This window comes from Antechinus flavipes, chromosome 1 (assembly GCF_016432865.1).
Source record: "Antechinus flavipes isolate AdamAnt ecotype Samford, QLD, Australia chromosome 1, AdamAnt_v2, whole genome shotgun sequence".
NCBI lineage: Eukaryota > Metazoa > Chordata > Mammalia > Dasyuromorphia > Dasyuridae > Antechinus > Antechinus flavipes.
In genome coordinates this window covers 344,823,450-344,967,628 of record NC_067398.1, presented here as the reverse complement: position 1 = coordinate 344,967,628, position 144,179 = coordinate 344,823,450, and the positions used below count along the sequence as shown (strand labels likewise).

The following is a 144,179-nucleotide window of genomic DNA, read 5'->3' as shown; positions in this document are numbered from 1 at the left end:
TGGACATAGTTGACATAAATGCCATTTTAATTACAAAGTCAGTGAGTCATCCTATAGCAAAGCACTAATGCCAATGGTTTTTAGTTATTGACTCCCAACTTGCACCCCTTGATTTTGGAGTAGCCTTATCTTCTTCCAGGTGGCTTTGGAATACAGCTTAGCCAGAGACTGAGGAGGACCTAGTCTAATCTTTAGTTAAAGCATTTTCTTTGACTCTATGCTAGCCTCAAAGGTCCATCAAGCCAATTAAGATTAGTCTGGGGATCCCTTTAGATGTTCTGACCTACCAGTGAAGAATTTTGGGACCCTAGGTGGCATTGGAGTCCCTAAGGATGTTATCAGGAAGGATGATGTAAGGAGAAGCAATAGAACTTCCAACTTATCCACAGAGTACATGGACTGGGAAGAGTGTCATTCAGAGCCCCTACAGGTATCCCAAGGTACTCATAGGACTTTGAAATATAACCTGATGTAAACTCCCAAACCCAGATGGTTTCTGAGCCTCCAAAAGCAACCTAAGATCTAAAAGTATAGGGTCAATGTATTTCCAACAGCCTGATGGTACCAAAACAGTGTCTAATTTAGTTGAAGAATATCCAGGATCAATCACTATTTCCCTGGGAACAACACTGCAATGAAAAAGTCTCATATATCATAGAAGGACAAACATATCAAAGATTTATTTAATCAGCACTAGGGATCATTATGTAAATTTATCCTTAAAAGATCTCCTATTATGCTCTTCCTCTTCATAGTGCTTTGTTGTTAATTCATCTTTCAGAATATGATTAGCTTCCTCACTCTAATTTCAGATCTATAAAATATCAATCTCTTTTATTCCCCACTAACAAATTCTTCTCCTTATTCCACAACTTCTTATTTTCCCCTTTCCCACTCACAATAAACAAATAAATGTTGTTCAGTTGTTTCAGGCACATCTGACTCTCTGTGACCTCATTTGGGGTTTCCTTAACCAAGATATTGGAATAGAGTGCCATTTTCTTCTCTATTTCATTTTACAGATGAGGAAACTGAGACAAAGTTAGTTGACTTATCCAGGGTCATATATTAGTAAGTGTCTGAGGCCAGATTTGAACTCAGAAAGATGCTGTGTCCTTTCTCTGTCTCTCTATACATACACACATATTACACATACATGTGTGAGAGACAGTAGATTTCAGAAAAACCTGTAAAGACTTATAAACTGATGCAAAGTTAAGTAAACAGAACCAGGAGAAAATTGTTAATAGTAATATTGTGCAATTATCACCTCTCATTGACTTAAGGCTCAGCAATACAATGATCGGAGACAATTCCAAAAGACTCAAAATAGAAAATGCTATCCATGTCCAAAGAAAGAATTGATAGAATCCGAATTCAAGCATACTATTTTCACTTTACTTTTTTCATGTTTTTTTTCCTTTTGTTCTATTCCTTCTTTCACAATATGACTAATATGGAAATATGTTTTACATGATTAACACATATATAACCTATATAAAATTGCTTACAGCTTTAGAGAGGGAAAAAAGAAGGGGGGAAAGGTGGAATTAAACTTTTATTTAAAAAAGAATTTTTTAAAAATTGTAATTGGGGAAAAAATAAAATGCTATTTTATTTGACATTCATGGGGTCTGTAGTTCTTGAAACTGACAGGCTTTGAGAACAAATATTTCATTTCTGTCCTTAGGCATTGAGCTGCTTATTCACAAGGCAAACACAAAAGATACTTCAGGGACATGGAGAAGTACAGCTTGAGATGATGAAATATTGATGTTCCTGATAAAGTGATGACCACAGTGGCAGGTAGTACCAGTGGAAAACAGCCTGAAGGAAAAAAAGTGTCTTCATTTAATTCAGACTTTCCCAAAGGTAAGATAAAAGAGCCACAAACATTCAGGAGAACTCACATAGACCTTCTAGGTAAATTTTGCTTATTTACCAGAGTGTTTCTCTGGCTGACGTAGTTACCCAAAAGATATCTGTGTGACTGGCATAATAGCAACATGCATTGGGAATGATGGTCACAACATGATTTCTACCCCTCTAGTTCAGTGAAACAGCACTAGATTAAAAGAAATTTAGTTTTGAGTTCTAGTTCTGACCCTTACTATCTATGTGGCACCTAGGTATCACAGTGGATAGAAGTTTGGGTCTAGAATTAGGAAGTACTGCGTTCAAATCCCATCTTTAATCCTTATTATATGATCCTGAGCCAGTCACCTAACTTTTGTTTACCTTAATTCCCTCACCTATAAAATAGGGATAATAATAGCACCCAACTTGAAGGGTTGTTTTAAAGATCCAATGGGATAATATTTGTACAGTGCTTAATACTACGTAATAGTTAATGAAGACTTATTTTTTCTCTCCTGTATCCTGAGGCAAACTGTTTTAACTTCATTAGGTCTCAGTTTCCCTCTTTTGTAAAATAGTAGTGGTTGATATTTAAAGAACACAGAACATATACTTTGATATACTATCAAAGAATTCTAGATCTAAGGTGGAACAGACTTCAGAAAAATTTCCATTTTACAGATGAAGAAATCAAGTCATGTTGGCCAGAGACATTTCTGTAGAGATCTCTACAATAGTATCTGCAAGGTATACAATCTGGCTGTACACGTACTTTATCGGAACATTTTATTATACTTTGGGTCCATGTGGAAGAACACACTCAAGGTCACATAGAAAATATGAGGAGTGGGATTTGAACCAGGTTGCTCTGACTTGGGGCAGGTAGGTAATACAGTGGATAGAGCACTGGGCCTGGAGTCAAAAAGCTTTATCTTCCTGAGTTCAAATCTGGCCTTAGATACTTAAGTAGCTGTGTGGTTTTGGGCAAGTCACTGAATCTTTTCTGCCTCAGTTTCCTCATCTGTAAAATGAGCTGAAGAAGGAAATGGCAAGCTTTTTCAGTATCTTTGCCAAGAAAACCCCAAATGACGTTATAAAGAGTCAGACATGACTAAAAACAACTGAATAGCAATAATACCACAGAAGAGTTACAAGGGAATATTTGATAGTAAAAGAGATTGACTCAGCAGAGGAAGTACTTGTAAATTACCAGATGTGAAATATTCATTGTTCTTATGACATTTTAAAACATCACAGAGTTATAGAGCAGTGGTTTTAAACTTAAATAGAAGCCAGTCACTCTGGTCAGCATTTTAATGCTGAAAATCACAAGTTAACATTATCCATTGTACTGTATTTTTGTTTATTGTCTTAACCATTTCATTCAATATTTTCATCTAGTTTAGGCTCCATTCCAAAGTTTTGAAGCTGCTATTTATTGACCTTGAGATTGACATTTCTGAGAATTGAATATTCTCAATCTTAAGCCATACAGATCTGGTCAAAGTCTCACTGCTCATTACCTGGATCAGAAATAGACTGCTGAGAAGGAAGAATTTGAGCATCAGCAGAAAGAATTGGAGAAGGTTTGCAATCTATCATTACTAAACTGTGCCAAAGTGCAGGGGGATAAACATGGTGGGTTCCCAGAGCATGGAGTGGTCCCATCTGAAGGTGCTTTTTTTTTTTTTTTACTTCTTGCTGAGGCAATTGGGGTTAAGTAACTTGGCCAGGGTAACAGCTCAGAAGTGTTAATTAAGTATCTGAGGCCACATATGAATTCAAGTCTTCCTGACTTCAGGTCAGTACTCTATCTATAGCTCCACTTAGTTGCTAATGAACTGTGGAGGTGCTTCTTCTGGACCTCTCATTGAAGAAGCTGGCTAAATGCACCAGAAGAACATTCCACATAGCTTTCCAAAAATTGAAGACTCAAATTTGTAGCCAAGGCAGTAGCAGTTTAAGCTGCTATGTGTATCTAGGCATTCTGAATACTTCTATGTGTGCAGAAGGAAAGGTGTGACAACATTGCACTTTATCAGTATTGTAAGCAAATAGAAATGCAATTCCTTTAAAAAAAATAATAGTTTTTTATTTTCAAAATATATGCAAAGATAGTTTTCAACATTTGTTCTTGTAAAATCTTGTGTTCCAAATTTTTCTTCCTCTATTTCTGCTCCCCTCCCCTAAACAGCAAGGTTAATTTAGGTTAAACATATACAATTCTTCTAAATTTTTTTTACATATTCATTTTGCTGCACAAGAAAAATCAGAAAAAAAGGGAGAAAATCATGAGAAAGAAAAAAACCAAAGAAGCAAAGAAATAATAAAAACAACAAAAGTGAGAATACCATGCTTTGGATCTATATTCAATCTCCAAAGTTCTCTCTCTGGATGTGGATGGCCATCACAAGTCTATTGGAAATGCTTTGAATCACCTCATTGTTGAAAAGAGCCACATCCATCAGAATTGATCATCATATATTATCTTCTTCTTGTTGTGTACAAGGTTCACTTGGTTCTACTTACTTCCCTTAGCATCAGTTCATGTAAATCTCTCCAGGCCTCTCTGAAATCATCTTGCTGATCATTTCTTATAAACAATAATATTCCATAATATTCATGTACCATAAGTTATTCAGATATTCTCCAATTGATGGGAATCCACTCAGCTACTAGGGTCTTGCCATTACAAACAGGACTGCCACAAAGATTTTTGCACATGTGGATCCCTTTCTCTCCTTTATGATCTCTTTAGAGTATATGCGCAGTAGAGACACTGCTGGATCAAACTACAGTTTTGTAGTCTTTTGGGCATAATTCCAAATTGCTCTCCAGTATGGTTGAATCAGTTCACAACTGGAAAATGCAGTTCCTATCCTGGAGAATAAAATCTATTTAAAATTGGCACCATAAAAAAAGAGTTCTTTCAGGAACTGTCAGTAAGAGATTCAGTGACCAAAGAGAGAAGAAAATCCAAAGCTGGTGAGTGGACAAGAAGCTGAAACTAAAACATTAAATCTAGTTGAAACAAGGTGGCCTTTCAAGAAAAACTCTTTCTAATAATGATAATGTTAACAACAATAATTAGCATTAAATAATAATTTAAGGTTTGCAAAGTATCTTACAAATATTATCTCATTTTGTCCTTATAATAACACTGAAAAGTATTTTACAGATTTGAAAACTGGGGCAGAGAGAGAGATTAAGCAATTTGTTCAGGATCAAACAGCTATGAAGTGGTTAAGGCAGAATTTAAATTCAATTCTTTTTCACACCATTTTTTTTTTTTTTTGTGTGTGTGTATGTGTTGAGGCAATTGGAATTAAGTGACTTATTTTGAACTCAGGTCCTCCTGACTTGAGGGCCAGTGCTCTATCCATTGTGCTATCTAGCTGCCCCAAATTCAAATCTTTTTTACACCAACTCTATTCCTTTATCCACTATGCTACCTACCTCAGACAAACAGCTGGTAGAAGGGGTGGAAAACCAGGGGTTGGGGATTAGGAGACAACCACGTGCAGATAAAATTTGATATCATAATGTAAACCAATTATTTTGTGAAAAGGAATCTATTTCTTATGATAGTGAACTGGAGATTATTGTTCATTGATTGATAGGTCTTTTTATGTTTTAATATTTTTATTTTCCCCAGTTATATGTAAAACAATTTTTAAAAATTTGTTTTTAAAACTTTGAATTCCAGATTGTTTCTCTTCCTTCCTCTCCTTCCCAGTGAGAAGACATATGTGAAGTTATAGAAAACATTTCCATAAAAGTCATGTTATGAAAAAAAAACCATAGATCTCCTCCTCCTCCAAAAAAATCTCAAGAAAAAAAAGCATTAAAAATATGCTTCAATCTGTATTCAATTGATGAGTCTTTTAGGAGATACTTCACTGAGCACAAAAATATTTTAAAAAGATAACTCATGTTTATAGTTTTATAAAGTACTTTTCTTATAACAGGCCCCAAAGCTAGATTGCATAGATATTATGTTTACCATTTTATAGTGACTCCCTATTATCTCTAGGATCAAATATAAACTCTTCTCTTTGACGATTAAAGCCCTTCACAACCTGGCTCCAACACATGCTTTGTGGAGTTCAATCTCCTCCATACAAAAATGACAAACATATGTCTTTCTCCATTCACCATACAAAGCTTCTGTGATCAGGAATTAATTTAGTTCAAAGTGCCTGTTTTGTGCAAAGCATTATGCTGGGTGCTAGGGATACAAAGACAAATTTAAAAAGCAACTCTTACCCTCACTGAACTTACATTTTTAGATAGCCCAGTACATGGAGAACTGGGTCTGGAGTCCAGAAGACTCCAGTCTCAGACTCTTAGTAGCTGTGCAAACTTGGGTACATCAGTTAATTTCTGTTTGTCTCAGTTAACTCAACTGTACAATGGGGATAATCATAGGAACTACTTTCCAAAGTTGTTGTAAGGTTCAAATGAGATAATATTTATAAAGTGCTTAGCATAGTGCTGAGCACTTATTATTATTATTATCCTGCCTTGATTCTAGTTCATTTGTAGTCCAAGATCCTTTTGTCAGCTTTAATCAGAAATAAATCTTTTGTTTTTATTTCCAATTTACTTCATTCATGTTCTATACTAACGTCTTCTCCCTGGCAACTCAGTCATGATTTTTCTTTTATTCAAGCCAATTGCCTAGCTTTATTTCCTTAGTTAACCCCTGTAGCATGCATGTCTTTTTTGATCCCCAGTTTTGACTAAGCTATAACTTCTTTTTTTGTCTGCATTTTCTACATGAACCCCCAGTTTCTCCTTGGATCTATTGTTTCCTCTGGTAACAGAGTCATTTGGTCTTTTTTTTTTTTTTTTTTTTTTTTTGTAGGAGCCAAAGAAACTGCTTGTTTCCACAGTAACAAGCTAAATAACATATGTATGAAAGACAACAGGATAATTATACTAGTGAGAGCTTACATTAAGGGACTTAAGACCAGAACTTGGACAATTATCTCAAATCTGTATAAATTTTTTTTTATATTTCCAGATCTGTAATTTCATTTATGTAGGGAAATTCCAGTGTGGAAACTGCCTCCATAAATGTTGATGATAATAATAAATATTATAAATTATATAATATAAATTATAAATAAATAATAAGAATAAACATTTATTAACAGCCTTCTATGTGTCAGACACTGTGCTAAGCAAATTGCCTTAAATTTATATGAATTTCCACGAAGGAATTAATCTACCTAGCTTTGGAACTCCTTTGTTTGGAATAAGCTGCCTTGGTTGATAAGTGAATGTATGAAAAATCATCAGACCCACTATACTCATTGAGAGGGGATACATATATTTAATAAAGATTTAGACTTTCATAGAAATTACTTTTTAGTGTCTGATTGGTAACTAAGACATATGTTGGGATACTGAGTCCTTTTCATATTTAAAATAAGATTATGAATCATTATAGTTCACAACTGATTCTCTCTGGACCAAAATTCTGAATATAGGATAAGGTAATAGCATTTCAGGTTACAATTCATGGTCCCACACGATGGCAAATGATATCAACCCCTTTTCTATTGTCTTAGGGTGGGAGAGAATGAGACCTTTAGAGACAGCACGCCACTCTACCACCAATGGAAGCCAGAGGATATCAGAGAGTTCTCCAGCTACTACAAGGTCCAAAACCAATGATGCTTGAGGGCATAAGTGGGATATCTAACACTCATTATTTTCTCCTATTCTCTATCACTTATTATTTTTCTTCTATTCTCTACTTAATTCCCAGTACAAGTTATCCTAACCATGGGGAAAATAGTGTATCCTCTCCCTCTTATACATAGGCTGGTTTCCAGGAAACTTATCCCAACTTTGAGGCTCTCTTGCTTCGGTGCTCATTCAAAACTCTTACCTTTGGGATAACTTACATTGCTTTGCACTATTTTTATATTTCAATCAAGATACTTTCTATATTCCAGAGATGTTGCATACATAAAATTGAAAGATTGGATATGGGAAAGGTGAGAGATTGTGAGAGGTTATGTGCCTAAGAGACTAGAAGAATAATTGTTGCTTTCAACAGTAATAGAGAGGCAGTTGGAGATGTGCAGTTGGTGATCAGCAGAGTTAGGAGCAGGACAGATAAATATGTGAGTCTTTAACATAGGAATCTATGTTGCGTCCAGCTCAGCCCACACCTCCGATGCTGCAGGACTGCCAATGTCCTCTGGTGATTTCATCGTGTTGCTTTTTTCTATGCATTTCATTTTCACACTCTAGTGGGTCTCAGCTTTTCTGGGCCATTTGCTGGCTCTTTACTTCCACTTACTAGAGTGTGGTGGCTAAAATGTCTTTCCACGATTAGGACAGGTTGAGTTCTTTAAGTAAATAGTCATAGCTATGAGTTATCATACCTGAAGGCAACTATTTATTTAGGATTAAAAATTTCTGCAGAAACTAACATATGCTAAGCCCTGAAATGCCTTTTTTAGGACCTCTGGCAAAAATCCCACAAAAAAGTTAGGTTGAAGCTGGGGCTGTCTAATTCATTGCCAAGATCCTCCTCGAATTGACGTGGAAATTAATCTGAAAAAGAAAAAAACCTTAGAGGGAAAAGTCAAGGATCTTGCCCCTGCCCTTCTGGTGTGGATTCTTACCTTTATTGTGTATATGTACCAGTAACAAAGGCAAAGAATATAGAAAATTACAGATTTTGGATAACACAAAATCTTTCTTTCCCTTTGAAATGATTACTGATTATAGTCATAATCTACTATTTTCAACACAACGTCTTTAGTCTTTTAGGTTATCCTGAATCCAAAAATAATTTTCTTTGAGAATTTACTATTTTATATCATTAGTAATGTTAGTTATTTAAGGTTTATGTTATTCATGGAAAGTCCCAGGTTCTTCGAACTTCCTTGATGACAAAGTAGAATCACTATTTAGAAATTATAGGGATATTGGATGAGAGAACCAAGTTTCTGTTTTTGTCACTTATGTGTCACCAGGGAACACTGACTTCCCCTTACCTTTTCTTTCCCTCACCAGGTTTTTTTTTTTTGTTTTTTTTTTTTTTGCCTCTGAGGCAGATCCGAACTTGATCTTCTTGGCTCTAAGCCTGGTGCTCTTACTACTGTGTCACACAGCTGCTCCTTGGCTTTCCTTATTAGTGGATCTGAAGAGATCCTCAAATCTTAGGGTATAAAAAATATAACCCTCCCTGACTCACCTATCTATTTTTATTGACATCTCATTTCCAAAGGTGCATTAGGGTTGATTTCCTTATGATATGTTTTGAAGAAGTGAAACAGAAAGAAATAATAAATCTATATTTCAGCTCCTTTGTGAAGAATTTTGGGAGGTCAAGTGGGACAGAAGAAAGACTTGAACCCTAGTTCAATTACTCACTTTCAATAAAATTGTGATCAAGTCTCATGGTCCAACCAACTAACCAGCAAATATTTATTACGTGCCTGCTATGTGCCAGGCACTCTGCATGGAGATAAAGACATAAGTATAAAGAATGAAACAATCCCTATTCACAATGAGTTTTTTTGTGATTCAAACTAATTCACAAAACAAGCAGTCTTTTGATTTACTCTTCACTCAGTGTTCTCAAGTATACCACATCTTCTTGATAACAATAACATTGCCAATAAGAATATTTAAAATATTCACAGCTTTTAAATGAGGTAAAAACATGGGCTTATTGGAGTCAACTGGTACCTATTTTTGAGAGCTAATTGTTAAAATTTCAGTGTGAGCATTTATACCTTGGAAACTGGTAAGTTTTGTTCTGATTTTTGTTTCGCAACATGACTAATATGGAAATACTTTTAAAATAAGTGTACATGTATAACAGATTGTCTAACTTATAACATATTGCTTATCTTAAGGAGGGAGGAGAAAAAATTTGGAACTCAAAATCTTAACAAAAATGAATCTTGAAAACTGTTTTTTTCATGTAATTGAAAAAATAAAATACTATTGAGAAAAAAAAGAAACTGGCAAACATTACATATCAAGAATGGCAGCTAGGTGGTATAGTGATTGGAGCACTAAGCCTGGAGTAAGACTCATCTTTCTGAATTCAAATGTGGCCTCAAATACTTTTTGAGCTTTATTAGCTTTGTGACTTATCTGCTTGCCTCAGGTTTCTCTGCTATAAAAATTACCTGGAGAAGGGAATGGAAAACCACTTTAGTGTCGTTGTCAAGAAAATCCCAAATGAGTCAGAATTCCCAAATAAGGAGAATCAGACATGACTGAAAAAATACTGAACATATCAGAACTTGATGTATTGTTATGATGATTGCCTAACATTAGAAAACAAAGGAGAAAATGTTAAGAATGCTGTTTAAACTTTAAAGTGTGTCATGCATACTCTCCCCACCTAGAGAACCAGTTGTTAACATTTAGAAGTACATCCCAGACACACTGTCCACCACTGCAGATCCCAGCCTTTCTTATTAATTGACCTTCTTTGTGAAATCGTAGGTCCAAAAAAATTTAACACCTGTTCCTGCACCTAAGCCATCGACCTCTCAGAAACTAATTGATTTCTTTCTTGGATAATAGCTGAAGAGACCTTTGGCAAAGCCCAGTCAGAGTTAAGTGTTCTATTTGTATAGTTTTTGAGAATCCAAGGTTGCCTTCATGAGATATTGGAGGACTCTAATATAAGAATACTGAGAACATTAAAACATTTCTCACCCTAGCATTTTTTTTTTTTTTTTACTGTTCCATGTGTCTCCAACATACAGAGTTCTCATTAAAGTAAGATGACTTTATTATTTCCATTTTAAAGATCATAGGATAGAGGTTCTGGAAGATTGAGAATTACCCAACTATATAATGTCAGCTGACACAATAATTCTATGAAATTCTATGAAAAAAAGTAGTTTCAGCCTACCCCAATGGGCAACTGGGGCTCAGTAGATAGATCACCAGGCCTGGATTCATGTAGACTTGCATTCAAATCTGGCCTTAGACACTTACTAGTTATGTGATTTTAGGCAAGTTATTTAAACCTGCTGGCCTCGGTTTCCCCATCTGTAAAATGAACTGGAGAAGGAATTGGCAAACCACTCTAGTATCTTTGCTAATCCATTTACGTTTTAGAATTCAAAGGAATTTTTGAAATTATCTAATCCAATTTTCTAGTTTTGTGGATAAGGAGACTGAGCAAAATACACAAGGTAGTAAATGGGAAGATCGGGATTTGAATCCAGGACATCCAATTCTATAGCCAATGCTGTACTGTACCATAACGCCTCAATGTTGTGTGTTGAATAGTAATTATTTCAGATTTCAGAAAAACTCAGAAAGACTTACATGAACTGATGTTAAGTGAAATGAGCAGAACCAAGAGAACATTGTACACAGCAACATGAAGATTATGTGATGATCAACTCTAATAAATGTGGCTCTTTTCAACAGTGAGGTGATTCGGGCCCATTCCAATAGTCTTGTGTTGGAGAGAGCCATCTGCATCCAGAGAGAGAACTATGGAGACTAAATGTGGATCAGCACAGTATTTTGTATTTTCATCTTTTTTTTTTGTTTCTTTGCTTAATGTTTTTTCCCCTTTCTTCCTCCACTTTTTTTTTTGTGTGCAACATGACAAATGTGGAAATATGTTTAGAAGAATTATCCATGTTTAAACTATATCAGATTGCTTACTATCTTGGGGTCAGGGAAGAGGGAGGAGAAGGAGAAAAATTTGAAACTGGGTTTTGCAAAGATGAATGTTGAAAACTGTCATTGCATGTAGTTGGAAAAAGAAAATACTATTAAAATAAAAATAATTAAATAAGTATTCAGAAAAAAATTTGTGTTTTAAAATTTTCACCATTCTCTAAATATTACTAGTCTTCCTAATTGACAAAATACACACTCTTCTTTTTGTTAATTTGATTGTGATACAATTTTGCCACTAATTTAATATGGTTTTTAGATGACATGGGTACAAGGAACACTTTCCATTTGACATCATTTATCTAGGACTTCATAGCAGGGTTAGGACTATCAAAGTCTTTCATGGTGGAGGTATCCAAGATTCTGATTGGACCTCCCTAGATTGGGGAGTGGGGGAGGAATGGACCTGTGTCTGAGAAATCATTCTTCAGTTGGAGGTTAGATTTTCAATGTGAACAAATTAAGTCTAAGAGTTAGATAATAATGTAGTCAGAAGGATAGAAGATAGGAATGGCAAGGAGAGGTGGAGGAAGGCATCTGAAGAAATTGGCTCAAATACAAAAATCAAAACAAAATTGAAGGGAAGAGAGATAGTGATGGTGGGAAAAGATTGTTTCTGAGCTTTGGACTTCAGTAGTTCAGTACCTGTAGCTCCAAGAAGCTCTGGCACATACAATGCCCCCATTCCAAGAAAACCAGCTTGACAGATGAGCTAAGTCAGGTTGATGGGTCCATAGGTGAGCTTGTGGTGGTGGGGGAGCGGAATCCTACCTCAAGTATGTGAAGACTTGCTGTAGTAGAATGGACAGATGAAAACAATTTATTCCACAGCCATGAAGGAGGCTGAACCAAGGATCCTGAAGCACTGAGAGCTTGGTCATTCACTACTTTCTGGCCACCACCATTAATCTTGATTTTTGTCTTATGACTGGACTTCAATGACCATGGAAGAGAGATTGAGTCCAATGATTCTGTGTGACTCTGCATCATTTAAATCCAATTCACAAGAGTCAAAACATCATCCCATTATGTCATTGGTCCTCTCTGAAAATGAAGGACTAACAATTGGTACCAGGTAATATCTGGGGGTTAAATTAGACAAAGAATTATCCCAATTCACGACATTTGTTTGGCTTATATGAATATTTCTGTTTTTGTGATTTGTTGGTCCATCCTTGAGGATGGATTTTTTAAAAAAAAAGTTCCTTTAGTTGGAGAGTTCCTGCTGCTCCTGCCTTCCTTGTTCTTCATGACAAAGGCTAATCTCATAATAATGCTTGATATCTGACTTTTTCCATTAGAATCTGAATTCCTTGAAAGCAGAGACCTTGTTTTTGCTTTTGATTCCTCATTACTTAGCATAGAACCTGATACAGAGTAAGTGCTTAATAAATTGTTTATTGATTGACCTTGTGCACTTTTAATGTAATGCTATGAATTTAGAGTAGATGGAGTAAGAAATGACATATTTCTATCAGATTAACATCTTGTCCCCATAGTATTTTTTCATGTCGCTACCCTGCTCATGAACTTTTAACAAGTCCCTCATATCAGAAAATATACCAAATCTGTTAGCCTGGAAGTCAGGGTTCTAGAAAGTGCATTGGGTGCACATCTATCTGAAGATTTTAAATTTGAATCTTGATTCTGCCACTTACGAGATACAACTTGACAATTCATATAACTTTCTGTGCCTCAGTCTCCTCATCTGTAAAACTGGGGAAATGATACTTATACTACCCACTGGAGAGATTTGCTGTGACAAACTTTTTATAACTTTATATATAACATAAACTTTGTTTTAACTTTTAAACTCCCAACTGCTATTTAAATCTAAGTTTTGATCATTTATTACTACCCTGATCCAACTTACATATCTAACCTTATTTTCTATTAATACCAAATCTAATATCTGCTCTCTAGATTACTTTCTTCACTGTTCCTAAAATAGGGCATTCTAATTTAGGACATGAAGCCTTTGTTGACGCTGTTCTGTACTCTCTCCCCATCTGCCCATAGAGTCATCCCCCATTACTAATCAAGACCCTACTTTGTCTTCACATTTAGCTCAATTCGCATCTCTTCCATGAGGTTTTCTGGATTACTCCAATCCATGCTATTCTTTTCTTTCTCTACTTATGAAACCTGGATCTCAGCTATCCCTTATTACTTAAAGACTTAATATGTATATAAATTAGATCTGAAACTACACTATTATTTTCTGCAAGGCAAGAGTCAGATTGTATGCTTCTTTGCTGCTGGGCACAGAGTGGATGCAAAATGATTATTTGTTGAATTAATGAATGAATGATTTTATAATCCTGAAAAGTACTGGCCACAGAGATCTCCAGCAAAGCAAATAAAATTAGGAATGTCTCAGATTTTAAACTAAATTTGTTATGCAATACTACTGGGGTCCAAAAAGAATGGATTGGATTACATATTATTCCCATATAAGTAGACAAAAGCCTCAGGACCTGGAAAGGGAAAGATGAATATTGTTATAGAAAGACAAAATGGAATTCTCTTTGCAGAACTACCCTCAGTGTAGATTAAGATAGAAACTCTAGTGTCAGGGAAAGTAAGAAAGGAAGGAAGGAAAAAAGGAAGTAAGGAAGAAAGAAAAGGAAAGAAAGGGGAAAAGAAAGAAAGAAGGAAAAGGAGGGAGGGAGGAAGGAAGAAAAAAAAGAACAAAAAAATAAGGAAGAAAAAAGGAAAAAGCCCATTTGTCTCATGCCACAGAAGAAAAGAGCACACTTGTTCCATCTTTGATAATGTAGTCTGTGAATGTCCTTGTGTTGTTTTTATCTGGAACTCAAAAAATTTGTGGTGTCAGGAACATTTAAATTTTCTAAACAGACAAATGAGACATTCCAGATTTACTTAGCTTAAGATCAATTAGTTTCTTTCGCTCTTTGGTCACAGGTGGTATTGATAGTTTGGTGAAATAAAAGACATTGCAGACATTTAACCAGGGTGCAATTAACACCTAGGTGTTATAGGTAATGCTGAGTGGTAAGGGATATAGGAGGCTTTTACAGAGAGGTGACATGATCAGCATTTGCCAGTATATTACATAAATGGCATTTGGAAACTGGTGTCACAAGTAGCATTAAGAGATGGGTGAAAGAGGGGGCATTTGGCAATAGGTGACGTAAATGACATTGGCACATAGATAACATGGATAACAATGACACATCAATAATATTAGTGACCTTTTTAGATAGGTGACATGTACAGGTAGGTGACAAAGGTAATGTTTAAATTTTGGGGACTTAGGTAACATTTAATCATAAGTGACTAGGTGGTATTTGCAGTTATATTACACAGGTGGCAGGTGGAAATTGCTGTCTCAGGTGACATAGGTGACATTGCCAGTGAGGTGATGAGGTTGGGTTAGGTGATATTACAATATCTGACTCATGTAGATACTCCAACTTTTGTAACTGATGTGCTCTGTTCATGGTCCCATTGTGGAAGGGAGTTTGGAAAGCCGCTTGAATTAGCTTTTTTCAAGCACTGTGCTTGATCCACTCTATATAGCTCATCCCTTACTTTTTTTAGGGCAAAATTTTTCCATCTATTGGGTGGAATCATGGTGGTGGACACCGACTTCAGGAGTAGGATAGTCAGTTAGCCAGACAACAAGCATTTATGAAATACTTAATATGTGCCAGGCACAGTGCTAAACACTGCGAATACCAAAGCAAACCAAATCAAATTGGTTCCTGTTCTCAAGGAACTTACAATCTAATAAGGGAAACAAACAGTATGTAAACAACTATATACCAAAAATGTAGAAATGGAGTAAAATGGGGATAATCAACAGAGAGAAATAATATTGAGAGGGAAAGGTTTTCTGAAGAAAGTGGGGTTTTAACTAGGACTTGAAGGACATTAGGGAGATCAAGAGATGGAGATATGGAGGGAGAGCATTCCAGTCATTGAGGATACTCAGCAAAAATACCTGTTGTGAGTTGATGGAACATCTTGTGTGTGGAGGGCATCTGGGCGGAGCCATAGTGCATACAAAGCTGGGACTGGAGTCCGGAATACATCTTACTGAGTTCAAATCTGATCTCAGACACTTACTAGCTGTGTGATCCTGAGCAAATCATTTAATCCTGTTTGTCTCAGTTTCCTCATCTGTAAAATGAGTTGGTGCAGGAAATAGTAAATCACTCCACTATCTTGATCAAGAAAACCCCAAATAGGGTCACAAAGAGTTAAACACAACTGAAAACAACTGAACAACTTCTTTAAGGAACAGGAAGGAGGAAGAGGGGGAATTGCTTGGCTAGAATCCTCTCATTGGTCAAATTGAATGTTTAAATATCACAAACATCTCAGCAATTAAAAGAATTTTGGAATTGGAGCAATTGGAATTTGGAATTCCAAGCAATTGGAATAAATTTTGAATAAATTGTCAATCCCTATTGACTATATATCTCCTTCTTCCTTCCCTGACCTCTGCCTCCTCCCTCTTACTAGTTGGTAGAGGCTCCTTGAGAGCAGGGTCAATGCCATTTAGCAGAACATGAGCTCCTTAAGGGAAATAGGTTTTTATTTTGTATTTTCTATGTCTAGTCCAGTGCCTTGCCTATAGTAAATACTTGATAAATTATTATTAAGTTTAATGATAAACATTTGTTGTATTTAGTTGAACTAATGGTTATTCGACGTAGACATCTTTCAGCAGATGATGGAGAAATTAGTTTAAGGAAGTGTTTTCCAAATTCTATTCTTCAGAATCTTGGCATGCCAGATGAGATGATTAAATTAGGTGGTATCATAGTACACAGAGCCTCGGGCTTGGAAACAGGAACACTCATCTTCTTGAGTTCAAATCCAGCTCTAGAAGCTTTTACAAGCTGCGTGACTTTGGACAAGTCCCTTAACCCTGTTTGCCTTGATTTTCTTATCTGTAAAATGAGCTGGAGAAGGAAATAGCAAATCACTTCAATATCTTTGCCAAGAAAGCCTCCAAATGGGGTCACAAAGAGTTGGAAATGATTGAACAACAACAAGAAGAAAATTTCAAAGTTCGTGATACTTTCCCCTCTAAAATATTAAATATGAAATTATATTTTGAGTATCTTTAATTCTGTCACTCAATGCTTCTAAAATTGACATAGATCAAAACTTCTTAAACCCTCATATGGGGTCACATAAAAGAATGTGGAGATTATGAAATAGTGATTTATTATCAATAAATATTTTGATTTGTATACCTATTTTATATATACCTATATACCCAGGGTCTCATAAAAATTTGTCAAGCAAAAGGGAGTTGAGAATGGAAAAAGTTTAAGAAACCCTGACTTAGCTCACAACTCTTGTGTAACTTAATGGATAACCTTTAAGAATTCCTATGCTAAAAAAAAATCACCTTGCAACCAACCTTGAAATGAGACTCTCTGGTCTTAAATAGGTTTGTCCTCAGCATCCCCTGGCTCATCACCAAGTACATTATGTATTACAGTGGATAGCACATTAGATTTTGAATCAGGAAAATTTGAGTTCAAATTCAATCTCAGACACTTTCTGTTGTCACTTAACAACTCTACTTGCTTTAGCTTCCTCAACTGTAAAATATAGATAATAATAGTAAAATGGAAATAATCATAATAATAGTATCTATCTCCCAGAGTTGATCTGAAGATGAAATAAGATAATATTTATAAAATGCTTAGCACAGTGCCAAACATATAGTAGGCATCTGATAAAACTTGTTTCCTTCCTTGTATATACAACAATTTTCTGCATGAAGATAAATTGTTTCCTTCATTTAGCTCCAAAATTTCCCTAACACTTATATATTCTGTGAGTATTCTATATTCTGAAGTTATTTAGATCAGAATGTATTATTTTCATCAATATATGTTTAGCCTCAAAGCATTTAGTGAATTTTAGAATAAAAGTAGAAAACATTGGTTTAGGGGATGCCCAAAAAGATAGTTAGATTAGTTTGTTCATTTCAGGATATTTTATAAATTGGACTGTTTAAATTCATTCATTCAACCAACATTAATTAAGTGCTTTTAGTTAGGTGACACAGTAAGTGTGTAATGGACTGAGCCTGCAATAAAGAAGCCCTGAATTCAAATTTATCTTCATATACTGGCTATGTGACTGGAAAAAATGTTGAATCTCTGCATGCCTCAGAATTCACAAGTGCAAAATGGGGATAATAATAACACCTTCCTCTCAGCATTGTTGTAAGGATAAAATGAATTAATAGTTATAAAGTGTTATTTCTTTTCCCTCTCTTCTTTCCTTCCTTTCCTGTGTACAATGTATTATGCTTGGGTGAAATTCAAAAGCAAAATACTCTGGAAGAGTTACAGTTTTGTAGAGGTAATAAAGTATGAAGAAAGATAAAATTATACAAATTAAAAATGAACCAAATTATAATATGTTAGTTCAAGACACTTATATTAGGGGTAGCTAGGTGGGGCAATGGATAGAGCACTAGGCTTGAAGTCAGGAAGATCTGAATTCAAATCTGATCTTAGACACTTATTACACTTAGTACTTAGACTCTGGGCAAGTGGCTTAGCCCCTCTTTGCTTCAATTCCTCAATTATAACATGGGGACATTCATGAAAAGTAAATGGCAAAACTTTCTTGTATATTTGTGAAGAAAACCTCTTTCATACAGTCTACACAGAGTCGGACATCACTGAATGATTAGATAACAAGTGCATAAAAGGAATATAAAGTATTCTGTGAACTTAAGATACTTTAAGCTGGGGAGGTCCAAAAAAGGCCCCTTGAGATAGGAGCATCAGACCTGAGTCTTGGACAAAGATTTAATCTTAGCAAATATATTTTGTTTGGGAAGAAAAGAGATTCAAGGAATATGTTGAGAGAGTAGTGAGTATTCCAGTTTGGCTATAACATGAAGTACATGAGGGAGAGATAGATAATGGTGGAAAGATTGGTTAGAGAGAAATTATGGAAGTTCATTTCAGGTTAAACATTTATTTCAGGCTTACGTGGAATTTATTTGGTAGGTTATGGGGAGCCAATGAAAATCTCTGAGCAAAATCTCTTCCTAATTGTCATAAGGGATTATTTATAGCAAATATCTCTGATAAAAGCCTCATTTCTCAAATGTATAGAAAATTGAGACAAATTTATAAGAATACAAGACATTTCCCAATTGACTAATGATCAAAGCATATGAACAGGCAATTTTCAGATAAAGAAATCAACGCAATTTATGACCTAAATCACTCTTGATCCTCTGATCAATGCCTATTAAAACAACAATGAAATACCTATTAAAACAACTCTGAGATACAACCTCACACTTATTAGATTGGCTAATATATCAAGAAGTGAAAATGATAAATGTTGGAGAGGATGTGGGAAAATTGGGTTACTAATGCATTGTTGGTAGAGTTGTAAACTGATCCAACCATTCTTGAGAGCAATTTGAAATTATGCCCCAAAGGCAACCAAAAGGTGCATACCCTTTATATCCTTTGTTCCAACAATAACATTACAAAGTCTCTATTCTAAAGAAATTATAAAAGTGCAAAAAGGACTTACATGTGCAAAAATGTGTACAGCAATTTTTTTTTTTGTGATAGCACAATATTGGAAGTTGAGAGGTTGTCAGTCTATTGGGGAATGGCTGAACAAACTGTGTTATATGAATGTCATAGAATATTAATGTGCAATTTAAAAAACAAGCAGACAAGATTTCAGAAAAACCTGGAAAAGACTTTGATGAGCAGAACCAGGAAAGCACTATACACAGTATCAGTCATATTATATGATGATTAACTATGAATGTCTAAGCTCTTCTCAGCAACAGAATGCTCCAACACAAGTATAAAGGACTGGAATGGAGCACTACAATGTGACTTGAACTAATCGTTCTGTCATTATCTAACGTACGCCATATTATAGACAAATTGGAATACTCTATTAGAAGTAATGCTGAATGAAGATCAAGTGAGATAAAAAGTGCTTAGCACAGTACCTGGCACATAGTAGATATTTATTCCATTATCTCTAGACTCTAAGTCTAACCATGTTTCTCTACTATTCAGGAAGCATCTGTGGCTGCTTTTAAGGTACAATTAAAATTCCTCTGTTTGACTGGGAAATGAATATAAACTGCTTGCATTTTTGTTTTTTTTTCCCGGGTTATTTTTACCTTCTGAATCCAATTCTCCCTGTGCAACAAGAGAACTGTTCGGTTCTGCACACATTTATTGTATCTAGGATATATTGTAACCTATTTAACATGTAAAGTTCTGCTTGCCATCTGGGGGAGGGGTGGTAGGAGGGAGGAAGGGAAAAAATTGGAACAGAAGTGAGTGCAAGGGATAATGCTGTAAAAAATGACCCTGGCATGGGTTCTGTCAATAAAAAGTTATTTAAAAAAAAGAGTAATTATAAAAGACTCAATAAAAAAAAATTCCTCCGTTTGGAATTTAAAGCCCTTCATGGTCCAGCTTCTTTCCAGACTGTCTTTCCAGACTGACCATATAATCTCCTCTCCCAGCCTTGATCTCTACATGGCTTATTTACTGTTCTTCAGGCACGACATTACATCGTCTCCTTCCACACCTTTGCACAGGCTGTGTCTCCCAGGCTTGGTATACATTCACTTGTCACCTCTGCCTCTTAAAACCTATAGCTTCCTTTACAGGTCAATCTATGTAGTATAGGAAACCTTTCTAGAAGATGTCTTCAGCTGTTAGTACTCCAGTCCTACCCACCCCTATTCTGAAATGACTCAGTTTATTTTGTGTATGTTTTATATTAGCTTATCTATGTAAATATCATTTTCCTAGATAGGAGGTAGACTTCTTGAGCGCAGGGACTAATTTGTCTTTATTTTTGTATTCCTAACCCCTACCAGAGTGGCAAGCTTAAGGAAGGTATAAAATATAGAAATGTTTGCTGACTTTCTTTAAACTGAATAGAGGACAAGATTAAGCATGTGCATTAGAAAGATTAATCTGCCATGGTTCTTCCTCTCCTTTCTGTTCCAGCTCTCTGGACTTCTTTCTTCATAAATCCCCAAGAGTCTTCTCATCTTGGAAAATCCCGATGCCTTTGGTCATTTTCTCTGATTGGTGACTTCCTTTCAGACCTGCATTTTAAGGAAGTGCTCAGATTAGCCATACTTATTCCATTCACCTGGTAGCACGAGCAGCACCAGCACCAGTACCAGCACGAGCAGCACCAGCACTACCAGAAGCAGCAGCACTAGCAGCTCTCCCCAACCCTCTCCACATTTTCAATTTCATTTCATATGTTTCGTTCCATCTTTAGAGTGCATTTTCTTTGAAGGCACAGGCTGTCTTTTTTTTTTTTTTTTTTTTTTTTGCTTGTATGTGGCTCATAGTAATTGCTTGGCTTATTAGCTGGTGCTGGAATTGAAAAGTAGGTGAAACTGCAGATCTTTGAGGAAGTTAGTGCAAAAGTCCAGGAGAGAGGCAATAATGGGTTTCTTACAGTTTTTAGGTAAAAAGGAAAGTGAGTCAAAGTGAAAATGATGAATCTCAAAAATAGACTATTTATAACTTCCCACTGCAGGTGCTCTCCAGCTCTGAATATCTACTTTAAATATCTGGCAGCTTTTGACAAGATAAAGTTGGAGTCAGCTGAGACTGATAGTTGCAGGTGCAGATAGTTTTTTTTTCTTCCCCATCATAAGTTTTCCAAGAAAAGTCAGATTAACATATGAAACCATTTTGTATTGGTTATCTTAAGAATTTATTTCAAATGATTTGCTGACTCTATTTTGGTGAAAGTGCATTATTCTTATATCTTAAAAGAAATAAGGGGCAGCTAAGTGGTGCAATGGATAGATCTCTAGCCTGAAGTTATCACTTCCTAGCTGTGTGACCCTGGACAAGTCACATGACCCTGGACAAGTCACTTAACCCCAATTGCCTCAGCAAAAAAAAAAAAAAAAAAAAGAAAAGAAAAGAAAAGAAAAGAAAAGAAAAAAAAGAAAAAAAAAGAAAAAAGAAAAGAAAAAGGAAAAGGAAAAAAAAAAGAAAGTAGACTTTTTTTTTCTGTAGCCACTTTTTATGATGATAGAGAACATTGCCTTTCCTTTTTTTTTTTTTTTTAATAAGTTTTTATTGATAGAACCCATGCCAGGGTAATTTTTTACAGCATTATCCCTTGCATTCACTTCTGTTCCGATTTTTCTCCTCTCTCCCTCCCTCCACCCCCTCCCCCAGATGGCAAGCAGTCCTTTACATGTTGCATAGATTACAGTATATCCTAGATACAATATGTGTGTACAAAACCGAACAGTTTTCTTGTTGCACAGAGAGAATTGAATTCAGAAGGTATAAATAATCCGGGAAGAAAAACAAAAATGCAAGCAGTTTATATTCATTTCCCAGTGTTCTTTCTTTGGGTGTAGCTACTTCTGTCCATCATTGATTAATTGAAACTGAGTTAGGTCTCTTTATCGAAGAGATCCACTTCCATCAGAATACATCCTCATACAGTATCGTTGTTGAAGTATATAATGATCTCCTGGTTCTGCTTATTTCACTTAGCATCAGTTCATGTAAGTCTCGCCAGTCCTCTCCTGTATTCATCCTGCTGTTCATTCCTTACAGAACAATAATATTCCATAACATTCATATACCACAATTTACCCAACCATTCTCCAATTGATGGGCATCCATTCATTTTCCAGTTTCTAGCCACTACAAACAGGGCTGCCACAAACATTTTGGCACATACAGGTCCCTTTCCTTTCTGTAGTGTCTCTTTGGGGTATAAGCCCAGTAGAAACACTGCTGGATTAAAGGGTATGCACAGTTTGATAACTTTTTGAGCATAGTTCCAAATTGCTCTCCAGAATGGCTGGATGTATTCACAATTCCACCAACAATGTATCACACTGCCTTTCCTAAAAATTACCTTAGGTAAATTTGTCAATGCCAGTTTGCTCTAGCCCAGTAGGAACACAGTAAATAACTCAGGATACTAAGGGAAGGCACTTAATCTGACTACATGATTGAGATTAGGTTTCCTAGTTCCAAGAAGCAGCTGTGATAAAGTAAAAACAAAACTAAGCAAAACAGACTTTTGTTGTGATTGTTCAGTGGTGCCTAATTCTGCATGAATCTATGATTTCCTCAGCAAAGGTATTGGAGTGATTTGGAATTCCTTCTCCAGCTCATTTTACAGATGAGGAAACTGAGGTAAACAGGGTTTGACTTGGTCCAGTGTCACACAACTATTAAGTATCTGAGGCTAGATTTGAATTTAGGAAGATGAGTCTTCTTGACTCCAGGCTGGGCACTTTACTGAAATCCTTAAAAAATAGACTACAATAATATAAACGAACCCTAAATGAAGCTCAATTCTGTGAACATAAAATGATTACTCTTAGGCCTGGAGAATAGATAAGTAAATGAACCTTCTTTTCTTGGGAGAAGTGGGGGGGCTATAGGTAAAGAATGCTACATACACTGCCAGACTAGTTCCCTGGGTTGATTGGTTGCTAAGCTGTTTTACTTATATATAAGTATTATTGGGTGAGAGTGGGTGGTGGATGTTCAAATACAAAGGTAAAAGGTCTTGGCTTGGGCCATTCAAAAGAAAAGAAAAGAACATCTGACATCACTGCTTGAAGTAGCTCTCTGAGAGGTTCTGCCTGGTGATCCCTGGGTTCCACAGGCTTAGTGATGGGGCCATTAAGCACATTTTATGCACACCTCACCAGGACCACATTTGAGAATCTCTCTAATAAAATCACTTTTCAGATGTCATTTGCTTCTACCTTGCTCCTCCCTTAACCACAGTAGGTTATTCTCTTTTATAACACATCACATCCGTTGTCATGAATGGCTTAGTAACAGCCTTATCCCATTGTGCTAGAAGTAGGTTATGGAGGTAGAATTGTATTATTGAAGAGAGTTGGTTTCTGTGTCAAATATCATCTTTGCAGCTGACTATTCTGTGTGACCTTGAACAAACTGGATCTCAGTTTCCTAGTCTTTAAAATGAAGAGGAGGGTCTAGATAAACTATGAATGACACCGTACTCTACCTCCTCATTTAGTTACACCATTGGTTCCCTATTAAGTTCAGGATTAATTATAAAATCCTCTGGCATTCAAAATCCTTTATATCCTGGTGGACTGAAGGAAAACTAGACACCTTTTTGCCTCAACTCTTACCTAGTCTTTTAATTATTGAATGGATGTTATCTCAAGTGAACAGATCAAGAAAGGACATTAGCTTTAAAAAGGCAAGGTCTCCCACTGCATCTGGGCCATATTCAGTCATCCTGACCTATATCTTGCTACTGGATTCTCTGAAAAAAGCTAGATATTTTTCACAATCTTGTCTCACTTAAACCCAATTTACTTTCAAGTCAAGATACCACCCTCCTTTCCTCTTCAGACAGGAAGGATGAACAATAACATCATTCTGGCCCATTCTTACCTTTCCAGTTTTCTTTCATTTTTATCCCTATGTATAGCCAAATATCAAGGGACACTCGCTTTTTTGCAATTCCTTACACAATACACCATCCCTCAATCCTATGCCTTTTCAATGACTGTCCCACTTGATAATAATTCTCTTCCTCCTTTTCTTTGCCTCCTGATTTCTGTTGACTTGCTTCAGCTAAAATACCAATTTCTGTAAAAAATCATTCCTGGTCTCCCTTTTTGCTAGTGCCTTCCTCCTCAGACTTAACCCTGAAATTTTCCCCTAGTTTACCATGTATATATTTTGTGTGTACATAGTTCTTTGCATATTGGACTCCTTGAAAATAGGGATTGTTACATATATTGGATTTAACATATACTCTAACATATTTAACATGTATTAAACTACCTGACATCTAGGGAAGGGGGTGGGAGGGAAGGAGGGGAAAAGTTGGAACACAAGGTTTTGCAAGGGTCAATGTTGAAAAATTACCCATGCACATGTTTTGTAAATAAAAAGCTATAATAATAATAAGAAGAAAAAGAAAATAGGTATTGGTTTTGCCTTTCTTTTTATTTCTCAGGGCTTAGAACAGTACTTGGCATATAGTAAGAACTTAATAAATGCACATTGCATGCTTAAATGAAGAACAGTACAGGGAATTAAAAAGAAGAATAACAGGGTTCCTCTCCTTGGGGAATTTAAACCTTTATCTTCACTGCTTACAGGCACAATCTAGAAATAACTAAATAACAAATGCCAACTTAGTTGAGTAATAAGGTAATTAGAGAAACAGTTTTATCTGGTAATCAGGGAAGAACCTTCATTTATACAGAGACAAACTATTTCATATTGGCTACCTTATTGGAATCCTACAGGAGCCTGAAGAGGCCTTGTTAGGGTCTGTTATGTTCAGGTAAATACTTAACAACCAGTTTTGGCCTAGGGTAGGGGGTGAAGGGGGATTAAATTTAATCTCCATTAAACTTTTCTCCATCACTTTTTAAAGTGGAGACAACAGTAACAACAAAAAATTAATAAAGTTTTGATTTGTAACATTTATTGATTTCCTGGGTGTAAATGCTCACACTGAAAATTTAACAAATGTCCCTCCAGAGTCAGGTCTAGGAGGTTCCAGCACATTCCTGGTTGGTCACGGCTTTGCTCATTTTTAAAGCAAAAAAAAATTAAAATTTAAAAAATTTTAAAATTGAGGTTCAAGAAAGCTAAATATCTTGATAAAGATCTCTGTGCCAAATCATAACTTGCTTTTTCTTACGGAACTACTGTTGAATCTTCTTTCCAATTCAGTAATTAAGATGGTGTGAAAAGAGTAGGAGAGCTGAGAACCTCAATTTGAGAGAGGAAATTTCTTTAGGACCAAAAGAGGCTAAGAAGATCTGGATCCTAGGTAATTAGGAGTATTTAATATGAACAAATGGATCTTACTTGCTTAAATTTACAATCAGGGTCCTAGTAGGAAAGGAAAAGAAATACTGACTTCTAGATGTTGATTCTTTAAATTCTATAACTCAGGCATTTGGAAAAAAAGATTCTAAATCTATAAAATGGGATAAAGCAGGGAGAGAAAGAAAATATTTCAAGATGATAGTTCCTTAAATTCCAAACTTAGTCATTTGGAAAAAAAGATTCCAAATCTGTAAAATGGGATACAGCTATACTTTGGTTGGGATAAAACCCAAACACTGTTACTGCTGATGAGGGGAGGCCTCAAACTATCTCCCTCTCCTCTCCCTCTTTTTTCCCTCTCCTCTCTCTCACCTATTTCTCTACAAGGACCCTAAAAACTTTCTCTACTAGAGGATTTCTCTGCTACCCTGCCACTAAGGAAGGCAGCCTGCAAAAGCTGACTTCTCAGTTCTAATAATCAACTTCTTTTGCCAGTTTAACTTTTTGGGTTTGTAAATTCATTTACGAAGGACCTATGCCGACCAGAAGGGGGTTCCCACAACTCCCTGCCCTGCACAGAGCCTCATCACTGCCACTTGCTTATCCCAAAAATGATCCCTCCCCTCTTAAATGTCTCATAATTCTGTGCCTAGAACTCTTTGTACTTCTCTCCATTTTATCATAGTATACAAAAGAACACAAAGCTACTGCTGGGTCTAGGTGGACTATAATACCAGCTCTCTCCTTTCCCATTAAAGGATCCCTAGTTTTGGAACTATTCGTAAGGATTTGTTTCAATTCTGGGGGAGCATGTTCTCTGAAGAGGGGTTCCCCATCACACTTTTTCCCCTCTTATGATCCCAACTCAGAGGTTTCAGGGGATTTAGAACTGATTCTCACAAAAGGAAAGAATACAATGGTACTCAATGTTCAATTTAAATCAGGTATGAGATTTTTTTTCTCTACATAAAAGAACTGATAAACGCAAAAAACCTGATAAATACTAGTATTTATAGACAAAGACTTAAACAAGCAACAATAACAATAACTTATGCTAGTGCTATTCTGTCCTGAAAAGTTGATACTTAAAATATCAAATGAAAAATCTTGTGGGCTTGCTGAAGGGGAATTTCACATCCATATCAGTGTGACATTGTTTTCTTTGAGGTCCTTATCTTCTAGTAAGCTATGCTAGATAGTTGAGTTCCTCTTTCCTATGGTGATGGTGGTCACCTTCTTCTTCATCATCTTCATCATCATCATCTTCTTCTTCTTTAAATAACATTTTAGCAGAAGCAGAACATAGTATGAAGTAACATTCACATTGTACAATGATCAACTATGATTGACTTCTCAGCAATACAATGATCTGTTGTTTGAATTTCATTCCAGAAGACTACTATGACATCAGGGAGGTGAAGTGAATTTGAGTGAGGGAGGCTGTGCAAGATGACCAGCCTCATTCTTTCCTCTGGAATCATCTGGGTCCAGTGGTCAGATATAAATCAGGATGACTGGAGATGGCTTGGAGGCAGAACCAAGAGAACATTGTACACAGTAACAGCAATATTGTATGATAAAGGATTGTGAATGATTTAATTATTCTCAGCAATTTAGTGATCTAAGAGAATTCCAAAAGATTCATGATGGAAAATGCTATTCACCATTGAAAAGTAAGGTAGTCCCTGTTCTCAAAAAGCTTACATTCTAACAGAGGGAGACACATGGCAAGTTTCTACTACAACAAATTATTAATGTGCTGGAAGGAATGATGAAAATGAAAAAAATAAGGGAAGAATCAGAAGACATGAACTGATACAAATTGAAGTAAGCAGAACTAAGAAAACTACAATGATGTAACTGAACTAAAATATTGAAATATTAAAACAAATGCAGGGATAATTTTTCAACATTGATCCTTGCAAAACCTTGTGTTCCAGTTTCTCCTCCCTTTCCCTCCCACTTCCTCTCCTAGATGCATTCAATAAATTCAATAAAAATATTAAAACTTAATACTATGCAATTATGATGACTCATTCTGGTCCAGAAAAAAGAAGTAGGAAAATATACTTCCTTTTCTTCTTTGTAGAGATAGGGGATTATGATTGTGGAACACTGCATATACTCTAAGACTCAGTGAATATATTGGTTGGTTTTGCTGAATTCTCTTTTTTCCCCCCTTCTTTTTTTTTTTTTCCTATTGCGGGGGATGTTTCTTTGAGTAAAGGAGGTAAAAGTAAATTTTACCTTGAGAAAAGGTAAATTTAGAAATGAAAGCAACGTAAAAACAAAATATAGTCATAAAAATTTAAAAACCAAAAAACAAAAGCCAGAAACAAAAAGAACATGCCTTTTCTTAGTTTTCAGTCCTACTTTCTCTATAGTGTTAGGAAGTATGTTCTTATATGCTTGCCAACCCCACTATCTTCCAATTGTGGGGCTGAGGGAATAAAGAGGTAATATTATTGTCTTCTTGTAAAGGGATGCTAAAAGCTGATTTATAGTAGCCCATTATCTATTTCCTGTAACAATCTTATGGGATAATGCTATATATGGAATTAATTGGTTAATTTCTATATTCAGAATCTTGCCTCTGACATGTACTAGCTGTGTGACTTTATGCATGTCACTTAAACAGTATTCTAAGGCCAGAGCTTCTTAAACTTTTTCCATTCACAACTCCCTTTTGTCAGAGAAATTTTTACTCAACCCTGGGGGAGAGAGGTATATAAAGTATGTTTACAAATCAAACATTTACTAATAGTAAATCATAAAAAAATTTATTTTAAAATGAATCTTTGGTGTATATATATGTGTGTATGTATATATATATATATATATATACATACACACATACAAATAAAATTGCATTTTACTGAGATGGACATACTTGTTTATTTTTACATAAAGAACTATATCCCTGTAGAATATCTAATACCTTTATTGTTGCCAAATTTTTCCACCAATCCCACATTGTTACACGATTCCCATAAGGTCATGACTCATGTTAATAAGCTTTGCTCTAGGCAATTCTCGGGGACTTAAGTTTCAAAGAAAGTGTCAGACTGCTTTGGTAGAATGAGGTTTCTCATAATATAGTTACATATATCAATGAAATTATAGGCCCATTCTTAAACTAGTCTCTAACCTCTGTTTCCATACTAGTTTGTTGCTTTTTTTCCCTTTTAACAGGAATTTCATATGATTGAGATTTATTTTCTGAAATCATCAGTCCCACCAAAAATCATTCCTTTTAAATTTGAGCTCACTCTATTGTTTTCTTTCACAGTCCTTTAGCTAGTAATACCCTTTCCCCCCTAAATCAGCCTAAGAAAACTGGGCAGCAGGTAGCTAATATACTTTCTAGTTTCCGCCAAGACACATACTCTGAATGAAAACCAAAATAAGTAGGGGAAAAGGAGGAGAGGTCAAACACACTAGATTTCTTTTTGGTCCACTTCCTGCTTTCCTTTTTTCCATGCTTTCCTGAGCAGGATTTCTTTTTGGCCAGACGTTGTGTTCATTTTCATGGCTGTTTCATATCATCTTTTGGTGGTTAAGATTCTCACAGTTAAGTATTATAGCTACTAATCTGTTAAAAGAGTATAAAGGTTGGCTTATACTTCATGAAGTTTGGCAGCTGGTACTAAACAAACAGGTTTATCCAAAAGTCTAAAGAGGTAATTCCCACTAAACTCTAGAATATTGAACTTCTCTGCTTTTTTTTTTCTCATAACCCAGTCCTGTGGAAAAAGAGACCACTTTAGGTCCAAAGCCCTAAATGACTTTCATATTCCATCACAAAGTTGCTCTGCCTTTCTCAGACTTATTACTTAATTGTAATAGAGAATATAAACTGGGGACAAACTCAGCCACAGAAGACTTGATTAGCCCCACGGTGGCTCTCCTGCCTTCATCACTTCTCCACTAAGACCAAAGACTTGGGCTGGCCCCGAGATCCTCCAGGGAGCTAGTGTGGACACTATTTTAATCCACTCCGTGTGGGGGCTCTAGAAAGCAAGACATTACATTTGGATGTGCAGACCAGATAAATATTACAATTAAATCAATTCATTGTACTGAGTATAAGCCAAACATTATATCACTAGGGAATCGTTATTTGTTGTAAGATTAAATCAATCATACTGAACTAGAGAATTATTAATCACCATGCTAAACTAGATAACCATTGTCTTATCAATTCCACTGTGTTAACACCTTGTAAGAATCCTTGCCTCAAATATATTTCTCCAGAATTCTGGCTTATTACAAATAGCTCTGAAGCCAGGAGGACCTGAGTTTAAATTCAGCTTCAGACACTTAATATTTACTTGCTGTGTGACCTATGCAAGTGACTTAATCCTAATTGCTTCACCAGAATAAATTTAAAAAAGAAGAAGAAGAAGAAGAAAGAAATCCCTTTCTGATTCTCTGAAGTTCTTTCCACTGGAATCTATTCCAAAACGTTGTTACTTTCCTTAAGCACCTAATTCCATTCACCTGCTTCCCTTTCTTCTTTCTCCTATCAATCCATCAATTATCAATAAATTAACTCTAGAAACAACCCAGTGGTCAGGTAAAACTTGGAAATGATTATCATCACAATGACTGCTTGGGTCAGAACTCTTAGATTACAGCTACCTCTATGAACTTGACCCTATAAAAACCAGCACAGAACCAGATCATCAATTGAGAGCTTCCTCAGCTTTTACATTTTCTAAATATATCTTGATATGATTCTTATCCTTCCCCCCAGTCTTACAGTAAGAGGTGTCCTTTCTGCTTTTAAGGTTAACATAGACAGTTTATGTAATGTAGTGAATAGAATGGTGGCCCTGGGGTCTGAAGAACCCAAGTTCAAATTCTGTCTCAGATACTTATGAATTATGTAACCTTGGGCAAGTCACTTAGCTTCAATTTTCCCGTTTGTAAAGTGGGACTTATAATAACACTACCTTCTGGGATTGTTGAAAGAACCAAATGAGATAACATTTGTAATTCTTAAAGCACTATATAAATATATAAATGTCAGCTATTATTAAATTCTACCTGTGGTCAAAATTCTCTCTCCTCCAAAATCCTTTGAAATTTTTTCAATCATGTTCTGGCTTAAGTAGTATGTCCAATCTTTTTCTACACTAGACTTTTTCTTTCTTGTTTCAAATCTGCTCAACTCCCTTCTTCCTCCCTCTTCACTCTCCTTCTGTCTGTGTCTCTTTCTCTCTGTCTGTCTCTCTCTCTCTCCATTTCTTTCTCTCCCTTTCTCTCTCTCTTCTCTCTTTTTCCATCTCTATGTAACTCTCTCCTTTTTTCATTGTCTCTCTCTTTTTTCACTGTCTTTCCCTTTCTCTCCTCTCTCTATCTCTGTGTATCTCTCTCCTTTTCTCTCTCTCACATATATATATCTAAAATATACATATATAAACATATGTATTATATATATTATACATATATATGCATATATATATACACCTCAAAAAACCTTTATTGAACTCTATTTTTCCTTCTAATTATAGTTCTACTTCTCTCCCTTTCATTGCCAAAGTTCTTGAATGAGTGCTTATTAAGTCAATCAAGTTTTTAATAAGCTTCTAAGTGCCAGAAAACTATCCATCCTGATGATAGAATAAATAATAATTTTTATTTTCAAAGGAACTTACATTCTAATAGAAGACAAGTATATCATATATGTGTATATATGTGTGTTCGTATTTATATAAATATATACACACATACACATATATTATCTCACACACTTATACACTTACTGCATAAATATGCAAATATGCCCTCATCAGAGAAGGTGCTGTGCTCTATAAGCAAAGCGGAATTGAATTAACTTAGAAGAAACTCAAGATTCTCAGATGGAGAAGCCACTCCAAATTTCACAGGGACTATTTGTATGCCACCTGTAGCAGAACAATTTTTTTTAAATTTTATTTTATTTAATAATAACTTTATATTGACAGAATCCATGCCAGGGTAATTTTTTACAACATTATCCCTTGCATTCGCTTCTGTTTCCATTTTTCCCCTCCCTTCCTCCACCCCCTCCCCTAGATGGCACGCAGTCCTATATATGTTAGATATGTTGCAGTATATCCTGGCTACAATATATGTTTGCAGAACCGAACAGTTCTCCTATTGCACAGGGAGAATTGGATTCAGAAGGTAAAAATAACTCGGGAAGAAAATCAAAAATGCAAATAGTTCATATTCGTTTCCCAGTGTTCTTTCTTTGGGTGTAGCTGTTTCTGTCCATCATTTATCCATTGAAACTGAGTTAGGTCTCTTTGTCAAAGAAATCCACTTCCATCAGAATACATCCTCATACAATATCGTTGTCGAAGTGTATAATGATCTCCTGGTTCTGCTCATTTCACTTAGCATCAGTTCATGTAGGTCTCTCCAAGCCTCTCTGTATTCATCCTTGTAGCAGAAAAATTATGATTTGTATTGGTCTGATCAGCCACAGTGGAACATGATCTAATTAACTCTAAATAATCATGCCATTTTGGTCCTCTTTGAGAACAAGGGACAACAACCATCCCTTAAAGTTAACAAATACTCACACTTCAATTTCTTTCACTCTGTTTACTCCTGTTTAAGGTATCTAGCTTCTGTACCTAACTTTATGCTGAAACCTCTCTCTCGAAAGCCACCAGTAACATCTTATTTGCATATCTAATAGCCTCTTTTCAGTTTTTCTACTTCCGGTGACCTCTCTTCAGCTTTTGACACAGCTGACTACATTTTCATTGCAACTCTCTTCTTTCCTGTCCTCCACGGCACCACAATAATGTGATGGTTGATGAATCCTGGGTCCTTTTCCTAGTTCCTCTTCCTATCCCTAAAGTGGCTGAGATTGTGAAATTGGTAAGGAGGGGATAGATAGCATTGGCAGTCAAGACCCAGTTTTCCTGGAGATTTTATCTTTTCATTTCTAATGAGGTAAACCTTACTTTATTGGATAGTATTCCTCAACCCCTCCACCACTTTACCACTAATCCTTGCCTGTTTCAGAGATCTCAGATTTAATCCTAGAGTCTCTTATTAAAGTGACAAACTTTAACAAAGCTTTGATTTTCAAAAAAGTACTTTACCACCAATTAAGGGAAAGGAGATAAGTTCAAACAAATGTAGCTAAGTGAAACAAGCATCACAGTTGATGATATGGCCTTTCTACCCCACTACCATGAATTAATTTATAGGAAATGTTTAGATCTATACAATATATAAAAAAGCTATGCTCATAGATAAAACCTTTAGATGTACTTCTAACTTTTTATTTGATATAAATTCCATAAAGCTATAGAGGAGGAGACCATGTGAACTTGAGGTGTCATTTACCTAAACTAAAAAATAAGCTAATTGTTATAATGGAATGTAGCTGACTAAATCTCCAAAGACAAAAGGGATAAAGATATTCTTGTACTTTGGTTCATTGCTAAAAAAACAGCTCTCAATATTATGTCACTTGCAGCCCAGTGGTTATGCTTTTCTCAGAAGGAGCTTCTCTAGACTCATTCAATTTAGATTTACTCCTAGGCAGGCTTTTTCTCCATTTTCTCTGATTTATTATGCTCCACACCTTGAGTTATTCCCCCCAAAGTGGATCATTCCCTTCATTATGCCTCTTATAATTACTATCCAAACTCTACTCAGATGCAGAGCTTTATGCCCAACTTTTCCCTTACTAGAACACACTAGACTATAATGGCTCTTTTCTCTGAACTCTAATAGAAATTATAATCGGTATTTTGTGATACCTCTTAATTAATTAATCTTTTAATCTTCCATTAAAAAAAATCACGTGGGAACACAGATTCACTTAAAAGTTGACCTGGGCATGAGAAGGGCAGGGGAAATTCTGGCATAGATTGGTAGTAGAGAAGCTAATGAAGAGGCCCTGTGGCTTGTATTAAAAGTACCTGTGAGACTCAGGATTTGCAAGGCCCACTCACATACAGGTGGGGGAGGTGCTCTCCTGGCTGCCTGCATCACTTGGCATCCTTCAGATCTGTGGGTGTTGCAAGAAAAGCAGAGATATCTTTGGAATTAGAGGCTGAACATATGCAGCTGGCTCAGTCAGGAAGGGATGGAGGAAAAAGGACCAGGGGAAGGAATCCTTATCCTGGGACATATTCCTGAAAGTTCCCAACTTTTCTAACAACGTTACTGACAATTAGTCCTGATATTTACAGGCACTTCATGGCTGTTATAGAGTTTTTTCAAACATCACTTCCTTGGAATTTACAAATTCTTTTGGTTAACAAATGTGTTACTGTGCTGGTACTGTTCTGGTACTGTTATTTAACTCACAGACAACTATTTTCCTTCTTAGGTAGGTATTATGAAGGCAATTAAACTTCTTGAGGGCAGGGACAGTATATTATAATTCTTTTAGAATAATAATGATAGAATGAGAAGTAGAAGAGGAGACCTGGTATCGTCCAATCATAATGTAATTGATAGCAAGCCAGAACCACTCCTAAAATTTACTACTACTTTACCACTATTAAACTTTATTAAACATGGGTTTAGTCTCCACCGAACAATATATACTTTAACAGTCCCTTATGTTTTAAAATCAATGTCCCATGGAATCCTAGATTTAAAGCTGGATGTCACGTCAACAAGTATTTATCAGTGGAAGGGAATTTATGTGAGGGATTGACACCGTAGAGATTGAGTGAATTCCTCGATGTCACATACAGGTAAATGAGTAGAGCTGGGATTCCACCCCAGGCATTCTAGCACCTTGTTCAGTCTTCCAAGCTGTCTTTTTTTACGGTAGATTCTTAATAAATATTTGTTGAAAGAATTTTTCTGCTTTTACTGCTTTTAAATGTTATTCTCAACATATTTTCATTTGCTAAGTTTTGACATTAATAAAAGCCTGGCAAAGAGTGATGCTCTTTGGCAAAGATGGCAAAGCGTGAAGCACCACTAGCTTGCTTTTGTGGGGATAAAACTTCCACGTCTCTTTGTGCAACTTCCTTTCTTTCTTGACTTCCTTCTTGCAAGAAAGGACGCGGTTCCTTTAAACACCTGGAAAAGAGTCTCGGGTTCGCTCGAGAGGACACGCCCCCATACCTAACTTATTCCCTCTCTCCGCCCCCAGGGGAGGAGGGGTGGGACAACTCTTTCCTTTCGTCATTTCCGGCTCCCTGTCACTCCTGAGCTAACAGCAGAGTGTGCGGCAGCAGGAACGGAGCGTGAGTCATCGAGGCCGGCGCCTCCTGCCCTCCCCTTCCCTTCCCTTCCCTCCTCAGATCGCGCCGCGCCGCGACGGGGCCCCATATTAGGCCGGGGCAACCTCGGCGTCGCCCGAGCCCGGGCGTGCTGTGGGCCGAGCGGCCGCTTTGGGATCCCGGGGCGGGAAATGGCGGAGTCCCTGACCTCCTCAAGGCTCCCATACGAGGGAGGCGGACCCCGTGCCCCCTCGCCTCGCGCCCTCTGGGCGGCTAAGGAAGAGGAGGTGGCGGCAGCGGCGTTAGTAGCTGCAGTTGCAGCTGTAGGCGCCTCTGGGGGCTGGCCCCGCTGTCGAATCCTCCCCTCTTAGAAAGAAACCCTGACTCCGGAGGGTGGCCGCGGAGGGGCGCGGGCCGGGGGCGGGGGTGAAGGCTCGGAGTTTGGGGCTGCGGCGCGCTCCGCGGCGAGGGCAGGGACCATGCGGCGGTGCGGACCAGAGTGGGGCTCCCTCCTTGTGCCCTTGGTTCGCTTCTCGGCTCGGGGCCGACTGGAGCGGGACGGGCAGGGGTGGTGTGTGTGTGGGGGGTCCGAGCGATGGGGGAAGGGGCGGCTGGCCCTGGGCTTCGGCGGGGGGGCAGGGAAAGGAAACGCTTCGAGGAGAGAAGGAGAAAATGGCGCTTGGAGCAAGTCCCTCCCCTTACCACACACAGAGTCTCCTCGGCTCCTCTCCAGCCATCCCACCCTGTGAGGCCGCCCCCTCCTCTGCCTTCTCCTTCCACCTACTTTCTTCCCTCCCTCGGTCCACCCCTAGTGACCCCCGCTGCGAGTCCCTTTCCAGCTGCTTGATGGATGCACCGCGCATCTCCTTCCCCGAATCGTCCTTCCTAACCTTCCATCTTCCTGCAGTTTCTTTTCTCCTTTTCTCGTATGATTCCTGGCCGGGTGCTAGATTTTCCTTATTTATCACCATCCTCCTCTTCCTCCTCAGTTTTCTTGTCTCTTCGCTCCCCCTCTTGCTTCTCCATCCATCCTTCCATCCAGAAAGAAAACAACTTTCTTCACATTACATGCATTGTATAACCTATCCAGGACAACCTTCCTCTCTGGTTTTATATTGGATAGGCACCGTTAAAGAAAGATTTTAAAAAGAGCTTAATTTCTTTCTTTGAGAAATGCTGTTTTGACAGAATGAAATGTAAATCGAAGCTGGTTTTGTATTAAGGCTTTGGTAATTTTGAGTTTGCTTTCTTTATCACTTAGCTAATTCTTAATCTTAATGAAATTTGGAGGGTTGCTTTGAGATAATGTTTGTGGTAATGATTATTAAGTGTCTTTCAGGGAAGTGTTTATTAAAGAAGTTGGGTGAGATTATGCTTTGGTAATTAAATTAATTGAAATGGCTTATATTTAATTCATGATTTTTCATTCGTGCAGAATACTGACTGATAGGGCAAAAAATTGCAGTCAGTCTATTGACAGCTGATTCAGGGTGATGGTAAATAGTGTATTTTAAGAATTTGACCATTTAAAGTTGGTGAATATGAACAATTGTGATGTCCTCTCTTTTTATTCCTCACCTTCAAGATTTTAAGTCAAAATTGACGGAACTATTTTGAGGTTATAATATGTACTTTTGGAGTAGGCTGCCAGTGGAGGATGTCCCACTTTTTTATTTTTACCTTGACCTAATATGGCACATATTAAAACTTAGTTAGCATGCCTTTTCAACTATTCATAGCTGATTACTAAGATTGACTTGAGAGAAATATTGAAAATGTTCTCATTATTTTGATTTCCTAGAAGGGAAAAAGGTAGACCCTCAAAACACCCAGTTTGTTTTGTTACTAGTAAGACTATCCTGAATTAAAATTTGAAATATCAGGGATAAGATGAAATGTTTTCAAAACATAGCAGTATTTTGAAGTGGATGTAATATAGTTGATAATTGTTTTGGTTTATTATAGTCTTAGGAATTAACTGATTACTTAAAACTTTGTGAATTGTGAAAACCTGTAATTAGCCCAAGGTTAGCATTAGGTATGAAAAGAAAAATGACAGGTTTACATTGGTTGCTACATAATGCTTTGTTTTACTGCTATGTGAAAATTAAGAATTTGATAATAAAACTAGATAAATATATCTGCATATAAAAGTTAGCAGTCTTGCTCATAATTTTTAATGATTCACCATTGCCTTCAGTTTGACATTCTAGGACCTTCAGGATCTAGGTAGACTCACTTATTTCCTTATTGCTACTTTACGTTCAAAAGAGGCTCAGCTCAAATCAAATTACCTGCTTTTTCCTGAACATATCTGATAACTTGCACACTTAAAAGTGCTGGAGGGAAAAAGTGCTAAACCTGGAGTCAGGAATGCCTGAAAGCCTTTGACATTAGCTTTATGATTCTGGTTATATCAAGTAATGTGTGTCTGCCTCAGTTTCCTCAGTTGTAACATGGGAATAATAATAGCACCTACCTTTCAGGTTTGTTGTGAGGATCTAGTAATATAATGCTTGTAAAGTTCTGATCGAAGTGCCTGGCATATAGTAGGGGTTTACTAAATGCTATTCCCTCTTCTTTCTTTGAACTTATTGTTCCCTTTTCTGTACCTATCCTGACTATTTTATACATTCAGCACCTCTAATATTGTGTACTTCATGAAGCTTTCCAGGAGATCCTGCCCAGTTGTAGATAAAATCTCCAAAAATCTCCATTATTCCCATAGCAGAGTTAAAAGAAATTGTCAGAATTGGAAAGGACATTAGGTGTCATTCTTCAGTAAAAAAATATTTATCAAATACTAACTATGTGCTCAGCCCCATAGAGATGAAAGACTTGGCTAAGGTCATATATTATTTCAAAGCTGAGATTACCTTTTATTATTATTATTATTATTATTATTATTATTTTTATTTACAAGACATATGCATAAGTAATTTTTCAGCATCAACCCTTGCAAAACCTTCTGTTCTACCTTTTCCCCTCCTTGCACAACCCCTCCCCTAGATGGCAGGTAGAACAATACATATTAAAGTATATGTTAAATGCAATATATGTGTACACATCCATAGTTATTTTGCTGCAGAAGAAAAATCAGATTTAGAAATAAGGTAAAAATAACCTGAGAAGGAAAACAAAAATGCAAGCGGACAATAACAGAGGGAGTGGAAATGCTATGTAGTGGGCCACGCTCATTTCTCATAGTTCTCTCTCTGGGTGTAGCTGGTTCTCTTCACTACTGAACAATTGGAACTGATTTGGTTCATCTCCTTGTTGAAGAGAGCCACGTCCATCAGAATTGATCATCATAGTATTATTGTTGAAGTGTATAATGATCTCCTGGTTCTGCTCATTTCACTTAGCATCAGTTTATGTAGGTCTCTCCAGGCCTCTCAGAAGTCATCCTATTGATCATTTCTTACAGAACGATAATATTCCATAACATTCATATACCACAACTTATTTAGCCATTCTTCAATTGATGGGCATCTATTCAATTTCCAGTTTCTAGCCACTACACAAAGGGTTGCCACAAACATTTTTGCACATAGAGGTCCCTTCTTTAAGATATCTTTGGGATATATGCCCAGTAGTAACACTGCTGGATCAAAAGGTATGCACAGTTTGATTCTTTTTTGAGTATAGTTCCAAATTGCTCTCCAGAATGGTTGGATGCATTCACAAGTCCACCAACAATGTATCAGTGTCCCACTTTTCCCACATCCCCTCCAACATTCATCATTATCTTTTTTTTGTCATCCTAGCCAATCTGACAGGTGTGTAGTGGTATCTCTGAGTTGTCTTAATTTGCATTTCTCTCATCAATAATGATTTGGAGCATCTTTTCATATGGCTAGAAATAGTTTCAATTTCTGCATCTGAAAATTGTTCATATCCTTTGACCATTTATCAATTGGAGAATGGCTTGGTTTCTTTATAAATTAGTCAGTTCTCTATATATTTTGGAAATGAGGCCTTTATCAGAATCTTTGACTATAAAAATGTTTTCCCAGTTTATTGCTTCCCTTCTAATCTTGTCTGTATTAATCTTTGTACAAAAACTTTTTAACTTGATATAATCAAAATTTTCTATTTGTGATCAATAATGATCTCTAGTTTTTCATTGGTCACAAATTCCTTCTCCATAGGTCTGAGAGGTAAACTATCCTATGTTCTTCTAATTTATTTATAATATCATTCTTTATGCTTAGATCATGAACTCATTTTGACCTTATCTTGGTGTACAGTGTTAAGTGTGGGTCAATGCCTAGTTTCTGCCATACTAATTTCCAGTTTTCACTGGGATTACTTTAAAAAAAGCTAGCCTCTATATTATGCTTAAAGTTTTGCAAAGTGCTTTACAGATGTCACTTTTATTCTCACAACAATGATGAGAGATAGATATTATTATTATCCTCATTTTACAGGTAAGGAAATGGGCACATGCAAGTTATAATTTACTTACTGAAAAATCATACAACTAGTTAAGTGTCTGAGATGGCATTTTGAACTCAAGTTCCCAAGACTCCTGGTCTAGTGCTATTCAGTGCACTTTGCCAGCTAGCTAGCTGCACATTATAGTGGACTTTACACTGTAACCATCTCTGCATTCTGGAGTACCTATCACATTCTACTTTTATTGTAGTTATTTGTGTATTTGTCATCTCTCTCCAACATATGTTCTGTTACTCCTTTTTCCTCTCTTGATAATTTCCTTGAAGACATCAATATGACAGTCTTTATATCACAAGAACGTTTTGCACATAGTAGGCACTCGGTGTTTGTTGATTGAAATAATATAATCCTAAACAGAGAGTAATCCTGAATTTCAAATGTTTTCTCTAATCCTTACATCTCTACTTAATAAATATCTTATTGTGTATACTCTTTGCTTTCCTGGTGGGAAGTAGGACAGCAGAATCCATCTTAGTTCTTTTATTCCAGCTTCTCACAATTTGCTACCAAGTCCTTTCTTTCATGTTATTCTCAAATACTTTGCTCTTTCTCCTCCTTATCTCTATCTGCACTACTACCATGCTAATACAAAGCCCTTATTTATACCCATCTGAACCATTGCAGAAACCTCCTATGGGTGTGTCTCTTTTTTTTTTTTTTTTTTTTTTTGGTCTTCATGCTCTTTTCTCTAATCCATCTTCTAAACTTTGTTACTATTAGGCTACGTGGTTCCCTGAAATGCCTATTAGATTTCTTTGGTATTCAAGGCACTTGGCAATTTGATTTCCATTCCATTTTTCAACATTTTCTACTGTTTTCCCTATTTTAAATATTCTAAATGCTATTTCCTTTATGAAGGTTTCCCTGACATTAAAAATTTTCCCTTTTGTGCCTATTATAGCATTTTGTTTTGTACCTTTCTAATGTTATGTGTATAGGAGGATGATAGATTTAGAGCTGAGAAGAACCTTTTATAGCTGAGCATTCCAGATAGTAACTTGCCCAAAGCGGTAAGTGACAAAACCAGCATTTGAACACAGCTCCTTTGACTTCAGATCCAATAGTCTCTATTGTACCACACTATTGAATTTTATGTGTACATAAACACCCCTTTCTTCCTTCCCCAGTAGGGGCTTTGTCATTATTATTTTTTTTTTTTTTATCTCACAAAACATTTGTTAAATTAAATTGAATAACGAGCTCAACAAAATCCAGGAATATGGAGAAAAATTTAGGTGTTTGGATTTTGTTTATTTCTTTGCTTCCGCTGGTTCAAGATATTTTTTTCTACTTGGTAGTTTACTGCTATCTGTTTGGTTAGTTCATATAACCCGAAAATGTGATTTCTAGCAATGTACTTAATAGTGCTCCTACTACTTAGACATCGACTATAAACGAGTTATTTGTAGTAGAATTTGGCTTTTCTGTGGCATGAACTTAAGTTAAAATGATTGGAATATATTTAAAATTAATTCACAAGACATTCTTATGGTATATTTTCTTTTTAGGATGCCCAAATCAAAGGAACTTGTTTCTTCAAGCTCATCTGGGAGTGATTCTGACAGTGAAATTGACAAAAAGGTGATCATTTGAAACAGTTCATTTGTATATCTATGGTGATATATCTGTATGCTGTGCTTTTTTTTTTTTTTTGCACTTAGAAATATAGGATTTCAGGATTACATGTGATTTTAAAGATCATGTATTTTTTTAGTTTACAGATGAGCAAGTTAACTTATTTAAAAACCCACAAAAAGTAGGATGTGGGAGAGCTAAGATTTGAACTAAGGTCTTGTAATGACAAATCTACACTGAAAGATACTTCTATAGGAAAGTGGAATGAGAGTGGATCAGAGTCACTATTTGCTCTGGTTCTAAGTCCTAGGAAATAAATTTTCCTTTATAGAGAATGTTGGGATCAGAATGTATGTGAAAGTACTGTGATTTTTCATTGGTGTGGGAAAATTGCTTTTATTTCTATAATTTAATAAAAGGTTTAGAGAATTGTCTGAGGCTTAGGTTAAGCCATTTATCCATAGTCACACAGCTGCTTAGTGTCAGACCTTGATTAGAATTCAGGTCTTGAGTTTGGCATTTTGTCCATTCTGCTGTATTGCCTATATTTAGTAATGAGACTAAAATGTCCTTGGTCTTTGTGCCCTGTAGTTGATTTGATAGTCTTAACCCCCATTCCCAAGCTATTGTTTAACAGAATCATGTTAATTTTGCCTGTAAGATTTAACTGAATTTTATATTTGGTACACTTTGCATAGTGTGTAGTTTGAATGGAACTATTTATTTGTAAGGAAATATGTTGGGAAAAGTCAAACTTTCCAGTAACCATTCTCCTTATTTGTTGAGATAACTACCATATGCCTCAAGGAATACAATAACCTTTCTATTCCTGTCAAAATAATGAGTCTTTTCAAACTTATATATTAGATATGTGATTGGAATCTTTTTAACTGCCAATTTCTTCTGAAAGTATTTTATTTCCAGCAAAGAGTAACCTGACTGAACTTGTTTGTTATATCTTGTAAGTACATGCAGTATGTTGAGTTATGTGTTTTAGCTTTCAACTTTTTTCATGTTACATTTATGTTAAATGAAAAGTGGAAGAATTTTAGAAAAGTTGTATTTATTTTTATTTAGAGCCTTAAAAAATAATGGAGGTCTTTTACCCTTAGTGCATAAACAAAGTTTTGATATTAAAGAAGATGGAATAAATAGGAAAACTTTATTTGACTAAAATGCTTTTAATTTGCCCATTAACAGGGTTCTTTATAATGAGTCAATTTTAACTACTGAAATCTAAATATTACAAATCCTGACTTCGTTACTTTCATTCATTGAAACTTTTTAGTTTTCTTTAATTTTTTAGTCTTTTAATTTTTTCATCATACCCAGTAAAATGCTGAATATAATAATTTTTTTCACATATTGAGAGTATGATTTAGTGGATACAAGTCAAGAAAATGCCCTATGTATTAAATCTCACTTCTCTGATACTTAGTGGCTATATAACATTGTTAACTTAGTGGCTATGTATGAAATCTCACTATTCTAGTGTCACCTGCATTCTCTTATAAAAAAAGATCCATTCCTCCCCCTGCACCCAGTGAAGGGTCATGACTGCCCTCTACTGATTTGGAAAGGATTTTAGTTAAATGCAATTAGGACTATTTGGATAATTTTCAGAACATGACTATTTAGAAAGCTTTTAATGTACTGCTGAAAAGTGCCATAATTATTTTGATTTCTATGATATTACTATATATATACTAATTACTATTTATATATTATAAAAGTCTTAAAATGTTAACTTTAAGAACCCAGCACAAAATATCTCTTTTTATTTTGTTCTTTTCAATAGGAGTGTTCTGAATTGCCCTTCTCATTAGTTTATCTACTACATGTGTAATTTACTCTAAATAAAATAACATATTTTAGTAACAAATATAATTACAAATTTCATCCATGATTTTAGTATTTATTCAAATTCTGTTGCTGATAGTGACTTCAAGAGGACTATTGAAGAATGTCTCCTACTTTCAGTAGACATGGTGAACTGTCAGGATTGGCCAATGAACCAATGTGCTGATTGCTTTTCTTGACTTATTTGTGGTAAGGTGGGGTCTATTCTCACAGGAATTCATTGGAAAATTACAATTATCTTTAAGAAAAAGGTATAATATATTTAAATAGGGTGACAAATATACTGCTCATTTTTACCATATATAATCAAAAATGATGGAAGACGATGTTCCCAATGAATAAATGGTTACTCTTTTGAAAACAATGCCCTGCACTTGGGGATTTTAGTTTTTTGTGGTTCTATCAGTTGTAGAATCATGTTAAACTAAAAAAAAAAAAAATTTGTTTGCATACTTTGATCTTGTTTAAAATTTTTATTTTAAGGCAAAAAGGAAAAAGCAAGCTCTTCCAGAAAAACCCATTAAGAAGCAAAAGACAGGAGAAAGTTCTAAAGCACCAGCTTCATCCAAGCAAAGCAGCAGCCGAGATGATCATATGTTCCAGGTAAAGCTGACGATTATATAGTCTTAGAATCAGAACAATTTTCATATATTTTGGTGGCAAAGATTGTGAAATAAAAGGAAAGTAAAAAAGACTTTTTATTTGGAGTGACAGGACTTGAGTTTTGAATTCTGAATAGTATTTATTACTCTGTAATAAGACACTCTGAATGTTTGCCCCTATGAAATGGAAAAATTTGGTCCTGGTGACTTCCATATCCAATCTAGATCTGATTCTATTTAATTTTATGACTTATAGTCATCATTATTGTTATAATTGAAGGGATGCACCATTTCATTGTTCTTTGCTGTGAAATACTTGTTTATGGACAGCACTGAGAATTGGTATAGGATAGTAGCTGGACTATTGTGACCAAAGTTGTATGTGACCGAAATTGTATGTATATTGCCAGTTTTTTTTTTTTTTAAATAACTTTTTATTGATAGAACTCATGCCAGGGTAATTTTTTACAACATTATTCCTTGCATTCACTTCTGTTCTGATTTTTCCCCTTCCTCCCTCCACCCCCTCCCCCAGATGGCAAGCAATCCTTTACATGTTGAATAGGTTACAGTATATCCTGGCTACAATATACGTGTGCAGAACCGAACAGTTTTCTTGTTGCACAGGGAGAATTGAATTCGGAAGGTATAAATAATCCGGGAAGAAAAACAAAAATGCAAGCAGTTTATATTCATCTCTCAGTGTTCTTTCTTTGGGTGTAGCTGCTTCTGCTCATCTTTGATCAACTGAAACTGAATTAGCTCTCTTTTTCGAAAAGATCCACTTCCATCAGAATACATCCTCAACCAGTATCATTGTTGAGGTATATAATGATCTCCTGGTTCTGCTCATTTCACTTAGCATCAGTTCATGTAAGTCTCGCCAGTCCTCTCTGTATTCGTCCTGCTGGTCATTCCTTACAGAACATATATTGCTAGTTTTAAAAAAATACTTTGTGGGTCAATTCCTACGATTAAAATGTTATAGGAATTAAAACTAATGAATAGATTGTGGGCTAGTATTTGTTTTTGAAGAAGGTGAGTCTTAAACTGACCTTTAGATAAACTCCTAATTAACAAAAAAAGCTGCATTTTAACTGGGAGTAATTAAATAATCAGACAGTAGCAGGAGTGAATTTGTTACCAAGGAGTTGATAAGGATTATGAGGAAGAATTAGTGTGAGAAATATGGCTAGACAAAGTTATAATCCCATCAGTAGACTTGAATGTCAGAGTAGAGAGTCTGATTTTGTTTTGATAAGCAATAGGGAGGGTTTTTTTTTTCCCCCCTTAGTAGGGTTTTAAACAGGGAAATGATTTGATGAAAGCATTGTTTTAGGAAGAGTAATATAGCATTAATGTATAGATTGATTTGTTCCTTGGAATTGTAAGATAAAATGACAACTGGAGACAAAGACTACTTAGAAAACTATATCCTTCTTTCCTATATGTATCTTATATTTACCTATTTATTTATATATTGTGTTCTCTTAAGTATCTAATTGTGTTACTCCCATGCTCACCAAACTCCTGGGACTCCCTGTTGTCTGTTAAGATAAATTTCTCTAACTTTTAATGTCCTATCCCCAGTTATTTTTTTAGCTCCATTATATGCTATCTTTTCTTGAGATTTTGAAATCCAAATAGGCCTTCTCTTAGTTCCTTGTTCACAGCACTCTTTCACTGGCCATTCTCCCATGCTTAGAATCCATTCTTTCCTTAGCCTCTTCCTCATACAATCCTTTTGTTTCTTCAAGACACAGCTTAAGCTTCATCTTCTACATAAAGCTTTTCCTAAAACCCTCAGTGCTGTTGCCCTTCTTTCCAAACCTCAGTTTATTTTTCTACTTTGTAGAAATACATCATATTAGTAAAATTTTTTTTCCACTCATGTTGAAATGGCAGTATCAGAGTTCTCCTACTTGACAGTTATTTAATAATTGTAAAAAAGTACTCTTAACATATTTACTAGTCAGTATCAAATACTTATTTAGCACCTATTATGTGTCAGGCACTATGGTAGGTGCTGGGACAAGAATAAGGAATGAAATAGTTCCTACTTGCAATGAGCTTATTTTCTAAAAGAGGAGATAAACAGTACATTTAAAATATATTCATTAAAGTTAAGAAATACAAATATATGCAAAGTGGTTAAAAATGAGGTTTCTAGTAGTTGGGAGTATCAGAAAAAGCTTTGTGTAAAAGATGGTGCCTGAGCCGTATGTTCAAGAAAGATAAGGACCCTGAGGCAGATTTCAGAAAGGAGTGTATTCCAGGAATGAGGGAATGATCAGTGAAAAGATGTAGAGATGGAAGATGAAGTATTGTGTATGAGGATCAGGAAGATCATTTTGAATGGTTATCTAATACAGAAGTAGGAGAAGTATCCAGTGAATCTAAAAAGGTAAGTTGGGGGTTGGGTTTTAAAAGACTTTAAAAGCTAAATAGAGAAATTTATATTTTATCCTAGGAAACCATTGGAGTTAGTTGAATTGGAGAATCACAATGTGAGATCTACACTTAAGGAAAATTATTTTGACAGGGGTATGTAGTATAGATTGGAGAGAGAGATACTTGAGGCAAGGCGATTACAGCAATGTAAATGAGGTGATAAAGGCCTGGATTGAATCTGTAACTATGAATGGAGAGAAAGGGGCCAGATGTGAGACATGTTGTAAAAGGTAGAAATTATGGGATTGGGTAATGAGGAGGAAGAATGAGGAGTCCAGAATAATACTAAAGTTATGAACCTGGGAATCTGGGCAGATGGTGTCTTTAAGAAACAAAGTAGAGAAATTTGGAAGAGGAGAGGGTTTTTGGGGAAAAGTTTCAGACTTTTTGAATTTTAAGATGATCCTGGGATGTCCAGTTTGAAATATCTTAAAGGAAATAGTGATGTAGATTTTTGGTTCAGGAGAAAAATAGGCTGATTTATTGGTCTAGGGATCATTTGCATAGAGAAGATAATTGAATTCTAAACCTATGATGTTAACAAGGGATTGTTGAGGGAGAAGAAAAAAGGATAGAGGAGAACCTACTGTTAGGAGGCCAGCCAAAGACACTGAGGAAAGGAGGGAGGCAGAACCAGAAGAGACTTAATATCACAAAAACCCAGAAGAGTAAAAACTCTCTAGATGGAGAGGTTGGTTAACAGTGTCAGATTCAATAAATAGATTGAAAAGAATTGGGGCTGAAAGATCATCTGATGATTAAGAGATAATTGGTAATTTTGGAAAGTTGAGTTTTTTTGAGTGATGAGATCTCATTTTAGGATAACAGGTTATAGATTTAGAGCTGGAAAGAATCTGGCAATACTTTAGAACTGGAAAAGACCAGCTATCCAATGTGGGACCACAGCCTGGAAGGGACTAATCATCCATGCATCCATCAAATTCTAAAGGAATTTCTTCATATATACAGACCAAACTTTTAATTTTGCTTTTTTGATCAGCATATCACATTGCTAATTCATATTGAGTTTTGGTCTACTAAAACCATAGATCTTTTCAAACAAAAATGTTAACTAGTCATCTTGATATTTTTTATTCAAGTGTAAGGCTTTACATTTATTCCTCTTGTTTTTTATCTTATTAGGTTTAGCCCTATATTCTGGTTTGTCAAGATCTTTTTGGACCCTGACTTCATTATCTAGTGTTAGTTATTTCTGCCAGATTTGTGTTAACATGAATATTTGACAAGGATAGCAGGTAATCAAAGCCTGGCTTTTTAAGTGAGGAGAATAGGGTGAATAGGAAAGTTGTTGTGGAGAGAGGAAAAAAAGACAGTGAATGGGAATGTTGTTGTAGAGGGAGAAATGGGAAAAAACCAGGCAGCTGATTAGATATTTTAGGGATTTATGGAAAATGCTGAATTGAGAATGACTAAAAGATTTGTAGTGCTCTTAACAGAAATGGTGGGATTTGGAAGAGAGTAGGATTTGATCAGAAAGGCTGTAAGTTGTATTTTAGACATGTTTGATATACCTTGGAACAGATAATCCTGTATAATTGTTTTACTGCAAGAAAAAAATGTTCTTGTTAGACAGTTTACCTATATGGGAATTTTTGAATATGATTTTAAAACGATCCTATATTATGGAAGTGATTTTTGGATTCTGAAGGCTATGTCACTGGAATATAACTTAGAAAATAACCTGGAAAAGGTTTTGGATACAGGTGGGACCACAGTCTGATGAAATTTGCAAAGGCCTCTTGCTTGAAGATTACCACCAGATTTCTTTTACCATAGTAACTCATAAAATAATCTCTAAGGTATGAAATAGGAGTATTATCTGTGTCATCCAGGTTAATCTTTACTGATGGAATTACTACTATTTAGAAGTAAATATCTGTTATTTACAAAAATGACCAAATAATATTTATTCAAATCCAAGGCATACTGTTCAGCATCACAGTAATCCAAGTCTGTGTTCCAACCACTCATGCCAGAGAGGTCAAAGTTGATTAGTTTTGTGAAAACTTAGAACATCATCTGTATTCTGATGGAAGTGGATTTCTTTGACAAAGACTCTGTTTCAATTGATAAATGATGGACAGAAGCAACTACACCCAAAGAAAGAACACTGGGAAACGAATGTGAACTATTTGCATTTTTGTTTTTCTTTCCGAGTTGTTTTTACCTTCTGAATCCAATTCTCCCTGTGCAACAAGAAAACTGTTCGGTTCTGCACACATAAATTGTATCTAGGATATACTGCAACATATTTAACATATATAGGACTGCTTGCCATCTAGGGGAGGGAGTGGAGGGAAGGAGGGGAAAAATCGGAACAGAAGCGAGTGTAAGGGATAATGTTGTTAAAAAAAAAAATACTCTGGCATGGATTCTGTCAATATAAAGTTATTATAAAATAAAATATTAAACAAAAGAAAAAGAAAGTCCTCATTATAAGGACCTCCAAATACCATTTTCATCTGAGTTTGCATCTAAATACTTTCTAACTTTCTGATATTTATTTCTTGTCAAACTGCAGGAATAAAATTGCAAAAAGAAAAAAAAAGAAAACTTAGAACATCATCTAGAAATAACACCAGAAAAAAATGATATAGGGGATTGAAGTGCTGAAGTAGGAAATAAAAAGATAACAGATGTTTGGCTTTGGAGTACTAAATGAAGCAGGGCAGAGACTAATTTAAAATACAGTTTTTTCAAGATAGCTTGCTGGTCATAACACACACTCTTTTTGACAACCCAAAAGGCAACTCTACATATGAGACATCACCAGATGATTAGTATAACGTCAGGTTGATTATATGTTTTGCAGCCAAAGGTGAAGCTCTATACAGTCAATTAAAACAAGACCTGGAGCTGATTGCGGCTCACATCATGAGTATCTTATTGCAAAATTCAGACTTAAATTGAAGAAAGTAAGGAAAACCATCAGACTATGTTTTATTTTTTTTTTTTTTTCCCTCATTCATGTCCAACTCTTTATGGCCCCATTTAGGGGTTTCTTAGCAAACATACTGTAATGATTTGCTATTTTCTTTTTCAGCTCATTTTATAGAGGAGAAAACTGAGGCAAACAAGTCACATAGCCACTGCCTGCGATGGGATTTAAACTCTGAAAGTTGAGTTTGCTTGACAGTAGGCCCAGTACTCTTATCTATCTTGCCACCTAGTTGTTTTCTATCAGGTCACATAGGTATGACCTCAGTAACATCCCTTATGAATAAAAAGTGATAGTGCCACAGTGCCTGAGCTATGGAGAGAAGTTCCCAGTATTGTACAGGAGACAATAACAAAAAACATTCCAGACAAAAAGATTAAGAACACAAAATCTCTATTTAAGGAGATCTTACAAATAGCTGAGGAAATAAAAAAACTGACAGGTAAAGGAGAAAGGGAAATCCAGGTGAATGCAGAATGATGGAGCATAGCAAGGAGAGATAAGGTTTTCTTAAATTAGCAATGCTAAGAAATAGGGAAAAAAACCAAAAGAATAGGAAAAAGATCTCTTTAAGAAAATTAGAGATATTAAGGGAAAGTTGAATACAAAAATGAGCATGATAAAAGACAAAAATAGGGATTTAACAGAAGCAGAAGGTATTTAAAAGAGGGGGCACGAATATATAAAAACTATTAGAGAAAGATTTTAACATCACTGATAAGTAATATGGTGTGATTACTAATCTAGAGCTAGACATGAATGTCTAGAATGAAATCAAATGGGCCTTAGGAAGAATTGCCAGTAATAAGGGTAGAGGAGGTGATGGAATTCCAGCTTGAGCTATTTAAAACCCTAAAAGATGATGTTGCTAAAATGCTACCCTCAATATGCCAGCAAATTTGGACAACTCAATAGTGGCCACTGAATTGGAAAAGATCAGTTTGCATCCCAGTTTTAACAAAGGGCAGTGCCAAGACATGTTCAAATTACTGAATATTTGCATTCATTTTACATGTCAGCAAGGTGATGTTTAAGATTTCACAAATTAGGCTCAGCAATATGTGTAAACTGAGAATTAGCAGAAGAGCAAGCTGTTTTTTTTTTTTTTTTAATTTTAATTTTTTCTATTTGGTCAATTCTGCTTTATTTTTTTTTATTTTCATTCATTCATTTATTTATTTATTTTTAATAACTTTTTATTGACAGAACCCATGCCAGGGTAATTTTTTACAGCATTATCCCTTGCACTCACTTCTGTTACGATTTTTTCCCTTCCCTCCCTCCACCCCTTCCCCCAGATGGCAAGCAGTCCTTTACATGTTGAATATGTTACAGTATATCCTAGATACAATATATGTGTGCAGAACTGAACAGTTCTCTTGTTGCACAGGGAGAATTGGATTCAGAAGGTATAAATAAAACAAAAACAAAAACAAGAAATGCAAGCAGTTTATATTCATTTCCTAGTGTTCTTTCTTTGGGTATAGCTGCTTCTGTCCATCCTTGATCTATTGAAACTGAATTAGCTCTCTTTATCGAAGAGATCCACTTCCATCAGAATACATCCTCATACAATATCCTTGTCGAAGTGTATAATGATCTCCTAGTTCTGCTCATTTCACTTGGCATCAGTTCATGTAAATCTCTCCAAGCCTCTCTGTATTCATCCTGCTGGTCATTCCTTACAGAACAATAATATTCCATAACATTCATATACCACAATTTACTCAATCATTCTCCAATTGATGGGCATCCTTTCATTTTCCAGCTTCTAGCCACTACAAACAGGGCTGCCACAAACATTTTGGCACACACAGGTCCCTTTTCTTTAGTATCTCTTTGGGGTATAAGCCCAGTAGAAACACTGCTGGATCAAAGGGTATGCATAGTTTGATAACTTTTTGAGCATAGTTCCAAATTGTTCTCCAGAATGGCTGGATATATTCACAATTCCACCAACAATGTATCAGTGTCCCTGTTTTCCCACATCCCCTCCAACATTCCACATTATCTTTCCCTGTCATTCTAGCCAATCTGACAGGTGTGTAGTGGTATCGCAGAGTTATCTTAATTTGCATTTCTCTGATTAATAATGATTTGGAGCATATTTTCATATGTCTATAAATAGTTTCAATTTTTTCGTCTGAGAATTGTCTGTTCATATCCTTTGACCATTTTTATCAATTGGAGAGTGGTTTGATTTCTTATAAATTAGAGTCAATTCTCTATATATTTTGGAAATGAGGCCTTTATCAGAACCTTTGATTGTAAAAATGTTTTTCCCGTTTATTGTTTCCCTTCTAATCTTGTCTGCATTTGTTTTGTTTGTACAAAAACTTTTCAATTTGATATAATCAAAATTTTCTATTTTGTGGTCAGTAGTGATCTCTAGTTCTTCTTTGGTCATAAATTCCTCCGTCTTCCACAGGTCTGAGAGGTAAACTATCCTAGAGCAGGCTGTCTTTTGAAGAAGCAGAGGAGCTAGAGATCAAATTGGTAACATTTGATAGATTATGGAGAAAACAAGGGAGTTGGGGAGAGGAAGGAACTCTACTTCTTCTGTTTCATTGACTATACTAGGCTTTGACTCTGGATCACAACAAAAATGTGGCAAGTCCTCTAAGAGATGGAAGTACCAGATCAATTTACTTGTTTTCTGAGGGACCTAGAACCACAGATTGCTTTAAGATTGGAATAGAAGTACAACAAATCTGTGTATTGTTATTTTATTGATTTAACTTAATGTAAAATACATCATATCAAATGTCACATTGAATAAGTCAAAATCTAGTTTTTGAGAAACATCAACAATTTCAAATGCAAATGATACCATTCTTTTTGGAAGAAAGTGAAGAATTAAGAAGTTACCTGATGAGGGTGAAAGATAAGAATATAAAAGCTGTTTTGAAGCTTTGAAGAAAAAACTTAAACTCTTGGTAATTGGTCCCATTATTTCCTGGCAAAATAGAGGGAAGAGAAATGGAAACAGTGTCAGATTTTATATTCTTGGGATCAAGTTAATTGCAGATGGTGACTGCAGCCATGAAATTAAAAGATGCTTGCTCCTCCCTGGGAGGAGCATTGGCATATCTGAAATGCATAATGAAAAAGAAGACATTTACTTTGATGACAAAGGCCCATATCATCAAAGTTACGGTTTTTTCAGTAGCAGTGTTTGGCTGTAAGAATTGAACTATAAGGAAAACAGTATCACAACAGCAATACTTTTGAACTGTGAACTGGAAAAAGACTTTTAAGAGTCCCTTGGACAATCAGGAGATCAAATTAGTCAATACTTAAATTAAAATTAATTCAGGCTATTCATGTACTTTGTTCACATAATGAGAAGACTAGACTCACTGGAAAAGACCTTAATGTTGGGAAAGATTAAAGGGAAAAGGAAAAGAGGATGGCAAGTTAGATAATTTCAGGAAAGGAACAAACACAAACCAGGACTGACTTAAAGAGATAATGGAGGATAGAAGGGCCTAGCATGCTATATAGTTCATGGGGGTGGGGGGTAAGGGGTGGGGGCGTGTACAGAAAGGATGGCAACAAAAATCTATTATATGCAACTTTTTGTTCAAAAGAATTTTTGGAATTCATCTCAGAAAAAGTTTTAGGACTATTAACCAGGCTGTAAAAATAGTTCAATTTACCCTAGCACTTAAACAATTGGACCTATAGTAAATAGTTAATGTTTTATTATTCTAATAAATCATTTACTGGACAGTCTTTCTCAATCAAGAAGCATTTATTAAAGGCCTATTATGTGCGAAGCTCTGGGAATATAAAGACAAAAAGGAAACAATTTCTGATGTAAAGGGGCTTATATTCTATATCGGGAGATATGCGTATGCATAAAAATGTACAGAATATATAAAAGGTAATTTAGTGGATCAGAAAAGACCAAAGTTATCTTTTTAAAAATCTAACATCACTTAGTAAAACCTAAATTGTTGCTTATTTTTTGAACCATTACTTTAGTTCTTGTTTAAAGCATTTATTTCTGTTTTTTATATGATACCTTATTCCTTTTTTGCAAGAAATGATAGTATCTGTAATTTTCTATCTTGTATTTTGATCACTTTAGTAATCCATTTAAATTTGCATTTTCCCCAACAAAAAAGCCTAACAGGAAAAGCTTTTTTTAGCCCTCATAGCTTCAATCCAATTAAAACTCTTCACAGTCTTTCTGCATTCTGGTCCAGCCATTATGGCCTTTTGAAAAGTTCCTCATATATGATACTCTCATTTCTTGTCTTCTTACATTCACACTTTTACCTATGCCTGGAATGCAATCCTTGCCTCAACCTTAGTCATTAATTGTCTTCAAAACTTGGTGGAAACAGTCCCTTCCTGCCTTCTTACCTTCCTCCTTCTCTTTTTCGAATTACATATATAGTTTTCAACATCCCTTTTTGTAAGACCTTGTTTTCCAATTTTTCTCTCCCCCACCCTTCCTCACTAAGACAGCAAGTAATCTGATATAGGTTATATATGTGCATTTCTTTTAAACATATTTTCATATTTGTCATATGCAAGAAAAATCAGATCAGAAGGGAAAAAAGCCATCAGAAAGGAAAAAAAAAATCATACAGAAAGTGAAAATACTATGTTTCAATCCATATTCAGGCTTCATAGTTCTCTCTGGATGTGGCTGACATTTCCCATCTCAAATCTATTGGAATTGCCTTATCACATAACCTTGTTATTGTGTACAATGTTCTCTTGGTTCTGTTCATTTCACTTAGCATCAGTTCATGTAATTCTTTTCAGGCGTTTCTGAAATCGGCCTGCTCATCCTTTCTTCTAGAACAATAATATTCCATTACATTCTTATACCATAACTTATTCAGCCATTCCCCAACTAATGGGCATCCATTCAATTCAAAGGAGCTTTTTACCACTCCAAAAAGAGCTGCTACAAACGGTTTTATACTTGTGGGTCTTTTTTTCCTCTAAAGATCTGTTTTGGATACAGACCCCGTAGTGATACTGCTGGATCAAAAGGTATGCAGTTTTAGAACCCTTTGAAACTGAGTTCCAATACCTTACACCATACTTCTTGATACATGTTATGTGGCCTTAATATTAAAGGTCATAAATAAAAAAAAACCTAAAAGAGAAGTAGATCATATGCTTCTCAAAGCTATGAATAAGAGATGTATTCTTAATCAAGCAAGAGAAAGGCAATTACAAAATATAAAATAGATAGCTTTGATGAAAGGAAATTGAAAAGGTCCTACACAGACAAAATTATTGCATCCAAGGTAAGAAAGGAAATGGATAAATGGAAAAACATTTTTGGTTAATCTTTGATAAAGGTTTAATATTTAACATATATAAATAGTTGATAAATATGTGCATATAACAAATTCAAACATATTGTATACACACACACACACACACACACACACACACACACACACACACACAAAAAAAAGAGTTGTAGCCATTGCCCTATAAGTAAGTGACCAAAGGTTATGAACAAAAGGTCCTCAAAAGAATGGCAAAATATTCATGACCACATGAAAGAATATTCTAAAGCATCATAAAAAAATGCAAATCAAAATGGCTTCTAAGGTTTCACTTACACATTGTAATTTGTCAAAGATGAATTTTATTATATAGATGTTTTGACTCAGATAATTTTAGTAATTAATGTGATTTAAGCCTATACACATTTTATTGTGCAAATAAATACAGGAACTTCTACAATCTTATTTTATTTGCAGATTGGAAAAATGAGATATGTCAGTGTTCGGGACTTCAAAGGAAAAGTCCTAATTGATATTAGAGAATACTGGATGGATCAAGAAGGTGAAATGAAACCTGGTAGGAAAGGTGAGTATTTTAAAGATAACTGTGGGAATTGTTAAGATGTGTCTATACGTTACATGTGCCTAAAGAATACATATGGTGCAGAATTTAGAGTTCTTGTCTTAAGAATTAACCTTAAACCTAATTAGTCCAACTTCTTATTAGGAAATTGTCATTAATATGAAAGTTAATTAAATTTTCTCTTTGTATTTATCTTATTGTAGGGTTAAAAACAAAAACTGTTCTGAAGCCTTTTTTTGGCCTATAGGTGAGGATCTTAACTTCTTTTAGGCTATACTTTTAGGATCTAGGATCTGTTTTGTCATGACAAGTACTATCATATTGGAAAGACTTCAGCTTTGGGAATCAATCCCATCACCAGAAAGTTGTTTACTAGTTTTTTGGCCACTGAAACTCATGAAACCGCCTACTGAGGCATGGGAGAATTGTGAATTCTCAGTGGAAAGAATACTTTTTCTTGTGACATTCTAAGCACGATGAGATTAACTTTATTCTATCTACTATTCCCCCCCCCCCCCAAAAAAAAAAAAACAAAAAGAAACAAAAAAAAAAAAACACTTGTGTATGTGTTCTAGTTAGGAATTTTTAAAAACACAATCTGTTATTGCACAGATTTAAACATTATGTATATTCACATAAAATTTAATGTGATTAAAAATTTTTTTTTCAAAGTCCAGAAAATTTTCAAAATGTTCCTTTATGATCCATCAAGTTGAGTTTTTAATTATTTTTTAATATATTTTGCTTTATGATATTTGGGATAATAAGATGCCAATTGGACTGCCACAGAATTAGTTGGAAATACTATTTTCTTAAGTTCTTTTTCTAGAAGGGACATATTCTCTATCTTTGATCTGTAAGAGAGATTAATTGCTAATATTTATCCTTATTTCTGACCTTTCCCTTCATCTTCTCTCACATCTGTTTTATTGAAATCTGTTTACTCAAGAAACTTTATTGGGCACTTGTTTTTAATGAATCCCACATTTGGTACCACAAAGGAAAGAGAAGACTTAATCTTTGGTTGTGAATTAAGGAAATAGTTTAATTTTTTTTTTTTTTTAAGTTCAACAAATATTTATTTAAGGGCCTTTTGGGTACAGAACATTCTGTTAGATGCTTGAGAGATAGAAAGTTTAGATAAGACATGGTCTTCATCTTGGGCAATAATAAAAGTTCACATACTTCTTGTAGTTCTTTAAAGTTTTCAGAGCACTGACTTTGAAAGTGCCTTTGAGGGACATTTGAGGTAGTGTATGTAACAGATGAGGGAACAACCTGACTTGTTGGGGATGGGGGGAGGGAGGGATTGAATTCCTACTAAGTTCTGGGCGTTGAGATTCATACCCAGGGTACACCTGACTCTTAGGATTCTTATAGCATGCCATATTGTTGAATTTAGTCTAGTTGGGGCAAAACTCCCACACAATTTACTCTATCATGCATAATTTCATAAGTTCATTAAGGTGAAGAGCAAAATATTTTGTGTGGCTTCAGGGAAGGGGCCATGATTGCTAGTGGGTGGAATGAATAATAGGTAGAAATACAATAAATGAGAGATGACATTGCAGACATTAGGGAGTAATAATTCCTATTAATAATAAATAATAATCATTCCTAATAATCTTTAAATAATAAAAAAAGCACATAGTGTTTTAGAGTTTATATAATATCATTTAATTTTTTTGCAATGACCCTAGGAGGTAGGTTCCTATTGAATATGAAAGAAGTTAAATGTCTTGCCTAAAGACACCTAGTTCAGTAAGTGTCTGAGGCAGTATCTAAACTTGAGTCTTTTTGACTCCCAAGTCCATCGTGTTCTGTTGATGGATCACAGCATGGGTCACAGGTATAATAAAATTGGCAAAGTGTAGTGTGTGTTGGGAAAGAGAGAATACTTGATTTAGTTTGGTTGGTACATAGAGTAGATGGAGGAGGGAGCATAGTAAGAGATAAGAGTGAATGTTTAGAATAGTTTTTATAGTGGAAAAAACCCCTGACTCTTAGGTTTTAATAGCTTTTGTTCATAGCCCAGTTCTAACATATGTGACTTTAGGTAAATTTCTTAACCTCTCTGTGTTTTAGGGTCTTCATTTGTAAAATGAGGGTATTGGACCATTGTAGGCAGTAAGAAACTATTGAACTAAGCAATGCTATCACCTTATCTACCCATAAGGATAATTTGTGTGGAGGATAATTAAAAAGAGGAAGAATTGAAGGATTAAAATTTCTTAAGAGGTCATTACAATGATCAAAATGATTTGTGTTGAAGAATGGTGTAGTGACAATTGAAATTAAAAAGAAGAGGGATAGTTATGAGACTTAATGGAGATAGAATTGAAATGATTCATTGTGATTGGAAATGAGAGATGAGTAAGAGAATGACTTGAGATTGAGGGCCAAACAAAAAAGATTAGAAGGAACAGATATAGGGATGAAGATAATGAGCTCAGTTTTGGACATTGTGATTTAGAAGTATTAGGAATAATGACATTGTATGTAGATAGGAAGAAAGGCAAGTGTGTTGATTAAAAAGGAGATTCAGCCTGGAGATTCAAATTTGAGATTTAGCTGCCTAGAAGATATTTTTTATGAGTATGAGTTTGCATAGGAAAGAGAATGCTGAGAAAAGAGAAAAGGGCCAAGGAGAACTTAATTTTAATTTGTTTGGGGGGAAATGAAGGTCTTGATAACGAGTGATAAGGTAGTCTGTCCAAAAATAAAAGTTATTTTTAATAGTAGTAGTGCACTCATCAGCAATTGGAGAACCAAAGCAACCACGTGAACATAACCATTTGAATTGCCTCAAAATACTAGCTCATCATAAAATTCTGCTTATTTTCATTATTCTTTATCTCACTTCCCTGTCATTTAGAGTATTTTACTGATACTTCCTGAATTCCCTTTTTATACAAAATTTCATTGTCTCCTACGTGGTATTGTTAACTTTGTTGCTTTTTCTGTAATATCTATCATCTTTAAATCTTGTTTGGATTAAGTTTGGATTTAATATTGGTGTTTCATTTGCCTTCTATCTTATTTCTGCTTTTCAGTAATAGAAAATCCAATATATTAATCAATTTGTTGTTGTTGCTGCAAATGCTCAATTATTTGAGATAGTTTAAAATAGCCTTTCCCTCATTTGCTATGTATTTTACAGTTTTGTCCTCTGTATATGGAAATCTCCAAAATTCATTTTTTTCCTCCATTTATTTACTCATAGAATTAATACATGAAATACTGGAGGTTTGGAGAGTAAGATAGAAAAAAATATAATACTTGATTTGATAAAACTTAAATCAAAATTAAGATAAGGCAAAAGAGTGAATAACTAAGAGTTAATTGCATTCATAGTATAACTTTGTACAAAGTATGATAATTTACTAGTATATCATGTATTTTTATTGTCCTACTTTTAATTTCTTGAGATGTGATAGTAAAAATGACTTTACTGTCTTGGGTAATTCCCTTTATTTGTATTGCTAAGTTTTGTAGCTTACAGAATTTAGTGAAATGTGAATGTTGAGTATTTTGTATAGTTTTCTGAAATACTAAATGTATCCTGCAGTTTGTGGTCTCCCTACCCCAAGTTAGCTTCATCAGCGATATCCAGAGTCCTAGCCTGGGGCCTGTACCCTGGGAGCTGCTTAACCCTCTAGAACTAAGGTGATTGACCTGGGTTCCTATGGATCTTTGGAGAAAACCTTACTTGGTACTGGATTTGGTTGTTACTCAGCAAATTTGTGCATGCCTGCTTGGTTTGCTAATTTCCTGATGACTGTGCTATCCCTGCAGATTATTTTTTGCTCTAATTGCTTATCAAGATTGCATAAGAATGTGTTTCAAAATTGAAAGATACAGTAGTCCATCAAAATGGAGCTGGTGTGTAAGAGTAATAATGATCTTGTTTGGCCTGACCAGAGAAGGCTTTGTGGGGAAATAAAGTACTACATAGCAGTAATAAAGTTTTTTTTTTCCTTTTTTAAACTCTTAATGGTATTCAAGATCGATAATCTAAAATTTAAATTGTGATATTTTAGTTGTAGTTACATTTGTAAAGATTTGCACTGAAAATAAATTTTAACTCTTTTTTAAAAAATATGTTTTAGGTATTTCTTTAAATCCAGAACAATGGAGCCAGCTGAAGGAACAGATTTCTGATATTGATGATGCAGTAAGAAAACTGTAAAATCAGAGCCATATAAAACCTGTACTGTTTTAGTTGTTTTAATCAGTCTTTTTACATTGGCTTTTGTTTTCTAAACTATTTGTTTTCCAAGCTATTGTATATTTGGATTGCAAAACAATTTGTAAGATGAATCCTTTTTTTTAAATGTGCATTAAAGGTGTATTCTGAGTGAAGCTAATTGTCTATACTTTATTAAAAAGGTATGCTTTACATCCACCACCTGGTGTGAAATAAAATCAAGTAATAAAATCTAACTTTGTGGCCTTTTTTGATGAGAAGTGTTGGTTACTGGTAAGGCTAGTATTTGCAATTTGTGGATCTTTTAGTTTCAGCTCAACTGATGTTAAAGGAGACATTGAATAGCATTGAATTTAACAATAAACATTTGATTGTGAAAGATAGAGCCTATCATTTTTTTTCTTCCAAATATCCAAATATCCAAAACTGATTTGACTAACTTTTTTCCATTGTCATAATTTTACTTCTACCCTCTTCATTTCTTTCATTTTCCTCTAAGGTGGTTTGTCTTTTTGAAACTTTATTCTGCTTCTTTCCCTTGATGATATAATGTTAGTTTTTACAGACTTAAGTGTTATTGAAATTCTGAGATATTCATTTGGGTATCATTTTCGATTTAAACACTGCATATGAAAGCCTTAGGATTAATAATGTAATAAATACTTTATACTTCAGAAAAAACATTGTTTCTATTTATTCTAAGCAAGTGTGTTAATTACTCCAGAATTCTATGTAGTTAAGCCACCTTTTTTAGTCTGTAAAAAAATCATGATATGAAAGTCTTTATTTTCCTTTACTTTTGAAAGATGTTTACAGATTTTAGGATGATGTCTATAAAATCAGATATTATTGTTAAATTACCTCAGACTAGGATTTAATAAAAATCCAGAAAGTTTACTGGTCCTAACTTTTTATTTTAGATACTGAAAATATGGATAGTATATAGACTTTGCCATCTCAGAGTATAATAGTATATAAACTTTGCCATCAGAGAAATAATTTTGCTGAACCATGTTGCTATATTATTATAGTAAACTTTTATAATAATAGGCTGATACTTGTTTTCTATGGTTTCTCCCATATTAATCTGTTGGGAATGATATTATTTTGACCATGTACTTAAGTGCCAACATGCACCTAAGTGGATTTGATTGACCTAGACTTAGCTTTTAGCTCCTTTACCCTATTATGTCTGAAGAGGAAGGCACAAAAATGGTGAAATAGAAAATGTACATACAGTTTGATATAATAGCTGTAATATCTGAGGATAGGAGTGTGTGAAACCGTGAACTACTTGTGAAAATCTTGTGTGTATTAAAGAAAATATAACTGAGTAGTTAGAAAAGATAGGGAGACTAATGGTCACTCAGCTTTAGATTGAAGGCAAATAGAGATAGGAATACTTATATTTTGAATGATCCAAATTTGATCACATTTTTAGAACAGAATATACATTCAGGTAGGATAATGGAAAATGAGATTCTTTTATTGTGGTGGCACTTTAAGATCAATTCATATAACCATGTGATTATGATTTATTCATGTTATTTTTTGAATATCTTTTAAGAATAAATTCTTGTGGACAAATTGGATTTGGATTTGGTAGCAAAATGGCTACTACCATCAACCAGCTTGGACATTAGTGTTTTCATTGATTCTCTGCAAATGCTTGGAAGGCATTCACTCTTCCTATTATGTGTATTTGTTTTGCAGTTAAAAAAAAAAAATACAGCATTTATAATAGGTGCTTAATTTTAAGGCTATCTGGCCAATGAATACTGATTCTTAACTGAAAGTTACTCTTTTTAAGTGAGATTTTATACTTTTTAGATGACTTCTTAGGGTATCTTTTGATTAAATATATCTTTGGGAGAATAAGGAAATTCTTGATATATAACAGTACCTATGATAAAGACCAAAAGATTCAAATTGTATTTATCTAAATTGAAATTTTGCCCAGTTTTTGGAGGGAAGCAGTTAACTCTATTAACTTATCTGAAATATGTTATAACTAATAAGAGTGGACTTGAATTTGGTTGGTAGGGAATAATGAGGTGGTTTATTTCAAAGCTTTAAATAAATTTGTAAGCTAACATATTAATATACTTTGCTGTTGTAAAGGTAGTATGAAATCCATCTATAATCTAGGTGTTGAACAGCTTGTTAAAACAATTAGATGTACAAGTAGTTGCATTGATATTAGTAATGACTTGATACCTGTTAAAATGATAAATACACCTGCTGAATAGTCAATACATAGTTAATTTTATTATTGTTTGTGTGGGTTAGGGTTTTGGAACAAGTTTAAGGGAAGCATTACCTTATTCATAATTCTTCAAAGTAAAATCTCTTGGCAAATAAAATTTGGCCCTAGAAGTAAGTATGTTATTTCAAGAACTAATGTTTGACAATTAGGCCTCAATAAATTGCACTATTATTCCAGTGTGCAAATCTGTTATTAATGTAACAAAAAATTCTTTGATGCTTTGTGTCCTTCTATGCTTTACAAGTACAAAATGTCTTTTAGAGAAAACCACCTACTTTGTCAAGCTCTTAAAGATGCTATGTTGTCCTGCCTTTTTTTAAATAGAAGAAGCCGTACCATGTAATGGAGAAAGTACTAGATGTGCAGTTACTTTTCTCATCTGTAAAATGAGAGGGCTGATCTAGGATTATAAAATCTAAATCTATGATCCTATAATCTGGGTTCAATTTTGAGCTCTGATACTGACCATGGGCAAGTCACCTTTTTGTGTATCAGTTTTCTCATTTGTAAAATGGAGATGCTAGTTGTCAACTTCTGGTTGTGAGCAAAGTGCTTTGTAAGCCTTAAAGGAATGTGTGTATATATGAAGATATTTTAAAAAATTAGAAGAAAACTATTTTGATTGATGAGGAAGGACAGAAATATCATTGTAACCTAATTCCTATATATAGAATATATAAAATTGTAAGCAGTTTTCTGAAGTGTTCTTTGCAATCTGGAAGAAGTGTTTGAATAACTTCAGAAAACTAAAAACAAAGTAGGTGACTAATGTATTGTCAATTTTACTAAGTTTTTAGGCAGTATTGTTCCTTAGTAGTTGCACTTTGTGCTTTGGGGGTTTAAGATTTGGTATATAATCCATAAAAATTAAAGTTATCCAATACTAATAAAATTCAGTGTTCAGAAGAATTGAGTAGATTTGTATGATAGATTGACAATTCAGAAGCCACATTTAGTGGTTTATTTAGAATTTGGTGATATAGAATAAAGCCTTATGAATAAAATATACGTCCATTGACTGGTTGAATATGGTATCGTTAATGGTTCACACTGGTCTAATAGTTTATCATTGATGTGTACAATATAATTTATAGCTGATAAATGCCAACAGGGGAAAAATCATCAATAGAAAATGTAAGTGAAAATTGTTTATGCCTGTACCATGTATTTCTTTTCAGGTATTTCTTCTAATGAGGTCAGTAAAATACTTAACTGAAAAATGGTTTGAATAAAACTTGATGAGAATGCTATCTCTAGGGGGTAAAAACTCACAATTATACAAACGTATAATTCTGGTGACTAAAATCAGTTTGTCGACCATTGTGAAATGTCTGTATGCTTTGGTACTGTCTACCATGGAGATGTCCTTGAATATAAATTCTCCATCTGTGAATCTTAAATGTTGAAATAAAAATGAGAAATGTACTGTTTATGTGATTCTAGTTTGATAATTTGAAAATGAATGGATGAGACATCTGTCTTGTGGGTGTTTTTTTTTTTTTTTTTTAATGGAACCCTGTTCTGTATAAGTCCTGTGGAATCTGTGGGCTGCTTTCCCATCCGTCATCTCCTAAACCATGTAAATAAGCTGTATGGAGCACTCAGATCCCCTCACCACTCCTTAGATGAGTCTTGTGCTCCCTTGGCATATGCTTTGCATGCATATTTGACTTTTTAAAAAATTTAATATTTTGAACTTATCTTTTTACAAGTTCTCTGTTTTGTCCTCAGTGTTGGCATTTAGATCCTGAAATGCTTTATTTAACTTTTTGGAGGAACAAGGGAGGCAGAATAAATTAATGGATTATCTAAATAAATGGATTGGAAACCAGAATGCACATTATTTTTACTGGTGAGTGCCTAATTAGCCATTCAATGTCACATTTATCTATTAGTAATAAGTGGCATTTGGTTAGGGAGAATGGTACTAGAACTTTTCTAGCTCAGCACCCCATCTTGATTGGTGTGAATGCAAAAATACAAGAAAAAGTTCCTGGTGTCTTTGGTTTCTTAGGAGGCATGTAGAAAAATCTATACAGCATGAAGCAATTTGAACCCTTTGAAACCAATGCTTATGAGTTTGTATTCTCAAAACATATCCATTATCTTTCTCGAGTCTACAATAATGCTGTGATATAGAAGAATGTATACTTAGACCTAGATTACACGACCACAAGTTTGTTTCTTTATGTAAAATGAAGGATGCTATTTCCAATATGTACTGTACAGGTAGGAAAAATCAGAAAAGAGCTCTACAAACCTTAAACTTTAGGTAAATTGAAAATTCAGCATATCATTTTGTTTATTTTTCAACAATATCTGTGGTTTGTCAAACATTAGCTTGAAGCTGTCAATCGAATTTTCTCAGACTTTTTTATTTTTCTCATTAAAAAAAAAAATAACAGATGGCAATATATATTTGGCATGCATTTTCCAAGGTGTGAACTTGGCCATCAAGTATTTTTATTTTAGAATTTGGGTACACATATTTCCCTTGCCTCCCCTTATTTCTTTGAATCATAGACTGAAAGGATCTGAAAGGTGATCTGCTCTAGCTCTCCTATCTCTAAGTAGGGTTGCCTCTCATCAGAAAATACAATTATTCCTTTCTCTAAAATGTCTATAGACTCCATATGAAGTTCTGCCATATGATCCTTGGAATTTAGTGTTGCTAATGTCAAACTTAAGTGTTACTTTTAAAACATAACTTTAAAAGCAGAAGTTGTCCACTGCTACTTGAATATTAATATTTAGTTTCTTCTTTGCCTTTTTTGTTGAAATAAACTCAGTTTATTTAATTTAATCAAAATGGTAGTGGTTCTGAAATGGAATTACATGTTAGGTCTTTCCCAAATCTAGTTGTTTCTCTTTGAAGTTTTGTAAGTCATGGCCATTTCAGTATACAAGCTCTCCTTTTCACACGTTCTGTGAGTTTACACACTTCCTTCCTCATCCGCATTGAGGCTACTGTAGGGAGACAGTAACAAAGTTGGCCTGGTTTAATGGGTGTCAGCTGGTAGTTAAAATAAGGAATTATCCAATCTAATGTCTCTACCTACAATACTGTTTTTCTTTTCTCATCTAATACCTTCCAGAGCTATCCACTACCTTTTTACCATTCAGTATATTCTACCGTGGCATGTCAGATCTTTCACTTTTCCCAATTCAGCAAAGGCCCTCTTCTCTCCTGTATTCAGTTATAGAGTTTTCCAAGTTGAGAGACAACTCAAGAGACTTTTAGCCTGATCCCTTTTGGAATAAGGATTCCTCTACAACATTCTGGACAAGACCTTCAAGAAGGTAGAAAGCAAGTTTCTGTGGCAGCTGCATTTATATTTTGATTGCCTTCTTCTGAGTATACTCAGGTATTTCACTAACCTATTTAACATTGGGCACCTAGAACTAAGTACAGGACTCTAGATAGGGTTTGTGGTCTAAATGGTGCTCCTCAGTGCTACCTAAAATCAGTGTTTCTGACTGCCATATTATACTGTTGATTTATTAAACTTAGTCTACTAAAGCTCCTGGTTCTTTTTCAGACAAACATTGTCTAGTCTAGCCTTGCCATTTTATACTTGTGAAGTTGATTAACATTATTTTTTAAAATTTTTCCCCCGGTTACATGTTTAACATTTAAAAGAAAATTTTGAGTTCCAGATTCTCTTTCCCTCTCCTCCTATAGCTCTGAAATGGTAAGCAGTCAAATATAGGTTATACATGTGAAATCATGTAAAATATTTCTATATTGGTTATTTTTTTGTACAAGAAGACTCAGAAAAGGATGAAAGTGAAAAATCACATGTTTCAAGATTATTCAGACTATCAGTTCGTTCTCTGGGGGAGGATAATGTGCTTTGTCAATCTTTTGGGATTGTTGCTAATTCATTGATAGTGCTGTTACTGTGTACAATCTTCTCACTTCACTTTGTATCTCTGTGTAAGGTGAGCTTTTTCTGAAATTCTGCTTGTCATTTCTTATAGCACAATAACATTTCATTGCAATCATACCTCAACTGTAGCCATTCCCCAACTGATGGGCATCCTTTTGCTCGCCAATTCTTAGCCACCACAAAAATAGCTGATACACACACACACACACACACACACACACACACAGGGTATGCACAGTTTTAATTCTTTGAGCATAGTTCCAATTTATTCTACAGAATGATTGGATCAGTTCATGTGAAGTTGACTTTTTTGAACCCAAGGCTTTTTACATTTAGTGTTATTGAATTTCTTAATACATTCACCTCAGTGTTCTCATCTGAGACTTTTTGGTTTTAGCCCTGTTATCTATGTCAGTTCTTCCTCTAGCTAGCTTAATGTCACCTGCTAATTTGATAATTAAGGCCTCTATGCCTTTATCCAAGTCCTTGATAAAACTAGTAAACAGCATGGGGCCAAGTGCAGATCCTAAGACCATTAATCACAAAGTCCACCTTAACTAGTCTTGTATTTTTCTATCTTGTTCACAAAGATGACATGAGACCATTAGACAAATCCCTAAATAGAAATTACATGGTTTGGAGTTCTATATTTGGCAGTTGCTGGGAAAATGAAAGCAGTTTGACAGAAAATAGACTGATATATGCCATAATAAGGTCCAAATGGATATGTAATCTTAAATAGAAAAGGTTACATAGGTAAAGAAGAAGGGTAGCTAAATAGAGTGGCCTGGAGTCGGGAAGACCTGAATTTAACTGTGGCCCCAGATACTTTACTTGTCACTTAACCTCTGTCTCAGTTTCCTCATCTGCAAAAAATATAGCACCTTCCTCTCAGGATTGTTGTGAAGACCAAACAAAGCCAGGTATATGGCAAACATTAAATTAAGATTAGCTATTATAATTATTAACTAAAGAAATATCACTGAGAAGGTGCTCTAAATCATTATTGATCAGAGAAATGCAAATTAAGACAACTCTGAGATACCACTACACACCCCTCAGATTGGCTAGGATGACAGGAAAAGATGAATGTTGGAGGGGACGTGGGAAAACTAGGATGCTGATACATTGTTGGTGGAGTTGTGAATGGATCCAACATTCTGGGGAGCAATTTGGAACTATATCCAAAGGGCTAACAAACTGCATATCTTTTGACTCAGCAGTGTCTCTACATAGCGTCTATATCCCAAAGAGATCTTAAAGGAGGGAAAGGGATCCACATGTATAAAAATGTGGCAACCCTCTTTGTAGTGCCAAGAAACTGGAAATAGTGTGGATGCCCATCCATTGGAGAATGGCTGAATAAGTTATGGGAATGAATGTTATGGAATATTATTGTTGTATAAGAAATGACCAGGAGAATGATTTTAGAGAGACCTGGGGAGACTTACAGGAACTGATGCTGAGTGAAATGAGCAGAACCAGGAGATCGTTGTACATAGCAACAAAAAGACTACACGATGATCAATTCTGATGGACATAGCTCTTGACAATGATGTGATGATTGAGACCAGTTCCAATGATCTTGTGATGGGGAAAGCCATCTGTATCCAGAGAGAGAGAGAGAGAGCTGTGGGGACTGAGTATGGATCACAACATAGTATTTTTACTCTTTTTCTTATTATTTGCTTGCATTTTATTTTCTTATTTTTTTCCTTTTTGATCTGCTTTTTCTTGTACAGCATGATTATTGTGGAAATATGTACCAAAGAAATGCACATGTTTAACATATTGGATCACTTGCTGACTGGGGGAGGGGATAAGAAGAAGGAAGGGAGGAAAAAATTATGGAACACAAAGTTTTGCAAGTGAAAATTATCTATGCATATGTTTTGAAAATAAAAAGCTTTAATATTAAAAAACAAACTTAAAAAAAAGATGTTCAGAAATGTTTATTAAGCACCTACTGTGTGTCAAATGCTGGAAGTACAAAGACAAAACTTGTCCTCAGAAGAGTTCTATAAGTGGAAACGTGCACATAGACATTTATACCAAAAATCCCCATTTAATTTGGAAGGAAATGAGTGGATTGGGGTGGGGATAGGGATAAAGAAAGAAAGAGCTCACATTGAAAATAGCTCTTGGGCTAAGATTCAAAGGAAACAGGTTTCTAAAAGGCCGAGGGGAAGTTGAGGATGCATTCCAAGTGGGATTGTTCCAAGTCTTGGAGAATTTAGTGCTGGATTGTTATGTCAAAGAGCAGCAAGAAGAGTCATGGGCAGGATATAAAGCTGGGGAGAGAGATTGTGAAAGATTTGAAACCCCAGGGGAGTTTTTTAATTAGATCCTAAAAGTAATAATGAGGTAACTTTATTACCTAAAGGTAAAGGTGCTTAATGAGCAACAAGAATTACCAGATTTGACTTTTGTTTTGGGTATAATTCTGACATCTATAAGAAGATTAAAATGGAAAGAGAGGGAGGCTTGAGTCAAGGAAACCAAATTAGGAGTAAATCTAAATCAGCTAGGAGAAAGGGCTAAACCAAACTTGGCTTGTGGAGCCTGTTGGAATAAGAGTAAGAAAGATCTGAGTTTAAATACAGCATAAGATACTTATTGTGTGATCCTGGGCAAGGCCCTTAATCTTACTCAGCCTCAGTTTCCTCATCTGAAAAGCTGGAAAAAAACAGCACCTGCCTCCTAGGGTTGTTGAGAAGATAAAATGAAAATAATTTTAAAAGTCTTTTGTAAGTTATATAAATACTATTTATTATTATTTACCTAAGCAAGGGGTGATAATGGACTGAATTAATGATGGCTATATGAGAAGAAAGAAGATATTGTGTGAGGGAAATATTGTAGAGGTAGAAATAATCAAATTGGAGAAAAAGAGATGTAAAGGGATGCTTAGACATGAATGAATCTCTTCTTTAGGCACTATTAAGGGAGTCTTCAACTCCCACGAATTTCGTTATCAGCTCTGTTCAGATTCCCAATCAAACATTTATGTTTCACTTTATTGTGCTTTGCAGGCACTGTATTTTTTTAAAAAATAAATTGGGTTGTGGCAACCCTGTGTTGAGCAAATCTATTGACGGCATTTTCCCAATATTCATTTTATGTCTTTGTGTCATATTTTGGTAATAATCACAATATTTCTTTTTTTAAAAAATGATTACAATATTTCAAACTTTATTATGTTAAGATAATCTGTAATAAGTGATCTTTGATGTTACTATTGTAATTGCAAAAAACGTTAAGTACCTACTATATGCCATGTACTGTGCTAAGCACTGATGGTATTACAAAAAAGAAAAAAAGGCAACTGTTCTGCCTTTAAAGAACTCACAATCCAACTGAAAAGACAATATGCAAACAAATACATTAAAAGCAAGACACATATAGGATAAATAGGAAATAATTAAAAGCTGTAAAGCACTGGAATTAAGAGCAGTTAGGAAAGACTTTCTATAAAAGGTGGGATTTTAGTTGGGACCTAAAAGAAGCTGGGGAGGTCAGTAGTTAGGAAGCTGGAATGAGGAGTGATCAGAGAAAATTCTCTGAGCTGAGAGCTGGAGTGTCTTGTATGTGAAACAGCAAGGGGACAAGGATAACTGACTGGAAGAGTTCGTGTTGGGGGATATAAAGTGTAAAAAAAAAAACTCGAAAAATAGGAGGGGACTAAGTTATGATCCTAGAGGCAATATGGAGCCATTAGATTTTATTGAGTATGGGATTGGAGCTTCGTTGGACCTGTGCTATTTCATAGATGAAGAAACCAATAGGTTTATGAGACTGACGTCCAAGGTTACATAAATGGTAACCACTTAAAAGGTGGGTTTTGAATTCAGACCCTCTGACTAGGGATGAATGCTCTAGCAACCATGGGCTTTGTAGGACTATTACTTTTTAGTTTGTGATGATGCACAGAGATATCAGAAAAAAGCAACAGGATGGATGCTACGTGATTAAATCAGACAAAACTCTGCATTTGGATCAAAGGTTTGTTAGGCTTTGTGGATGTTATAAGAGCATGATCAAGGAAAAAAAAATAAACCCAAAGATTTTAAGATTGAACAATCTAATGAGAAAAAAGTCTTTCACAAAAGGTCCTATTCTATTGCTTCATTGTGGTATGGCCATTCCAGAGGGACCCAAATTCTGACAGGTCTTACCAAGGTAGACCATTTTTGAGTTGTGTCAATATTAACTGTTTTGCATTTGAGGATTAGCCCAAGTAAATTCTGAGAGGCTTATAAGATAAGGCTTTATAAGGTAAACTGTCCACTGAACAATAAAAAGGGTTTTAGCCACAGCAACTAATGGGAAGTATCTTCTCTGGTACAAAGGAGGTTTGATGTGCATCCTTGGAAAGGGGACCTTCATTCTGAAATCATGGGTCCTTTAAGTAAGGGAAAAACAATCATCTTTTCTCTGCCCAGAGAACCAATCACTATATATTACATTGAAAAAGCTGTAACAAATTATGGAGCTGGTGGGAATTACTGCTCTCTTCTAGGATTTTAAGAAATCCTTTGTACGTGCATTCTTGATTTATCAGATCATTCTAAGAACACATCTCAAAGTCACTGACTTTGTCATCCTTCTCTTCTTTGGATAGAAATCCTCTGCTCTGGAAACCATAGCATGGAAAAGCTTAAAAAAAAAAAAAAAAAAAGCACCTTCAGATGTTGTGTGGCACATCAAGTCCTGTCTATACTAATCCATCATGGAGTGGTAGTCAGTAGAATTTTTGCTTCAGAACATAACCAAGGAATGAAGTTTCAGAACTTCTTCCAGAAAGAGATTTTCCTGTGCTTAACTATACCTCTGTTTTTGGTGAATTCTTTGCTATGCAAATATAAGATGTCATTATTATTCTGTATACAATGATATACACACACGTATATATAGCTAGGTATACACACATGAATGTATGTATACTTGTCTACATGTAATATATGTACATATATAACATATACTTTTTTTATACATTGAGACTATTCTTTTTGTATCAGTGAAGATAGAGAACATAGATTGAATTACTTCATTTGATAATTTGTAGTCACAGAATGTATCTTTTCTGTTCCAAAATCTCCACTTGTTCCATATTGCTTCTTGAATAAAATTTCTGATTCTTTGCCTGACAGTGAATGCCTCAAAACCAACATAATTTGGTGGTTCTGAATCAAATATAAAATTAATTTTTTTTGGCTTGAAGCCCTTTTTAATGCTTTCTTCTCCCTCATCTCCGCATTTCCAGTCTTCTTATACTTGAATGCTTTCATGTACTCTTATGACTTTATTCATTTTTATGCATAGAAGAAATGCCATTTGTGTAATAATTTAAGGTTTGTAAAATTCATTATACAAATGCGCACATATTATCAGGTTAAGTAGCATAGGTGTCATTCCCCCCCCCCCCCCCCCCCGTTTTATATGGTAACAGAATGAAACTGAGAGGTGAAATTACATATTCATGGTTACAAAGTCCTGTCTGAAATTGGATTTTTAACACAACTTCTGTACCTCAACTCTAAGGATTTATTCACTAAACCTGGAATGCACTTTAACTCTCCATTTCCCTTTCTTCTCCCCACCTATTAAATTCCTAATTACCCTTTTTAGGATTAATTCAAATGCCGTTTCTTTTCCTCCTAGAAAGATCCTCCTTCTAGGATTTCACCTTTCACCTTAGAACTCTGAATTGTACTAATCTGCAATACAATACTAATCTTGTGTATTGTGTTATCTGTGCCTTATCCCTACTCTTAGGCCTATAGCGTTCTTGAAGGCAGAACTTCTATCACCATTGTTTGGGTATATAATAGGCTCTTCATAAATGTTTGTTTGTCTATTAGTGTCCTAGCACTTAGAGTATTTGTTTCTTTCCTAATTGTGTAGATGGGGAATCTTCTTTTCTACTCTTTTTCCAGTGTTGTCACCGGTTATTATGGCCTTTGGCAGAAAATCACGGTCTCATCTGATCCTTGGAGTAAAGCGCGCTGTATACGGAGGGGAAAAAAGCGAATTCCTGCCTGCTTTAATTGATGTGGTGGCAGAACGCCCCCTAGTGATTTCTGTGGAAATATTCTTTCAGATCCTGATTAGTGACTGCCCACTGCCCCTGGACATTTTGGGGGCAACTGATGTAATAGTTATAGGGAACTTCCAAAGAGAAAATCTCCCGTTAGTGTAGATCAGCACCTGCTCTGAGACAGAGAGTTTCATTGAGAGTTTAAGTGATTTGCTTAATCACAGGACTTCTGTGTGTCAGAAGCAGTACTTAACATGGGATTTGTCCAACTCTGGTCCGGTTTGTTTTGTTCTTGAAAGCTGGATCTTGCTGCCCTGGAGGAGAAGGCATGGGACAGCTCCAAGTGATGGGTGATCGGCCAGTCAGAGGTGGTGGAAAGGTGTCCCCTATCCCCGTTAGTAAATGATGGGGCTTGGCTCCTTCCTATGGCTGTGCTAATTCCCGCCTTCTCTTCTGCCCCAGCGAGGGCCTTTCAGGGTGATTTTATCTGAGTGTAGACCTGTGATTCTCCCTCCTGTGCCCTGGCTTCCAATGTACTCACTTTGTTCCTACAAACAACTTTCTGCAACACCCTCTGCTTCTCTCTGGACTCTGGTGAGTAAGAGCCGTTCATTTCTCACCTCCCAGCCCGGTTTAGTTTTTGTTGGGACAGAGTGAGTTGCAAAGGATCAATGGGTATGGATAGCTCATAGTCTGTCTCGCAGATCTCGGTCTATCATTTCCTCCTCAGACCTATCATTCTTTGGAATTTCCTTATTACTACTGAGGATACTTCAGTTTTTCAGTTGTCCAGTTTTGTAATCTCGTGTCATCCTTATCTCCTCACTCTAATTATCCTCATATTCAGTAAGTAATCAAATCCTATTATTTTTACCTTCACAAGAATGCCAGTTCCTGTCCCCTTCTCTCTTCTTCCAGCATTCTGACTACTGCAATAGCTTCCTACCTGATTTCCTTGCCTCAGATTTCCTATTTCTCTAATCTGTCCTTCACACAGTTGCCAGAGTAATTTCCAAAAATTTCCAAAACTCAAAACTCTGGATACATTCAATTGAATGTATTTAGGCCTAGATGCTGCTCTGCTGGCAAAGTTGTGGATATATACTGCCCTATAGATGCGTTTATAACTTTGTGTCTAAAGTGCTCATTTTGACTAAATACATATGCCATCTTCTCTTGTCCTCCAACCATGTCCCCTAAGATTAATCCATGAACATTTCAGTTACTTGGAGGATAACAAGAAGTGAGGTGGGCCTACAACATCCAGTATCTCCAGCTACAGCACCAGTTTCAGATCTTTATTTTTCCCTTCCTGAATTGCCTACCAGACTCTTGTGTTATGATTTTTGTTCAGGTTTCCTGAGATATCACTTACCTAGAGTAAAGGTCTCTAAAGAAAACCTTGCTGTTATTATTGCTTGTCTTTTGTTCTTGAAGAGGACCATGACTGGGGAGGTGATGCTGTGACATACAAGAAAATGAGATTTAAGTGAGAAAGGGCTGTGCAAGATCACCTGCCTCACTTTCCCCTCCAGAGCCATATAGGCCCAGTGGCATATGGGTCCAGGATGACTAGAAGATGAATGAATCACCAATTTTATTCCCATCTACCTTAACCCTGTCTCCCAATGAACCACTCCAGATCCACTGCCCCTTTCTACTATGTCCTCTGGAATGCTTGTTTCATAACTAACAACATTCCTTTCATTTTAAACCTTTTCCTTTTTTCTTCCACATTTGGGTCCTCACTGAGACCTCGCTCACTCCAAATGACTCACTTCCTTTGTGACTGACTCTTTTTTAGCAGTGGCTACATTTTTTTTCCTCACACATCCAACTCATTGATCATGGTGGAATTATACTACTCTTTGCTCCCTATTGTTACTTCCAGATTCTTTCTCTTTCACCATTACCTAGCAAACACTCTGAAATCCAAATTTATTACTCAATTCTATTGCTGTTGGCTGCTATAATATATGTTTGGGTGATTTTCCTTCCTTCCTTCCTCAATAAGTTGGTTGTTTTATAGTCTTTCCCTTTTCTCCTATTTCTGACTTCTTATTATAAGAGGATGTATTGTCTATATACATTTTGATATTTACTGAAATATCTCAATTTCCCAATTGCTCAGTTTGCTCAATTCCCATGACTTACTTCTCCATCCTACCTTAATTATGCACAGAAATGGTCATACCCTTCATTTTGTCATCCTTCATAAACGTTCTATGTTCACGAGCTTTCAAATTCCTTTAGCAGATCATAATTCCATCTTTCTTTTTGCTTTATAACTCTTAACCCTATTCTTTATCCTCACAGATACCTCTGATCCCTATCACTCAATACTTTGCTAAGCCCACACCCCTGCTTTGGCTATACTATCCTCCCTTCCCAGTTTCAACTCCTTGAGAGAGCTATCCATACCCATTTATCCTGTGCAACTCACTTTGTCCCACAAAATTAATTGAATAGAAGATGGGAATTGAAGTCAAAAAGATATGAGTCATATATATGACTTTAGATGCTTAAAGCTTTGTGGCTAAAGCATTTCAACCTTTTATTAGGATTTCCTTTCTATCATGCCCTTATTTTCCCTTATCTTCACCCTACTTTCTGGCCCCTCTACTTCCTACAAACTTTCAAGTCTCCCCTATACCTAAAAATACTCTTACTTGATCCTGCCATCTATACAGCTTTCTTGCTTTTCTCAGCTTGGATCGCATCACTTTCACTTCTTCAGCCCTAACTTTCTTCTAAACCCTCTGTAATCTAGCTTCTGGCCCTTTAATTCAACTAAAACTTCTGCTGTCAAAGTTAACATAATTTTAAAGTTATTTAATAATAACAATAATATTTAGTAAGAATAACTTAATTGCCAAATCAATGGCCTTTTCTGAATCCCCATCTTCTTGACCTCTATGTTGATCATCTCATGGATATGTCTTTTCCCTTAGTTTTTGTGACTGCTGTATTTTGGTTCTCTTTCTTCTTGTCTTCCCATTTATTTTCAGTCTCTTTTGATGGCCCTCCATCCATGTGATGCCCATTGATAGGGTATGTGCCCCAAAGCTCTGATCTGAACCCTTTTTTCTCTTTCTGCATCATCTCATCAATTTTATGGGTTTAATTATGTCTAAATAGATGATTCCCAGACCTAAATATTTAGTTCTTGGCTCTCTCCTGAACTATAGCATCACCAACTGCATGTTAGGCATTTCAAACTACAGGCAACATAAATTTAATGTGTTCAAAACAACTCAATAATTTTCTCTTTAAAACTTCTCTTCTGTATTTCTGTCAAGGAAACCACCATCCTCAAAGTCAGACAGATTTGCAACCTTAGTGTAATTGTCAACTTCCCATTTACATTCCATATGCATAATCTATTTTCACCTTCACAACTTCTCATATATGGATCTTTTTCTCTCCAATCTTTCCACTCATAGCCACCAACCAAAGTTAGATCCTTATTACTTTTTTATTGGGCTACTACAATAGCCCTCTATTATTATTCTTTTGGTTTTTCTTTATTGTATCTTGATTTCCCATAAAGTCATTAGCTTCTATTTGATCAATTCTAATTTTTAAGGAATTATTTTCCTCAGTAAGCTTTTGAATCTCCTTTCCTATTTGGCCAATTTTGCTTGTTCAGACATTTTTTTCTTCATTATTTCCTTTTGCACCATTTTCAATTCTTTTCTTAATTTTTCCTCCATCTCTTTTTGTTAATTTTCAAAATCCTTTTTGAGTTCTTTCATGGCCCGAGACCAATTCTTCTTTGCTTGATTATTCATTCATTCACTTATTTATTTATTTATTCATTTATTTATCTATTTATTCATTTATTTATTCACTTATTTATTTATTTATTTATCTATTTATCTATCTATTCATTCATTCATTCATTTATCTATCTATATATTTTTGGAGGCTTTGGATATAGGAGCTTTGACTTTTTTATCTTCTTCTGAATGCTGATCTTCGTTTTCACCATGGTAACTTTCTGGTCAAAATCTTTTTCTGTTGCTTGCTCATTTCCCTAGCTGATTACTGAGCTTTTCACTCTTTGTTAAAGTAGGGCTCTGTTTTCTTGGTAGAGGGTGCCCTGTCCGAAGCTTCAGGGGTTTTGTGCAGCTGTTTTCAGAGATGCTTCTAAGGACCTAATCATAATTATTCTTTTCTGCCCTGAATCTGTGAGGAGTGTTCCTGTCTTTCTGTAGCTATAAGATCTAGTGTGTTAAAGCAACAGAGGTATTCCTCAGTGCTAGTAAAGAGACCTCCTGTGATCTGAAGCCTTCAGAAGCTACCATTGCCAACACTACTACAATATTCTTTTAAATGGTATCTTTGACTGAAGTCTTTTGCCATTTCATTCTGTCATGAACAAAGCTGACAAAATGGTTTTCTTCTTTTTTAAAAGTGTGATTGCATTCCTTTTAACTTTTGTAAAATTTTCTGATATATACCAAATACATCACATATACACAGAGAGTATTTCATTCAATATGATGGATTCAGTTTGGGAAAATCAGACATATTTCATGTGAGATTTTTTTTTTCCATAGGTATAGTTACATTTCAGAGAAAAAGAAAACATTAGAGTGGGAAGCCACAAAATGATTTTCCTATGAAGATTGGACCATATCACTGTTCTACTCAAAAAGTCTAGTGGCTCTTGATTATTACCACATATAAATTAAACTCCTATGTTTGTGAATTAGGGATGTGTGTGTTGAGAGCTATTCACAATTTGAACTCTTCCAATTTTTCTAGTCTTTTTAGACCTTATTCCCCTCTCATAGCTAAATTCACTTAGTCTCACATATGATACTCTATTTCTGGTCTCTGTATCTTTTCATTGATTTCCATTTTTGGATTGTATTCTTTCTTCTTCTCCCTAACTTTGCTCAGGACTTGGTTGGAATGCCATCTTCTAGAAGACACTTTTTTTCTGTTTCCCCAATCACTCGTGTTTTCATCTCTGAGGTTTCCTGTTACTCAGGATCACCTTTTTGTTGTCTATTTCCATCATGGAAATGGGTAAATGGGAAAAAAATTCCTTGCAATAAGTTTTATGATAAAGGTATCATTTCCAAGATATATAAGAAAATATGTAAAGAACTGATACTAAGTTCTACTAAATTTATACTGAGAATCATTCCCCAAATAGTTAAAGGATAAAGGGATATTACAGACTGTTTTCACAGAAAGGAAATCTAATGATTTGAAAAAAATATTTCCAGTCACCAATACAGAAATGAAAATGAAAGCAACTATGAGGTTCTACTTTATATCTATAAGATTGGCAAAGATGACAAAATAGTAAAATGGTAAGTATTGGAGGGAAAAACTGGAATATAAGCCTGATTTGACTCAGTTATTCTGAAAATTTGGACTAAATTGTGCATACTCTTTGACTTGATTATATCATTATTAGATTTAGCTAAACAGTTTTTTTTTAAAAAAAAATTCTTTATTTAAAACTAAAGACAAGATGAGAAAAAACAAAATAGAAGGAAGATAGAAAAGTAAAATAAAAACAAAACAAAACAAAATTGTTCATGTGCTTGAACATCAGGGAGGATTCAAAATATATAACAATAAATTTCCCTTTCAAGAAAACATATATAGTAATAGAAGTGATTATATTCATTCCATCTTTTCTTTGCTTCCTTATAGGTTTTTTTTTTGTGCTCTGCTATGTACTTTTTACTTCATGAGAGTTTTTTTTTTTTAAAGAAAAAGGATCTATACATACAAAAATATTTATGGCAGCTCTTTATAGTAGAGAAATTCCAAGGAAACTAAGAATTGCCCACCTAATGAGGAATGGATAAATAAACAATTAATATGAATGTAACAGAGTATTATTGTGCCACAAAAATGACAAAATGGATGTTTTCAGAGACATCTTGAAAGATCTCTGAATTTATGTATAGTGAAATAAGCAGAATTATGGGACTCATTGGTACAATGACAACCATATGATAAAGAAAAACAGCTCTGAAATGTTTTTTAAAATCTGATTAATGAATGATAAATCTTGACTTTTGAGGACTGAAGATGAATCATTCCACCCATTTCCTGGCAGAGGGAACGCCAGAAGGCGTCATGGACTTAAAATGCCAATAACCATTGTGTGAATTTGCTTTGCTACAGTAAATATTATGAAGGTTTTGGTTTCATTTTTTTATGCAGTTGAAGGAAGAGATAATAAATGCTTGTTAAAATAAATGAATAAAAATAGTTTAAAAATAATTTATGAAACAGGAAAAATAACGTATTTTAGAAAAAAATATTGCTTTCCATTTACTCTTCCATGTTCCATGTCAATTACATATTGTCTTCCCTATTAAAATGGGAAGAGCCTGACCTTTGGTTTTCATAGTCCCAGAATTTGGCATAGGGCCTGAAACATAGATAATAAAAAAATGGGAATATTTCTTGTTGATTGATTCTCTGATTTAAGTATACAAAAACAAAGGTACATTGCATTTGGAATCATTGATCATTTTACTACTTGCAAACTGCTAACTTCCTCTCCCTTCTTACCCATATCCCCAATAGCTGTAATCAAACCAGGATAAAAGTAGAATGTGATAATAACCATAGGAGAGAGGATACTCCAAAGTATCACAATTCTTATCAGGGCAGTATTAGTAAATTGTTATGTGAACATAGAATGTGAGAGGAATCTTTTCCAGTTGTGAGGATCAGGCAGGTTTTATGAAGAATATGTCATTTAACCTGAGTCTGGAGTAATGAATAAGAATTCAGAAAATTGGACTAGAAAAGCTCTACAGATAGATGGAGTATTTTTTCCTCTCTAGCTCTAAATCTTTGTTTTAAGAAATTAAAAAAAAATTCCATTATTCTGTTTTTAGATTAAAGTTTTCTTCCTCTTGTCTCCTAGACCCCACTTTCTTCATCAAGAAAAAAGTAAAGAAAAACAAAATGTTGCAATCACATATAGTTAAGCAAAACAAATGTCTACATTAGCTATGTCCAACACTTTGAAACAAAACAAAACAAAAAGCAAAAAAGCAAGCCCCCAAACCCAACAGAACAAATCCATAAAACTCAATTTGCATTGAGTCCATCATTTCTCTATCTAGATGGGGTAGCATGTTTTATCATTAGTTATCTGGAATTGTGACTGGTTGTAGTGTTGATCAGACTTCTTAAAAAAAACCATAACTCTTAAGGTTTTTTTTTGTGCCACAGTTCCTTTTTATTGTCCTGACTCAGTTTCCCTAACGGTCCTGCTTCAGTTTCCCTAATTGTTCTGCCTCAGTTTCCCTAAATTGTTCTGCCTCAAGTTCCCTTAATTGTTCTGCCTCAGTTCCCTTAGTTGCAACCCCCCACTCCAGTTCATTAGGACTGATATAACTCAGGTCTAGTTACTCTAATGTTATAAATTGTAAAGGTGTAAATTCAAGATAAAGGGGAGTTCAGACTTCCTGGCTCCTAACTCTTCCTAAGTCATCAAGAATTTATGGTCCTAACCCCCAACCTGTCAGAGCCGGATTGATGGTTCCTTCCTGAAGATTCTTGCTCACCAGAGTTTGGACTCCATCCCCCTTGCCTTTGTTTAGCTACCTGAGCTAAGAGCTATAAATATGTCATTGAGAGCTCACATTGGATGCTGGATGCTTTGGACATCAGCCCAGAGGCTGGGAAGGAAAGTGAGAAAGGGAGAAAAAAATTTGGAACTCAAGGTTTTGCAAGGGTGAATATTTGAAAACTATCTTTACATGTATTTTGAAAATAAAAAGCTATTAATATAAAAATAAAAAAATCAAATCAAACCAAACAAAAAAATAAAATAGTGTTGGAGTGGAATTGCAAATCAGTAGCTATATGACCATGGGTCTAGACTCCATAAGGATTTCATAGGTCAGAGCTAATCTGTCATCTATTTCTCTTAACAGTGTTAAGAACAATCTCTCCCTCTCAGAAATCCAAATTTGTCTTTGCAATATTATTATTGCATGAATTATTCTAGTTTTGTTAATTTCATTTTGCATCAGTTTACACAAGTCATCCCAGGTTTCTCTGAAGTTATAGCCTTCTTGTAGCATAACAGTATTCTATCATATACCTATAACATAATTTGTTCAGCCATTCCCCCAAATAATGAGCATCCCCTCTGTTTTCAGTTCTTTGCCACACAAAAGTTGCTGCTATAAATATTTTTGTACATATGGGTCCTTTTTCTCTTTCTTTGATATTTTTAGGGTATAGATCTAGTAGCAGTATTGATAAGATCCATGGTCTTTGGTAGCTGGGCTGGAGTTGATCTAGAGAGGCTGAATTACTGTAAACAATCTGGAAGCCTGAGGCAAGCAGTGGGGAGCACTGACAGGATTATCCTTGAATTGGATCTTTTGCTCTTAAATAGGTCCTTGTCAATGCTGTGCCTTAACATGACCTCACAATTTATTGTATCCAATCAGAAAGCCAGGTTATGATGTCAATTCCCAAGGTTATATTTCCTCTATTAAAAAAATCTACCTATGTCAGATTGACTTATTAATTCCTTTTTAGGGTTAGTTTGCTTGCTAAGCATCACAGTTGCCAATTCTTTTCAGTGTGCTAAATCCCTTTTTAGTTAGCCCACCAGACATTGGTGTAATTTCCTCCTCCTCCTCCTCCTCCTCCTCCTCCTCCTCCTCCTCCTCCTCCTCCTCCTCCTCCTCCTCCTCCTCCTCCTCCTCCTCCTCCTCCTTCTCTTTCTCCTTCTCCTCTCCTTCTCCTCTCCTTTCCTTTCCGGAATTTTCCCACCTTATGGTGTCACAAGTTCTCAGAAACTTATTACATGACTTCTCTAGAACTTGGTATACCTTAATGCTGTCTTCTGCCTTGTGATGTCTTCTCCCATCTCTAGAGAACTTAGCTCTGTCTTTTTCCTTGTTAATTGCTAAAAATCTCATATGAATTTAGCCTGTTGTTAGCAATGTAATAAAAACTTTGCCTCTTGATTTGAAGATGGTCAAAACCTACAAATTCTTTGTGACACTAGCCCTTAACCCCAATAAACATTTGAGTTCAAAATCCCCTCTCCAACATTTGGTGGTCAAACTCTATCAGTATTAGTGAGTCAAAAGATATTCACAATCTAAAACCTTTTTGGGCATAGTTTTCTTTTTTTAAATAACTTTTTATTGACAGAACCCACGCCAGGGTAATTTTTTACAGCATTATCCCTTGCACTCACTTCTGTTCCGATTTTTCCCCTCCCTCCCTTTACCCCTCCCCGAGATGGCAAGCAGTCCTTTACATGTTAAATAGGTTACAGTATATTCTAGATACAATATATGTGTGCAGAACTGAACAGTTCTCCTGTTGCACAGGGAGAATTGGATTCAGAAGGTAAAAATAACCTGGTAAGAAAAAAAAAATGCAAGCAGTTTATATTCATTTCCCAGTGTTCTTTCTTTGGGTGTAGCTGCCTCTGTCCATCCTTGATCAATTGAAACTGAGTTAGGTCTCTTTATTGAAGAGCTCCACTTCCATCAGAATACATCCTCAAACAGTATCGTTGTTGAGGTATATAATGATCTCCTGGTTCTGCTCATTTCACTTAGCATCAGTTCATGTAAGTCTCTCCAAGCCTCTCTGTATTCATCCTGCTGGTCATTTCTTACAGAACAATAATATTCTATAACGTTCATATACCACAATTTTCTTAACCATTCTCCAATTGATGGGCATCCATTCATTTTCCAGCTTCTAGCCACTACAAACAGGGCTGCCACAAACATTTTGGCACATACAGGTCCCTTTCCCTTCTTTAGTATCTCTTTGGGGTATAAGCCCAGTAGAAACACTGCTGGATCAAAGGGTATGCACAGTTTGATAACTTTTTGAGCATAGTTCCAAATTGCTCTCCAGAATGGCTGGATGTATTCACAACTCCACCAACAATGTGTCAGTGTTTGGGCATAGTTTTAAATGGTTTCCCCCCAAAGATTAAAGCAGTTCTTTGTAGTGCCACCAACATAGCCTTAATGTATCTGTTTTTCCATAGTCCCTCCAGTATTTGTTATTTTACCTTTTTTTTTTTTTTTGGTGTCTTCCAATCTGATATGTGTGAGGTAATACTTAAGAACTGTTTTAATTTGCATTCCTATAATTATTAGTGATTTAGAGCATTTTTTCATATGGCTATTAATAGCTTGGTTTTCTTTTTCTGAAAACTTTCTATTCATATTTCTTGACCATTTATCAGCTTATGAAAGATTGTATGAAACATTATTAATAAGGTCATGGAGGTAGAAATGCAGTATTTGAAAGATGACACATAGTTCATTTCAGTTAGAATGTTTGAAGGGAAGGCTCAAAGTCAATTCTCTAATAAGAGAAACTCAGATTAAAACAACTCTGAAGTTTTACTGCATCTTCTGTGAATTGGCAAAGATAAAAAATGGGGAGTCATTGAAAGAACTGTGGGGAAGACAGGTATATAAAAGTTTTTGTTTGTTTTTGTATATGATATATTAGCTAATGTTTAGTGAGTAATAATAAATTTTCATGACGAAATCTTGGGAAATGATGTAGTGAACATTGCACTATCTGCAAATGTTTAGTCAACTGTGGTTTAAAAAAAATTTTGATGACTGTATTTCAACATAATAGGTTTCTATTTGTAATTCTATGTATTTTATATTATGCATTTAATTCTGAGAAGTTCATAGGCTTCATCAGAGGGATCTGCCAGAGGGGTCTACAATACAAAAGAAGGTCAAGAATTCTTGGTCTGTAGCCTCCTTCTTCCATTTGGATGTGGTATGGGATATCCTTTATGGCCATGGTGAGCAACTTGGGAGAATATATATCTCCTTTTTTTCCTCTCACACTTGACATTTACAATGACTATGTGTTTGAAGAGAGCTTTTATTGTGGTTTCCTCCATCAAGAAATATTATGTGATTTTAACATATGTGTGAGCAATTCCTCCTTGGAGGCAAATAAAATCTACTCTTTTTTTTTTTTAAAGAATACACATATTCTTTTTGTTAATGCTTTTTTGACTGAGAATCTTGGGACATCATAATATCTGGAAATAGCATGGCATAGTAGAAAGAAGCAATTAAGTGGCAAAGTAAATAGATTGCTGGACTTGGAGTCAGGAAGACAAGTTCAAATTCTCTCTCACTACTCACTAGCTGTGTAAACTTGAACTAATCACTTTACCTCTCAGCTTCAATTTTTGCATATATAAATGGGAATAATAAATATCCCACAGGATGTAAAAAATTAGATAACACAAAATTCTCTGAAAACCTTAAAGCACTATATACTTGCTATCATCATTTCATTATTTAGAATCAAAGTATCTAAGATCAAATTCTGATTTTTCTACTTCCTAGTTGTGATTTCTGTAAAATTAGAGAATATAGCTAATTGATTTCTTTCTAGTTCTACATCAGTAATCCTAATTATCTAAAGAATTACAAGTTGAGTGTGTTGCAGAGAATATCAGAAAGGTGCAGAGTTTTCCAACAATGACTTATGTGCAATTCATGGCCTAAAGAATGTCTCTGGGGGCAACTAGTTGGTGTAGTGGATAGAGCACCAGTCCTGAAATCAGGAGGACCTGAATTCAAAATCTGATCTTAGACACTAAACACTTCCTAGCTGTGTGACTCTGTGCAAGACACTTAACCGCAATTGCCTCAGCCCCCTCTACCCCCACAAAAAAAGAATGTCTCTGAAATGTGGGATAGTACATGGAGGTGGGTTTGTTATGTAGGGAAAGTAAAGGATCCAGATATAACACTGGTATTCATGAATTATAAAAACACCTGCACCTGCAAAATGATCTCTTTAATGTCGAAAAGATCCTCTGTGGAGGAGGGAGCACCACTGCAGATCATGGACAAGAATCTAATGGCTCAGGGCATGGATGAGTTGCTATCTCTAATGATGGAGACACAATTGAAATAATTTAGATTAAACAGATCCATTGAAGTTTTGAATAGTCATTTATCTTTTTTAGGTTTTCACATTTGTTAGCATAAAATTAAGTATATGAATTATTGATAATTTTTTTTGAATTTTTAGGGGGATTTCATTATGACCTCTCCTTTGTCTTTTCTAATTTTGATGACTTGAAGTTTTTCTTTTGTTTTATTTCTTTCTTGCCTTATTTTAAATTAATAATTCATTGTTCATTGCTTAGCAGTTTTGATAGTCTTTTTAAAGATAGCCCTTGAAGAAATCATCTTACTTGCTTTATTGCTTCTAATTATATTAATCTCTATTCTATTCTGGGTAATCTCTCTGTCTCTATTTTTTGTTTGTTTTCTAAAATTTTAAAGTGCAGATTCAATTCATTATTTTTCTTTCTTTTTTATTTGATATAGATATTTAGAGTTATAAATTTGCTTTTTTGTATTTGTTTTGATTATACTCCAAATTTGCATTGCCATTATGTTTGATGTGATGTATTATTTTTCATAATTCACCCTTTCACTTTGACATTTAATTAAAATAAATTTAAGTTTCTATGGGACTTGTAAATTTTATTTATTGCATCTTTATTTATAGATAGAACAGGACATGTGATTTCATTCGTATAGGGTAAAGGGAATAAGCATTTAAGTAGCACGTACTATGTGCCAGATACTGTTCTAAGCACTTTTAACAAATATTATTTCATTTGATCTTCACAACAATCCTTTGAGGTTTGGTATAGGGAATTCTCTGATGAGAAAAATCTCTCTACTAATAAAGAGTCACCTTTTCTGAAACATATAGTCTTAGAGAGTTGTCTGATTTATTGATAGGTTAAATGAATTGTCCAGAGTCTCAGGAATTTCAGAGCCTGTGAAGTACTCATGTCCACCTCTGGGGAGGTGGGAGTACTGACAAAATCAAAGCCATCTGTTCTCAAAGTTATACATCCCCAAATCAATTATTCAGTTCTTTCAGAAGAATTTGGGAAAGTCACAGTATTTTTGGGCTGTTGATCAGATGGAAAGAGTGGTACAGTACCAAGAATCCTGGATATGGAATTGAAGGACTTGAATTTCTGCCATTTACTACATGTTATATTGGACTTTCAACTTTTAGGGCCTGAGTTTACTCATCTATAAAATGTGGTATTTTGGATAGATACTTACTAATTTTGGGTGTGGAGGAGAAGAGAATGAATTCCTCATGTCTACCAGAGGACATCAGCATGAGGTCACCCATAAAAGTATAATGCAAAGAGACTTTCCAGCCTGGGGCAACATAGAGCCACAGTTGAAGTCAACAGATGAATATTAATAGATAATAATAGATCAGGAGTTCTTAACCTGGGGTCCATGAACTTTTTTTTTAAAGAAACATTTTGATAACTATTTCAGTATAATTGTTTTCCTTTGTACTGCTTTGGATTTAATTTTACATATTTGAAAACATTATTTTGAGAATGGCTCTACAGGTGTCAGACTGCAAAAGGGGCCCCAGAAAAGAGTCTGAATTTAAAGCTGGAGTCATCTGGGATTTATGAAGTAATTTGCCATGGAAGGGAAGTTAGTATGAAGCGAACCTTCAAATTAGGACTGTAGTGATGCTCTGGAAAACATTTAATATGTGGTGTTGTGGGAAATGGAAGTGTTTTGTGTAATTCATCTCTGACAGCACATTATATTCTTTGATTCTTATTTTTTCTTTTTAATAAAACTCATATATTATATTAAATTATGGCTAATATACTCACAGGTGTAGAAGTAGAGCTGATACCCTTGGAATATCTCGTTAAGAGATTTTACCAAATTTTATGAGGGGCCTTAAACTACCTAATAAACATAGGGCCTTCTGTGCCATGGGTCATCACTGATAAAAAAGATTACAGAAACAAAACATAAATGTTTTTCTCAAGGAATTTTAAATTATTGGGGAAATAGAAGAGACATATTCCTTTCTTTTCCCTGGAGGGGGAAGGATAAGATATATCAACTGCCAAATCAATGGTGGAATATTAAATGTTATAGTAGCAAATTTTACTATAATATATGTAAGAATACTTCGCATGTCTTAAGATACTATAGAAATTAAAGCTATTCCTATTATTATTATTGTAATAATAGCTCTGTGGAGGAATAAATAGTTCATGTTTAGTTATGGGACATTATCTTTCTTCTTCTCACTCATTTAGAGACTGTCTAGTTGTGAATGAAATAACTTTGGGTTTGATCTTGAAACATTTTTGCTATTCCCAGAAAACTAATTATTTTAATCATGCATTTCTAAGAAGAAATCAACTACTAATCATTCTGGAATGTGGAAAATTGATGATTATCTCACTTAATCAAGTGACAAGACTTTTTTTACTGCCCTGTTTCTGCTTTGTCAATGAAGAATGCATATATGTGGTTTCCTAAATGAATGGTAGATAATTGTCCATTGGGATTTATAACTGGATAGCGTATATGTAAAACAACATACCACTAGATGTCACTATGTCTCTATATTTTTCTCATCTTTGTTTCCATTTAAAGGTTTTACTTGATTATAACTTAAGAGGATAATAAACTGGAAGTGATTGGTTCTGTGTTCATAGTACCATATTGTGTCATAATTGACTGTCTCTCTTCATCTTACAGGTCAAGAAACTGAGGCACAAACAAATTATGTGACTTCTCTAAAGATCCATAGAGTTGGGAGCAGAACTTGGACTAGAAACCAGATCTCCTCATAGCCTATTCTGCGTTCTTTCTATAAACGGAGCATCTCTTCTTTTATTTAGTGCTGTGTACATGGAAAAGTTCCTTTTTTTTGTCTTTATGTATTTAAGTTCAAGATGAATAATTTTTTAAAAGTGATGTTTAAAAAGCTAATTTAATTCATTTACTCATAACTAACTGCTTCCACAAAATGTGAGAGAGTATCACTCATGATCCATCCTCAAAAAGTCCTTTTGTCTATCATCAATGAAGAATAAAGAGAATTTTGTTTAAATAACTAAACTTTTTCCTTCATGAAAAGCCATTTTACTTTAATAATTTAATAATTTTAAATGGAAATCTTTCTGGATGATTTATTTCTCTGCCTACAATTTCACTATGAACATCTGTTATTATATTGTTCAATAGTGATTTCTGCCTATGCTTTTTAGTTTTTTTCTTGCCAAAATATAAGCTGTCATTTCTGCTGTTATCAGACAACTCCCTTTTAAATCTTTATTCTGGCTTTTACTTAGATGCTTTTATCTGCTGTAGGCTGGGAAATCAGGTAACTAAGCTGAACAATTATTTTCTAAAAAGGTCAGTAAGGCTCTGAGGGAAAGAAAAGGGAATTGGTTACGTTTATTTCAGATTTCATCTCCCTTTTTGTTGCTTGCCAATCTCCCTATGCCTCAGTCATTTTAGTTGCTACTTTCAACAATGGTTTGTTTTATGATACTAAAGAAGACTAATATATATATATGCTATATATATATATTAGTATATACTAATATATATATATGCTATATATATATTAGTATATACTAATATATATACTAATAATAGTATATTATTATATACTATATAATAATAAGTATATATTATATACTACTATAAAGTAGTATGCAGAGCCTTATATGCAAATACTTATTCTCCTTGTCCTCATAGATCCTATTGTCTTATAGGGGATCAGACAGATAAAAATGTCTATCTTATATATTATATGGCATGTACATAAGAGAAATATCAAAAGTTCTACATGAGATCAAATCTTGTCACTTGAGCTGATCTTTAGGTAGAATAAGAAATTCAACAAAGAACAAGAAGGAAGAAAGTTGTTCTAGACAGAGGGGACAATGTGAATAAAGCCATGGAGGTAGGAAAGCATGTGTAGAAAATTACAAATATGACAAATTCCAAGATACCTGGAAAGACTTGTGTGAACTGATATAAAGCCAAATTAGAAGGAGGAAAGTGATTTACATAATGATCACAATAATGTAACGGAAAATAGCTTTGAAAGTTTCCATTGCCATTCCTAAGAGCAATCAATTCTATGACTTCAGAAGAATGATGATGAAATGTCTCTCACATATTAACCAAAGATAAAGGACAAGATGCATTAGAGCTGAAAAATGACATACATTTTTGCACATGTAGGTCCCTTTCCCTCTTTTAAGATCTCTTTGGGATAGAAGCCCAGTCTAAATACTGCTGGATCAAAGGGTTTGATAGCCCTTTGGGCATAGCTCCAAATTGCTCTCCAGAATGGTTGGATCAGTTCATAATTCCACCAACAATATATCAGTGTCCCAGTTTTTTCCCACATTCCCTCAAACATTCGTCATTATCTTTTCCTGTCATCTTAGCCAATCTGACAGGTGTGTAGTGGTACCTCAGAGATGTCTTAATTTGCATTTCTCTGATCAATAATGATTTAGAGCATCTTTTCATATGTTCCTGAAACCTGGCTGCTCCCTTTTGATTTTGTATCCTCCTTATTTATGGGAAAATTTTGGAGTGCCCAGTATTCCTGCCTTATTTCACCATCTTCCCAAAATCCTCTTTAAATTAAGTTAATTTTAAAAAGGAGAAAAAAATAAGTAGGGATCAAGTCTAACTCATTCCCGTTGCCAACTTTCTTGGACCTGTTCTAATATCTTTGGCTACATTCTGAGAAAATTTACTGCAGCTCAGGATTCTACTGCCTAGATAGTCATGAGCTTACAGTGGACCAAGTGAAAAAAAAAAAGATGCCAAATTTTGTTTCTCCGTTTTAACTCAACTCACTACTGAATGTAAATAAATGTCTTTCTAATGAGTATTAGATTTACTTTGTGAGTTCATGATAGTTTTAATGTTTGATGATCAGAAAGTTTCTTTTTTTCTTATTCTTTTTCCTTTATTTTTTTCTCCCTAGTCTCCATACAAAGAAATATCAAGATCAGGTTAGCATGTTTCCCTATAACACTCTCTTTTTCATTTTCTCCCTGCCTCATGGTTGAGCAAATGAAGAACCTGTTGCTTTTTACATTTCATGTGGATCAGGCACATAGCTGTTTTCTATCACCCTTTCAAACTCCTTGGTGAATAAATGCTTTGAAAATCAGAGTTGCTATGCCCACAAAGAGATCAAAATAAGAGGAAAAAGTTCCATATGTACAACAATATTTATAGCAGGTTTTTTTTGTTATAGCCCCAAAGAAAAATTTCAAGATTGTTCATCTATTGGGTGGTCACCTAAACCAATAATGGTAAATTACTATAATGGAATATTATTATGCCAATAAAAATGACGAAGTGGACTGTTTCAGAGAAAACAAGGGAGACTATAATCTGATGCAGAGTGAAGTGAAAATAAGAATAATTTATATAATCCATCTTTTTCTGGAGGGATGATGGACTTAAAATGCATAAAAAGGCATGTATTTTAGGATTTGGCCAATGTGGGGACTTGTTTTGCTGGGCTATTTATTCATGGTTGTTATAAGGATTTTAAAAATTGTTCAAGGCTAACCTCTGTGTCTTTTATATACTCTTAATTTTAAAATTGTTTTGGTTAATGAAATCCAGTAAATACAAACAAGTGCACTTTATTTCCATAGGAGAAGGAGTGTGGATTTCATATTCTCTTGTCTTTTACAGAACAAAAAAAATCTGTTTCCCACATATTTTGATTACCTTACAGTGGCTCTGTTGGTGTTCTGTAGGTGATGTCAACATTCCCATAATAAACTTTGTCAGTTTTTGGTAACTTTGGTAAAAATCTGCTTCAAGTCTGAGACTTTTTCCCCATACTAAAGTTGTCTGGGGGAAAAAAGACATTCTTTGTGAATCTGACAAAATGTTAAAGTAATTCACAACAAAAGAAAGAGACCAACTGTTCCAATCCAGTTGCTGCTTTTAATTGATTTGAAATCACCAAATTCTAAACATCAAGACTTACTGTGTTTCCATTCTTTATTCAGTTTTAGACTACTTAAAAGGTTTATCTTTAAAGTCAAGATCCATATTTTATCTCTGAAATTAAATGGATTTCAATGGGGAAACCTCTTTATGAAAAATTACTTGTGTTTGATAGAGGGATTTATTCAAGACAAAATAGTGGAAAGGCGGCAGTTAGTTACATGACATAGTGTATAGAGTGCTGGGCCTGGTGTGAGAAAGAAAATTTAGCCTCAGACACTTATTAGCTATGTGACTGGGCAAGTCATTTAATCTTTGTTTGCCTTATTCCAATGGAGAAGGAAATGACAAACAACTCCAGTGTCTTCGCCAAGAAAACTCCATGAACAATATTGGTATGCTATGATCTGTGGGGTCATGAAGAATTGGACATGGCTGAATGGCAATATAGTGGAAAAGCATGAGAACTCATCACACTGGTTTGTTTTATGATACTAAAGAAGACTAATCCCCATTTCTTTTTTTTACAGAGCTCTGTGGTGATAAAAAACCTTCAGAGGCATCATTACATTTGATCTCAAACCACTTTTGCAAAATAAGTATTATCTTCATTTTATTATTTTTATTTTATGTATATATATATTTTAAATATAATATTATTTATTTTACATTGTTCACCAAATACTGTTTACCAGTATTAACAATAAAGTAAACAATAAACAGTTATATAACATTCCAATGACTGCAAAATTAATTTTTTTCCCTGTCTCCTGTGGAGCCAAGTGAGCCAACTATTCAAAAGGCTGGTCCTCCGTACTTAAGGGATGGATTGGAATAAAGAAGGAAAAACATGTATGTCAGGAGTGTAGAAGACTATCTATACCATGGATATTTTTGCTTCCCCAGTTATACACACAGTTAGGAAAGCACAATCTCTCCAAATGTCTGCCCTTTGGCAAAATATTTAAATTCCAGCAGATAGAGGGGATGTTATTACATGATTAAGAGAGGACAGTTTGGTTAGTAAATAAGATGGGATACCCTAACTTTCTGAAGCATTAAGTACAAATTTTTCTTTTTGAAAATCAAGGCCAATAATTCCAATAGACTTGTGATGGAGAGAGCCATCTGCACCCAGAGAGTGAACCATGAGGATCACTCTGTGGATCACAACATAGTGCTTTCCACCTTTTTTATTGTTGTTTGCTTGCTTGTTTTTTCCTTTCTTATTTTTTCCTTTTTGTTCTGATTTTTCTTGTACAGCATGATAAATGTGGAAATATGTTAATAAGAATTGCACATATTTAACCTATATTAGATTACTTGCAATCTAGGAAAGGGGGGAAGTGGAGAGGGAGGGAGGAAAAAAATTTTGGAACACAAGGTTTTGCAAAGGTAAATGTTGAAAATTATCTTTGCATGCATTTTGAAAAATTAAAAGTTATTATAAAAAAAGAAAATCAAGACCAAAATGGTTCTATTTTGATATTTTAGGTAAGTGTTCAAACAATACCAACAGCATATGTTTCTAAGCTGAGACTGGACAGCATCAACAATCAAGATGTTAGACCCATGGGGAGCCTGCAAACAAGCATGCACACCCTGTCACAAGTCCTGGCAGCCAGATCTGACCAGCAAGGCTTTGGGTAAATGTGGAGTTGTTCTCTGTATATTTGGAGCTACCTTTGTATCCCTAGAGAAGATGCTCACAACCACCTTAATAGGGCCCAGACACTTATCTCCATTTTATAAACAAGGTAACTAAAGCCCAGAGAGGCAAAATAATTTATCCAAATACATTGAAGATCCAATGGCTCTTTGAGAATAGGGGCTTTTGCCTTTTCTGGTATACACAGCACTTAGCACAATGACTAACACATAGTAGATACTTAATATATGCTTACTTACCATCTTGAACCAAGTTCTCTTACTTTTAAGGTTGCCTCTTTCCACTATGACATCCTGCTGAAGGAGTTAATGGAAACATTTCAGATTGACAGAAAAGTGCCATCAGCTGTTTTTTTTTTTTTTTTTTTTGTTTGTTTGTTTTTTTGGATGGGGTGTTTTGCCGCTCTGGGATTGGCCATATGGTTTCAGTTTTTGCAATTCCTTTTTTAATGATTACAAACAACAGGCTCTATTGCTGCACAATGGATTTGGTTTGTAAATTTTCTGTACCAACTTAAGTATCTTAAGTTATTGGTAGGTGAACACAAACTTTGGGCTTGATGATGTCCATTTTCTTTTAAATTTTCCACTGAATGACACTGATTTTTTTTCTGTCTCCTGGCCTATGCTCTCTTTTTAACATAGTATGGGCAGGAGATTCTGGAGTCTGTAGTTGGATTCCTGTAGTTAGAATCCTCCAGAACCCAGAATTCCTGTAGTTAGAAATCTTCTCTGCTCAGCGTGCTGCTTCCTCACATCAGAAGAACCTCTGGGACCCACACATATTTATTCAAATGCGCCTTTTGGCAACATTACTTGGGAGACCCTGAGTTTTGAACAGATTTAATCAGGATAGATGTATCAAATCTTTTGGAAAAATAAGTGAGATTGGGGCTGTAATAGAAATTTAAAATCTTGGAGTTTATCTTGAAACTCTGGTAAACTTTGGTAAGGTTCACTCAACTAGTCTAACACTCCCAACAAATGTGTCTTACATCCCAAGAAGCATTCCCTCTATGTGACTTCTTTTTTCCTCAGTTTCCCACCTTATGTGAGCTGCCTAGGATCTGGATGAGCTTGAATACTGAAATAAAAAATCAATTTCAATAGAATACTTAGTATGGGCCAAGAATAGGGATTATAGTTATATACAGGACCTGTTTGCAAAGGAGCTTAAAAATTGTTAATATTGATATCGTTGCATAAGGATCTTAGCTGTTTTTGCTGTTCACCTGCACAAGTTACTTTCTGCTAAATAAGACAGTTAAGAATAGGTGTGATAGACACATATACAGATACAGACACATGGTGGAGGGAGGAGCAAGGAGAAGAAAGAATGAGAAAGGAGAGGAGGGAGAAAAAGAGAGAGAAAGACAGAGAGTGATAGGGACAGAGAGACAGAGAGAGAAAGAGAGAGGAGGGGAGGAAGGAAAAGAGAGAGAGACACACACACACAGACAGATAGAGATACAGAGACAGACATACACATACACACATACACAGACAAGAGAGACAGAGAGAAAGAAACATATAGAAAGAGAGAGAGAGGGGGGGGGAAGGGAGGGAATGAAGTAGGGGAGGGAGGGAGGGAAGGCGAGAGAAGGAGGGAGAGGAACAGAGAAAGATTCAGAAAGACAAATAGAAAAACACAAAGACAGAGGACAGAGACAGAGAGAGAAGTAAAGATAGAGAGCTTGAGAGAGTCAGAAAAAGACAGGCGGAGGCAGAGACACAGAAAAGCATCTCATTTAAAGTTTTATAATCTCAGCTTAGAAACATGCTGTTGGAACTTGTTTGAACATTTACCTAGTCTTAAAGTTCAGTATAGAACATAGGTTGTTCTATACAGCTGCCCATGTTAACATTTTCATATGAAAGTGGACAAATGATTCTCTAGAGCTCAGCTTCTTTCTTAAAATATCCACTGACCTATTGCAGACAATTCTTATAAACGAAAAATAAAAATATAAAGAAGAAAAGGAAATGCTATGAATCTTGATAATGATTATTTTAACTGTTGAGTCTTGTGGGTAGATGTAACTTGTCCCCAAACATCCTTTTTAGATGGGTGATTTGAATATAGTCTGGGTAGCTTGCAATATAGCATTTTAATTTTGGTCTGGTGATTATAGTTGTTTTAGGCTTTTTTTTTTTTTTGCTCAAAGGGATTCTTCCAAAACATACTTAATATTTTCTCACATATTTGGTTTGCTTATAAGAAAATACTGGTTTTCAAATACTGTCCTATTTTTTTAATACAGACCTGGCTTTCTACATTTAATATGAAAGCAGAAACAAACAAAAATCTGTGTTCTCTCCATTATGCTCTCTGTCCACCCCAGCAAATCCCAAGGGCCAAAATCAGGGCTTAAGACATAGAAACAATGAAAACTTCTTGACAAGTAACATGGAGATTGTCAATTATGATTCAGCATCTGTGTCACTCCCATCCCATCGTGTGGTTTCGATGGTCACTAAAGGGTTGGATCTTCACATCTTTGGCTTTATAATACTCATAATGTGGAAAATTGTATGCGTTTTTACAATAGGTCTGTTGGCCTGTTATTCAGGCAGAACAGTCTATTTGGCAATCCTCAGAAGTAGAGAATTCATGTTGGTTTATCTCCATCAGAGAAGGAAAAAAGCTTAGAATGTTCCCCCACCCACCTTTTTTTTTTTTTTTTTTTTTTTGGTCTTTCCTTTGTCTTACATCTCACTGGGTTTGTCCCTTGGACAAATAGTGTCTGAATAGAGAAATAGTACAATATAGATGAGGTTTTCCCAAACATCAAATGAGGTGAAATCAACTATTGGGCTTTCCTATATGTTCAGTTGTGATCAAATTAGCTTCTGGAGTGGAACCAGGATAGCTAGAAGTTTTCTCTAGTATTTCTTGCAGGTTTCCATTGAATCTTATCAGCTTCACTCCCAAGAGGGACCAAGGGATCTCAAAGAAGGACTTACTTACAATGCTTTAAAAAGTCTCGTTCACTTGGACTTGGGTGGCTTGTCTCTTAATTTCCCTTGGAGGAGGGAGAGGTGAAAGAAGTAATCCGAGAGAATTCTGCCTCTAGAGCTTGATCTGATTGGGGGCTGGGGAAGGCAACGTCAAACACCTGCAGTTTTGTGAGGCTGGGAATCCTGTGAACTCACAGGTCTTTAGCACCTGTGATGTGTGCCTGGAATTGGGATGGTGGGGAGGAGCAGCATTAGAATGGGAGTCCTGTTGACAGACTCGATTAAAAGAATGAATCTTTATTGTTGCTTTTTGTGGCCCCATTTAGGGTTTTATTGGCAAAGAAACTGTAGTGGTTTCCCTCTCCAGCTCATTTTAAAGATGAGGAAACTGAAACACAAAGGGTTAAATGACCTGCCCAGAGTCATACTGCTAGTGAATACCTGAGGTCAGATTTGAACTTGGGAAGATGAGTCTTCCTGATTCCAGGTCCAGCAGACAGTCCACTTTGCCATGAGATGAATTAAAAGCTCAAGACACAGAGTTTGGAGGTAATTAATAATCAATTTATTAATTGGATTAGCAAATAATCAACAAGTTGATGGTCAGTGATCTCTCTTAGTAACCAAAGACAAAACTATGAAGATCTCTAACTACTCAAATACCTTTGGAAAAAGAAGCACCAATGAAAAACAAAATCAACCCTGGTTAGTGAACAATTATTCATATTAACGGGAAGATGGACCAAAAGTCTTTCTTGCTTCTTGATCATGAGACTCAGCCACCTCCAGCAATCTGAACAACTCCATCTCTACCCAGGATGGTTTTTTCTTTCATAAATTGGGTCACTCTAAATCCTAATGGAGGGTTCCAAGGATGGGACTCATGTCCTAAGGGAAAGAATTCACTTAAATTAGATTCTTTTTGTAAAAGCCGAGTTCCACCCAAGACCCCAAAGCATGTACCTGGAGGATTTGGACAATCTCATCTATCAGCAATGTCCTTTGGAGACTGACTGACCTGCAAGGGCTGCTCCCTGAATAATGAAATAGAAAAGAAAAACCTGAATCCTAATTTAATAATTTCTTGATAATATAATAGAGAATAATAATTTCCCTCATTGCCCCAAGTCTTTATTGGTATAATATAATAGAGGGTTTCATTGGAGATTGACAAATGGGTTCAAATCCTGGCTTTACTACTAATCCTGCTCTGACTTTGGGAAAGACCCCTAAATTCTCTGAGATGGATTCCTTATCTGTAAAATGAGGAGGGTGAGCTGGCTAGCCTCTAAGGTTCTTTCCAGCTTTAAATCTATGATTCCTTCAACTGTATTTATTTCATTCAGACTTAGAAGTGCATGTTGTTACTATAGATACAATGTGAAGGGAGAGAGCTGAGGCAATTCCCTGGATATTACTAGCTCTCAATCCACTTTGGCTTGCAATATTCATAGTAGAGCTAAGACTATAAAGTGGATTCCATGAGCCAGGACATAAAACAATAGAATAACAGAGCTGGAAGCAATCGCAAAAGGATTGGATTCATCCAAATCAATCCCTTTCTTAAAGCATGAGTTTCCTTTGTAACATCTTCCATGGGATCCATCCAGCTTTTGACTATTGATTCCTACTTCTGGGGTACTCACATTTATTTGAAGCAGCCAATTCATTCCATATCTGGATGGCTTTAATTATGAAAAAGCTTTTCTTCATATTGAGTAGAGATCTGGCTTTTTTAGCTTTCATTCTTAGTTTAACCACTTAGGATTGTCTCTTAAATGAGAAAATCTGCTTGTAGGAACAGCTCATGAGCTCAGGGTCAAATGAATACCAACAGCAATCTGGGATTGGGCATGAATAGAAAAGACTTGTTTTATTGATAATTGATTGATTGATTGATTATGATGATGTCTACTAATTTTAAGGAAGAAAAATAAGATGATTGACATTTGTAAAGCACTTTTTCTAATAACAAACTTGTAGAAATGGGTAACATCAACATTATTTATTTTTCTTCTTTTGTAGATCAATCAATCTTAAGCCTTTACTAAGTAAGTGAGGTACTGAGCTAGGTGCTGGAGATACAAAGCCAAAAATGAAATGATATTTGCCCTCAAGGAACTTACATTCTAACAGAGAAGCAATATGTACACATTTAAATACAAATACAAATAAGATATTTTTAGATGTGTTCTGTGTGTCTGTGGTTGGGTGATATTAGCCTAGGAAACTGAGGCCCAAATGGGTTTGATTTCTAGCAAACCTAGTTTCAAATTTCTGGTCATAATATCATAGATTTAGATCTGTAAAGCACCTTAGAGGCCATTGAATCCAACTTCCTAATTTTTCAGATAAGGAAATTGAGACACAGTTCAAACAGTTAGGAAGTGTCTGTGACAGGATTTAAATTTGTGTCTTCCCTTCTAACTCCCAAGTCTAGGGTTCAAAGTATTATATCATTGATGTCAAACTCAAAATATAAAAATACTTATAGGCTGCATGTTGACTTAGAAAACTACAAATTAACATTATATTGCATTGTATTTTTATTTATTTTGTTACACATCTCCTAATTATATTTTCTATGTGTTTAATACTTCTGTCTACACTATATTATTTATATAATAATTTTGCCTTTTGACTCAAAGTTCAGTGCTATTTCTCCTATGCTTGAAAGTCTCTAGAAGAGACTCAGTCCTTTGTTGTTATTTTTTTTTAAAAAGGTCATCTGCTGCTTCTGCAGTCATTTCTTAGTGTCTCTGCTCAGTCTAAGACAGGATTTAGGTGTTATTCCAATTAGGGATTGTTATGAATGGAGCAAATGAACATCTCATCACCCTTCTGTAGCTCATTTAAAGTCATATGTTCCAAACACTGATTTAAATCAGTAAGCCAATCTCAGAGAAGTCAGTTCACTCATTCTGCTTCTTCACAATATGTGATCAATTTGCTGTTTTGTCTCTTTTTACCATTGTCTCAAGGACTGATACAGTTTCCTTGCTTTCTTTTCACCACTATTTCCTAAAGAAAGCTTGTCAGCAGAAGGATTAGTGTTTTTAATCTTTTTCTTGATTTTAGAGTTAATTTTTTTTCTTTTGGAATTGGATCAGTTTAATTCATCAGATGCACTTCTCTCATGATTTACATAATCCAGCCTTTGATGCCAATGCTGTCCCCTAGTGCAAAGAAAATTTTCCAAAGTCAGGGGAATGTAACTTGTGCAAAGCCACAGGAATCAAGTCCATTTTGGCATTCAAGTTGAAGTATTGATGGGAGAGATGTGCTGAAAGGTTTAGTTTCAAGAAACTCTGTTTCTAGAACTAGGGTCTATGTATGTGTGTGTTTTAAGTTGTATCATAAGTTGTAATGTCATAAAGAAAGTATCTTTCAGAGGCTGATTATCACTGAGGCAACGAAAGACTTTTTGGAGCTTTTTACTTCTAGGATACTGGGCTTTCAGACACAAGGATTTTGAAGGGATACATGATCATCATTCAACTCTATCAAGTTCCTCAAACTCTTTACTTTTTCTAGATTTCTATTGTTACCTGAGTTTAAATTTTCAAAGATTCTATCTAGATTTAATATTTTTTCAAAAGGAATGATTGAAAGTTATTGATTCTATTAAGGGTTCTTTTTCCCCTTATAGGAATATGATTGACCTTGCAAGATGTTACTTTTAGTTCTGAGACTTTTCCTTTTATTTCTTAGTATAGTTTTTTTCCCAAAATGTCTTTTCTTTTATAATATTTTTTGCATAATTTAGTGTAATTCTGATTGTAGTGCTTTGGGATGTTTCCATTTTTTTCCCTGCCTGCTTGTAATTGTTTTTTTCTTTGATCTGGAAGCTGTGGAATTTGGCAACCACATTTCTGGGTAGGTTAAATTTGAGGTGTCTTTCAGGTAGTGAACAATAGATTATATTTTAACTTTTCCCTATAACCAGAATAATTCTGGGAAATTTTCTTTTATGATTTCTTGAAATATAATATATAGCATTTTTGTTTGATTAAACTGTTTGGAGTCTAGTGGTTCCTGAATTATTGGTTCTCTTCTAGTTTTCTAAGTCAATTATATTTTTCAGAGATAACTTTTTTTTAACTTTCTTTTATTTTATTTTTAAAATTTTTAATAGCTTTTTATTTACAAATTATATGCATGGGTAATTTTACAGCATTGACAATTGCCAACCTTTTGTTCCAATTTTTCACCTCCTTCCCCCCACCGCCTCCCCTAGATGGCAGGATGACCAATTCATGTTAAATATATTAAAGTATAAATTAAGTATACATTTCCAAACCGTTATTTTGCTGTACAAAAGAATCAGACTCTGAAATATTGTACAATTAGCCTGTGAAGAAAATAAAAAAATGCAGGTGGGCAAAAATATAGGGATTGGGAATTCAATGTAATGGTTCTTAGTCATCTCCCAGAGTTCTTTCACTGGGTGTAGCTGGTTCAGTTCATTACTGTTCCATTAGAACTGATTTGGTTCATCTCATTGCTGAAGATGGCCAGGTCCATCAGAATTGATCATCATATAGTATTGTTAAGTACATAATGATCTCTTGGTCCTGCTCATTTCACTCAGCATCAGTTCATGTAAGTCTCTCCAGGCCTCTCTGAAATCATCCTTTGGTCATTTCTTACCGAACAATAATATTCCATGATATTCATATACTACAATTTATTCAGCCATTTTCCAATTGATGGGCATCTAGTCAGTTTCCAGTTTCTGGCCACTGCAAAGAGGGCCACAAACATTTTTGCACATACAGGTATCTTTCCCTTCTTTAAGTCCTCTTTGGGAGGACTTTGGGATATAAGGCCAGTAGTAACACTGCTGGATCAAAGGGTATGCACAGAGATAACTCATTTTAATTTGTCATTTTTTTGATTTTGTTCTAATATATTTGTTATATGATAGCATTCAGTTAGCCAGAATAACCACCATTATGTATAAAAAAGGGGAGCTGATTTGATGGATAAACTTTTAGCATATAGTTTGTCATAGTTCACATGCTCATGAAACATTTTTAATATATATTTTTATTATTAAAGCTTTTTATTGACAAAACATATACACGGATAATTTTTCTTTTCTTTTTAAAATTTTGTTTTTTATTGTAGCTTTTTTGTATACAAAACATACACATGGGTAATTTTTCAACATTGATCCCAGCAAAAACTTCTGTTCCAACTTTTCCCCTCCTTCCTCCCATCCCCTCCCCTAGATGGCAGGTAGTTCCATACATGTTAAATATGTTAAAGTATATGTTAAATACAATATACGTATACATATTTATACAGTTATCTTGTTGCACAGGAAAGATCAGATTTAGAAAGAAGGTAAAAATAACCTGAGAAGAAAAAAACAAAAATGCAAGAAAACAGTAACAGAAAGAGTGGAAATGTTACATTGTGGTCCATACTCATTTTCCAATGTTCTTTCTCAGGATGTAGCTGGTTCTTTTCATTACAGATTAATTGGAACTGATTTGGATCCTCTCATTGTTAAAGAGAGCCACATCTATCAGAACTGATTATCATGTAGTATTTTTACAGTGTATAATGATCTCCTGGAATGATGACCTAGGAGGGAATTTTTTTGTTCTTTTGGATCTGTGATTTCATCCTCGTGCTGAACACTCAATAGGGAAATCTAAAATGGAATTTCTTTTTGTAACTTTAACTGTTGGATTTTGTTAGTGATATATAAGAATGCTGATGACTTATATGGGTTTATTTTGTATCCTGAAACTTTGCTGAAGGTGTGGATTGTTTCTAATAACTTTTTAGTAGAGTCTCTGGGGTTCTCTAAATATACCATCATATCATCAGCAAAGAGTGATAATTTGGTTTCCTCATTGCCTATTCTTATTCCTTTAATCTCTTTCTCAACACTTATTGCCAAAGGTAGCATTTCTAATACAATATTAAATAGTAACAGTGATAATGGGCAACCTTGTTTCACTACTGATCTTATTGGGAATGGTTGCAGTTTGTCTCCGTTACATATGATGCTTACTGCTGGTTTTAAATAGATGCTACTGATTATTTTAAGGAAAAGTCCATTTATTCCTATACTCTCAAGAGTTTTTAATAGGAATGGATGTTGGATTTTATCAAATGCTTTTTCTGCATCTTCAAAAGGGAAATCTAGAAATATCTTTCTCCCATGAAGATCAACAACTCAGTTTGCACTGTAATTTTAAGAGAGTGGACACTGTCAATAAAGCCAGTAATTAATCAGAGACAAGACTTTAAATCAGGTATTCATGACTCTAATCCTATATCCACTTGTACCATTTTTCTCTCTGAACATTTATTTTTTATACATTAAATATATAAAAGTTATATTTGCTTATTTATTATATTGAACCAACAGTCTATTTTTGTTAAAGAGAAATTCATATTATAACAACAATGATGGGCATCCATATTCAAGACCCTTTTCTAATCAATCAGTAATTAATTATTTATAGTATAAAGACATACATTTTCAAAATGATATCACAAAAATATCATCCTGATGGCAAATTTTTTTATCCTGGAAATTTAAAAAGAAGTAAGAAGGAAAAGTTAAGAGGGAGTTTGAAATCTGGTCTTCATAAACTGTTGGGAAAAATGTAGATACTGTTATATGAAAGAAATTTATGTAAAACCATTACTGAATTTCTAGCCATCTTTGGTCATCTTGTATTTTCTTAATAAAGATGCTAATAGTGCCTGTAAGAAGCAATCAGGAAAATTTTTGACATGTGAAGGGGACCTTGGAAATTTGAATAGGAAGGGAACAATGGAACTAGGATTATAAAATTACATACGATTACAGCCGTAATCATACAATTCAACACATTTATTTTATAGATATGGAAACCGAGACCCTGAGAGGTCAAAGTGATTTGATAAAAAATACATAAAAGGCTAATGAAAATCAGAACTACAATGCAGAGGTACTAGCTCCCAGCTGAGTGTTTTTTTCTTCATAAAGAATAGACTTTGATTTGGGAGGGAAATTTAAGTTCGCTTATTTGTGTTCAAACTGGGATAATTGTCCTTTTTTTCTTAGAAATAGATATTTGAAGGTTTCAAACCACCTATACTCTGTCTGGCTCTTGCACAGATCCATTTGGATGGAATAGAACAGAAACAGTTTTGCAACAGAGGGATTTAATTTCCCCTAGAAACATTGGAGTTGAAGAATTAAAGGGAAGATTGCTACGTAGGAATATGTTTGGGGTTTGACTGAGTCCAGGGCCTTGAGTAATAGTTGGAGAGGTTGAACTAACCTGTTTGTAGCTGGGATTCCCTAGCCAACTCAGCATGATTAGGATAGTTTGGTAGGTTGGATGGGATATGTATGTAAATATTCCCCCACTCTGTCTCAGGGACATAGAAGGTATTTCTGAGCTCAGTAAGAAACACTTGGAGGGAGAACAACATGCTTTAGTATCGAGAAATTGCTTAGGTTTTACAGATCTTTCTACATCTTCAGGAAGTCTTCCTTGATTTACTCAAGCTGCTAATCCATCTGGGAATTGCTCTCCTTCAACACACATCATGAAGCCGTAAGAGCTATAACCCTGGCCCTCAATGCCTGAAGGTATCCTCCACCCCAACCAAGGAACATAATCCCCCAAGCATCTCTTGATTTCTGCAGAGGGAAGAAGCAATTAGATTCACAGTTTAACTAAGTTTCTTTTTAGCATCCATCCCACCAAGTTCGAAGGCTAATCTAGCATTGGGCTTGTGTCCCAGAACCTTAGCTTTTTAGGATTTCCATGCTGGGCCATTTGCAACATCTGGCTTTATATTCTAACTTCAAGACTCCTAAGGCTCATGTTTCCACATCTACTCCTTATACCTATAGCTAAAAAGGACAAAAAAAAATAGATATCAATTCTGTTTATCAGTGTGGCCTAATGGATAGAGAATAGTTTTGGGGTTAGGATTCAAATTCTCTCATATGTCCTAGTTTTATGACTGTGGGTAATTCATTTAATATTTTAGTGCCCCATTAAAAAAATTTTTTTGGAAGTAATTAGGATTAAGTAGCTTGTCTAGGAGCATACAGCTAGTAAGTATCTGAGGCAGGATTTGAACTCAAGTAAGTGCTCCTGACTCTATGGCTAGTACTCTTGTCTACTGTGCTACCCAGCTGCCTCCCCCATGTTTTATTGATTGATTTGTTATCTTATAAGTTCATTAATACATCTTGCTTTTATGTCATTTTCATTTCTAATTTCTTCCTCCCCTCTACAATTCAGAGAGCTATCTCTCACAACAAAGAATAAAAAACAAAATTAGTGGGAAAAGTTCAGTGGAATGAGCACTGGTTCTGAATCTGAGGCCCTAAGTTTGAATCTTACCTTTGAATTAACTACTTGTGTGGCCAGGGACAAGTTATTTTACTTCTCTGCACCATAGTTTTTTCACCTGTAAATTGAAAAGATTAGACAGGTAGCCTCTGAGGTCCCTTTAACTAAGCATTCTGTAATTATTGTTTCTGATTTCTGCAAGGCCCCTTCTTGGGGCCAACTCAGTCATTTTAATTATACAATTCTCAGGTTCTTTTTGATTTAGCTTTTGTTGTTCTTTTCATTAATACCATTGAAGTAATTTTGCATATTATTTTCCTGGTTCTGTTTATTTAATTTTGTATCAGTTCATATAAGTTTCTTTATTTCTGAATATTTTTAATTTTAGTTGTTTCTTATGTTACAATAATCGTTCATACATTCATGTCCCACAATATGTTCATAAATTCCTCATTTGATAGGAATCTACTTACTCAAGTGCTCTGCTACTATTAAAAATGCTGCTACAAATAATTTGGTTTATTTGGGAACTTTCTGTTTATTTCTGACTTTTTAGAACTACAAGCAACAAATGAGTATGAGGGTGGGGGGTCGTGCTAATCTATATCAATGGAAGGAATTTCCCAACTGGGAATTTCTTACAATTAAATCACAGATTTGGAACAAAAAATGAACCCAACCAACCAACCAAACAACCAACCAACCAAACAAACCAAAAAACCCCAAACCAAACCCACCAAAAAAGACCCAAGCAAGTTTTTTTTTTAAAAACTATTTCCCTGGTTGGAGCTTACAGAATTCTTTCATTCTTATGGTTCCAATATTTACCCTCCCCCTTCTGCAGGAAGCTGATACTGAGTAAAGTAGTGATTGATATCCAATAGTCTATTGTTAGAAGGCAGGAAATTATCTACTAGCTGGTTAGCACAGTGTAACTTGCATGCAGGCTTAATTGATACTGTGATGATTCTAACTATTTTTCTTTTTTTTATTATAATAACTTTTTATTGACAGAACCCATGCCTGGATAATTTTTTACAACATGCAAGGGATAATGAATTACCCTGGCATGAGTTCTATCAATAAAAAGTTATTTAAAAAAAAACATTATCCCTTGCACTTGCTTCTGTTCCGATTTTTTCCTTCTCTCCCTCCACCCCCTCCCCCAGATGGCAAGCAGTCCTATATATGTTAAATATGTCGTAGTATATCCTAGATACAATATATGTGTGCAGAACTGAACAGTTCTCATGGATTCTAACTATTTTTCTCAGGATTTTATGGCTAGTAATGAATTTTAGAAAACACCTGAATTTTGTCTTTTGGAAATTTGAGAATGAGAATTATTGTTTGTCCTTTGTTTTCAAAGAGGATCATGACTTCAGGGATATGATGCTATGACATGCAAATGAATTGGGTTTCAGTGAGAGAGGGCTGGGCAAGGTCACCTGACTTACTTTATACTCCAGAGCCATGTGGGTCCAATGACCAGGTATAGCTCAGGATGACTGGAGATGGCCTTGGATGCAGTGGGAGACCTGGCTTTTTTAAGCTAAAATCTTCAACAGGTCGCAGTTTGACTGAGGCCACATAGGAATAGGGATAGATGAGGTTGCTTGGAAGAATTCCTTGGACCACTGCTTTGAAATGGGTGGGATATAAAGGAGATGAGAAAAAAGAAGAAAATTTATGTTTCAGCCCTTCACTGAACCATTCTTCCCAACCACACCCTTTCCCCAAGCTAGACCTAAGAGAATATTTCTTGCAGGCTGTTGTGCTGTTTTGAGTCTATGGAGCAAATTACTTTCCTATCTCATGTCTTATTCCCTGTTTCCCTATCCTAGTTTTCTTTTTGTCTCCCTCTCTCTCTCCCCTTCTCCTTCTCCCTCTCCCTGTTCCCCCCCTCCCACCCCCACCTCTCTCAACTAGATTGAAGAAGAATGAAAAGGCATCTTTTTGTACTTAGTGGCTAAGCCCAGGTATTTTTGCTGTCTGCCATAGTTGTGAAGCAGTCTGGTTCCCCTTAATCCCCCTTTTGGAAAGCTTTTTCTTTGGTTCAGTATCTTCTTCCTGTCTCATCTTAATCTGCTCCTCTAGTAGCCCTGACTAGGGGTACCTCTTACAAATTCACCTTTCTATATATCTAATTGTTGATCCTTTCCTTCCCTTTCCCCTCCAATCATAATTTATTCTTTTTATTTATTTTTTGTGGTTCATTTTCAAGAGGTTTAACTGGATGACTATCTAGCTAGCAGAAATTCAAATTTTTATAGATGGAACTAGGTAGAGCAAAGTGCTGGATCAAGAGCCAGGAAAACTTGGATTCAAATTCTACCACAATTATCTTCTAGTTTTGTGACACACTTGGAAAATCACTTAACCTTTGTCTTACTAACCTCATCTTTAAAATGGGGATAAAAATAATACTTACCTTCTAGGGTTGTTGTGAGAATGAAATGAGACAATATTTGTGTAGTATTTTGTGAATTTTTAAGCATTATAAAAATTCTAGCTACTAATGTTATATCAGATTAAAATAAGTTTTTATAACTAAACCTGTGCTTTCACTAGTATAGGGCACTCCTGGTGAATAAAATGCCTTTTACCAATTATAGATGACTTTGTAATTGATTATTTATAGAATTGTTTTAGCCACTATGAAACCTATGTCAGGTTACATATTCAATATGCGCCACAGGTTCTCTTAAACTTTTTCCTCTAAAGATCCCTTTTCACCCAAGAAATTTTTATGAGACCCTGGGTACATAGGTATATAAAATAGATATACAAATCAAACATTTACTAATGATAAACCATAATTTCAGAACCCCCATATAAGAGCCAAATGCTTTACCAAGAATTCTTCAGACTTGCTGATGAAGCCAGGAAAAGATTTTTATTTAAATCTTGCAAGATGGGTGGAAGCAGGCACGCTTTAAAATCGCCAGAGCATGAGTTTTTATATCTGACCCCCTTTTCCCCCAACACAAGTCTCTCCCCTTTATCTTCATTGGCTGAGTACTACAGAGGTAATTCTGGAAACTAAACCCTCATCCAATTCTCACAGTGTGCATTCAGTTATACAAACCCATATGGGGTTGCAACCCACAATTTAAGTAGCTTTACTCTATGTAGACTCAGATTAAAATCTTATTGGATAATTAATAGCTTAATATTTAGCCTCTGAGACATTTATTTGCACTTCAACAGCAGTCTTAAAAACCTTAATCCAAAGAATTATCTAATAATACCAAGTAGGTAGACACCATCAACCAGTCAGTAAGCTTTGATAAAATGGTCAACAGTAATCAGCTATGCTTAAAATCCAAAGGCAAAAGTAAAATAGACCTTCCCCTTATAGACCTTACATTCTATAGAAGGCATTTTATCTTCTTAATCTAAGTTAATAAAATTAGTTGGGATGCTGACCTACATTTCCCTGTTGGGGCAAAGAAAAGTACTTTTTTTTAAAAAAGCATCTAAAATGTTGGCCCTAAAACAGCAATAATAACAACAAAATACAAAATACTTTATGAATAAACAACTTGTATTCCTGACTCCACTTTTCCTCTTGTACTAGTGGCATTATTTTTTCATCTCATCCCTATTTCTGCTCAATTTTAGGTCATCTAAATAGTGGCCCCACATTCAGGATGCCCTTCAAATAGACCACAAAAGCCTCCTGGGGCATATTTCTTTGAGCAAACCCAAGCTTCATCTTCGTGAGCTAGAGAGGTCAAAATCTTTGTCCTGGACAGGTTTTTCATCAGCTCGTAAATTTTTTATTGTCCAGATCTTGCTAAAGAGAACAGTCTCTAATGTTTCTTTTAGGTCAAACATTCAGTGATTTGTCTGCTAGTCAGACAATTAGTGATTGCTAAGTCATTCTGCTAGTACTTTTGGTCATTGATTAGGAAAGAAGGTGATTCATTTTAAATATGGGATATTGGTAATACATGTAAAGTATGCTGTCTCTTTAAGGTCCTTTTTCTAAGATGCAGTTAATGGTGAAAAGAGCAGAAAAAAGTGATTTTGTGTAAATGAAGACATTTATGTTGTGGTTATTAGAAGCAAAGCAGTCAGGGGAGGGAAATCCAGCTGAATGATTCCTAATTTATCAGAGGGAAGTATTTAGATGGGAAACATATTGAATGGAGGCTCATGATCTATGATGATTGAGTAGAGGTATTATTCCTATCAGCAGGACTACCTCTAGGATCTTGTGAGAATTTGAATGTAATAATGGCATGGTGTTCTCTTTCTGGGAACTCTGGGAATATCTGCTCATTTGGGAGCAGGTTGGAAGATTGGTCCAAAGCCAGAGAAACTGTATGTGTTGGGGAGATTGTTCCATATTTTGTGTTGAGATTCTGCTTGTAACATACATTTCTTGTTACTCACAGTTACAAACTTGATCAGTTGTGAATTATATGGTGAAAAAATGGGTTAGAAGACAAGACATAGGGTTCTCTAAAGATTACTTTTCTATGATGATGAGTCTTTGTTGCTTGTGAATGAGGAATAAGACAATCCAAATGGTTAGAATTTTTATTGAACCAGATGGAGGAATAGAACTTTTGGAAATTATAGGAGCTAGAGGGCATCTCCTAGTATATGTAATCCAGCCTCCTAGTAGATAGGGACTAAGGTTACATAGGAAGTGTTAAAGGTGAGAATGTAGGTGCTCAGACTCCAGCTAGAGCCAGAGGTGGTTTTTTCCAATTATATCATAACCTAAAGATGTTTTAGGTAACCATTGTATTATGGAGAAAAGCAAAATATGAAACTACATATTGCACAGTATTTTACAACAATGCAAACATCTGGTCTACCAAATTTAATTTTTGCATTGGAGTCTGGAGTCTTGGTGGATTCCTGGATTGGTATGCACGTGGAAAGGCCCCTAGTTAACTAATACTTCCTTTTCATCTGGTTTCATTGAAAATGGCAAGTGTAATCCTGGACAGCTGTTCCCCATAGCAAAGACCTCTCCCCTACTAGCATACAGATTATCCTTTTATGGAGTGCTTTGCTGAGAAATGTAATGATTTTGTAAAAAAAAAAAAAAAAGTTTTTGCTTGGAGTGAAATGGATGGTATTAGAACTGTTTTTCTCATCAGTATGGTTGGATCTCCAATTACTTCCTTTCTGCTGTTGCTTATAGTATAATATAGTCTCCTCCCCTTAGACAGAGGCAGTAAACCAAACAAGCACTCAGAGTAATTGTGATCATTTCAAATTTAAATCCCATCACTTACATGCTTGATCCCTTTCCAACCAAATTACTTGGAAAATATATTTTTGACACAGTGGCTCTCATAGCTGAGCAGATTCATGCTTCTCCTGGCAACAGGTGTTAGGGTCCTCACTTTGAAGCTGCTGCAGTTATAGCCCACTTGGGGAATCAAAATCACAAATTTACTTCCAGGCATTCAAACTTTCTTGGATTTAATTGTTTTATAACTTTTTTTGAGGGGATCGGTTTGGGAGAGTTTGGGGTGGTGGTAGAAAATAGCTTGTTTTCTCAGTTGCCAGTCTTGTTGAATTATATTTGTCCTCTCAGAAGGCTCTCTACTTGTTTCTAGGATTCTTGCTATCTCAGGATCTACTCCAGGAAAAGTTTATCACCTGGTGATCTATGATGTGTGAACTGATTCTATTCATGTAGGATTGCTAGTTAGCAAAAATTGCATGTTTCCTGCAAATCTGCAGGGAGCTGTGACCATAGACTTTTGGTGCTGTGTTCAAATAAGGTATTTCTCTTTCATCATAGTGTAAGCTGGCAATTCTTCACCCAGTAGATAAATCTATGAAGGAAGCAGAGTTTTTTTTTTAGGCCCTAGAAGTTCCAAAAAAAAAAAACCATTTGAGGACCACTGACTTTCTATAGGAACACATTGACTAGAGAGACCTGACAATAGTAGTCTGCCTTATGGCAGACATAGATGTAATGTTCTTAGTTGGTTTTCTGGGGGTCTTGGAGCAGCCTTTTCAGCAATTCATCACCACAAGAATTAACACCAGGTGTTAAAGTCCAAAGTCCAAATTCTGTATTGTCTCCTTGCCTGGGGCTGGTTAGCTTTCTTGAAGCCCTTTAGACAGGCTTTGATCTCAGTGGGGGAAGTGCTGGAGAGCAGCCACCGCGGTGATGTGAGATGGAGTGAATATGTTTCTGAATCTCTGCTGGCTGTTATCTGTTATAATTGCATTATCATAGGTGTGAATCTTGTAGAATTATATTAAATACTAAGTTCCTATACTGAACTAAAGAACTCTTAATCACCATACTAGATAACCATCGTCTTATCAATTCCACTGATTAAACACCTTGTAAGAATCCTTGTTTTAAGTACAGAGTTCTGGCCCATAAAACATAGATAACAAAACAATCCTGTCCTGAGCCAGGGACTGATGCCAGTGACTTTGAGTAGGCATATGAAACTTGCCCCAAAAAAGAAAAGGAGTGAACTTCATATTTGTAGGGCCTTGGTCTTGCCAGGAAATCTCACGCTCAAAGAAAAGTTTAACTTCTGTATTGACATATTGGATAAATTTAGTGAAATTGCAGTCACATAAACTAAGATGAAAACCAAAATGGGTCCAACTCTGTTTATTCTTCTAAACTCTACCTTGAGGTAAAAGCTCATGCTATGCTCCCTGACTCTACTATTCAACAGAGTGACCTGAGAACATTCAGAGGTCAACCAATCAACAAATTTTTAACAAGTGTCTACTATGTGCCAAGAATTTTGCTAGGTGATTCAGCTCCAAAGAAAGTAGCAATCACTATCTCCTGGGAATTAACATTCTAATGGGAGAGACAAGTACATATAAAAATATATGAACTGAGTTTGGAAACGTGCTCTCTCTCTCTCTCTCTCTCTCTCTCTCTCTCTCTCTCTCTCTCTCTCTCTTTCTCTCTCTCTTTCTGTCTCCCTCCTCTCTCTCTCTCTCTCTCTCTCTCTCTCTTTTTCTGTCTCTCTCTCTCTCTCTCTCTCTCTCTTTTAATAACTTTTTATTGATAGAACACATGCCAGGATAATTTTTTACAGCATTATCCCTTGCATTCACTTCTGTTCCGATTTTTCCCCTCCTTCCCTCCACCCCCTCCCCCAGATGGCAAGCAGTGCTGTACATGTTGAATGGGTTGCAGTATATCCTAGATACAATATATGTGTGCAGAACCGAACAGTTTTCTTGTTGCACAGGGAGAATTGAATTCAGAAGATATAAATAACCCGGGAAGAAAAACAAAAATGCAAGCAGTTTATATTCATTTCCCAGTGTTCTTTCTTTGAGTGTAGCTGCTTCTGTCCATCCTTGATCAATTAAAGCTCTCTTTATCGAAGAGATCCACTTCCATCAGAATACATCCTCAAACAGTATCATTGTTGAGGTATATAATGATCTCCTGGTTCTGCTCATTTCACTCAGCATCAGTTCGTGTAAGTCTCGCCAGTCCTCTCTGTATTCATCCTGCTGGTCATTCCTTACAGAACAATAATATTCCATAACATTCATATACCACAATTTACCCAGCCATTCTCCAATTGATGAGCATCCACTCAGTTTCCAGCTTCTAGCCACTACAAACAGGGCTGCCACAAACATTTTGGCACATACAGGTCTCTTTCCCTTCTTTAATATCTCTTTGGGGTATAAGCCCAGTAGAAACACAGCTGGATCAAAGGGTATGCACAATTTGATAACTTTTTGAGCATAGTTCCAAATTGCTTTTCAGAATGGCTGGATGTGTTCACAATTCCACCAACAATGTTTATCAGTATCCCTGTTTTCCCACATCCTCTCCAGCATCCCACATTATCTTTCCCTGTCATTCTAACCAATCTGACAGGTGTGTAGTGGTATCTCAGAGTTGTCTTAATTTGCATTTCTCTGATTAATAATGATTTGTGGAAACGTGCTCTCAAAATTAATTGGTGCATATCCTTTGACCCAGTAGTATAAATACCAGATCTGTACCCACTGGGCTTGCAAGAACAAATTATTAAATTTTCAGTGTGAATATTAATTTATACCTTGGAAATCAACAAACACTACAAAACAGAGATTAATTTTGTTATTATGTGTTAAAATGTTATGGAGATATGTTAATGATGCAGATTAAACTTAAAATTATATCATGCATACTTTTTTTGAATTCTGGATGTTACAAGTTAACTAAGTAGCACATTATTGTCTGTACCTGAAACAGATCAAATTAAGAGGAAAATGACCCATATATGCAAAATATTTAGCGCAGCCCTTTTTGTGATAGTAAAAAATTAAAACTAAAAGAGTATTCATCAATTGGAGAATGACTGAACATTTATAAATGTGATAGAATAGCATTGACATGACAAATGGGATGATTTTAAAAAAAACCTGTAAAATTTGTAGGAACTGATGCAAAGTGAAGTGAGCAGAACTAAGAGAACATTTATGTAATCATAATAATATTATAAAGATAAACAAGTGTGAAAGATTTAGGAATTCTAATCAATGCGATGATCAACCACTATTCCAGATGACTCATAATGAAATATGTTACCCATCTCTTGACAGAAAGGTGATAGATTCAGAATGCATATTGAGATTTTTTTTTTGGACATGACTTATGTAGGAATTTGTTTTACTTGACTATACATGTTTGTAACAAGGATTTTTTTCTTTCTTTTTCAAGGGAGAGAGAAAGGTAGGAGGGAGATAGATTTTTGTTGATTAAGACATAGAAACTTTAATTACATATACATAGTACAAATGTAAAATAAACATCTACAAACATGTGAAAAGATATTAAAGGAGTTTATGAGAAAGGGTACTAGCAATTTGAAAGCATCAGGAAAGACTTTGTGTAGAAGATGGTGTTTGAACTACAACTTAAAGGCAAAGAGGACTCTATGAGGTGGAAGTCAGGAAGCATGGGAAATAGCCATACCATTTACATGTAAAGAATGACTAGTGGAAAGGCATAGAGATGGGAAAGGGTGTGTTGTGAGTATGGAATGAAGAGAAAGTCAAATTGGTTGGATCACAAGAGAAGAGGAGGAGAAGTAATGTTCAGTGAGGTAGGTTGGAGTCAGATTGTGTATGGTTTAAAAAAACTAAACAGAAACATTTATCCTACATGAAGGATTTCTTAATCTTTGTGTTTGTTATAACCCCTTTGCCAGTGTGATGAAATCTACAGAACCCTTTCTCAAAATGCTTTTAAATGTGTAAAATAAAATTCAAGCATTTACAAAAGAAATTGATGTTATTATAATGCTTATCTAAATATATTAAAAAACCCAAAATTCATAGATCACAGGTTAAGAATCACCATCATCATCCTAGAGACAATAGGAAATCACTAGAATGGGGTGGTCTGTCCCTTCTGTGAACTATTTTTTGATTAAATCTGTGCAATTATTTTAAACATATTTTCATATTTGTCATATTGGGCAAGAAAAATCCCCTTTTGCCAAAAGGGAAAAAAATGAGAAAAAAACAAACAAAAAAGATGAAAATACTATGCTTTGATTTACATTTAGTCTCCATAGTTTTCTCTCTGGATATATATGGTATTTTTTGTCTCAAGAATTGTCTTGAGTCACTTCCTTGTTGAGAAAAGTCAAGTCTGTCACAGTTGGTAATCATATGATCTTGTTACTGTGTACAATGTTTTCTTGGTTTTCCACACTTGACTCAGCATCAGTTCATACAAGCCTTTCCAGGCTTTTCTGGAATTAGCCTGCTCATCATTTCTAGGACATCAGGGTACTTTTCCATGATGATTTCTTGAAAGATGTTGTCTAGGCTATTTTTTTGATCATGGTTTTCAGGTAGTCCAATAATTCTTAGATTGTTCCTCTTGGATCTATTTTCCAGGTCAGTTGTTTTTCTGATGGGCTTATATTTTCTTTAAATTTTTTTTTCATTTTTTGGGGGATTTTGTTTGATTGATTGTTGATGTCTCCTTGATGGTTGAATGTCTTCCATTTGTTCAATTCTAATTTTTAGTGAATTACTTTCTTCAGTTCACATTTTTACCTCCTTTTGAATTTGGCCAATTGAACTTTGTTCATTGGATTTTTTTCCATTTCACCAATTCTATTTTCTATGGAGTTATTCTCTTTTTCTATTTTACCAATTCCATTTTCTAAGGAGTTATTTTCTTTTTTGCCAAATGTATTTTTTAAGGAATGATTTTTTCCAGCATGTTTTCTCCCCCATTTCACCAATTGTAATTTTTAAAGTTTTCTTCAGACAATTTCTGTGTTTACTTTTCCAAAGTTCTCATTTCCTTTTCCCATTCCCTCTTCCCCCCCCCCCCCCAACTCTTTTTTAAGATCCTTTTTGAATTCTTCCAAGATAATCTTTTGATTTGGAGACCAACTCATCTCATTCGTTGGGGCTTCATCTGGAGACATTTGTTCTTTCCTGTCTTTTTTATAGCTATCTATGATCAGAACTCTTTTTGTTTTTGTTTTTTTCTCATTTTAAAAGGTTGATGACTGCTCTTAGGACAAAAGGAAGATTGTCCCCAGTTACACTGCCCTGTGGTGGGTCCCTCCAAAATATCCTTTTCTGGAAATTTGTTATACTCCAAATAATCATGGGTTCTGTATTTCAATACCGGTTCAGTGGTTTGATCTGATCTTGATTCTGAGGGAAGAAAGGAAGAGATCAAAGATCTCTCTACTCTCTGCCATCTTGGCTCTGCCCCATCATTTCTTATAGAACAACAATATCCCATTACATTCATAGACATACATTACATTCAACTATTCTCCAGCTGAAGGGCATCTGCTCAATTTGTGAATTCCTATTGAATTTACTATCAATATCACTCATTTTGACACAATAATAGACTGCCTTATGTTGCTTTAATTGTTTTGTATATGTATTTTTTTGTCTTCCTCTTTGAAGGAAACTGCCACATCTTATGTTTCATATTTTGTACAGTGCCTAGCATGTTTGGGTTAAAAATAGGCAATTAACCAACAAGTGTTGAACTGAAATAATAAAATGTCACCATTGAAATTTCCCTTCTTGATAATGAGGAAGTATTTCAGGGCCATAAATCTAAAGGCCAGTGGCTATTGAAAATCTGGGGATTTTAAACTTTGCTAGAGTTATTTTTAATGTGGAGAGGAACATCCAGTGAAATAACCAACGTTATTTTTTGTTTGTATGACTCAGGAAATTCAAAGAAAGAAATTAGATTGTATTGATTGGAGTTAAACTATCTTCATGAGGTTATAAATTGAAATTATGGCCAGACTATGTAACATCAAGAAGACCCCTTTGACCTTAATCCCTTGTATATGAGGATGCTGTAGGATTCATGAGGATTTTCGGTGATGGTGGCGGGGGAAAAACAAGGGACCTCACATTCAGTGATAAGGTAGTGATTGCAATCTTATTTCTCAATCCCTGCATACATTTCTGGTAGCAGGCTCTTTGGAGGCTTTATATCATTTTATAGTTTAGATAATTTGAAAGGAAGAGGTTAGATTTCTGGTTTAGAACTGATGCATCAATCAGTTCTTGGCACAATCATTTAGATGTAAGGATTTTGAACTTTCTTTCCTTCTTCACTTAGCATGCCATAATTGTGTGGAAGGAGAACTTAGATAGGATGGGAGCTGTCATTCCCTTAGTTGCAATCTGACCTCTGTCTCTTGCATGGCAGGTGTAACTGTAATGAGAGCTAACCAATAAATATGCCAGTTGGCTTTAATTGTTCCAGGGCAATCAACCATGGTGAGATCAATTCATTTCCTTGTCAAAAAACAAAAGCATAGATGAAGTTTATGGAAGGAAGTGAGAAAATTGATGATCCTCGGAAGGCAAATGTTCTCATGAGGCAGGATGCTTCTTTTTTGGGTGACAAATCCCATGGAAATGGTATCATCCCATTTACAGGTGTACCCATACTCAATCACTGGGAAATTCTGCTTGGCTTTCTCCACAGATGTATAACAGCTGTGAAGAGCCAAAAAGAAGTCTTGATGTCTCCATGTCTAATTAATAGAATAACTGTAACTGAGCACAAAGCTATCCTTGAAACAGGATAGTCACTGACTATTTGCTGTTAGAACATTAAATGATTTCTTCCTTAGTATAGCCCAGAAAGAATCAATAATATATGATTGTATTATTTTATACTCACGCATTAGTAATAAAAAAGAATTTACTTTTTTCCCCTATGGCACTGTTTCATGGGAGATTCAAAGTCCAATGGAAAGGTAAGGTAGAAGCTGGAGGCAACTTATATGGGAATATCATCTAAATAGTGGTTTGCATGTAAAAAGTGGAGTTTAAAAGTGGAAAAGAACTTTAGAGTTGGAATCAGACAATATGGGTTCTAAGACTTAGGTTTCCAGTTAGTTCTTGTGAGATCTTAAGAAAATCACCTAAATTTTTGTGCTTAAATAATTTAAATTCTTGTGCTTTAAGTCACTTAAATTCTTTACTTAAATTTTCATGCTTAATCACTTAAATTCTCATGCTTTTGTCACTGGTAAAATGAGAAGGTTATCTAGTTTAAGGGTTTTTTTAGTACTATATATGTGAAACCAAGACACTACATATGATCAGAAAAGGAGGAGAGTCATTACATAGTGAGAAGTTAAAAAAAATTCATTTACAGATGATACAGACAAAATTGTGGAGAAAGAATAGCATGGACTTGCATTATTTAGGAAGGAGGAAACACTCTATAGAGAGGAATCTGCCAGTCTGACTAGGGTAGGGGCAGTAGAACAATCTCCTCAGGAAGAATTGTGGGTCAACAGGAAAGCTTGAATGCTATTTTGGTATTTATTAAGTAAAATTAGGGAGATAATGTGGCTTTGCATAGTGGTGTAGTAGACAGAGAGAGCTGGCCTTAAATTGAAAGGAAGATCTGGGTTCAAGGCTTGTTTCTGGCATAGTGATTTGGGGCAAGTCATTTAACTTTTAGTACTCTAGGTTAGAAGTGTCAACTTCTATGGGTATCCCATTTAGATTAAAATATGTTAAATAAAATAAAGAATACAGTAGAATATGGATAATATATGATTTTCTAAATCAATATATGGTTCTCAGGTATCCTTAAGTTCAGTTTATTTGACTTGTTTCTATCTAAGTTTAGCACCACTGCTCTTGAAAGCTTCTAAGACTAGACCTTGCAGAGAAATTGCTAATCTATATTGATAGAATTTTCCTTACCCAGTATTTCTACATCAATGAAATTGTGTGCTAATAGGTCCAGAGGAGGAGCCCTAGCATATTAGAGTATATTTTCTTTTAAGGAATTATGGAAGGACATGGATGAAGTATGTAAGAAGAGAAGATATGGAAGGGTTGCAAACTGCACCTGTGGAGAGAATTCCCTTATTGGTGACATCATGGATCTAAACTGGCTGAAAAAAACAGTTTTCAATTGTCTATACAAATCTGATTTTTGAATTGGACAGTCATTTCACTATCTTGCCTAGCCATTTTCTTTGTTCGTATTTGGCTCCCTTTAAATACTCCAACTTTCTCTGCATCAAGTAAATACTGTGGAATCAAAAACTCTTTGCTTCCATTCCTTTTTTTCTTTTTCTTTTTTAAAAAAATAATTATAACTTTATATTGACAGAACCCATGCCTGGGTAATTTTTTACAACATTATCCCTTGCACTCACTTCTGTTCCGACTTTTCCCCTCCCTCTCTTCATCCCCTCCCCCAGATGGCAAGCAGTCCTATACATGTTAAATATGTCACAGTATTTCCTAGATACAATATATGTGTGCAGAACCGAACAGTTCTCTTGTTACACAGGAAGAATTGGATTCAGAAGGTAAAAATAACCCGGGAAGAAAAACAAAAATGCAAATAGTTTACATTCATTTCCCAGTGTTCTTTCTTTGCTTCCATTTCTTTTGAAGGTTAGGTTAGAATGAGGACTGACTGACTGCTCATCTTAGTCTTTGTGGAATTGTGGATTGCAGAGAGTTGAGGAACTCAGCTAAGGATGGGGAAATTGGATCATTTCCCAGCTTCTCATGAGTCACGTCTTCACAACAACTTCATTATTCAATTTGAAGTAAAATCAGACACACCCATATTCAAAAGCAAGTACAAAACTCCAAAGTAATGATAGATTAAGGCCGTATAGGCTGCTGAGGCACTAAGACTAGAGGGGCTTTTCCACATAGTTTGTAATCTTGGAAAAAATCAAAAAGAAACTATGCTAGGTTACTAAAAAATGTTAAATATTATTACAACATTTTACAATGGAAAACATGCTTATTACATTTTATTTTTGTTTCTTTTGTGTTTTAAAATAAAAATATAAGAAAAGTTATTCTTATTTGCTCTGCTTTTATTTTTAAACATGATAATTGCTTTTAAAGTGGTAAATTAAAAGTAGGATTAAAATATATAATTTCAAAGCTGGATTAAGAATTTCTATTGCTTGTAAATATAATGAAATTCTATTATGTATATAAGTGAATATGAGAATTCCAACACTTACATTAAAGATTTTAACAAAATAATATTTTTCTAATTATCAACATTCTTATAGACTAGCAATTCATTGGTTAATTATAACAGAATAACATAATAGGGAAGCAGGAAAGAAAACCATAATGATAAAAAAAATTTACTTGATTAATTTATCTTAGCAATTTCTCTGAGTTTCTGTTTCTTTATCTGTAAAATGCAGGGTTGGAAGAAATGACATTTAAGATCTCTTCCAAATCGAAATCTATGATCCCAAGAATTGAGAGATTATTATATTCCCTTCTTCTTTCCTCTTGCCCCCTACCCCCCTTTCCTTTTTTTTCCATTTAATCTCTGATAAAAAGGCAGCCAACTACTCCACATATACTCTTGATACCATCTCCTCCTGTATTTTCCAGTAGGCTTCCCTGTGGACCTGGAGATAGAAAAACTTGAATTCAAATTCAGTCTCAGGCGTTTACTATCTGTGTGACTTGGGACAAGTCATCTTTGTTTGTTTCAGTTTACTCAATGTGAAAATGGAGATAATCATGGCAGCTACCACCCAAGAGTGTTGTGACACTCAAATGAAATAATATTTGTAAATACTGGGTGGGGAAAGGAAAGCAATCAGGATTAAGCAATTTACTCAGGATCACACAGCTAGTAAATGTCTGTGGCTGGATTTGAACAGAGGTCCTCCTGACTCCAGGATCAATGCTCTATCTCCTGCACCACCTAGCTATCACATAAAATCTTTGAAAACCTTAAAGGGCTATATAAGTGCACTATTATTATTATTCCTCTCTCTTATCTTGATTTTTAATTATATACTTTCCTTTGTCATATCTATTTTTTCTATCTCTTTATGCCTGATTCACTCTTTCCAAACAATAGGATGTTGAAAGAAGAGTCATTAGTGACTAATGATTTATATTTCACACAATCTACTTCCATTCCACTACTCCTCTTCTTGGTCTCTCACCCAGCCTCTAGTACAATTCTTACCTTTTAAAAATTTCCTTTTATTCTCTTCTTCACATTTTATGACTAATCACTCTTTAAGTTTACCATTCCTTATAGCCTCCTCTCCCTTTCTCTTTCCCTCCCTCCTCCCCCCTTCTCCCTCTCTCTCTTTCTCTGTCTCTCTGTCTCTCTCCTTTCCCTTCTTTGTCCCTTCTTCTTTTGTCTCTCCCCTTCCTCTCCTCAACTATTTTTTATTAGATTCAGATGAAAGTGTCATCCACGCCCTTTCCTATCCCTCAATATTTTTGTAGTATTCTGCTATACTCTGATTATATAAGACATATTCCACTTATTACATGATCAAAATATTGTAAAACTACTCTCAAGCTCTCTATCTTATTTGTGTCTATATAGCCTTTGAAGACAATATTCTGAGGGCACACATGTTTCTTCTCCTCATATCAGAATGTAAATACTTTATTGTATAGTTTCTTCCACTCATTGTCTATGCATTGTACTATGCCAACTCTCCCCTTTTCAATTCTCCAAATTTAATTCAATTTGATTAGTTCTAGAAGTTCTCTATCAGAGCCATGTCATACCAGATCAACTCCTGTTATATTGTTTCCTATGCCAGTTTTATTACATTATAGCAAAATTTATTCCTTACCTGCTTCTCAAAACTTAATCCTATTCAAATCCAACTCTACTTCTTCCAAGGACCAATCCAACCTAGGCCATTTTATTGTGTTTTTTTTTTAACATACATAGACAAAGTTTTTTATTATAGTGAATAGGCCTCTAGGAGGGGAGAGGGAGATAAAAAGAGAAATCTTGGCTATATTAAAAAAAAATCAAAAGATGGAAATAAAAATCTATTTTTTGTGATACATTTGTTTTTATATCACCTTAGTTTTTGAATAAATCCTTCCATTCCTATACTCAGTAATTCATCTCTTGTAACAAATAAATAAATAAAGAAAGAAAAAGCAGTTCAGCAAAATTGACAACATATTAACCGTGGCTGACAGTCTGTGCGATGTTCCACACCCATAGTCCCATGGTAGCCCTTTGCTGGCATTCATTAAGGGATGGTTGACTCTTGTGTGAGAGCCGTTTCCACACTGCACTCATAGGATTAGGGCCAAGTCCTTTTTCTTGCATCTCAACATAATACAGATGAAGACCAAAAAGGCAGACACAGCCAGAGCATATACCAGATCTGGCCGCAGTCCACTGATGTTATAGACGCAGCAGAAATGGCCCTGTTTCTCTGTCTGCACCTGGTCTCCAGGCCTGTCACTATTGCTGCTATTTGGGAGTGACTTCATCTCTCTGCTGGTATGATGAATAGCCTTGGGATTCTCCAGGTGCACCTGGAACTCCAGCAAACTCATGCTCAGCCCAAAGGGGTGTTTCTGCTTCTACAACTGGGACAGACATGAGATAGCCTGCCAATAGCCCTGTGACTGTGTAGTTTATATTTCCATTTTTGAAAGCAGCTTATGTCAAGGGATGAAGACTATTAAATTGCATTTAGATGCATGGGGGTTTCTGGATGATAAAGGATGTCAAGCAGATGTGTCGTTAAAAGGAGGACCCTGTCTGGCTACTGCAGAAAAGGGGTTGACAGGAGGGGGAGAAGGAAGGGTCTTGGATAGCAAACACAGGGATTTCCTCACTTAGTGGTGTTTTCTGAAGAGTTAGGATAGGAAACCGTGGTAGCAGATATTTATATGAACTTTCCATAGCAGATAACTGGTATTCAATCATCTGAAAAATCTGGTGAGAATCTGGAAGGAATAGAGGGTTTGCCACTTGACTCAGGAACCTCAATCACCCTATCACCAGAGCCTTTGGAATTCAGTTAAACAGAACTTTGACTAGACCATATCTTAGTACTTCTTCAGAGGTCTCTAATTAGATACTGACCAATAATAACTTCTTTTTGGATTCAATCAATTCTAATAATCTAACTTTACTATATCCTCTAGCTTATTTTCCCATCTTATACATCTGAATAGTCTTAAGTAATTTTAAAATGTTATAGTTTACAGTGTTATAGTTTTAAAATGTTATAGTTGTAACACTTATTTGATCTATCAGTCATGGGAGACTGGTAGCTCAGGTAGAAGCAGGCTTATAAAATCTGGATGCACAGACTAATGAGTTTCTAAATTCATTGCAAATGAATCCCAAGGATATATAGGAAAAGAAAAAGTTGGGCAAGTTTAGAACTCTAAATTGGATAATCTCCCTCATAGCAATGGTGGCAATGTGCTATTAGTATGTTCATTGTGTCAAGAGTAGAATTTAAAACTCTACAAAAATCAACAATCAATAAATGCTTATTAAGTATCATTATGTTCCAGGTGGCATTTTTTAATAATTTTTTTATTTTCAAAACATATGCACAGATAATTTGACAACACTAACCCTTGCACAACTTTGTGTTTCAGATTTTTTCCTCCTTCCCTTAGATGGCAGGCAATCCAATATATGTTAAACATGTTAAAATATATGTTAAATCCAATATGTATAAATATATTTATAAAATTCTTTTGCTGAACAAGAAAAATCAGATAAAAAGTAAATGAGTAAGATAACAAAAATGCAAGCGAAGAACAACAAAAAGAGTGAGAATGTTATGTTGTGATCTACACTTAGTTTCCACAATCCTCTCTTTAGGTGTAGATGACTTTTCATCACAAGATAATTGGAACTGGCATCAATCATCTCATAGTTGGAAAGAACTACATCTATCAGAATTGATCATCTTATAATATTGTTGTTAAAGTATATAATGTTTTCCTGGTTCTGCTCGTTTCACTCAGCATCAGTTCATGCAAGTCTCTCCAAGCCTTTCTGAAATCATCCTGTTGGCCGTTTCTTACAGAACAATTATGTTCTATTACATTCATATACCGTAACTTATTCAGCCATTTTCCAATTGATGGACATCCATTCAGTTTTCAGTTTCTTGCCACAAACATTTTTGCACATGTGGGTCCCTTTCCCTCCTTTAAGATCTTTTTAGGATGTAGGTCCAATAAAAACACTGTTGGATCAAAGGGTATGCACAGTTTGATAACTTTTTGAGTGTAGTTCGAAATCGCTCTCCAGAATGGCTGGATCCGTTCACAGTTCCACCAACAATGTATTAGTGTTCCAGTTTTTCAGATCCCTTCCCACATTCATCCTTGTCTTTTCCAGGCACTGTTTTAAGCCTTGGTGTTATGGACCAGAAAACAAGGATTCTTACAAGGTTTTTAAGTCAGTGGAATTGATAAAGACAATGCTTATCTAGTTTAGCATAGTGATTAACAGTTCTCTAGTTCAGTACATGTACTTAGTACTTAATATAGTTCTACAACATTCACACCTATGATAATGTAATTATAAGAGAGCATAAAAGCTGGGACAAACTCAGCCAGAGTCAGAGCCACAGAAGACAAAGGACTGGAGGCAGGAGTTCAAGCTCTCAGAGCCAAGGAGAGACAGATTCATTTCATCGTCCACCTTTGTGGTTGTTGGAGGCTGAAGCACAAGCCCGGGGACTCAGAGATTCATTCCATCTTCATCAGTCTTGTGGTGTCTGGCCCGTTTTATTTAGCTTCTCCACTGAAACCAAGACTCTGGAAGGTCTTTAAGAAAGCTAACCCAGGCCCCAGGAAAGGAAACTAGATTGTGAAGGAGAAAATAAGGACTTTGGACTTTAACACTTGGCTATTCTTGTGATGATTAATCTGCTGAAAGGAAGGCTGCTTGGAGACCTCCAGAAAACCAACCAAGAACATTACACCCTGAAAATACAAATATATATAAAAAAAGACAAAATACACAAGGAAGCTAAAAAGCGAGATGGAGGTGAAGGTACTCAACACTGATGCAGAAATCAGTCAAATAACTCTCAACTATTGCTGTTGAGTTATATATGGGGAGATGTATGAGCTGAGCTCTCTCCTTAAATGGAGAATTAAAGTTCATGGCCCCACTCTCAGTCAGAGAAGTAGAGAACAGTGATGAGGTGAGTGATGAGACCTTACAATGAGTGATGAAGTTATTCCAATAATAAACTTCCTGGGGCATGGTGGAGAAGTCAGACAAGTCCAAAAATAGCATAGCCAGTTGAGAAATGTTTTCCTGAATGAACAACATTTTTTGAAGGATTGCTTAGAGACTATACTTTTCTTGTCCATTGCATGGAGGGTGTTATTTTCTTTGTTAATAAGAACTAGAAGATTCAGAAGAATAATAGAATATAATGGGATTTTATTTTATGCACTCTTCTTAGGATTTATAGTAGCTCAAAGACTGGATAGGATTTTGTTTTAATTCTTGGAGGCACAGGGTTACTAATAATGATTAAGAGGTATACTTATTTTGTATTTAATTTATACCATAATATAGTTAACATGTATTGGTCATCCTGCCATCTGGTGAGGAGGGGAAGGAGGGAAGAAATTGGAACAAAAGGTTTGGCAATTGTCAATGCTGTAAAATTACCCATGCATATAACTTGTAAATGAAAAGCTATTAAAAATTAAAAACACACACACATTAAAGTATTTATCTTCTTGTCATCAGTTGGTTGGCAAACATTTTAAGTCTCAAGGCACCATTTATTATAGACTAAAAAAAATTCCAAGGGTAAGCATTTTTGTTGTTGCTTTTGTTTTATTAAATAACAACTCCCTATGAACCTCAAAAAAATAATGATTAAGAGAAGGAAGAGAAAACTTTTAAATTCATTTTGTAAGAATGGCTAGAGATGGGTGAGCAGTAATCATCAAAAAATGTTGCTTGGTATCAGAAAGGAGAGAAATCCTATTGTCTTAGTTTTTCCATTAGCTCCAGCTCTTCTACCACCCTTGAGAATGTTGGAAGAGATAATAATGGAAGCAGAAAATGTAATCCCTACCCTTGAAATATCTTTTAATGTGGTTTAAAAGCAGAGAACAAATGCAAATAGAGCAAATGTTAATGATAGAATCAAAGAAGCACCACTATACTTAGGAAGTATTTTCTTGCCAGAACACTCATAACATTTATTGCTCATAACGATTATTACTATACTAACTCTCACAGTACTATGCCTTTAGCTTATATTTATCCATTTTTCCCAGTTCTAGTATATACATTAACTTCTTTGAACATTAACTGTGTATGACCCCATGGACCAATTGCTTAACTTATCTGAGACTTCAAGCAGCAATCTGAGACTATAATTCCTAGTCTGTTTGCGCTTGTCCTTGGTGAAGCTCACACTCCATAAGAATGACAGATGCTTCTGTTTTATTTTACATAATTAGTTCTAAGAGTTTTGGATAAGAATTTAGGAGATCTCAATTCTAGGCCTTGTGGTATCACTAGCTAGGAAAAAATATCTCATATCATAAAAATGAATCATAAAAATATCTCCAAAAGAGATTTTTATTTGAAAGAACCTTGACAACTATTGACCTACACACTTTCCAATCTATGTAATATTTTAGTAAGAATAATTTCCACATTCATTAAGAACATTCTTTATGAGAGGATTGTAGGGAATAGATAAACTTCTGCAAGCAACAGTACACAATTGATCATATTTTTACCATAATGTACTTGAATGAAAGATGAAAAATGTAGAGAATTTAGGATCTTACTCTATTGTTTGTTGAGTATAAAGAAAAAGCAATTCATTCAGAACAAAATATTACCTTAAATATTCTTTCTACAGTGTATTTCATATTTTCATATAAAAATAATTCAAGATAATTTGAAAGAAACAGCAAGAAGATAACCTTCTCCAATAAAAATCAGGCAAGGCACAAAACAGGGAGATGAATGCTTGACAAAAGTGATAGCCACTGTGTTAATGTTAAGTTAAAACCAAATTAAAAAGATCCATTTACCATGGAAGATATGGTACTTGTTCCTTTTTTGTGGATGACATCTTAGTTGTTTCAAATCCTAGAACATTGCAGAGCCTTGTGGAGGAAACTTGTAAATACTCCTAAGAGTTTGATATGAGTACATGGAAAATACAGAGGATAAAAAAATGTTTGTTACCTAAGTTACAGTATGCAGTTGGATAGACAACCTATAGAGCTTGTTCATCATTATGTATAATTGAGAGAGTACAAATGGATGATGTGTTAAGTCTAGAATTAAAAATGGTTAAGGAGAACAGATTTGATTGTCCTAAGATAATTGTGAAACTCCTTAATGACCCTAAAATTCTCACAATGATATAGACTCTGCTGCACATACTTTTGTTCTTAGTTATTTAGTGTGAGATGTCCAAAGGAACAGGGAAAATAGAACTGTATAAATTGGGATTGATCACTCTATGGTAAAGCATTGTGCCTTTTTAAGGGGAGGGACTTTTTATCCAGGATAGATTTCTGAGGCTGAATCTTTTCTAACTTCTGCTTGGAGGTAGCACACTACTTTAGAGTTGAGGCTCTGGGGAAGTCAAAGGGGATGGATTTCTGTAAGGATCCAAAATGGAAGGGTATAGCCCTACCTGAAAGCCAGCCTTGGCTTTTAGGGAAAAATATCTGATATCACTAATATCCTCAAAAGACATTTGAAAGAACATCAACAACAACTGACCAATCTACATAATATTTTAATAAGAATAATTTACACATTCATTAAGAATATCCTTTATGAGGAGATTGGTAGTGAACAGATAAGCTTCCACAAGCAACACTCCACAATTAACCACATCCTTACCCTAATGTACTTGGTTGAAAGATGCAGGGAATATAGGGAATGTAGAGCCAATGATTGAAGATGGAAAATGCCATAACTATATAAAAAGTGAGCCTGGGGAATCCAGTAGATTGACCTATCTAGCAGAGATGCTGTGCCCTGAGAAGAGCCAGTGGCCAGTTCTAAGAGGAGATACTGCAGTCACACAGGGACCTGCTTGACTGGCATTTCCTACTGAGTCACTACGTCCTGTGAATGGCCAGTCTAGTTGAGCAATCAAATTACTTATTGAAAACGGATGTCATGCCCAATAGTGAATGTTTTTGAAGTCCCTTCAGACTTGAGAACCCTGAAATTTTGGAGTTGTGAGTGATTGGGCCTTGAGTATTCCCTACATATGGACCTTACTTTAACAGAATGTCTATTCTGTACCAACCTCCCCCTGCCTCATACCCTGTGTACTTTGGTGGAAGATTGTGACCTTGTGTTTTTAAAAGAATAGCATGTTTTGCAAACACTGCTCATGTATTGACTACTTATAAAGGGGAACCCTCTGGTGGGGGCTCATAAACTAGTCTTAAAGGATAGCTATCCATAGGATTATTTATAGAATACTGGAAGAAGTGGCAGCCTCTTCTCCAAGGATCCAACCTGCCAGTGTGAGTAGGTATTGGGTAAGTGAGCCATGGTGTGAGGTGCCCTATCAATACTTTACTAGTGTTGGAACATGGCTGTGAGACATGGAATATGTCTTCTGACATAGAATATGCCTCTGAACAAGCAAAAATGAATATTATTCAAAGGGGAATTGAGAAGGGGATGGGAGATGTAAACAGGGAGCACATACAAATGAAGAACTTTGAAGAAAAATTGAAATAAAGGATAAAATAAAGGAAATGTAGATAGACAAAAGAGAATAAACTAGTCATGTAGCAAGATAGAGGGATGGCAGGTAGAAACCTGAGTGCTTCACTCATATTTTTGTAATGTTGAGAGAAAGCAAGGAAAATCTCCATCACATTGGATGGGCCTTTTGTGGCAAATTTATGGGAAGACATGAATAAGAATTGCATAGGATGGGCAGGGATAGTTTGTGATCTGTGTTATTGGAGGGGATATTCAATTTGATGAGATCTTAGACCCATTTGAGTACTGGTAAGTTATGACTGTGAATGTGAATATTGAATCCCCTGAAGTGCTTGTAGAATTCAAATTTCCACTACATATTTACACTGGGTTGGAACCGATGATCATATTTTATTTAATTAAAACTTCAAATAGTGTGAATTTGAACTTGAAACTACTTCACTTTTGAATCTTTGCTTTAATTGATAGGATAGAAAAAATGAATAAAAAGGATAAATGTTATTTATACTGGGATTATAAATCTACTTGACCCAAACTGGGAACAATGGGTAGAAGCTAAACATAGGAATATTGTGGCTTGACATAAGAAAAATTTTCCTAAGAGTAGTAAGACACTTTGGTGCTTGGTGGAGGGAGGAAGGTAAGTAGAGTCTCTCTCACTAGAGTTCTTCTAAGAAAGGTCAAGTGACCTCTTTTCTTGTTGTGGAGGTGATTAATACTTCTGAAGGTCTAAATCTTATTACATGACTGTTCAGATCCTTTCATAACTGAAGATCTGTACATCTGTGGAGCTTGATGAATATTAGGGAAAGTTTAGAAAGCTGGGAATAGACCCCTGCTAGTAAAGTGAAGCCTTCTGAAGTCAGTCCTTCAGATGCTTTTTTTTTTAAAGGGAGATAGCATTATAGAAATAAAATCAATCTGGTTTCTCTTCATCTTCTTGTCCTGATCTTCACTTCCTATACCAATTAAACAGAATCCTGACTTGTCTTTGGAGGACAATTTCTTGTTGGCCGGAAAAGCTTGGTCAATGTCCTTACTCTTACCAGAAATAGTAAGTCAGTCACAACAGCATCCAGAGGAAGCGACTATGAATAGTACTCAGCAAAACATCTCCTCAGTACAGTTCTGAGCATAGAAACTGACATTCAAAAATTTATTTACATGTACTTTTTTTGGAGCAAGAAGGGAAAACAAGAGGTTGTCTGAAGGGCAAGGAGGAAAAGAGTCAAACACTCAGTTTACTAAATGCTTCCCTAATTCTCAGGGAATCACATAGTGCAATACTATTATTCCCATTATTTCTATGTTGAAATTGAAGAATAGAAAGGCAAAGTGATTTTTTTCCCCCCATGATCTTACAGCAATTAAGTATCTGACTCCAAGTCAAGTTTCCTTTCTGTGTAATCCCTATGCCTTTTAGAATCACCCCAGAGTCATAGAATTTGAAAGGTTCTCTGTGGCCATTTGATCCTATTTAAACATGAATGAAACATTTATATAGTTATAGAGTTCTAGGCACTATGCTAAGTGCTTTACAATTATTATCTCATTTGATCTTCACAACAATTCTAGGAGATAGATTCTATTATTCTCCTCATTTTATAGATGAGGAAAACTGAAACAGAATTTAAGTGACTTACTGTCACACAGCTAGTAAGTATCCCAGGCTGGATTTTAACTCAGGTCTTCCTAGCTCAAGGTCTACATTTTACCTACTACTTTATTAGTTGCCTAAGTGAAAACATTCAACAAAATATTCCCAAAGTGGTCAAGATCTCTAGAAAAGAGGAGCCTATTATCTCTTGAGACATACTAGTTTTGGAAGCTCTAATTCTTAGGAAAATTTTCCTTTCCTGGAGATATAATGTTTCTCTCTGAAATTCTTGTGCTTTAATCCAAGCTGAAGAATCCCATTTAAAAAATACTAATTTTAATCCAAACTGAAGAGGTCTAACCATTTCTTTCTTTCACATTATGTTCTTTTAAATATTTCAAATATTAAATATTAAAAATATTTATTATACTCACTATTCCTCTTCTGTCAGTCATTTTTCCTCCAGGTTAAATATTCCCAATTCATTCAACTGATTTGTATATAGTTCAAGTTTGGCCATCCTGGTTGTCTTCTGGATATTTCTCATCTTATCTATATCCTTTTTAAAAGTGTGGCTCCTAGAACTGAATATAATTATGTGACCTCAACTAAATAGAATTATTCTGATGTGCCAGGAGCAATATATTTAATTCAATTCTTTATTCTGTCCCTCTTTTTCTTTAGAAGGTAGTGAAACTATCCTGGAGACTTAGTTGACTGATGGGAGAAAGGACTTGGATTCCTGAGATCATGTCTTTTCTTGTCCAGGGTCACACAGGTAGGAAGTGTTAAGTGTCTGAGATCAGATTTGAACTCAGGTTCCTCCTGACTTCAGAGCTGGTCCTCTATCCACTGTGCCATCTAGCCGCCCCGCTGAAATCCAGATAACTTGACTATTAAATCCAAGTTGAACCTTTCTTCAGCTGAATCAATTCAAAAGAATTCTCAGTGCCTAACCTTGTTCAATATTTTTCTGCTGCTATAGCTAAGTGAATCTCCTTTTATTAAATGTTAAATGACTTAGAAGTGTGTCAAATGAATCCAAATCAGACCCAACTTAGAACACTAGTTGCCTTGACTCATTTATTCTTGTGTAGTTTATTGAGATTGCCCACCATTCTTTAAAAAAATTTCCTCAAAATTTATTTTATTTGATTGTATTAGAAATGCTAGCTTTGGCAATAAGAGTTGAGAAAGAGATTAACGGAATTAGAGTAGGTAATGAGAAAACCAAATTAACTCTTTGCAGATAATATGGTGGTATACTTAGAGAACCCCAGAGATTCCACTAAAAAGCTATTAGAAATAATCCACAACTCTAGCAAAGTTGCAGAATACAAAATAAATTCACATTAATCCTCAGCATTTTTATACATCACCAACAAAATCCAACAGCAAGAGATACAAAGAAAAATTCCATTTAAAATAACTGTAGATAGCATAAAATATTTGGGAATCTCTCTACCAAAGGAAAGTCAGGCACTATAGGAGCAAAACTACAAAATACTTTACACACAAATAAAGTCAGATCGAAACAATTGGAAAGATATTAAGTGCTCTTGGATAGGCTGAGTGAATATAATAAAGATGACAATACTATCTAAACTAATCTATTTATTTAGTGCTATACCAATCAGACTCCCAAGAAACTATTTTAATGACCTAGAAAAAATAACAACAAAATTCATATGGAAAAACAAAAGGTCAAGACTTTCAAGGGAACTAATGAAAAAAAAATCAAATGAAGGTGGCTTAGCTGTACCAGATCTAAAATTATATTATAAAGCAGAAGTTACCAAAACCATTTGGTATTGGCTAAGAAATAGATTAGTTGATCAGTGGAATATATTAGGTTCACAGGACAAAATAGTCAATAACTATAGCAATTTAGTGTTTGACAAACCCAATGACCCCAACTTTTGGGATAAAAATTCACTATTTGACAAAAATTTCTGGGAAAACTGAAAATTAGTATGGCAGAAACTAGGCATGGACCCACACTTAACACCATACACTAAGATAAGATCAAAATTGATTCATGATTTAGGCATAAAGCAGGAGATTATAAATAAATTAGAAGAACATATGATAGTTTACCTCTCAGACTTGTGGAGAAGGAAGCAATTTGTGACCAGAGAAAAACTAGAGATCATTATTGATCACAAAATAGAAAATTTTGATTATATCAAGTTAAAAAGCTTTTGTACAAACAAAATTAATGTAAACAAGATTAGAAGGGAAGCAGTAAACTGGGAAAACATTTTTACAATTAAAGGTTCTGATAAAGGCCTCATTTCCAAAATATATAGAGAATTGCCTCTAATTTATAAGAAATCAACTTATTCTTCAATCGATAAATTGTCAAAGGATATGAATAGACAATTTTCAGATGATGAAACTGAAACTATTTCTACTCATATGAAAGGGTGTTCCAAATAATTATTGATCAGAGAAATGCAAATTAAGACAACTCTGAGATACCACTACACACCTGTCAGATTGGCTAAAATGACAGGAAAAGATAATGACAAATGTTGGAGGGGATGTGGGAAAACTGGGACACTGATGCATTGTTGGTGGAACTGTGAACGGATCCAATGGATCCAAACCATGAATACTCTTTCATCCAGCAGTGTTACTACTGGGCTTATATCCTAAAGAGATATTAAAGAAGGGAAAGGGACTCACATGTACAAAAATATTTGTGGCAGCCCTTTATTTATTTATTTTTATAATAACTTTTTATTGACAGAACCCATGCCAGGGTAATTTTTTTTTACGACATTATCCCTTGCACTTGCTTCTGTTCTGATTTTTTCCCTTCTTCCCTCTGCCCACTTTCCTTAGATGGCAAGCAGTCCTATATATGTTAAATATGTTGCCCTTTTTGTAGTGGCTTAGAAACTGGAAATTGAACGGATGCCCATCAATTAGAGAATGATTGGGTAAATTGTGGTATGTGAATAATACCATGGAATATTATTGTTCTGTAAGAAATGACCAGCAGGATGAATACAGAGAGGCTTGGAGAGACTTACATGAACTGATGCTGAGTGAAATGAGCAGAATCAGGAGATCATTATATACTTTAACAACAATACTGTATGAGGATGTATTCTGATGGAAGTGGATATCTTCAACAATGAGATCAGATTCAGTTCCAATTGATCAATGATGGCTAGAATCAGCTACATCCAGAGAAAGAATACTGGGAAATGAATGTGGGCTACTTGCGTTTTTGTTTTTCTTCCCAGGTTATTTTTACCTTTCTGAATCCAATTTTTCTTGTGCAACAAGAGAACTGTACACATATATTGTATTTAAGATGTACTTTAACATGTTTAACATGTATGAGATTGCCTGCCATTTAGGGGAGAGGGTAGAGGGAGGAAAGGGAAAAGTTGGAACATAAGTGAGTGCAAAGGACAATGTTGAAAAATTGCCCATGCATATGTTCTGTCAATAAAAAGCTATAATAAAAAAAAAGATAAAATTTTATTTTATTTGAAAAAACAAAATAAGGAAAAAAAAACAGAAAAGGAATATAAAACAAAACAAAAGAGAACATTGTCATGGTGCCCAGCAGAACATCAAGGAGGATTCAAAATATATAAGAACAAATTACCAGGTCAAGAAAGTATATATATTAGTAGAAGAAATCATATTCATGAATGGACATTTTTTTCCTTATGTCCTTGTAAATAGTTCACAAATCTGCTGCACACTTTATTTACTTTATTTTTCCCCCTTTCAATCCTCTACCACTTCCAAGCAATCTATATTTAAGAAAAGATATATTTATGTATATAAATATACATATATACCCTGTATACAGACACATATCTCTCCTATCCTTGCTGACTCTTTGCTTTAATTCTGCTCCTTAACTTGCCTTGCTATTACTTAACTTCCCCCCACCGAAAGATCCCTTCCTTGTTCCTCTCTCACCTTTTGCTTCCCTATTTGGACATCCCTTTCCCCTTATTTCTTTATAGATTTTTGAGGGTGCTATACTCTACATAGTATATGTAGTGTTGCTTAATAACCCCTTTCCTGATGTGAGTAAGTTTTCAGAACTATGAACCCTTCTCCCCCTTCTAAAGTCTTGGCGTCTATTCTTTCTCTGCAGCTCATTTATATAACATAATTACCATTTTTACCTTAATTCTGCCAATCTTTTTTTTGAGCTACCCTATTGTTGATGTGAATCTTAAACATATAGTATACATTTCCCATGTAAACAAACCTCATAAATAATTTGTCAATGTTTAAAAAATTTGTCTATGTTGTTTCTTGAAATTGATCTTTGGCATTGGCTCTTGTTAAATTTTCTGTTAAGTTCAGATTTTGTTGATAGTTCTGAAAATCTTCAAGTTTGTTGAATGTCCATTTTTTTTCATTAAATATTATAGATAATTTTGCTGGATATGATATTTTTGGCTGCAGACCTAGTCTTTTGATGATTGGTAGATATGATTCCAGGACCTGCCATCTTTTATTGTAGCTGCTGATAAGTCCTGTACAATTCTAATTGTAACTCCAATGTGTTTATGTTGTTTTTTTTCTTGTTTCTTGCAAAATTTGCAAGAATTTGATCTGAGGGTTTTGAAATTTGGCAATAATATTCCTGTTTCCAAAGAATTTTTTAAATAACTTTTTATTGATAGAACCCATGCCAGGGTAATTTTTTACAGCATTATCCCTTGCACTCACTTCTGTTCCGATTTTTCCTCTCCTTCCCTCCACCCTCTCCCCCAGATGTCAAGCAGTCCTTTACATGTTGAATAGGTTACAGTATATCCTAGATATAATATATGTGTGCATCCAAAGAATTTTGAAAGAATGTTATTGAGGTGGTGATTGGTGGATTTTTTTCTATTTCTACTTTCTTCTCATGTTCTATTACTCCAAGACATTTTTCTTGGATTATTTCCTGAATTACTGTGTCAAAGTTCTCTTTTTAGTCACAACTTTCAGGCAGTCCAATTATTCTTATATTTTCTCTTCTTAATCTGTTCTCCAGATCTGTTGTTTTTCTTATAAGATGTTTCACATTCTGTTCTATTTTCTCATTTTTTATAATCTGTTATTTTATTTCTTGCTCCCTCATAGTTTTGTGGGCTTTCTGTGCCCAATTTTAATTTTCAAAGAATTATTTTCATCTTTGAGACTCTATATTTCCTTTTCTAGTTGGTTAATTTTTTCATACTTATTTTTCTTATATGGTTTTTCTTTTTCTTTTAGTTTAACCCCAATGTTTCTCATTTGATTTTTAAATTCTTTTTTGAGTTCTTCTATAAATTCTCTCAGGGCAGGGAGCCTTTTCACATTATTCTTTGGAGTACAAGCTTTTTTTTTTTTAACTTTAGTGTCCTCTGAAGGTAAATTCTATTCTTTCCTATTCCCATAGTAAGTTTCTATGGTGGGATACTTTCTTCTTTGCTGGTTTATTTATTTATTTATTTAATGAGATATTAATATAAGTATCTCTAATTGTAGGGTGGGGGGAATGGTGCCTCTAGCTTCACTTCAGTTCTTCACTCTAACCAGGACCCCCAAACCAAGAGCTCCCCACTCCTGCAAGTGCCCACAGGTAGCAGCGTCCCTCTCCCACTGCTTCTGCACTCACCAGGTGCTGGTTCCTTCTCATCCAGGACTGAGTCTCAGCAGCACAGCTGGGCCCAATCAGCTGAGGTTGACTCAGTCTTCCTGGACTCAAACCCAGACTCCACAACAGTCCAGGAGGTAAAAATCTCTAAAGTTGCTGCTGAAGCTCCAACCACACCCAACTTACCCCAGGAGTCCTCTCTTAGTGTTTCTGTGAAGCTAGCTCAGAGCTGTTGCATTTCACACAGGTTAATCCTGGACTTGTCTCAGATTATATCAGGAAGACCCTTGTTCTGTCACAAGTCTTCTTAATTTTTCATTAGTCTGTGTTTGCCCTGAGGCACAAATTTGTTTTCTTTGTGGGGGAAATCCAGAGAACTTGAAATTTAGCAACCTACTCTGCCATCTTCCCAGAATTCTGCTTCCAGCCTATTTTACTTTTCAAAAAATTTTCTCATTCCAAGGATCGCAATTTTATGTGTCACACTCAACTATTCACTCTTCCTGATTCCACACATCCTGTTAATTGCCAAATTGTGGTGATTCTACCTTCAAAGCATCCTTCTGTCTTCCCTCATATTCATAGACCTTCATTACTTCTCACCTGGAGTATTGTAATTTTTAATTGATTTTTCTGCCTCAAGTTTTCCCCCTCCCCAAATCACCATTCACACAGTTTCTTAAATATTATTTCTGAAGCATAGTGAAATACTTATGTTAAAAAAAGAGCTCAGGGTTGAATTTATCATCATCATCATCATCAGTAGTGAAGTGGAAAAACACCCCAGATGGGACTGTGAGAAGCATAATCTTGAAACTCTGTACTTAGAAGTTTGTTACTAGCTTTCCATGCCCTAATGTGCCCTAGATGTGCTGCCCTAAAGAACCTAAGACCTTGACAACTTGATAAACAAAGAAGTACTGTCTTATTGCTGTCTGGGAATGGCACCCTTAGTGTGATAACCCTTGCCTTCTGTCTAGAATTGAAATTCCTTTTATCGTGACAAATGTATCAAGAAACATTTTGATGTCTTTCTCTTCTTTCAATAAATATATGGCTGTGAGACCACTTATTCACTGACTCCCCTGTTCTGGTGGGGTACAGTTGCTAGCTCTGATGAAAATAATTTTTATTATTTTGGCTGTTCTGTATTTTCTCTCGCATGGACACTTCAGTAGCAGCAACAGCATTTATATCATATTTTAAGTTTTACAAAGAACTTTATATATACTGTCTCTCTGGATCTTCACAAAATTCCATGAAACAGGTAATGCAAATGTAAACTGGCAGAAAAGGAAGGTGCTACACAATGATTTGCCATGTTTCTCACAGTTGGTCTCCTAACTTTAAATCTAGCTGTAACTATCTCTAGGGTGGGTAAATTCAGGTGGTTGTCCCATGTACTACAAGAGAACTAGGTAGTTAGGAGTAGAGGAAGTAGTTTGTTTCTCCTGGCAGTTAGTTAGATGACACTGCGGATAAAACACAGGACTTGGAAGAGGAGAGACATGGACTGAAATCTTTGGGTTCCTTCGTAAAATGAAGATAAAGTAGTTCCTACTATTTAGGATTATTGTGGGGATCAAAAAAAAGATAATATGTATAAAAAAACTTTTCAAACCTTAAGGTGTCATATAAATATTGGCTATTATTTTTAACAATAGGGACATTAATTTTTGTCTTTGTGGTATCTAGAAAAATGTCTGGGACACAGTATGCACTTAATAAATGCTTGTTGAGTGAAAGAAGAAATAGATGAGGAGTTTGAGAAATATTATAAACTTAGCATATCCAGACACATTAAAACAGTCTCAGGAAGGCTTTAATTATCTAGATAGATAGATACTGGAGCTCACTGGTCAAAGCAGAAAAGTGAAGACATTTATGATTTAACTTAGATAATACTATTTCATTTTCCAAAGGGAGAAGGAACCAACAATTCAATATCTGATTTCCACAACAAGAAAGAATTGTTAGTTTGAGGGGAAGTGACCACTTCATTTTTGAATTTGTGACTGTGAAGGAAAGTTGAACATTGTCTTATATACTCCCTAGATTTTGGAAGGGCAGATTTCAAAGTGTTCAGATAAAGAACAGACAGAATTCCATAGACTAAAATTTCACAAAGGAAATCAGCTCCAAAGGGCTGGGAAGTTGTCAAGAATGAAACTCATTTTGTTTGTTAGCTCATTGATCTCCCTCCCAGTCACCCACTTCCCATATTCAACCTTTAACTGCTGGCTAGAATGACCCTGTTGTTGGGCATTTGTTAACTGATTCAAAGGTTTGGTTCCTCTCAAGTTCTCTTAGGATATATATGTATATATATATATTCTAAAAAAGCTAGCAGCTAAGGGATATATGTCATAAGCCTTGACTATAGTACCAGGCCTTTTAATTTATCTTCCTAATACATTCAACCCTTTGCTGATCATACATATCAAAACAAACTTTATAAAGATGTTACATTTTGAATGTAGCAATCTGCCAGAGTGAATGCAATTATGATCATGTACGCTATTCCTGACTCCTCAACATTTGGAATTACTGATGATCCAAACAAGCTCTTAATTTTCTTTACCCTCAGTAACATTCAAGATTTCTCACTAGTGGTGGGGCCAAAGTGGCAGAATAAGAAGAGGAATTCTCTCCCCCAAATTGCTCCAGATCCCTTTAAATAATGTCTAAACAAATTTTAGAGCATCAGAACACTTAAAAAGAAAAAGTAGAATGCTTTCCAGTCAAAAGCAACTTAGAAGGTCAGCAGAAAAAGTCTCCACTCTCTACAGACCAGACTCAGCCTGACCTCTGAATCAGCAGTAGGACTGGTGGTTTCTAGAACTCTCAGCCCAGAGACACCAAAAAGGTGTTGGAAGGTCAGTGGAAAAGATCTGTGGAACCAGAGTGGGAGCCCAGGGCTAATCCTAAAGCAGACCAGGCTGCCCTGGCCCCGGCCCCAGCTCCACCAAACCCCAGCCTGGTCCCCAGCTCCATTGAGGTAGAAACTCTGAATTAGCAGTGTTGCTGAAGGTTTTTAGACCTCTTGGCCTGGGGACTCTAGGGAGAATTCAAAGGTCAGTAGAGAAGGTCCATGGCAATCGGTCAAGTGTACAGTCCCAGAATAGGATGCACCAATGTATCCCTGGCCCAATTCTCAATTCCAGTGTCAGCAAAGCAACACCCTGTTGCTTTCCCACACTAGATCTTACAGTTACAGTGAGACCAGAACATACTCAACAGTTCCAGGGCAGAAAAAAAGTACTTGTAGTCAGGTCCTCAGAAGGATTTCTGAAAACAGCTGCACAAAATCCCTAAAGCTTGGGACAGGGCACCCTCCACCCTGGAAGCAGAGCCCTACCTTAACAAAGAGTTAAAGCAGAGCAATAGGCTAAGAAAATGAGCCAGACAGAAAAAGTTTCTGACCATTGAAAGTTATCATGGTGACAAGGAAAATCAAAACACATACTCAGAAGATGATAAAGTCAAAGTTCCTACCTCCAAAATCTTCAAGAAAAATAAGAATAGGACATACAAGAGCTCAAAAGATATTTTGAGAATCAAGTAAGAGAGATAGAGGAAAAATTAGAAAAAGAACTGAGAGAGGTGCAAAAGGAATTACAAAAAGCTAAGAGAAGAATGACTTAAAAAATAAAATTGGGCAATTGGAAAAGGAAGTACAAAAGATTATGAGGTTCTCCTTATCTGCTCTCCATCCCTACTTGACATAATTTTAGGTCATAGCACTCTCATTATTGTTTTATTAACTTTTCCATGAGAACCCTTCCTATGGGTTAAATGATTCAGAGTTTTACCTGGTTATCATCAATAATTTGCATGTCAAAGTTTCGCTTTTCTCCTTCTGCATTTAATTTCCCCAAGAATTACCCCAAGTTGTATTTATTGACTGCATGACCTATTAAAAGTTCTTCTCTTCTCCCTTACTTAAAAACAAATTTGTATAAATGCTTGAAAATGTGAGAATTTGAAAATATATTTTTGTTTTAGCTTATTACTTCATTTCACCTTTTCTCTTTTTTGCCTCAGGATAGGTCAATAATTCTTTTACTATCAGGTAGCACTGCTAACCATTAAGAACTCTCTAGTTGGAGGAATTGGATGCTATTCAATGGGAAGGATTTTTGTAGTTGTTCAGTCACTTTTTTAATTGTGCCCAACTCTTTGTGACTCCATTTGGGGTCTTCTTAGCAGAGATCTAGAGTTGTTTGCCATTTCTTTCTTTAACTCATTTTATAGATGAGGAAGCTGAGGCAAATGGTTAAGTGACCTGCCCAGAGTCACACAGTAAATGTCCAAGGCCAGATTTGAACTCAGAAAGATGAGTCTTCCTCCAGACCCAGTTCTCTATTCACCGAATCACCTAGCTGCCCAGTGGAAAGGATAGTAATTATAAAGAGAATAGAATTATTGGAGCTCTCCTTGGTTGTCAAAGAGTGATCTGCTGTCCATCTCTCAGTTTTGTCCCATTCCACACTGACATGCTCTCAAGGACGGGTGGATTTACTTAACTAGAATCAGCTCTTTTTCTTCCTCCCTTCTATTTTTCTGCATAATCCTCCCTCCTTAGACTTTGATATGTTTTTACTGAATCCTAGTCATGTAATCTTGGCATAATGGAAATTATTTGCCTGTTCTCCTCCCTCCCTCCCTCCCTGTTTTTTTCTTTCCTTTCTCCTTCTTTCCTTGAAGCCTTTGGTGGCAGGCCTACACATTTTCTGTTTTTCTCTTTTCATATTTCTGAATAGAGGAGATAGGGCCCATTTATTTAGCATATTGCCAGGAGTATGCTGGTAAATTTTTAATAATAGGTTGTGAGGCCTCCAACATTCTTGTATCCCCTTTCACTAATGGGCTGAGTTGGCCATCAACTTTTCAATATCTTCCAGTCTTCACTTATTAGACAGATAATTTCCATCATTCATTCAGTCAGGAAGTGACAGTTGGAGAAAAGAGGGAGAAGGAGGGCATAGCCTCCTCCTTCTTCTTTTTCTGTGTTCCCTATCTGTTTCAGAGCTGCCATTAGTAGTGAATTCTTGCTTTTATCCTTGGGAATATAGATGAAGCATGAGATTCTCTGTTCTTAAGAAACCTATTTACAATTTTGCTAGAGAGAAAAATGCATCAAAGAGAACAATATAAGTAGCATCTTACTACTGAAATGAAAGATAAAGACAATAAGAGCCCAGAGGTCAGAAATGGCAAAGCCCTCAATGCAGGTCATTAAAAGACTTTTTAGCATTTGTTCCAACTGGATGTTTGGTTAAAGGTCAAATTCCTCCTGCCACATTAGACATTCCATCTGGACTTTCTATTTGAGTTGCTCCTCCTCCTCCTATCATTTTCCCAACAATATAGTCCCACCCTGGGCACCCACCAGAAAAAAACCCCAAACAGGAGGTTTTTGTCTAGTGATGACATTTTGAGAACAAAAGAGCATGACATTTTAGATGAAACTGAATCTATGAGTCCCCTCGGGGTTCTGTGACATTATAATTTTAGCATGAGTATGAATCATGGGATCTCCACCACCAACTGAGAAATGAAAAAAATGTTTGGATTTGAATACAGTTCTCTTCTACCAGAGTTCTTGTTTTGGGAAATCAGAAAAAGGACACTCTTACCTTGAGCTGGGACATTCCCAAACAACCTTAACAATAGGTGAATACCTCAGCTAGTGGAACTGAATGAGGAGGGAAACTCTTAACTTTGTTAATCTTTGATCTTAGTTTCATTGAAAGGTGCTACTAAAAACAAATTTTTAGGATCTATGTATCAAAGAACAACAAGGTGGATAGAATGCTGGGCCTGGAGTCAGGAAGATCTGGCCAAGTCACTTAACCTTGTTTGCCTCAATTTTCTCATCTGTAAAATGAGATGGAGAAGGAAATGGCAAATCACTTCGGTATTTCTGCCACAAAAATTCCAAATAGGGTCACGAACAGTTGGACAGTACTGAATAATATACTAGAGACTTGCTAAAATAAAGAGGCAGATATTTGACCTAATGTATCATTTGACAAGAGAGAAGAAACATGAGTGAATTCATTATTTCTGGTCTCATTGAAGTACTTTTGTCAGGAATATGGATGCATGGTTATTGATACAAACATGATATATAGAAATCTGGTTTCACATCAAAGATAAATAATAGAGTGATTATTCTGCAAAAGGATGCTCTAACTCAGTGTGTTGGTCACATATCCCATAGTTCCTGACAGTGGGGAAGATGAGGCTGGTGGATTTCATTATAAATTCTACATTCTCATTATACTGGACTAGTAGTTCTTTCTTGTTCTCACCCTCTTTCCCATTTCATTCCCATAGCTGGAATATTCTTTTCCAATCACCTCTTCTGCTTGTTGAAGTACTTTTTCAATTTTATTCTCCAGCTTAACTCTGCTCTAAGTATTCTCTCTTTAAATCTCCAAGGCTATTCTGCTTGAATCTCTCCTACACATTTACTACAAAGCAAATTGCAATTTCTCTCTCTCTCTCTCTCTCTCTCTCTCTCTCTCTCTCTCTCTGTTTCATCCTGTAACAGACCATGACCTCAGTGTGGAGAGGGACAGTATTTAATTCATCTTTGTTCCCACTTTCATTATTTTCTAACTATGCTACTGTGGGTAAATCCACAGTTTTCTAAGTCTGTTTTCTTATCTGTATAATGGAAATACTAACATTTGCACCACAAACCTTATAGGATTGTTGTGAAGAAATGGCTTTGTAAATTGTAAGCTGCCATAGGAATGTGTATTATTATTGGTGGCACAGTACATTACATTCTTATAGGTATTTATCAAGTATCTGTTCAATTAAATGGTTCATTGAAGCTTCATCTTTTGTCTTAGATCAGTCAGCAAAATTATAACAGTCTAAAAATCTGGTGTTTTGATTCCTAGCCTCTCTCCCTCTCTCCTTCTTTCCTCCTTCCTTTCTTCCTTTCTTGCTTCCGTCCCTCCTTTTCTTTCTCCCTTTCTCCTTTGTTCTTATCCATCTTCCTTCCTTCTTACCTACCTTCCTTTCTTCCTTACTACTCACCTTCCTTCCCTCTTCCTTTGTTCATCTCTCTCTCCCTCTGCCCTTTCCTCCTTCCTTTCTTACTCCTTCCTTTCCTTTTTCCTTCTATCCTTTCTTCCTTTCCTTCCTTTCTTCCTTCATATATGTACTTTTAAATATCATTAAATTTTCTTCCAATACCCCTTCCTGTCATCATTCTAGAGAACTACCCCAAACAATAAATTGGTTTTTTTGAAGTAAAAAGATAAAAAAAAATCAGCATGTTTGATCATCAAAACAATCTGAACACAACATATTGCATATTTTTATGTCTCTTTTTTTCTAAGGCATTCTTTTTTTTATAGAGACAGCTTTCTTAATGGAAATATAAAATGCAAATCCCTTAGCTCTATCTGTTAGCTATGATATGTAATGAGTCTGTTTCTTTCATTCATTCATTTAATCAATGTTGGTTGGATAAAAAACATTGTATTAGGGACAATAAGTAATACAAAGAAAAATAAGCTATGATTCTTGATCTCAATGAACTTATACTTGTAAGTAGGGAAGATAAGACATATAAAAATCTCTGCAATATGAAGCAGAATGTGAGTATGAAATAAAGAAGTACTAAGTAGTTCTGAGGGTGGACAGATTATTTCCATCTGTGAGGTTGCCTCATCTGAAGAGAGACTCTTTTCTATAACTGGGGAGCTTTGGGTTTATTTAAGTCTATGCCAATAATCAATGTGAGAATCATAAAGTTCAATTTCCTTGATGTTTCAACCTAATTGTAAAAAGCTTAACTTTTATTTCTCCATTAGCCTTGGTTAACTCTGGAAAACAGCTGATACTAGTAATAAAGGGACCAGAAAAAGAATGTGTGGATGAACCAAATGCTGTAGGTTGCCTTTGATAGAATCTTTCAATTGATAATTGAAGCCTTTGGTGACTTCAATGCCCATGACAAGCCTGGACACTTCTTGTTTTTCTCTTTTCATATTTCTGAATGGAAGGGAAATAGGGCACATTTGTTTGGCATATTGTCAGAAGGGTGCTGGTAAATATTTAATAACTGGTTCTCCAAAACTAATCCTTATATTTATAACATACTTGCGTTTGATCTGAATTATTAACATTTTCTCCATCACTTAAAAAAATTAAATTGTTAACTTCTTTTTTGTTTTTGTTCCCAAAATGAATGCAGATATTATTCTAGCAATCTGTATATTCTATATGCTGGGAGAATGGGGAAGGGGAAGCTGAATATTTGAGATCATAAAGAGGACTTCTGGGAGGGAGCCAGTTTGGGGCTGGAGTGTAGTAGGAATACCCTTCATTGATAAGCAGAAAGGGATATAGGGATAAGAAATGCAAGTATTTCTCATGCACCCATTGCCTTTCCAGGGATTTAAGAAGTTTTTGGAAGGCTGTAGGGGAGAATGAGGTCCATTGAGGCCTTCCCTTACATTTGGCAGATGTATTGTTGCTATTATCCTAGTAGAGGAAGGAGGAGGAGAGCAGCTAGGTGAAGCATTGGGTAGTTATCAAAACTAGTTTTCCTGAGTTCAAATCTGATCTTAGACACTCCTAAACATGGGGCCCTGGAGAAATTATTTAACCCTATTGCTTCAATTTTCTCATCTATAAAATGAACTGGAGAAGGAAGTGACAAATCCCTCCAGGCTCTACCAAAAAACCCAACCCAAATGGGGTCATGAAGAGTCAGACATGACTGAAAAATGACTGAACAACAAAAGAATAAAGAGAATCAGGAGAAGAAAGGATTTGAATTGCTTAACTCCTTGCAGGTAGAAGAGACAGTTCTAGCACAGTTCATGATAATAGATTCAGACTTCATGAGGAGGAAAATGGGGGTCATTCTGACATTCCTTTCTCCTGAAAGGGGAATGGATGTCAAAAAAGATTATGGAACATGATCAGACCCATGGAAGAGCAGGGAGGGCAGGGTTTTTTTTTTTTTAACTTCGAAATCCTCCAGTGGGAGAGATCCTTACAGAGAGGGACCCTTTGAATTCTCATTCCTTTGCCATAGCTCTGAACTCCTACTGGCTTCCCTGGGAAGCCTCTTAAATCCCATCCCTCCCTCAGGCAAAAGGATACAAGGCTTACTAGGAATCTAGGTTATGTTAGTCTATCAACTTCTAGGGAATGAGTTTTTGAAGGGGCTCCAAGTCTTATAGAGCTTGATGTTATGGCATCTAGCTCTCTCCACTGATGTGGCTCTGTAGCTTTCCAGCAGTACTCATACTGCTCCAGTCCATGGGAGAAGTCAGTCACCTCATCCTTGTCACTCTGGACTAGAGCACCTGTGATGCAATCTTGGGGACCATATCAGTATTGAGGAGGTATCAAAGCAATAGTTTCCTTCACATCAGGGAAGGTTCCTTGAATGCCTGAGCTGAGTGGGAATGCAAGCCAACAGGATTATCCTCACAGTTCTAGGCCAGGTTTGGGGTGGACACCCATATTCTGCCTAGAGAAGATGATTTCTGAATTAATACCAAAGCTGGTTTAAAAGAGCTGGCAAATAATATAAGTCAGAATAAAGATTCTTCTCAGAGGGCTTTCCTGGGCTCACCTTGATAAGTCATTTTTGTGGTTTGAGGTGTTCAGGCCATTGTAAAAGTGGCTTAGGTATACTGTGTTGCCATGTAATGTAATGCCAGAACCTGGCATACAATATATATGCATATAGGAAATGCATTTAACCATACCACTATCAATAAAGATATCATTTGTAGCAAGATCTCTCTGTATGTCCTGGAAGTCAGCTGGCTCTCTTGGTTGTAGTTTCCAACAGTCTAGGATTCCTCTTGCCCCCCACTTTCCAGAAGGGATTTTGGGGTGTAACCTCTTCTTCTAGAGCCCAGATAAGATTCAGCCATAAGAGAATAAATAGTCTTTGGAGGGTCAATTCAGTTTCAATTTGGCCAGTATAGGGGCAACAGCAGAAGAGGCAGCAGAGTTCACTGATGGATAAGCCACTCACCGTGGAAAGTAAACCAGATTTAGGTGAGGGAGGACCCCCAATTCCAAAGCTGTTGTGCCAAAATCCCTGGGACTGCAATGACTTCAGAGTAGAAATATTTAAAACAATTTTTTTGTTTCCCAAAACATGGGTGAAAAGGAATGCTCTTTCTCTTGTATATGTCCTGAGCAAAGTACTCATTAGAAGTGCACAAGAATCCATTGTGGTTTAAATTTAGCCAGGAAAGGTATTTTCCGCTAAGATCTGGCTAAGAAAGACTGCTATTATTTGTCCTTCATTCTCAAAGAAGACTATGACACATTCTGAGTGTCTTTACCACATTCCCTGGTCCCACACCTCTGTACCAAGGTCTATCTCTGAACCAAAGAACGGATGCTGGCCTTTAGCTTTACTTTCCTTGTGATGTAGAGATTAGGAAGTCTTTCCATCACTTTTTAAAAGTCTAGATAATCAATAAAACAATAAATCAAACCCTGATTTTTAGCATTTGCTGGTTTCCTGGATATAAATGATCACAATAAAAATTGAACACAAGCAAGTAAGAACTACCTCCAGCATCCTGTTCATCCATCCCTTAAATGAAGTTGCTGGAGATATACCTTAAATAGCCAGAGACAGCATCAGCCTCTTTGACATGTGTTGTGAAAACAATATACTTTCTGAATATAAATGGATTGCAGTGTGACTTAATATTGGGAAAGACCTACTTTAGCTCCTCTGTTTTTTTTTTAAATAGTTATTTTATGACATTATAATTTTTTTCCCTCAGTATTTTTCTATAATGTTACTTGGTGAGGAAGAGACATAGTTGTTGTATGGTATTAGGATACAATACAACATAAAGAACTCTGGATTTAAACTTGAGTATATATTTGTAGTCTTTCAAGGACCTTAGATAAATGATTTCCTCTCTCCAAAGTTCAGTTTCTTTAAGTGAGGGGGATGGATGAAGTTTTATTTCAGCTTTAAATTCAATGGACTCTAAGTCCAGAGAGGCTAATTATTTGCCCAGAGTTGCACAACCAGTCAGTAGGAGAGTGGAACTAGAACTTCCTTACACAGTTCTCTCTTCACCATTCCATGGTAGGAACTTCATGTTCCTGTTCAAAGGGCTTCAAAGGAAGCAGATTCCAGGAGGATAAAACTGAAGAATCCTGTATGTGTCTTCCTTCTTAGCTATACCAAGGATCTTGGTACTATTGGAAGAATCACTGTATAAAATCATATCTCTGAACCTGTCTATCTCTTTATGTCAGACTAATTCAGATGACACATTAATTCAAATTCAAATTAAATTAAGTAGTATAGTGAGGAAAATAACCAAGGAAAATCCTCCATATACAAAAAACCACAATTTTCTACAGATTCCAATTTTATAATTAGAAGAGAATTTTCTATAGAAAATTCACACTCCTAGTGTTGTATCCCAGCTGAAATACTTATTATAGCTTTTGGCCTGCATCTTTCAGAAACTCACTGTGTTTCACTAATATCTCATTTGGCTCCCAAAACTATGGTTTTCTGTTTCTCTGCAAAGCTGTAGTAGTTTATATATCTATATCTATTTATATTTATATACACACGTATGTATATATGCATGGATGTGTATATATATATATATATATATGTATGTATGTATTTGTGTATATAGGCTTCTCTGCTGATATTTTATCATCTCCTAAAGCTATGTTCAGGCATTTAAGTGGTTCAGTGGTTAGAGGGCTGGCTCTGGTATCAGGAAGCCATGAGTTCAAATCCAGCCTCAGACACTTTCTAGCTATATGATCCTGGGCAACTCAGTTATCCAGTTTTTCTTAGTTTCCTCATCTGTAAAATGACAATCACTTTGTTATCTATTGGGATTTCTTCTTCCTCAAAGGAAAGTTTATATTTTGTAGGTTTTTTTCACAAGATTGCCCAGACTCAGATGATATTTTAATTCTTCTGTTAGTTGAGTCTGTAGTGATACTCAACATTTCAGAGTCCCTCAAATCAAAGTTTTTCTTCTTTTGACAGCTTTGTTTCCCCTGGGTGGGGAGGCAGCAATCTCTGTGGCCCACCTGATATTAAAATTGAGATGAATGAATTGCTTTCAACTGTCAGATTGATTTTTGACAGCTATCAAGAGGACTAGGCAATTTATGAGAACTTAACTTAGTAACACTGGAGAGGTTGGATATAGTGGCAACTTTTATCTTACATTATTGTAACTGTATCCATGTAATTATTCTGACAAACCAAAAACCTGCATTGTTTTTATGAACAGAGTTCTTTCTTCACACCCAAGTATTCTGAATCATAGAACTGGATTATCAGTTAACTACATGATACATTTTTTGGTTTTGTGTGCTTTCTTAGATCATGGAACACCTCTTCCTGTCATGTACATATACTGTCTTCTGTGTCTAAGTCTGGATTTCTGTGTATATGTCC

General features: G+C 35.4%; 1 protein-coding gene across 4 annotated transcripts; it reads left to right on the top strand.

Annotated features, from left to right (window-relative positions):
- Positions 1-34,495: 34,495 nt before the first annotated feature.
- SUB1 (SUB1 regulator of transcription) lies at positions 34,496-85,688 on the top strand. 4 transcript variants are annotated; one of them, XM_051969546.1, is made up of 5 exons: positions 34,496-34,606; positions 40,549-40,621; positions 42,959-43,078; positions 54,226-54,334; positions 85,326-85,688. In XM_051969546.1, the coding sequence occupies exons 2-5, from the start codon at positions 40,550-40,552 to the stop codon at positions 85,418-85,420; spliced, it is 396 nt and encodes a 131-aa protein (XP_051825506.1). In that variant the 5' UTR covers positions 34,496-34,606; position 40,549; the 3' UTR covers positions 85,421-85,688. The 4 variants fall into 4 exon arrangements, with proteins under 4 accessions (XP_051825506.1, XP_051825509.1, XP_051825508.1 ...); XM_051969549.1 differs by lacking the exon at positions 85,326-85,688 and adding an exon at positions 57,900-58,395; XM_051969548.1 differs by lacking the exon at positions 85,326-85,688 and adding an exon at positions 54,535-54,880.
- Positions 85,689-144,179: the final 58,491 nt, after the last annotated feature.

Bases quoted from the DNA above. Each gene is read 5' to 3' on its own strand.
- SUB1 (XM_051969546.1), top strand. From the start codon at position 40,550: ATGCCCAAATCAAAGGAACTTGTTTCTTCAAGCTCATCTGGGAGTGAT. The intron at 40,622-42,958 runs GTGATCATTTGA...TTTTATTTTAAG, and splicing joins ACAGTGAAATTGACAAAAAG to GCAAAAAGGAAAAAGCAAGC. The intron at 43,079-54,225 runs GTAAAGCTGACG...TTTTATTTGCAG, and splicing joins GAGATGATCATATGTTCCAG to ATTGGAAAAATGAGATATGT.